Here is a 133882-nt window from a genome sequence, read left to right on the forward strand (position 1 = left end):
AACCTCATCACCACTAACATTTGGACAAGATGACATATGAGATGTCCTGTGCACCACAGGGTGTTTAGCAGCATCTTAGATCTCTACCATTAGATGCCAATAGCAACCACTCCCCGTTCTGTTCCCTATGTCCTGACAATCAAAGATGTTGCCGAATATTGCCAGATGTGTCCTGAGGAGAGGTTAAATTGTCCCTAAATGACAAATATTTGCTTGAAGTAAAAATTCAGCAATTAAATAAAACTAATATGTATAGTAAATAATATTAAAGTCATGCTAGAAGATAATTCCTCCAGCTTTCGATAGCTTAATAAATGGAATTTATCTTGCTCACATAAGAATCCATTGGTGGTGTGCAGTTAGGGAGGGGATATAGTCATTTGTAGCCCAGGCTCTTGCCATCTTTTCCATCTTCAATAGGTGGCTTTCCAGATTTCCCTGGGTGTCAACATTGAGCTGGCAGGCAAAGGAAGAGAGAGCATAGGATCACACAGGTGGTTTTTAAAGATAAGTTCTGAATAGAGTACATCACTTCTTTTCACATTCCATGAGCCAAAATGGAGTCTCATTTCCACTGTGAAGTAGGCTAAAAAATATTGCCCAGCTGGGAGTCCAGGAGGGAAGAGAAATATGCTTCATGAGCAATTAGCCAGTCACTGCCAATAAACCAAGTCACCTTGGACTTCAAATGTAACTTTGTTCTTACTTATCAGATTTCAATGTCTACATGAGTCAAACTAATAAAATTGTTAGATGAATCTCCACGTGTCTTATTGCCACGCACAGATACTCTTGCTTTAGAAAGAGCAGTATTGAGTTTTAGTTGCTAAAAAAAAGCAAAAAAATGAATAAGGGATTCTGTGCTGAAAGACACATACTCATTATGTAAATAACTTTATAAGCAGTTGGGGAAATTAACAATGCTGGCCTTCAGAGAAATGCAGAACAGAATGTTAAGTGTTATGACTGAAATCACAAATGGGTTCTGAATGTGCTGCCTGAGTTACCTCAGGAGAGTGATGTGGCTGACTCTTTGAATGTGGATGTGGGTGAAGCAGATACTTCATGACTATAATGTTGTAGTGGAGACACACAAAACATCAGTCAAGAAAACAAAATAGCCTTCATTAAAATCATCTGAATGATAACTCACTCAGTTTCTCAAGTCTGTCTTATTTTAAAAATAGGCTTACAATCAGTTTGTTAAACAGTATTAGTGCATCACATTTCCTATTCTTACTTTTTGTTCTTTCACCATTTGAACATTTGCCATAATTACCTAATAAGCTAGGTAATACTTACACTGCTTAGATTACAAGATTACAAGCTAACAGGAACATACTCCAGCACTGGAGGGCAATAAGTAGTGCATTAGCCACTCCAGCTCGGAGCATGTTGGAGATGGGTACTGAGAGGACTGTCCACCAGATAAACAAGAAAGTCTTATATTTGGATCTTGTAGCACATTTTTCCTTGGGAACAATATTACAAATGTGATTTGTTGCCTAGGCTAGATGCAAAGATCCATGTAGTTCACAATGTAACTAAAATATGAAATTATTCATGGAGAAGTCTGGACTAGCCCATTAACAGTACTAAATTTCTCCTATTAGATTTGGAGGCAGAATGACGTGGTTAAGTAGCCACTGGGGCTCCTAATAAGCCATTGCTGGATGCATAAAAAAAGAGCAAATAGGAGACATCTGGCACCAAGTATGACCATGAAGTTTAGCTCTGTGTCATTCTATTTCCTTCCCCTTTCCTTCCACCTCAATGCAATTATCTTTCCTTACAGTTATTTCTATGGTGGGCTGAAGTGCAAATGCAATAACATTTTGCAAAATAAAATAGGAAGCTGCTGTACTTAGGCCATTTCTAGAAGCAGCGTGGGACCTGGAGTAAATCACTTTGTCCGTATCCCTCTCTCAAAATGGCAAGTCTGTTCAGGGAAAATTAAGTCAAAATGAATTTTTAGAGCAGCCGTGATGGGAAATAAGCTTTAGTGTACTAATCATGTAGCTGAATAGTTTTTCATGAGTGAAGACAGAAGGCATAGGGCCTTGGATATCCAGCATTAGGCCCCTATAAAAGTTTTAGCAGAAACTGGCACAGTGTTTTTGCCTACTCATGACCTTCTTCTTCTGAGTCACTGCTCTACATCAGCCAAATAAATCCTAAAATGAGGGGAGGCCAGACATGGCTAACTGACCAGCAAAGACGCCACAGAGTTGTTGTGGCCTCCATGTCCCAGCTTCTTTGCTTTTAAGAGGACTCATGTGACTAGTTCTGGACAAAGGCTGAGAGTGAAAGTGATGTGAGTGACTTCCAGGCTGAGATGATTAAAAATTCAGTGTGAGGTCTTTGTGCTCTCTCCTCTTTCTGAGACAAACTTGGAGCCATATGTTGTAGGGGCAACACCACAAGCTGGAAGGAGCCTAAGTCCCCAAGTCACTGCTTAGAAGAGAGTATCTAGGAAAGTTCTTCAACAAACATATGCACTTTAGATGTAGACTGAATGAGAAATAAATAATATAGCACTGACATATTGGTATAGCTTGTTCAGGCTGTTAGAATACCTTTACTAATACATAGCATAATTGGTCTTGTTGAGAGTGGTCTGAAGGTAAATGGCAAATTAATAGTACCACATATAAATGCTTACAGGTTAGAGAAGTATTAATCATTGTGGTCTCTCTGGATCAGTGAAGATTTACTTGAGAAGAGAGGTAAGCTGGGTCCTGAGAATGAGTAAAAAGAGAAGAGGAAGAGACCTGGGCATGAGCATCAGCCCAAGCCAAGCCCTGTGTAATGTATGTTTGCAGAATAATCAGGGGACCACTTTGTCTTGGGGGTAAATTTGAAAAATGATATTGAGAAGTTAGGAACCTTCTGGAGAGAGTAAAAGTGGGGCTTTGAATAACATGCCAAGAACCTGATTCAACTGGAGAACAAGACTCACTGGAGATTTTTACACAGCACAGTGGCAACATGAAAGATGGTTTTAGGAAGAAGTGACCAGACAGGCAAGGGGCTGGGGAGGAGGGGCCAGCAGGTAAAAAACAACAGGGAGCACAGACTCTGCTGCTCTCAGCTCTATTCTCCTTCCCACAGATAGGATGTGTTCAGGCCAGGTGTGTGCTCCTTGATATGTGCAGCAGTCTTTATTATCTACCCAACAGCCCCCACCCCCTTCTTATTTGCTAACAAATATCCTGAGTTTGTTAGTGGCAGTAATATGTACTGTCCTGGAGGTGAATTACAGTTGTTTCAAGTCAGTCATTTTCACCGCGTTCTTCTCCTGCAGGTGAAGCTACAGAAGGACTGTGTGAGTCAGGACTGCTGAATGAAATGTCAGGGAAGCCTGCTGAGGGCATCTGAAAAAGTCTTTTCTTCATTAATAAAAGGAAAGAAATCTTAATTAAAAAGTTTTTACTCTTCCTCACACTCTCCCCTTCTTTCTTTTGAAAGTGATTGTCATGGCTGGAACCAGCTTGAGACCACATAATAAATATGGTGGAACGGATATATAAATACATATTAGTTTGTTTCTTTTCTTTTTCTTAAATTTCCTTCTTTAAAAAATTTCAATTACAGGGACTTCCAGCGAATATGGAGGCATAGGTTAATACAGTTTCCCTTCTCACACAACCATAGCAAAAATTACAAATAAAATACAAAACAACTATCACCCAGAGTCATCAGAAAATTGAGCTTTATGGAAGCCCAACAACCAAGGAATTAAATAAGTCACATTCATACAGATGAGTAGGAGGGATGGAGACGTGGAGATGCAAAGACATGAAATGGGTGCTCCCACAACTATGTGTGGTGGATAAAAATTGGAAGGGATACCTCGGGAGTGAGGGAGTCCATCCCCATATCAGATGAACAATCCCAGGGTTCCAGTGTCAGGAAGATAATTCCCCATAACTTCTGGCTGTGAAAACCCATGGGGTTTGTAGTGGTAGAAAAAACTGTGAGATTCTCAGGTGTGTCTTCTAAAAAGGTCCACAATGGACTTAGGACATATGCAGACTCACTCCCTCTGGGTTCCATCACAGGGACAGCAGCAGCTGGCAGGACATGAATGGCACGAGGAGAGAAACTGAAGTATCTGGCATCCAGGTGAGTGCTGGGAACAACTTCCCCATGGATAAAACTCCAGAGGCCAGACAGCAGCCATTGCCCCCTTTCTCAGCCCTCCCCAACACAGAGACACATAGCTGTGACACCATATCTGAGAGCCCATCAACCTGGTTCATATGGGTTGCCTGCCTATCCCTTCCAACTTACCAGTACACTTTTATACAATAGGCTATGCTACTAAGATAGGGAGTTGAAGCAGCTCTACCTAATACATAGAAACAAATTCAGGGAGGCTTCCAAAAGGGGGACACAAAGAAATATGGCCTCAATGAAAGAACAGAAAAAAACTTTAGAAAAAGAAATAAGTGAAATGGAGATAAGAAACCTATCAGATGCAGAGTTCAAAACACTGGTTATTAAGATGTCCAAGGAACTCATTGGATACTTCAACAACATAAAAAAGACCCAGGAATAGGGACTTCTGGCCAAGATGGAGGCGTAGACAGATATGCTGCATCTCACTCCACAGCTAAGAAGGAATGCCACTACCTAAAAACTAGGAACAACCAGAAGTTCCAGAAAATCAAACTGCATGGAAGTCCAGCAAGCAAAGATATAAAGAAGAAATACTCATCCAGACAGGTAGGAGGGGCGGAGCCACGGTGGAGAGTACGTGGTGTGGTGGTGGCAGCAGCGGCGGCAGTGGCAGGCTGGGAGAAAGCACAGTCACATGTTTTAAAAATTCAGGAGGGACACCTGGGGAGCATTCCCAGCTCCTCACCAGACCTCGAAGCCCATGGTCCCAGTACTGGGGAAGATCAAGCCTCATTGCTTCTGACTGTGCAGACCAGTGGGGATTGGGGTGGAGGCAGAAACTGCTGGTCTCAGCAGAGTCCGCTTGTTTAAAGGGCCCCCATGGTCCTAGAATGTCCGCAGACTCACTCACTCTGGGAACAACGGCCAGGGCAACAGCTAGAGGGGTGCCAGTCTGGTGCGGAAGTGAGATTGGTGCCTGGAAAAGGGGCGAGTGCTGGGCAGGTGACATTGTTCCCTCTCGGACCCCTCCCCCACATACAGTGCCACAAGTGATGAAACAGGTCACCCTGTACTGATGAATCCCTAAGGCTCCACCCTTACAACATAGCAGGAGTGACAGCTCTTTCTGGGACACGGAGGCAAACACAGGAGCCTGTCAGAATGAGGAGACAGAGAAGTATGGCCCAAAATGGGGAATGGATCAAGGTTCCAGTGGGAGAACTAAGCGACAAGGAGATAGACAACCTAACAGATGCAGAATTCAAAACACTGGTGATAAAGATGTTCATACGCTTGACAGATATGCTTGAGTATGGCAAACGCATAAGAGAAGAAGTGAAGGCTATGCTAAGTGAAACAAAGGAAAATTTACACAAAACCAATGGTGAAGGAAAGGAAACCAGGGTTCAAATCAATGATTTGGAACATAGGAAGAAAAAAACAGTCAACCAGTGCAGAATGAGGAAGCAAGAATTGAAAAAAATGAGGAAAACTTCCGAAATTTTGTGAAGGAGATGAACACACAGGTCTGGGAAGCACGGAGGGTCCTGGGCGAGCTGGACCCAGAGGGGACTACATCAGGAAGCATCATGATGGAGATGTCAAAGGTGAAAGATAAAGAGAGAGTCTTGGGGGCAGCAAGAGAGAGGCGGAGAGTTGCCTACAGTGGGATGCCTGTAGGACTATTGACTGGTTTCTCAGAGGACACTTTGTAGGCAGGAAGGGACTGGTAAGCAGTATCCAATGTGATGAAAAGCAACCTACAACCAAGATTACTCTATCCAGCAAAGCTATCATTTGGAATGGAAGGGTGGATGAAGTGCTTTCTAGACAAGGTAAAACTAAAGGAGTTCATCATCACCAAGCCATTGTTATATGAAATGTCAAATGGACTTAAGAAAAAGGTCAAAACTATAAACATTAAAATAACAACAAACTCACAACTATCAACAACTGAATCGAAAAAATCAGAACAAAATCCAACTAAGCAGACCAGAATAGGAACAGAATCATAGGTATGGGGATCATTTGGAGGGTTACCAGCTGGGGGCAGGGGGAGAAATGGGGATATGGTGCAGAGACTAAGAAGCATAATTGGTTGGTACTAAATAGACAGGGGGGTTTTAAGAATAATATAGGAAAGGATGAAGCCAAAGAACTTATATGCACGATCCATGGACATGAATTAAGGGGGGTGGGATTGCTGGAAGGAAGGGGGGGTACTTGGCAGAGGGGAGCAGAGGAGAAAAAATTAGAACTGTTGTAACAACATAATCAATAAAATATACTTAAAAAAAGAAAGACCCAGGAATAAATGAATGTTGCACTAAGTGAAATAAAGAAAAAATTACAGGGAATCAGTGGTAGAGTGTATAAAGCCAAGAATCAAATCAATGATTTGGAATATAAGGAAGGCAAAAATATTTAATCAGAACAGCAAGAAGAAAAAAAAAAAGGTAGGCTCAGGAGCCTCTGGGATAACTGCAAATGTACCAGTAGGAGAAGAGAAGGAGCAAGAAATTGAAAACTTCTTTGAAAAAAGAATGAAAGAAAACTTCCCTAATGTTGTGAAGGATAGAAACATACAAGTCCAGGAAGCAGAGTCCTAAAGAAGATGGACACAAAGAGGACCACACCAAGAAATATTGTAATTAGGATGCCAAAGGCGAAAGATAAGGAGGGAATCTTAAAAACAGCAAGAGAAAAGAAGAGAGTTACCTACAAAGGAGTTCCCAAAAGACTGTCAGCTGATTTCTCAAAAGAAACTTTGCAGACTAGAAGAGACTGGCAAGTATTCAAAGTGATGAATAGTAAAGACCTACAACCTACATTACGTACTCTATCGAGTAAAGCTATCATTTAGATTCAAAGGGCAGATGAAGTGCTTCCTAGACAAAATAAAACTAAAGGAGTTCATCATCGCCAAGCCATTATGATATGAAATGTTAAAGGGACATATTTAAGAAAAAGAATATGATAAAAACTATGAACATCAAAATGGCAATAAATTCACAACTATAACAATTGAATCTAAAAAACAAATTAAGCGCACAAGCAAACAAGCAGTACAGAAACAGAATCATAGGTATGGAGATCATTTGGAGGGTTATTAGCTGGGAGGGGGCAAGGGAGAATGGTGGAAAACATGCAAGGATTAATAAGTATGAATTGGTAGGTTCAGAATAGACAGAGGAATGTTAAGGACAGTATAGGACTGGAGTAGCCAAAGAACTTATATACATGACCCATGAAAGTGAACTAAGGGGCCGATTGCTGAAGGGAATAGGAGTTACTGGGTGGAGGGTAGTCAAAGGGGAAAAATTTTGACAAGTGTAATAGCATAATCAATAAAATATAAAAAATTTTCAATTACAGTTGACATTCAATATTATTTTGCATTAATTTAGGGTGCACGGCATAGTGATTAAATAATTCCATAATTTACAAAGTAATCCCCTCAATAACTCAAGTATCCACCTGGTGCCATTCATAGTTATTACAATATTATTGACTATATTGTTATGCTGAAGTTTACTTGCTGAAATTATTGAGAGGCTGAAGGATGAAGATACTCCCTACCTCCAGATTTGTTTTATGGGAGATCATTAGTTGTTTTTATAGCTTAAGTGATAGTTAGCTAACTTTTCTTGACTTGGAACTAAAAGCCTCTCTGACTCAGAAATTCCAGAATAAATTCTTTCCAAAAAGACATTGTAAATTTTCATATGCTCCAACCTATGGTATGCTGTACCTGATGATTTCACACATAAAGACATGTTTGAATACTCAGTAAAGAGATTTTAAGCAATCAGACTAAGACCCTTAAAATATATGCATAGAACTATCTTAGGCCCAAATAAGAAAGATATCAGACAAACAAAGAATAAGAGTCTCTTGAAAGCCCTTTTAAAAGCTAATAGAAATCAAATCATCAAAAAAGCATCTAAATGTAGAAGTCAAATAATTCACCGGATACCATCAATGACAAGCATATAAATAAACGAGGCAAAACATTCAGAAGATAAAAGGAAATTACTATATCCACAAGAAATAGTATTATTTTGCCCAAGATTTGTAACATCTTTGCCAATAAAGTATCTAGAATTAAAGCTTCCAAATAAGAAGTGAATATAAATTTTTCTCCAGACATAAATTTAATATATGATGTAAATAAATTCAGTGGGAGTCATAATGTTTATACAGAAATACATACATTCTGTTCACTGAAGAAATAATTTATCAACCTTGTTAACAAATATCCCATTATAAAGGCAATTGGAAAATAACTGCATAAAAATCTTTTAAAGCCTTGAGTAAAATCTATGTATTTCTTGAACAACAAAAACAGTTGTTCTAAAGAAAATCAGAAATGAATGAAAGAAGAGAGTACACTATTGCACAAAAAGCCAATATTCTATCTGATTCTGACCCTCTTTCTACTTGAGAAAAACTATTCTGTTCTGAGACTGTTCTCATTTATGTTTTTATTTAGTGCTTTTTCATCAATTGAGATACCTGGCACAATGTGGTTTTCAATGATAAATAATTAAACTACTATATTAGTTTTCTCTGGTTGCTGTAACAAATTACCACAAGCTTCATGGCTTAAAAATAACAGGTATTTATTCTATCACATTTTTGAAGTCCAGAAGTCAAAAATCAGTATCATTGGGCTAAAATCAAGGTGTCAGCAGGGTCACACTTTACTCAGAAACTGTGGGAGAGAACCTGTTCTTGCTTCTTCCACCTTTTGGTGGCTGCTAGCATTCCTAGGTTTGTTGATGCATCACTCCAATCTTCCAGTCATCTTCAAATCTTTCTCTGCTTTGTCTTTGCATTACCTGCATCTGTGTGTAAAATATCTCTCTGCCTTCCTTTTATAACAACACATGAGATTGTGTTTAGGATCCACTCTTATATCAGATAATTCTAGGATAATCTCTATCTCAAGATTCTCAACTTAATCATGTCTGCAAAGACTTTTAAAACCATGTAAGGTAACATTTATAGGTTCCAGATGTTAGGATGTCAGTATCTTTGGGAGATGGGTGTTTTCTACCTTAAGACAAAAGCACTAAAAAGTGATAAATAAAAAATGGAGGCCCTGACAAGTGTGGTTCAGTGGATTTAGTACCAGCCTGTGAACCAAAGGGCCACTGGTTTTATTTTCAGTCAGGGCACATGCCTGCATTGTGCGCCAGGCCTCCAGTTGGGGGCACATAAAGGAAACCACACATTGATGTTCCTCTCCCTCTCTTTCTCTCTCCCTTCCCCTCTCTCTAAAAATAAATAAATAAAATCTTTAAAAAGAAAAGAGAAATGGAAGAGATGCCAAGAAAAGTGTACACCAAAAGAAGAAATAACATTCCTATTACTCATATGGATGACTTTTATCATCTTATTGCAGTTGACATCTTTATTACCAAAGAAAACAAAAATTAAAGACAACTTTATTTTTTTTAAATTAATCTGGTAGTAAAGAAATTTTTAAATAAAACAGCCAGTGCTGATGAATATAATTTGGAAAATTACTTGCCTTTCCTCTGAAAGAAATAATATTACTTAGGCTGAAGAATGTATCTATTAGAATTTTTGTGGAGAAGATGATCCAAAATCATCACTGTTAGTATAATTCACTGGATTTCTTATGGGATAAAAGAACACTGGGTGAGATATTTCTTCCACATCAAGATTATATTTGCAGACTTCTGAAGATAGCAAAGAAAAGAGAAAAAAGTATTGCCAAGAATTTTGATACCACAAAGGGCTGAAAGGAAATGCTGAATGAATTAAGCATTTTAGAAAATTTTATAACCCAGAATATAGAGCACTGAGAAAATTTATAAAGATAATTTTGAAATACATTAGAACTATAGAAATTGAGACTATAACTATTATTCTTCTCCTGCTGTTTCTATATTTTTCCACTGTCTCCCAATGTGTTATTGCACATTAGAGAGCCCAATAAAAAAGTAATTTAAAAATATAAGAATAATAAATCATTTCATTTTATTTTCCTTGCCTTTCTAAATATTTCAAAACCTCAGCATACTAAGAGCAAAGCAAGGGTTTACATACATGCTTGTGAGAGTATTTACTAACATTTCCTTTAATGCCCACATTTTAGTTTGTCCTATAATTTTCTGTCCAGTATATATATGTTGAAAAGTAAATATTAGGTTTCTGGTCAAGGTGGCAGAGTAGGTAAACATGGTGCTCACCTCCCCCCACAACTACACCAAAATTACAACTAAATTACAGAACAACAATCACTGAGCACCACCTATAACTGAATTTCTATAACTAAGAATATAACGAAGAAGCTACATGGAAACTAATAGGAGGGATGAAAATGGGAGCAGAAAGGGTACTCACTCATGGTGTGGCAGTTAAGAAATGAGAGTGATATCTTGGCTAAGGAGGGCAAGGGGCCCCAACTCCACATTGGAGCCCCCAGACTGGGACTTCAGTACTGGGAAAGAAAGTCCCCATAACATCTGGCTGTGAAAACCAGAGATGATTCCATCTGAGTGAGATGGAGGGCTGCTGGATGCCTAGATGCTGTAGACATCAAAGGGCCCAAGCACAGACTCACTCACACACAAGTTCACTCACTCTGAACTCCAGTGCTGGGACAACAGTTAGAAAAACAGTAGGAACATATGCAAAGGAGATGAATTACCTATATTTAGGGCAAAAGTTGGAAGGGAAAGGTCAGGGCATCTCTTCAGGGACAGGAGTGCTGGTAGGTATCATTGTCCTTTGTTGAGCCTTCCCCACACCCAGACAGTAGGTGCAGGTAGACACCAAATCTGAGCTCTCTATTAACTTGGCTAACCATTTGTGGCAACCTGGTGATTTTCAGAGACTGCTTCGTCCAACTCACACTCCCAACCCAAACCACTTCTAGCAGCTTCTCCACTCAAGTAACCTTTATCAGATCAAGCGGCAACTTTCCTAAAATCTCTCAATGGTCCAAAAACCTCAGACAAGCTGCAGCTGGCCTAAATATGTTCCATCCTACTTGCAAAGAGGCACAAAATCCAACACAAGTGGCAGCCAGTCTCAGTTGGCAGCCAAACTTCTCCCAGGCAACTCCAAGCCTGAAAATCAAACACAGATCACTTTGTAGCTCCTACCATGTGTTCCTGGGCTGAGGATAGACAGTAGCTAAGCTTGGCCTGCATGAGAGACACTCCTGAGAGACCCCAAACCAACACACATAATGACCAGCTTCAGACTACACTAGAACACAAGCCAACAATCTTCACAAATGAAAGGTCTCCCAAAGGGCACACCCAGCAAGCACCAGAAATCTGCTAAAGTGAATCTCACTTCATAGAGTCAACCTCCATGAAAAATCTTTTCCATTGGAGCCAAGGCCATTCTCTATAGCCAGTTATCCTAAAGGTCAGTTCCACCACTGACATGCCAACAGTAATCCAAGCTCAACTATAACATGAGGGCACACACAACCCAAACAAGTGACACCCTGAGAGCATCTGTCTCAGGTGATCAGGGAGATCACACCAACTGACTCCATAAGACACTTTCTACATAAGGCCACTTTGCCAATACCAAGAGACATGGTAGATCTTCCTAATACATAAAAACAATCACAGGGAGTCAGTCACATTGAGAAGACATAAAAACATGTCCCAAATGAAAGAACAGGTAAAAACTCAAGAAAAATAACTAAATGAAATGGAGTCAAGCAATATACCATAGCAGAATTCAAAACACTGGTTATAAAGATGCTCAGTGAACTTAGGGGAAGAAAAATGGACACACTGAAACATTAACAAAAAGATAGAAAACATAAAAATGAAGATAGGAGACAAAAGAGAATCAGTCAAAAATGAAGATTACCATAACTGAAATAATAAATTCATTGGAGAAAATCAACAACAGATTCAATAAGGCACAGAATTTAATCAATGATCTGGAAGAAAGGTAAGAGAAAACACGCAATCAGAACAGAAAAAAGACGTATCGTAATTAAAACGACAAAGGTTAAAGACAAAGAGAGAATCTGAACAGTAGCAAGAGAAAGTCAGTCATTTACATACAAGGGAGCTCCCATAGACTGTCAGCTGATTTTTCAATAGAAACTGTGCAGACCAGAAAGGATTGGAATATTCAAAGTGATTAAAAGCAAGGACCTAACACCAAGATTACCCAGGAAATCTATTATTTAAAATTGAAAGAAAGACTCTTTCCCATCAAGAAAAAAAAAAAAAAAAAAAAAGAAGTAAGGCAGTTCATCACCACTAAACCAGTATTAGAGTAAATGTTAAAGGGATCTAATTAAGAAGAAAAGATAAAAATTATGAATCAGAAAATATAAGAAAGGAAAAAAATTCTTACTGACAAAGACAAATATGTAATAAAAGCAGTGTATCAACCAACTATAAAGCTGGTAAAAGAGTTAAAAGGCAAAGTAAGAGCACATGTAATTACAACAATAAATTAAGGAATACACACACACACACACCCAAAAGAAGTAAAAAATAATAACAATAACATAAATGTTGGTGGGGTCAGTAAGATTGCAGGGATTTTAGAATGTGCTCAAATTTAAGAGAACATTAACTTAATATAAACTACTATAAATATAGCTTGGCATATAGGAAGCACAAGATAACCACAAACCAAAGTCTACAAAAGATATAAAAGAAATGGAGAGAAAGGATCCAAACAAAACACTATAGAAAGTCTTCAAAATACTAGAGGAAGGAGCAAGAGAATAAGAAAGAAACAGAGAAAAACTATAAAAAACAATCATAAAATATTTATAAAAATGCAATAACTACATACTTAGCAGTAATCACTTTATATGTAAATTGACTAAATGCTCCAATCAAAAAAAACATAAAATTGCTGAATGAACACAGCAATAACAACAAAAATTCCCACAAAAACACAAAAACAAAACACACATCTGTTGCCTACAAGAAACCCACTTCAGATTAAAAGACACACAGATGGAAAGTAAAGGATTCGGAAAAGATATTTCATGCAAAATGAAAGGGAAAAAAGCTATAATAGCAATATTTATATCAAATAAAATAGGCTTTTAAACAAAGCCTATAACAAGAGACAAAGAAGGACATTTCAAAATGATGAAGGAATAAATTAAACAAGAGGCTATAACTACCATAAACATCTATACACCCAACATAGGAGTACCTAAATATATAAAGCAAATTATGACAGACGTAAAGAGAGGGAACAGCAGTAATAGAGTCAGAATATGGGACTTTGACACCCCATTGACATCAATGGATCATCCAGACAGAAAATCAACAGGGAAACAAAAGCCTTAAAAAACACATTAGAGCCCAGGAAGTTGATTGATAATTTTAGAAATTTCACCCAAAAGTAGCAGAATATACATTATTTTCAAGTGCACATGGAATTTTTTCTAGGATAGGCAATATTTTAGGCCACAAAACAAGTCTCAATAAATTTAAGAAGACTGAAATCATGTCAAGCATATTTTCTGATCACAATCACATAAAATTAGAAAGCAATTACAAGTAAACTAAAAAATGCACACACACACACACGTGGAAGCTAAATAACAGGCTACTAAACAATGAGTTGGCAAGAAGATCAAGAAAGATATCAAAGTATACCCTAAGACAAATGAAAATAAAAACACAAATACCCAAACTCTATGGGACACAGACAGAGCAGTTCTAAGAGAGAGAATCATAGCAATACCAGCCTACCACAGGAATCAAGAAAAATCTGAAGTAAACAATCTAAACTTACATCTAAATAAAGTATACAAACAAGACAGAAAAAGCTTAAAGTGAGTAGAAGGAAGAAAATAATAAATGTCAGAGTAAAAATAAACAAAATAGACTTTAAAAAATAGAAAAGATCAATAAAACCAAGAACTAATTTTTTGAATAGATAAATAAAATAGATAAACCTATAGACAGACCTATCAAGAAAAAAAAAGAGAGAGAGAGAGAGGGCCCAAATAAATAAAATTAAAAATGAAAGAGGAGCTATAACAACAGACACCAAAATAATACAAAGAATTATAAGGAAATACTACATACAATTGTCCTACAAATAATTATACACCAAGTAATTGAACACCCTGAAAGAAAATGGATAAATTCCTAGAAACATAGAATCTTCCAAGGTTGAATTAGGAAGAAATAAAATCAGAATAGACTCATAACTATTAATGAAATTGAGTTGGTAATTAGGAAAACATGTAGTAAACAAAAGCTGTGGATCTCTGGCTTCATAGGTAAGTGTTACCAGACATTCCAAGAAGAATTAATACCTATACTTCTCAAACTATTCCAAAAAATTGAAGAGGGAAGACTACCAAACTCATTTTACGATACCAGCATTACCAGACACCAAAACCATAAAAAGACACTACAAGAGAAAAAGAAGAAGAAGAAGAATATTATAGACCAATATTCCTGATGAACAGAAATGCAGAAATTATCAACAAAATATTAGCCTAATTCAGCAATACATTAAAAAGATCCTATACTATGATCAAATGAGATTTATTCCTAGGATGCAAAGTTGGCGCAGTATCTGTAAATCTATGTTTGTGATACAACAAATTATCAAAATAAATAATCAAAATCATATAATCATATCAATAGATATAGAGGAAACACTGACAAATGTTTCTACTAAATGTAGAAACCCTACTCAATAGCACATCCTATAGGGGACATTCACAATGTGTGTTAGTTACTATCCGGAGGCTCTGAAAGAATGGAAGAGTGTGAAAGAACTTTTTAACTTTTTCTAACCCAGTATTGCCTGCAGTGTAAGTATATATATTAACACCCACGGACTGACCACGTTTTTTAAAAAATTAATTAATAAATTTATTTATTTTGGGGGGATCCCCACTCTGTAACAATTCCGCTCTCTCAGACTTAAGACACTTTGTGAGCCACCTGTGAGGGCAGAGGCAGGCAGGCCGCCAGCAGCTGGCAGGGATACCTGGCACGAGAGCATGTGCTTTCTGCTTCATGAACCCCTTCACTGGGGCCGCTGGCCAGGACCAGAGACTGGACATCCGTGGGAGTCCAGCCAAGGCACCTGCAACATCATTCTGGAGAAATTATCCTTGACATGAAGAAAACGTCATTCCTGACCAAGGAAGTGCAGATCGATCTAAGAAGCAACAACAAAAAAGAAGAGTCACAAAAATGGGGAAACAGAGAAACAACTCCCCCCTCATCAAAAGGAAAGAGGAATCCCCAGAAAGAGTGCTAAATAAAATAGAGGAAAGTAAACTCTCAGACATGGAATTAAAAACATGGATTATAGGGAAGCTCAATGAGCTCAGCAAGCTCAAAGAAAACTACAAAAAACTTCAGGGAAATTACTAGGAACTTACTGAGAATTACACCAGCATGAAAAAGGACATAGAAACTATCAGTAAGAGCCAGGAAGAAATGAAGAATACAATTTCTGAATTGAAGAACACAGTAGAGGGAATTAAAAACAGGCTAGAGGAAGCAGAAAATTGAATCAGTGAACTGGAGGAAAACGTAGAAAAAAATTCCCAGACAGTGTAACAAAACGGAAAAAGACTGAAAAAGAATAAAGAGGCTTCGAGAGCTGTAGGAAAACATGAAACATAATAATATCCATATCATAGGAATACCAGAAGAAGAAGAAGAGGAGCAAGGGATAAAAAAACCTGTTTGAAAAAGCAATGACAGAAAACTTCCCTAACTTGATAAGAAAAAAAGTCACACAAGAAAGGAAAGAAAAAAAAAAGAAGTCCAGGAAGGACAGAGGGTCCTAATGAAGATTAACCCAAACAGGTCCACTCCAATACACATCATAATTAAAATGGCAATATTCAAAGACAAAGAGAGAATCCTAAAAGAAGCAAGAGAGAAACAGCTAATAACATACAAGTGTGCTCCAATAAGGCTATCATCATATTTCTCAACAGAAACACTACAAGCCAGAAGGGAATGGCAAAAAATACTTCAATCAATGAAAAACAAAGGCCCACAACCAAGAATATTCTACCCAGAAAGCTCTCATTCAAAATGAAGGGTGAAATAAGGAGTTTCCCAGACAAAAGAAGGCTAAAAGAATACATCTCCACCAAATGAGCATTGCAAGAGATGCTAAAGGGTCTGCTTTAAGAACATGAATAAACAGAGAGAGACAGAGAGGAACACAAGTACAAAGGGGGCAAATTACAATGAATAAGTACCTGTCGGTAATAACCTTAAATGTAACTAGATTAAATGTACCAATCAAAAGACATAGGATAGCTGAATGGATTAGAAAGCATGACCCACATATATGCTGTCTACAAGAGACCCGTCTTAGAACAAAAGACCTACACAGGCTGAAAGTGAAGGGATGGAAAAAAGTATTTCAAGCAAATGGACCTGAAAAAAAGCTGGGGTAGCAATACTTATATCAGACAAAACAGATTTCATAGCAAAGGCCATAAAAAGAGACAAAGAAGGACATTTCATAATATTTAAGGGGGAAATACATCAAGAAGATACTACCCTTTTAAACATATATGCACCCAACATAGGAGCACCCAAATCTGTAAAGAAAATTTTGAAAGACTTCAGGAAGGATATAGACAGCAACACACTCATAGTAAGGGACTTTAACATCCCATTGTCAACAATGGACAGATCTTCAAAGCAAAGAAACACCAAGGATATTGAGGCATTGTACACCACTCTAGATAAAATGGACTTAGTTGATATATATCTAGAACTTTTCACCCCAAAAAGGCAAAATATACATTCTTTTCAAGTGCACATGGAACATTTTCAAAGATAGACTCTATGGCAGGACACAAAACAAGCCTCAAAAATTCAAGAAAATTGAAATTAAATCAAGCATCTTCTCAGATTACAATGACTTGAAACTGGAAATCGACCTCAAGGTAAAAACTCAAAGACATTCAAACTCATGGAGAATGAATAACATGCTATTAAATAATAAATGGGTTAACAATGATATCAAGGAAGAAATAAAAAAGTTTCTGAAACTAATGATAATAACACACAACAACCCAAAACCTATGGGATACAGCAAAAGCAGTCCTGAGAGGAAGGTTCATAGCAATACAGGTCTACCTGAAAAGGATAGAAGAATCTCAAATAAAAAATCTAATGCGACAGCTACAAGAACTAGAGGAACAACAACAAACAAAACCCAGACAAGATGAAGGAAGGAAATCATCAAGATCAGAGCAGAATTAAATGACAGAGACTAAACAAACAATTCAAAAGATCAATAAAACCAGGAGCTGGTTCTTTGAAAAGATAAACAAAATTGAGAAGCATTTAACCAAGCTCATCAAGAAAAAGAGAGAGAGGACACAAATAAGCAAAATCAGAAATGAAAGAGGATAAATCACAACCGATACCACAGAAATGCAAAACTGTATTACAAGAAATTTGACAATCTAGATGAAATGGACAAATTTCCGGAAACATATAATCTTGCAAAACTGAATCAAGAAGAAGCAGAAAGCCTGAACAGACCAATAACAAAGAGTGAAATTGAAGCAGTAATCAAAAAACTCCTGGCACACAAAAGCCCAGGACAGAATGGCTTCACAGGTGAATTTTACAAAACATTTAGGAAAGAACGAACTCCTATCCTCAAACTACTCCAAAAAATTCAAGAAGAAGGAAGACTCCCAAACTCTTTCTATGAAGCCAGTATTACCCTAATTTCAAAACCAGGTCAACACAACAAAGAAAGAAACCTGCAGGCCAATATTGCCGATCAACATAGAAGCTAAAATCCTCAACAAAATATTGGCAAACTAAATCCAGTATCCGAAAAATCCTGAAACACTAATTCAAAAGAACCTATGCACCCCTATGATCATAGCAGCATTATTTACAATATCCAACTGCTGGAAACAACCTAAGTGCCCATCTGTAGATGAGTGGATCAAAAAACTGTGTACATTTACACAATGGAGTACTATGTAGCAGAAAGAAAGAAGAAACTTCTACCATTTGCAACAACATGGATGGAAATAGAGAGAATTATGCTTAGTCAAATAAGCCAGACAATGAAAGAAAAATACCATATGATATCACCTAATAGAGGAGACTAATGAACACAAATGAGCAAAATTGAACCAGAGGCATGTAAACAAGGAGTAGACTAACCATGACAAGGGGGGAGGGGAGAAGGGGAGTAAAAAGGGGAAGAGTCTAGTCAAAGAACAAGTATAAATGACCCATGAACATGGACAAGTGGGTGGGGACTAACTGGCGAGAGGGGTGGGCAGGGTGCAGGGAAGCAATGGGGAAAAGAGTGGGACAACTGTAATAGAAAAACAAAGAAACAAAGAAAAATTTTTAGTGGGGGAAAAATATGAAAGCAAAATAAATTAATGACCAAGCCAGCAAATGCCTCTTCCACCCTGCAAAAAAGCCTCTCGCATGTAGGAAAATGAATAAAAGAAAATGTAAAGTATGGAAATAGAATTTTAGTGAATACTAGAAGGACAATAATTTTCCTTTATACTGTATATTTTTCTCCCTACCTGATCCCACCAGAATTTGGCATTCTGAAGAAGTAATGACATAAGGTTCTTTGCATAAAACTAGTAAGACTAGTTGTTAATAGAGATTATGTTAACCAAGACTTTGACTGAAATGTCATGCCTAAAGGAGGCATGCTTGGGCTCTGGTTGTTACCAAAAAGCCCTGAAGACCTGGGATTGACTTTCAAAGGTAATAAAAGGCCTGGTACATTGGTTGGTTGTGAGGTCCATGGCAATCTTTCCAGGGAAGGGACGAGGGTTGCTTTCCTGAAAGATGGCTAGAAGAAACTTTAAGGCACAATGGAAAACCTGAAGGACTTGGAAAAGACAGGTGCTTACAGGCAAGGCTGAATGACAGGCATGTGGCTCAGCTTCTGTGCCCTGAAGGGCAGACTGAAAGTCACCCTAAAGGTTCGTTGTGTAAGTTCCAGCAAAGCAAATGTAAAGATCATATGTGATCATTTGCTGTTCTTGTTGTGTTTATGCAAACAAACACGATAAATTAAAACTAGACTTACTGCAGTCCCTTTTTAATGACAAGGAGGGTAATCTTAAGGAGAAAAATTACAATTTAAGGAAAATCACAATGCTCAGTGGTAGACTATGAAGTAGTGCAGCTAACTCTCTTTAAAGTTTATTTTCATTTAAAGTTTGTTTTCATTTGAAAGTTAAACTAAGTATGTGACATCATCAAAGATAGTTAATTAACAGGCAAAAAGAATGTCAAATGTCTTGCAACTGGAGGTTTCCCCAATAAGACAGTGTTGCAGATTTAGAGACTGCTTTGTGGGTTATGTTGCGTAAATTAACATGTGTGTTCTGTTTTCATAGGGCATAAGCCTATGATCTCATTACCTGAATGATTGTCTGTATGTATAGGCCTCACTTAATCCTGTCTGCATCACTGCCTCCTGAGACTCAGTGGATTGGCTGAACTAAGTGCCTGGGTTGGTGAAGTATGGGGTGGTCTGTGGACTTCACTTTAAAACTGGTTTCTCTTTTTTATCCTAATGGCTTGGACTGAAAGGGCCCAGAGGTCTGAGAGGGGGGAAACCTAAAATATTCCCCTCAGCCCAAACTAAGTATAGTGGGCAAAAGGGCTTGGACAGGTGTGACATGCCTTGCACACCTTCTTTCAAAGAAGACTTTTTTTTTCCTAATGTGGGACATTGAAAAATTAATCCCTGACTTTTGTCATCTAGTGGTTATGGATTGAGTGATGCTCTTTAACTCTGCTGCCAAAGCTGTTGCCTCAAGAATACAACAAGGATGCCAGCCTGTTAAACCAAGCATGCCATTGTCCGGGGATAGCCAATTGACCTGGAGCCTGTAAGATCCTTCCTCATGTGGGAAGGCCACCCTCCCCTCAACACCCCCACTCTTATTAGGCATTTCTGGACCCAAGGGTAGGTATGACAATGACCATGTTCAGCTTGAAGCAGGTAGAGGAGCACAAGGCCTTTGTCCATTCTCCTTTATAAGATTATAAAGGGTCTAAAGTCAGAGAGGGGGTATTGTTACAGAGCAGAGTTCCCCCCAAAATAAATAAGTAAATTAATTTTTAAAAAGGATTCTTTGGATATAATCCTAGCAATGGAATTGAAGTTCAAAAGGCAGTTACATTTTTAGTTTTTTAAGGAAATTTCAAACTGTTTTCCATAGTGGCTGCACCAATCTGCATTCCCACCAAGAGTGTACTAAGGTTCCCTTTTCTCCACATCCTCGCCAGCACATGTTGTTTGTTGATTTGTTGATGATGGCCATTCTGACTGGTGTGAGGTGGTATCTCATTGTGGTTTTCATTTGCATTTCTCTGATGACTAGTGATGTTGAGCATTCTTTCATATGCCTATGGACCCTCTGTATGTCCTCTTTGGAGAAGTGTTTGTTCAGGTCCTTTGCCCATTTTTTAATTGCATTGTTTGTCTTCTTGGTGTTGAGTTGTATAAGTTTTTTATATATTTTGGAGATCAATCCCTTGTCTGAGGTATCATTGGCAAATATATTCTCCCATAATGTTGGTTTCCTTTTCAACTTGCTGACATTTTCTTTTGCTGAGCAGAAACTCTTCAGTTTGATGTCATCCCATTTGTTTATACTTTCCTTTATTTCCCTTGCCTTAGGAGATATATCAGTGAAAATATTGCTACATGGGATATCTGAAATTTTCCTGCCTATATTTTACTCTAGGACTTTTATGGTGTCACGGCTTACATTTAAGTCTTTGATCCATCTTGAGTTTATTCTGGTGTATGGTGTAAGTTGGTTGATCAAGTTTTTTATAGTTACTTAACCTTTAAACATTTCTTCCATTCAAGGAACAGAGGCAGTGAGTTTTCGGACTTAGACAACCTGGGTTCAAATTTTAATTCAGCTACTTAGCAGTTGTATGACCTTGAGCAAATGATTTAACCTTTTTAAATGTCAGTCATACCATTTCCAAAATGGACATCATAATAATACTATTCTTATACGGTTGTTGGGAAAATTTAAATAACTTTCTACTTAGCATAGTAGAAAGTTCTTAAATTTTTTATAATTATTGTATTGCTGCTATTAGAGATGACTCAGGTGTCTATATTTTAGCTACCCCTAAACAGGATGGTGTTCTTGGGATTTTCCCTTTTGACCCTGACATTCAGAAGTAATAGGTTTGCACAGGTAATGACTCTCCCAACAGGCCTCCCTTCCCATCAGAATCTGTTTCAGATGTGATCTACCACATCAAAGTCTAAAGAAAATCTCACTTGGAGGCAAATTCCAAAGATATATTTATCTGCTGTAGTTCAGTTATCTAACCAAACAAGATTATCTAACAAAGTTACCTTCCTCATAGTTCTGATTTTTCAGTCCTTTTCCCTTCTGTATCTCTCTTTTCTTCTTTGGCTTTTCAGGCCCAGTTCTGCTTTGGTTGATTTCTCCATGTCTCCCCCTCTTTCCTCCATCATCCACTGTGCTCGTTTACCTGGTTATGCTTTACTAACCCACCAGTTCAACAAATATGTAATGGATACCTAAGTAGTTCTTGAATTTATTCATCACTCCAAGAATCCAATTTCAGGACATGACTTTGGCAAAAGGCAGGATCTGAATATTTACATTATACGAGAAAAAAAAAGAAAGAAAAGAAGACAGCTTCTCTGGCAAGCTACGTGGTAAAATAGCTGACATCCGGGAAGCCCTCTGGTGAAGAGAGACTGTGAGCACAGCTGAAAGGAGCCAGAGACCCAGGGACAAAGGTTGAGTTTTTCTATTGCAGGCACACCTCTTTCCCAAATGTTTTCCTGAAAGCTGCTGACAAGAGCTTTGACAAGGACCATCCTCCTGTTGACTGGTAAGCTACGCCCTGTTTTATATTTAACTCCCTCCAGAGCCTGAGGGGCGGGGTGGGGATGCTCTGTTTATAAGGGAGCTGCGACAATTTTCTCTTAATTTTCTCTTCGGGCTTCTTCCTCCTGCTCAGCTCCCCTTCTACCCTACCCCCCCCGTTTCCGCATTTGTCCTTAAGTGGCTGGTGGGAACGTGCAGGGAGAGGGGAAGGCGAGCCAGAGAGAGGTGTGGGAAAAGCGAAATCAGGCCACCAAACCAGGGCATTCCTTCCAATTTAAAAAGGAAGTCTGCTGACGTTAGTTAAATGTTACATCCTTTCGTGTGTAACATTTGACTGGAAACAAAAATGAATTTTGCAGAGGGAGAAGAGTCTAAGAGATACTGCATTAAAACGAAACATGTGGCCATCATCTGTGCGGTGGTGGTGGGTGTAGGTTTGATAGTAGGACTTGCTGTTGGATTGACCAGATCGTGTGACCTCCCAGGAGAAGCCCCTTCCCACAGCCCCTCCACAGTGAGCCCTCCCACGGCGAGCCCTCCCACGGCGAGCCCTCCCACGGCGAGCCCTCCCCAGGACCAGGGGGTCTGCCCTGCCAGTGACGATGAGAATGGAGCCTGGAAGAACTTCAGGCTGCCGGACTTTATCAGCCCGGTGCACTATGATCTGGAGGTGAAGCCCGTGATAGAGGAGGACACCTACACGGGCAGTGTGACCATCGCCATCAACGTGAGCAAGCCCACCCGGCACCTGTGGCTGCACCTCCGGGAGACCAGGATCAGCCAGCTCCCGGTGCTGAAGCGGCCCTCAGGGGCACAGGTGAGAGTCCAGAGGTGCTTCGAGTACAAAAAGCAGGAGTATGTGGTGGTGGAGGCGGAGGAAGAGCTCACACCCACTGGTGGCGAGGGTCTCTACAACCTGACCTTGGAGTTCGCCGGCTGGCTGAACGGCTCGCTCGTGGGATTTTATAGAACGACCTACGTGGAGAAAGGAAAAGTCAAGTAAATATTAATTTTTGCTCTATTTCCCCTAAATATATGTTTGATTTCCATTTCTTTTTCTTTCTTTTTCACTTTCCACCTTTTAATTATTTTGCTGGTCTGATCTTTATCTAAAGTTGTTGTCAGTGCTGCCTGTTCATCTGGGAAACAAAACTTCTTGTCCTGTTGTATTTTCAGTGCCTATCATAAAACTTGAAAGTATTGAGTGAGCTGCACAGAGTGGAAAAAACAAAAAACAAAACAAACACCCTCGGTGTCTTTCATTCCATTAGGAAAAATCATAATGTGCTAAACTCTATCCTTAATATTTAGCATAAACTCAGATTTTTAAAACACATGTATTTGATAAATTTCATTGGTGATATTCTTGAACTCTATTGCAGTCATTTTAAACTGAAACTTTAAAATGCTATTTTAAAGTGAAAGCCAGTACATATCAATTTTAATTTTGACTATGATACTAGAGAAAAGACATCGAGAGAATAAGTAACATTCATGGAATTGTCTTTGTGTCTCCATCTAAAAATGAAGGCAGAACTGTGCCCTTTTATTTCGCACAGCCAGAACCATTTACAGATAAGCTTTCAACAAATTCTCACTGAGTTCACACATGAGTGACAAAACACAGAAAATCTTTGCACTTATTTCCTGTAATGCAATATGCATGCAACATAAAGCTCTGTTAAGGACATAAAAAGATATATAATTAAAGACATAAAAACATTTTTCCTCCCCACAAACTTCCATGTGTGTGTGTGTGTGTGTAAGTGCGTGCTCACGGAGCACAATTTCATTTCCCGAGTCTAGCAAAAATGGTTACTTGCTTTGACTATCAATCCGGGGCTATCATTGGAGCTATGTTGAAGGCATAAACTCAAGGATCTTAAAAAACCTTCACACTGTGGGTGTGGCCCTGTATCAGGGAAGAAGTCTACACCTGAGGAGTCACTGAACTTGAAACTGCTTTGACCTTTGCTTACCTAAATTCTGAACAGGTAAATGATGAAGAAACCTTAGTGTCACAGTTAAGAAATGTGAAACTGGGGTCAGCTCATGAACATCCCTTTTTATGTTGTTTTGAGCATCTTAGAGAGTGTAAAGCAAACCTTTTGGTCAAAATTCTTTCTGTTGTTTGTCAGAGAGACCCAAAGACTAAAATAAAATAAAATGTTTAAATATCCTTATCTTACTGTGTGGTACACTAGTTCATTAGGTAGAAATGCTAGTTTGGAAAAAAAGTATTTGAAGAGATGATGCTCTGTAGTATCAAACAAACTTTTTTTGTTTGCATTTTTCTGTTGATAAAAGTTACGAATGTTGAAAGCATAAAAAATTGTTAAAAAGAAAATTAGTAGAATGTATAAATACTTTCACCATCCAGTGGTAACCTCTTTAACATGTTAATGTAATTCTAAAATTTTTTGAGGTGATCAAAATTGTAATTATATTATTTCTATGTATTTATCTTTATATCTTTTTAAAATATGCTTTATTGATTATGCTGTTACAGTTGTCCCAGTTTCTTTTCCCTTTGTTCCCCTCCACCCAGTGACCCCCTTCCCTCCAGCTGTCCCCCTTGCTTAGTCCATGCCCATTGGTTGTGCATATAGTTCTTCTCAACAGCTTCCTATCTACTCCACTCTCTCCTACTATACTTCTTAATTCCTGTACCATCTCCCTCCCTTTCCCCCTCCCCACTCCCTGCTGACCACCCCCAAAATATTCCCCATATCTATAATCCTTTTCCCACTCTCGTTGCCTACTTAGTTTGCCTTTGTTTCGATTCCTAGCTTCTGTTGTTGGTTGTTGTGATACAGTTTTCATTTTAATGTTCATAGTTTTGATCCCCCTTCTCCTAAACAAGTCCCTTTAACATTTCATATAACAGTGGTTTGGATCAGATGAACTCCTTCAGTTTTACTTAGCCCTGGAAGCACTTTCTCTGTCCTTCTATTCTGAATGACAGCTTCACTGTATAGAGTATTCATGGCTATAGGTTTTTGCTTTTCATTACTTTGAATATTTCTTGCCAGTCTCTACTTGCCTGCAGAGTTTCTTTTGAGAAATCAGCTGATAGTCTTATTGGGACCCCTTTAATTCTTTTCTTCTCTCTTGCTGCTTTTAAGATTCTCTCTTTATCCTTAATTTTTGACATTTTGATTATAATGTGTCTTGCTGTGGTTCTTCTCCCTGGGTCCAGTTTTTTTTTTGGAACTCTCTGTACTTACTGGACCTGTAAGTCTATTTCCTTCCCCAAGTTAGGAAAATTCTGCTTCATTATTTTTTCACATAATTTTTCAATTTCTAGTTCTTCTTCTTCACCTTACGTCAACCTTAAGATTTGAATGTTGGCCCGCTTATAGCTGTCCCATAGGTTTCTGATCCTCTCCTCCTTTTCCTCACTTTTTATTTTCTCTTTCTGTACTGGTTGACTGTTTGTTCCTTCCCTATGTTCTGATTTGTTGATTTGATCCCTCGTTTTCTTTCCCTCACCACTAGTTTCATATGTGCTTTCATTCATTTCAGCAGGGCTATCCTTCATTTCTTCCCCGTCTTGTTTAAGATCCGCTGTTAGGTCTGTAGGCATTTGTATAACTAAACCTCTGCCATTAGATTAGATACTTGCTGTCTGGTCAGCTGCGTGATTGGGATCTCTGTCATAATCACTGCCATCTTGACAGTTTTGTGTTTACCTTTGCTTCCTTGGTGGGGCTGTCACACCTCCTATGCTATAGGGGGCAGAGCCCCATGCACTCGTCACTACCAGGCGATCCTTCTCACCACACTGTGGTGTTTTGTGTGGGGTCGGAGGTCCAAGATGTATTCCTGCCATTCACTCTTCGCTGAGAGACCAGGAGCCTCCTCCTCCATCCCCATGCCCTCTGGCCCTCACTGTCCAAGGCAATGAGGATCTGCCTTCCCCGGTGTTGGAATCACGAGCTGATGGGTTTGGTCTGCAGCTGGGGCTGCTCCCCAGGTGCTTCTCACCTCCTCTTAAATACAGGTGTCTGTGCTTACCGCTGTCCTGCTGCCGTCTCCACAGCTGCCGCGGTTAGCACAGCTTGACCTCTCTGCCCCGGCTTCACCCCTCCTACCCATCTGGATGAGCACCACTTCTTTATAACTTAATATGTTGGACTTCCATGTGGCTTTATTTTCTGGAACTTCTGGTTATTTCTGGTTTTACAGTAGTTGTAGTTCTTCTTTGTTGTGGGGGGAGACAGAGCATTTCAGCCTAGGTCTCCATCTTGGCCAGAAGTTGTCTCCTCATCTTGATAGGTCCTGTGCTTGTTTGCCTCTGCGTTTTAGGTAGAGCCATTGCTCCTGTTATGTTGTAAGGGGCAGAGCCTTAGGGATTCATCAGTACAGGGCGACCTGTTTCACCACGTTGTGGCGCTGTATGTGGGAGAGGGGTCTGAGAGGGAACAATGCCACTTGCCCCTTTTCCAGGCACTTCTCCCACTTTTGTATGGAACCGGCACCCCTGTAGCTGTTGCCCTGGCTGTTGTTCCCAGAGTGGGTGGGTCTGTGGATGTTCCAGGACCATGGGGGCCCTTCAAACAAGCGGACTCTGCTGAGAGACTGGCAGGTTCTGCCTCCGCCCCAACCCCCACTGGTTTGCACAGTCAGAAGCAATGAGGCTTGACTTTCCCCAGCTCTGGAATCATGAGCTGCGTGGTCTGGTGAGGAGCTGGGAACGCCACATCAGGTGTCCCTCCCAACCCTTTAAAACGCGTAACTGTGCTTTCCGCTGGCATGCTGCTGCCACCACCACACCAAGTCCTCTCCACCCTGGTTCTGCCCCTCCTACCTGTCTGGATGAGCACCTCTTCCCCATATCTTTGTTGGACTTCCATGCAACATGATTTTCTGGAACTTCTGGTTGTCTCTAGTTTTGAAGTAGTTGTAATCCCTCTCAGCTGTGGAGGGAGACACAGCATGTCTGTCTATGCCTCCATCTTGCCTAGAAGTTCTATATACCTTTTTAACTTAACATATTATAAGCATTTTTTACCCATTTTTAAATACTTTCAAGAATCCAATTTTAAAAAATGTGCAATGTTCTATTGCATGAATGCACTTTTATTTTGTAAGTTTATTTTATTGATTATGCTGTTACAGTTGTCCCAATTTTCCCTCCTTTCCTCCTTTTGCTTGGGACCCTTCTTCCCTCCAGTAACCACCCCCCCCGCCACGCTGCTAGTTCATGTCCATAAGCCATTCATGTAATTTCTTTGGCTTCACCCTTTCCTATACTATTCTTAACATTCCCTGTCTATTATGTTTCTACCAATTATGCTTCTTCATCCCTGCACCATTTCCTCCTTTCTCCTCCTTCACCCTCGCAGCTGATAACCCTCCAAATGATCTCCATAACTATGATTCTGTTCCTGTTTTTCTTGTTTGCTTAGTTTGTTTTTCAGTTTGTTTGTTTGTTTGTTTTTAGATTCAGTTGTTAGTTGTGAATTTGTTGCCATTTTAATGTTCATAGTTTTGATCATCTTTTTCTTAAGTAAGTCTCTTTAACATTTCATGTAATAATGTCTTGGTGCTGATCAATTCTTTTAGCTTTACCATGTCTGGGAAGCACTTTATCTGTCCTTCCATTCTAAATGACAACTTTGCTGGATAGAGTATCTAGGCTGTAGGACCTTGGTTTTCATCACTTTGAATACTTCTTGCCAGTCCCTTCTTGCCTACAAAGTTTCTTTTGAGAAATCAGTAACTCCTTTGTAGGTAACTCTCTTCTTTTCTCTTGCTGCTTTTAAGATTCTCTTTATCTTTACCTTTGGCATTTTAATTCTCATGTGTCTTGGTGTGGTCCTCTTTGTATCCATCTTGTTTGGGACTCTCTGTGCTTCCTGGACTGTATGTCTATTTTTTTTTTTTTTTTTTTTGCCAAACTAGGGAAGTCTTTTTTCTTTTCTTTTCTTTTTTTTTGCTGCATAAAGCTTTATTGTTTCCATTTGGTCCAATGCACACAGGAGAGGGCTCCAGGGTGGTTAAGGGGGTGTCTAGTCATTTCAGGGAGAGACTCAGGCAAAAGGCAGACGCCAGGGAAATGCAGAGGGGCCCCCTCAAAGGCCTCTGGGCTCCAAAGGAGGCTTCCTTCCTAGTCGTGCTTGAGGGTGAGCCTTTCGAAGAGATACTCGCCCATCCCAGCCTGGGGGCCGGCCAGCCGGCGGATGTCAGTCAGGTGGTCGCCCATCTTCTTGATGATCTTCACCTCCTCATCCAGGAAATGGTTCTCCAGGAAGTCACAGAGATGAGGGTCTATGCGGGCAGAACCCAGGGCATGAAAATCCAAAAGGGCCTGGTCCAGGTTCTTCTCCAAGGCCAAGGCGGCTTCCATGGCGTCCTGGGTTTTACCCTACTCATCTTGGGGAGGCTTCACCATGTCCCGGAAGAGAATGCGGCCTCCGCGCTGGTTTTGCAGCTTTAAGAGACACTCGGCGCCCTCGCGCTTCTCCTCGGCCAACTCTCGGAAAAAGTGCCCCACGCCGGGCAGAGCCACATCGTCCCGGTCGAAAAAGAAGCCCAGAGAGAGGTAGGTGTAGGAGGCCCGCTGATGCAGGTTGGCCAGGCGGTTGACGGCGGCCTCCACCTCAGTGGAATAATTCTGACGAACTTGGGAGGTCATGGTCATTCAGCAATGAAGATTTAAGGTCAAAAAAACGGTGTTGGCTCGTCTCGGAGGCTGAGGATCACTGAGGTGGTTCCAAAGATGGTGACTAAAAAAGATGGAGGATACTTGAAAAGAAAACGCGACCCTAGGTCTGTTCCGTTCAAACCCTGTTGAAGCAAGAGACAGATCCCAGGACCGCGGAGAGTACTGTCCGCGGAGGGAAGTCTTTTTTCATTATTTTTTCAAATAAGTTTTCAATTTCTTCCTCTTCCTCTTCTCCTCCTGTGATTCCCAGAGGTTCCCTAAGCCTGTTCTCTGTTTTTTGTATTCTTGTTTTTTCTTTTTGTTCTGGTTAAATGTGTATTTCTTCCTTTTGTTCCAAATCATTGATTTGAATCTGAACGTCTTTCCTTTCACTGTTGGTTCCCTGTGTATTTTTCTTTATTTCACTTTGTGCAACCTTCATTTCTTCTTTTATTTTTTTGCTGTACTCTGTGAGTTCTTTGAGCATCCTTATCACCAGTGTGTTGAACTCTTCATCTGATAGGTTGGCTGTCTCTATTTCATTTAGTTATTTTTCTGGAATTTAGTTCTGTTCTTTCATTTGGGCCATATTTCTTTGCCTCCTCAACTTGGCAGCCTTCCTGTGTTTGTTTCTTGTAATAGGTAGAGCTGCTTTTACTCCATGTCTTAGTAGCGTGGCCTATATAGCAAAGGTATCCGTAAATTGTGTGGGGCGGAGCCTTAGGTAATTGCTAGGGCAGGGCCACCCACCTTGCTGTTCTGTGGCTCTGTTTGTGGTAAGGAGCTCAGAGAGGAGACAATGCTGCTATCTGTCTTCTGGCATTTTGCCTGGTTCTTGGCCCATTTCCAGTTACTTCACCCACTTCCTGTATGTGATTGGTGCCATTCCTGTTGCTGTCCTGGGGTTTGAGTATATTTTAGGACCATATGGGCCCTTTAAGCAGTGAAAATCTGGCAGTTTCTTCCATTACCTCAACCTCCACTAGTTTTTACAGCCAGAAGTAATGAGGGTTTATCTTCTTGGTGCTGGAACCCTGGGCTGTGCTGTCTGGCCTGGGGCTGGGATTGCTCACTCCCAGGTTATCCCTCCTGATTTTTATCCACCACACATGAATGTAGGACTGTCCCACTGCAGTCATGTGTCTGAGCCCCACCACCTCTCTGCCCCAACTCTGTGACTCCGCCTCTCCTACCCGTCTGGATGAATGTGGCTTCTTTAAATCCTTGGTTGTTGGACTTCCTTTTAGCTCTATTTTCTGAAAGTTCTGGTTGTTATTTATTTTTGAGATCCGGTTGTAATTCTTTCTGTGGTTGAGTGAGGAGGCAAAGTGTGCTACACCTGTGCCTCCATCTTGACTGGAAGTTGCACTTTTATTTTTTAAAACCAATTCCCTAATGGACATTTGAGTGCTTCCATTATTTTATTACTATATATGTCAGAACAAAACACTTATAAGTACATTGTTAAGTGTATATCTGCTTATTTCCTTTGTTAGGATATAAAGGGTATGAATATATCCAGAAATTTGTAACATTTATTTTGTTTATTTATTTCATAAATAATATACATTCACTGCAGAAAACTTGGGAGCCAGGGAACATTATAAGAAAAAATAAAAATGCATTTGTAAGTCCATAACTCAAGTATAGTCTTTGTTAACTTTTAGGCAGATATTCTTCTAGTATTTTTTACATACTATTACATACTATTGTGTAACATGCTTTTAGGATATATCAACACTTTCACATCTCATTTGGTATTCTTCCAAAAATAATTTAATGGTTACATGATAATTCATTGTATGAATCTAATGTAATTTATTCAATTTTTCCATTAAACCTGGGCATTAAAGTTGCTTCTACATTTTTACTAAAAAACACCTATAAAAACTTAACGAACATCTCTGTAATAAACTATGTATAATATTTTCTAATATTTCTTTAGGAAAGTAGTCCAAACTACATATGTATGAATGCATACACACATGTATTTTATATACATATATGCATATATATCATGTGCATGCATATGTGTATGTATGTGTGTGTGTCTTCAAACTGACTTTCAAAAAGTATGTCCCAAATTAGATTTCCACCAACAACAAATGAAAGTACTTATTTCTCTGAGCCACATTAACACTAAAATGTGTTTTAAAGTGTCCCATTAATAAATTTCTGTTACATACTTTACAAATTTTAAAAAGCACTCTTTACGAAAATATATATTATTTACTCTGATTCTTTGGGTTATTTAACTGCACCAGGTAATTTTACCATAAAATATATATGTGTGAGCTGGCATTCTGAAACTCAGCTGTCTCAATTGTTGATCAAAAAATACTATGCAACAGTAAGATTGGCAAGGAAGGCCTGTGCTCAGTTAGGTCCTCAGGGAGGGCTGGTCTTCTCATTTGTCTGTTTTCGCTGGTAGCTTTTGAGGCTCTCACATTACACAGGATGTTGCCAGTTCTGCTCTGCACACACGCTTTGGAATAGTTCTGGCACATACTCAATAACTTCATTTAAGATAAATGGAATACTTTTGGTTTTGCTTGTTATGAAATATTTCAAGCGTATGAGAAAATGCATTTTTTAAGCCTTTGGACAATGCAGGCCTCTAGGAATACCCATCCACAATGTCCATATAAGGATCATAAGAGTGTATTCACTGGAGCACCACCATTCTTTTACATTACACAGTAAGCTTTGTAATACTCGATGCTCACACAATTTAAAATTCCATTATAGTAATAGATTTTCAGTATGCAACCAAAATTCTATTCTCTGATTTTTTTGCCTTAATGTAAAATTTAATTCCAGGATTAAGTATTAGCAGTTTGGGATATTATTGTTGCAACCATAATGCAAACTAAACTCAACTGCACTCATTTGTAACCAAAATTACTTGATTTCTGCAAATATAACATGGACTTGAACACCACAAGGGAGACAAGTATCTAAGCCTCTTTCCTTCAAGATTGTGAAATAAAAGAAAGTAGTAGAAGGAGGTGGCGCCAGCTTAGAGTTAGTAACAGTCTCCACATAATGTTTCTGGGGACAGACTTGTAGTGAGGCTTAGGAGGACAAAGTCAGGAAAACTTAAAAGTCACTTTTCATGCTCTGTGGTCTGTTTCTTAAGGTCTGAGGAGAACCACTTAAAAGGATTGGAAGCTTTGAAATGTTTTCCTGCCCACACCACCAGTTGTTCTTTTCCCAGACAGAGTCCCTCTACTCAAATCTCCAAAACATATAACAATATTTTTTCTCTCTCCCAGGTTCAGCATTTCTTTTTCAGCATTTGAACTGCTCTTACATGGCATTTCCCAAAGTATGTTCCACAGAGCTCTAGCTGCATGGGATATTAATAGATTTTGCCAGGAGAAAACAGGGGAGGGATTCTGTTGCCAAATTAGGTTGGGCAATAATATTAAATACAGTATGATTTTTTAATGGTGGAAATTTTCAGAGACTTATATGACAAAGTCTGATATGAATTTCCAGAGACAGCCATAGCTGCCATTTCCCAAAATTATTTGAGTGTGGACCCTTCTATGGATCTCTAAGAGGATGCTGAGTCTCTCTTGTTCACTGCCTAGCACGCAGTGGGCACTAAAACATTATTGAATGGATATATAGAAACAGTTTCGCACAGGCCCTTACACCCTAACATCCTCAGGCACAAGCTGGGACAGGCCACATTGCTATAGCCCCTTTCCCATGAAGAAGTTTAACTTCTACCAATGACGTCTCTACTGTCCAACTCAGTCAGGGTGAAATACTTCCCTTGGTTTCTTTTCTACTTGTCTCATTGAAGAGAAATTGAGTTGGTACTTTTTTTTTTTTTTAAACAGTTTATATTTTAAGGACTGAGAATATTGGAATTGACAGAAATCACAAAACTTTAAAAGGGGGACAGATGGTTTCTAGTTTGAGTTTTCTGGGGTGTTCTTTGTAACATTGGTAGGATTAACACTGAATTTTGATATTATGGTGGGACTTTACTAACCAGATGAGAAGCAGGCAAAAAGGAAAGGCACTGAGTCAGAGAAGCAGAATGGGAAAATAAAATTAGTTTGTGGAAGAGGTTTATATGAAGAGGCTAGCCAGAGAGAACCCTGGGAAACTCATAAGAAAGAAAAGGAAGAATAGCTAATGACAGGCATTATAAAGGGAGAATTAACTGGTGACTGTTTAGATGTAGATGCTGAAGGGAAGAGACAAATTCATACTTGGGTATATGGGAGGTATTACAATGGCCCAGCAGAGGGAAGATGAAGAACAGGTAGGATGGTGGTTTCAAGATAGACAGAAGAGGAGATGATGGGGGAAGAGAGTTTGGAGGTGAGGGAGTCAGAATTTGCAAACTGATTCACTATGCATAGGTTTAAGTTAAAGTTATAGGTCTAGGATGCCCCAAATACTTAGTCTGAGAAATAGCTCACACGTTTAATTGGAAATAGAAGAGAAGAACCAGGTTTAGGAGAGAAGGTAATAAGTTCAGTGTCAGACATGTTGAATGCCTGTAAGACATCTAGGAAGAGATACCTAGAAGGCATTTGCAAAGTAAGTATGAAGCGCAAGATTAAGGTGTGATAAAGATTTAGGAGTTAAGTGAAAATATGGTAAAAAAACAAATCAGTGTGATGTTCTTAGTGAAATGTGTGTGTGTGTGTGTGATATATTCTCACATGCATGGGCATGTATACTCATTTGTAATTTTGATCTTGAAATTTTAGTTGTAAGTCAGTTTATTCATTATATTCTTAGATTAATATGTTGAGCTATTAGCATACTCATTATCAATTAAGAATCAATTTTTGGTCTTGTTTACTTGTTGCAGGAGGCTAATAATTCACATTATTTTAGAAACAAGGAAATAAAAATGATTTTACTTGACTTTGAATGTTTTCTACATAGGAAACAACAATTGAAAAATAAACTTAAATAATTAATGGGTTCATTCAAACCACTAAAAGCATGTTGGAATCTGAATAAAGCTAAATGGGTTGTATTGCACTGATGAGCCTCCCTGCTTAAAGCTGTGCTTTAGTCTGCACACTCAGCAACTGTGGCTGCCTCACTTGCATTAGAAGCCTTTTGTTTAAGGTTTTCACCCCGACCTTGTTATTTATTTTGCTGGATCAAGTTATTAAATTGCTGAATATAGCCTGAGAGTCTTCATTGGCAATAGTATGCAGGATGATTTATGAGATAATCCAGTAGTTTGTTTGTTTTTAAGTGGATTCAGAGTGAACTGGCCTGTGACTTACATCATCACCTTTTCTCTTTAGTTTTCTCTAAAAGCACCTTGATGTGTTGTACTCAGAAAAGTTAGAGGGCTGTTCTTCCCTTTTATAAATTAATAAGCTACATAGAATTATATTTTTAATGTGCTTGGCCTTGAAAGTGACTTATTAACATGGCATGGAGAGGCCCTCATGGAAAAGTGGTTTACCTCAGCAGTTTGCCTGGCACTCTTAATTACTCAGGACATACCAAGCAGTCACTCCCGAATGTATTGTGCTATTATCCAGGCCTTCCCAATAAGTTTGTAATACAATTCAGCTGATTTTAAAAAGAAAAAAAAAAAAAACAGTTTAATTACTGAATAAAACCTCCCCAAAGAAGTTGTAGTCTACAGTTGTTTTGTACTGCTATCTCATATTCCTTGTTTTCAAATTTGCATATCCTTACAAAACTTTAATAAAAACTTTGGAAGGAATTTAGCATATTTAAATAGGAGCTTTGAGTTATACAGTTCATGAGAAAATAAGTTATCACCTTAAAAAATCATTACATTGTCTATAGTATTTATATACAAATTAAAAACAAAACAAAACAATTTTGTTCCAGTAAAGATACTGTGTTGAATGAGTGAATTTTGATGTCTGTTGTCTGTGGGAGGCGCTACATCAGAAAGCATAGTTAGGCCGGCTCACCCAAGCCTGGACCTATGTGGAACCCTTGTAAGGATTCTGCTTATTCATTTCAGGGTGGTTTATAGGCTTTTACTTTGGAGCACTATGTGCAAAGCTGTTTAGGAGGGCCTAGGTATATGGTGTGGTCTGCAGGATGGAAGTGTCTTAACCAATCGACTGGAGTGTACATGGTCTGAACACAGGACTCACAGTGTTGTCCATTCTGGAAATAGTCTTTCTTTTCTTGCAAGATATATGAATGAAGTGTTGGTGCCTTCACCAAGAGGTGGCATGGAAACGTCCTGAGGAAATAAACATATAGATCCTTACATGCAGACCTGTGCATAAATGAGTTTTGTGTATATATATTTAGGCTGGCTTTTTCTGAATTTATACAGTTGTACATAAAAGTAGCTTATATTATTTAAGCCTGTGTCAACAGTTTGGATTTTTTTTTTACTTGTACATTTGGGAATTTTTCTTTGGTTGATTAAAGTTGCATGTGTCCTGTGTGAATGAAATAAAAAAGTATAGTTAGCTTCCTAGAATTTAAGAAAACTGAATGAGGTGTATCCTAATCCCATTATGTAAATTTCAAGAGGGTTTCAAATATCTTATTACATGTGACCTACCCCTTTTCTGTGCCCCCAACCCTGTGAAGAGGCCAGATGTGCTTTGGTAACCAGCGTTTATAGATAAGGGTATTAGAACCGTAGGTTTTGTAATTTTCGCAAGATCACACTTAATGGGCTGACATAGAATTAGAATCTAGACCTTTAACTCTTAGAGGAGGATTTTTCCCATAAAATCATATTGGCTCTACAATTTAGAAAAAACAGTTCACATTTTTGTAACCCTTCTTGTTAATGAATATCACTTTACCTACACCAATGTATGTCCAGATCACTGTAATTGAGTGAGTTTACAGTGATTAACATTCAATGACAGGACCAGCAACCCCCCCCCCCCCCCACACACACACACGTATATTCCCAAATTAGTTAGCTGGCTTATTTCTGAGGTGTGACTAAGCTGCGACATTCTTGCAGTGATTTTTCCTTTTCCTCTGCCTCTGGAAGAAATCAGAAGCCAGAAGAAGTCAGAATAAAAAGGCAGCTGACAAAACATGGGGTTGGAGTTTGGTGCAGCTTACCAGAAAAACTTAGTACCCAAGGAAAGTACAGATTTCTTTATATTCTGACATATTTGCAATTCACTGCAATCTGCACAGTTGTTAGAAACTTCAATTCACTAGTTAAATTGTTTTCCTCACCAAAACTCATCAATAATTACTTTATTGAAGAATAAATTTTTGGCTGAAACTTTTTTGAGTAACATTTTATTTTGAAATAATTTTGAAAAGTTTCATAAATAGTACAAGAAGCTTCTCGAAACACTTTATCCAGATTCACCAACTGTTTACATTTTGTCCTATTTCTTCTCTCTCTCCCTCCAGCCCCTTCAATCTCTCTCCCTCCCTCCTTCCCTCCCTAACTTTAAATATATTGAAACACTATTTCCCTTTACCTATTAACACTCAGTATACAACATTCTCTTACAACCACAATTCAGTTATCAAAATCAGGAAACTTAACATTGCTATAATACAATTATCTAATCCATAGTCATAAACAGATTTCATCAATTAACCACAAAATGTCCTTTTGACCTATTTTTTCACAGTCCAGAAGCCAGTTTGTTACATTTACTGTAGTGCCTTTTTAGCCTCCTTTAAACTGGAACAGTCCCCTAGGCTTTCTTTGTCTTTCACAACCTTAATATTTTTGAAGAGTTCAGGCCACTTATTTTGAGAATGTCCCTCAGCTGTAGTTTTTCTGACTTTCCTCATTATTAAAAAATGTAAGCATTTTTGTCAAGAATTTCACAGAAGTAATGCCATGTCCCTTTCAGGAAGTCACATCAGGAGACTCACCAAGCTGGCTTGCACTATTATTTTTTTTTAAGTATATTTTATTGATTATATTGTTACAATAGTTCCAATTTTTTCCCCTTTGCTACCCTCCACCCAGCACCCCCCTCCCCCAGAAATTCTTCCCCAAATCCATGCCCATGGTTCATACATACAAGCTCTTCCGCTTCACCCTTTCATATATTCTTCTTTTTTTAACAAATAAATGATTAATTAATTATTTTAATAATAAAAAATAACAATCCCTCCCTCTCAGATATTAAGACCCTTTATAATCTTATAAAGGACAATGGGCGAAGGTCTCAAGCTCCTCTAGCTGCTTCAAACTGGACATGGTCGTCGTCCTACCTACCCTTGGGTCCAGAAAACCCTAATAAGAGTGGGGGTGTGGAGGGGAGGGTGGCCTTCCCACATGGGGAAGGATTGTGCAGACTCCAGGTCAGTTGGCTGCCTCCGGTCAACGGCGTGCTTGGTTCAACAGGCTGGTGTCCTTGTTGTGTTCTGAGGGCAACAGATTTGGCAAAAGGGTTAAAAGACATCATTCAATTCATAACTACTAGATGACAAAAGGCAGGGATTAATTTTTCAATGTCCCACATTAGAGAAAAAAAAAGGGGGCTTCTTCGGAGGAAGGTGTCCCAGGCACATCTCACCTGTCCAAAACCCTTTTGCCCATTATACTTAGTTTGGGCTGAGGGAAATATTTTAGGTTTCCCCCTTCTCAGACTTCTGGGCCCTTTCAGTCCAAGCCATTAGGATAGAAAAGAGAAACCAGTTTTAAAGTGATGGCTTGCACTATTATTAATGATGTGATTATCTTTGATCATTTGCTTAAGTTGGTATCCAACAGGTTTCTCCATTGTAAAGTTAGAGTTTTTCCTTTGTAATTTTCGGAGAGATTCTTTGAAACATTCAGATACCCCTTTCCTCATCAAACTTTTACCCATTTGTTTTGGCTTCTACTGCTCATGATTTCTAAACCCATCATTCCTCATAAAATTACTGCTAGGCAATCTATTGTAAAGAAGAGCTTTCCCTCCTTCCCCCTCCCCCCACCTTATTTATTTGTTCATATTTTTTATCAGAGTAAGGATTCTTATTTTATTCAATGGGTTATAATTCCATTGTTTACTTTCATGTTCCAATTCCCTCAGATTTGACTAGTGGTAGTCCCCCAAGTGGACTCCTGTGTCCTTTTTACTTGTTCCCATGAATCTTTGAGAACTTCCTTACTTTTTTGGCACACCAAGATGTTCCAGGATCATCTTCGACTTTTCCTGACCCCACACTGGAATCAACCATTTCTCTAAGGAATCCTGGTTCTGTCTGATGGAGGATGATATTTTTAAATGATCATCTGGGAGCTAGTTGTATTCATTGCTACATGCCTGTCATTGCATCCAGTTCTGTTCATCAGACAAAGCTAGGAAACATACATATTTTTATATCCTTCTACCTGTATCTTCTTGAAAATCATTCAGTTTATACCAAACCTGCATTTACAATTTAATACCAAGGGTACATTCTAAACTTCCCTCCTTAAAAATTTATAAATTCTCTTCCCCGACAGTGAGAAAGTTGCTTCCCATTATGTTTTTTTTTTCCTCAGAGAAAGTTCTTTTCTGAATTGCGAGCCTATGCCAGCCACTGCAACAACACAAAAGTACTTACTGGAGTTCAATATTAATTTATAGTTATTTTTAGGTAAAATTATTTTTTAATTTTTTAATGAAAATATGGTCAGATTTATTCATGATCAGAAAAATACAACTTAAAATGATAAAGAGATATCACTTACAGCAATTAAACTGGCAGAAATTAGAAAGCTGAATAATGCTAAGTGTTGGTGGGGAATGAGGAGCTGTCATAGCCAGGTGACTGCTGGTGGGAGTAGCCTGGGACAGCCATTCTGAAAAACAGTCTGGCAACATAATGGAAATTAAAGAACCATGACCCTAAAATCCAGCTCCTCTTCTTCCTCTGCATCTGTAAAAGCCATGGGCTGGAGGTAGGGTCTGTGAGTGTTCCAGCCTGATGGCCACAGGTTGGACATAGCAGTGACCTTTCTCCAAGTCACTCAAGAGGAATTGAAGGGCCCCCAAGACTGGTGGCAGGTTTCTGCACAAGATGGCCCTCCTGGGTTTTCCTTGTTCTTACTTCATATCTTAAGAAATTAAAGGTTTTTTTGTTTGTTTGTTTTTTTAAACAAAAGAGAACTGTGAGTTGTGTTTTTGCAATCTGTCAAGTTGATTTCATACTCCTCTGCTATTAGAGTGGCATTCTGTTAGAAAGGCAGCATCCCAGGTCTCAGCCCAGACCTGCTAAATTGGAATCTGCATTTCAACAAGATCCCTTGTCATTCCTGTTTATGTTAAACTATGAGAAGCACTGCTCTAGGCTATCCACACCACTTCATCCCAATCTGTTTTTTACAGGCTACTATTTTGATATTTCCCACAAGCCTCTAATCTCTTGCACTCTCTAATTTACTGATCATCACCTGTGAGGCATCCACTCTGTCAGCCTCATATCAGCATTATCTCGTGTACTCTCTCCACCTGCCTTGTGAGGTAAATGCTGTTATCAAAATCTTTTAAAATGTATTTATTGATTACGTTATTATAGTGGTCCAAAATTTTCCATCTTTACTCCCCTCCACCTGATACACTCCATTCCCTCCAGCAATCCCTCTCTTTAGTTAAGGTCCATGGGCCATGCATATAAGTTCTTTGGCTACTCCATTTCCTGTACTGTTCTTAATTAACTACCCCCTGTCTATTCTGTACTACCAACTTGTACTTCTTAATCCCTGCACCTTTACCCCATTCTTCCCTTTACCCCTCCCAACTCGTAACCATCTAAATGATCTCTGTATCTATGATTCTTTTTGTGTTCTCCTTGTTTGCTCAGTTTGTTTTTTAGATTCAATTGTTGACAGTTGTGAATTTATTGGCATTGTAATGTTCATAATTTTGATAATCTTCTTTTTCTTAAATAAGTCTCTTTAACATTTTATATGATAATGGCTTGTTGATGATGAACTCCTTTAGTTTTACCTTGTCTAGGAAGCACTTCATCTGCCCTTTAAATCTAAATGATAGCTTTGCTGGATAGAGTATCTAGGTTGTAGGCTCTTGCTTGTCCTCACCTTGAATACTGCTTGCCAGTCCCTTCTTGCCTGCAAAGTTTCTTTTGAGAAATCAGCTAGTAGTCTTATGGGAACTCCTTTGTAAGTAACTCTCCGCTTTTCTCTTGCTGCTTTTAAGATTCTCTCTTTATCTTGAACCTCTGGCATTTTAATTATGATGTGTTTTGGTGTGGCCCTCTTTGGGTCTAGCTTGTTTGGGACTCTGTGCTTCTTAGACTTCTACGTATACAGTATTTCCTCCATCAAATTAGGGAAGTTTTTTTTCATTATTTTTTCGAAGAAGTTTTCAATTTCTTGTGCTTTCACTTCTACTGGCACCCCTATGTTTCAAATGTTGATCCGTCTGAAGTTGTCCCAGAGGCTCCTGAGCCTATCCTAGTTTTTTCGGATTCTTTATTCTTCTTGCTGATTGAATGTTTTTGACTTCCTTATGTACCAAATCATTGATTTGATTCTCAGCTTTATCCACTCCACTGTTGAGTCCCTGTAATTTTTTCTTTACTTCACTTAGTGTAAACTTCATTTCTGTCTTTTTTTTTTTTTTAATGTTGTTGAAGTACCCAATGAGTTTCTTGAGCATCCTAATAACCAATGTTTTGAACTCTGCATCTGATAGATTGCTTATTTTCATTTTGTTTTGTTCTTTTTCTGGAGTTCTGTTCTGTTCTTTCATTTGGGCCATGTTGCTTTGTCTCCTCATTTTGGCAGCCACCCTGTGTTTGTTTCTAATATTAGGTTGAGCTGCTTTGACTCCTGTCTTAGTAGTGTGGCCTGTTGTAGAAAAGCACACTTGTAAATTGAATGGGGAGAGCCTTAGGTAATCGCCAGGGTGGGGCAACCCATATGACCCAGGTTGATGGAGTCTCGGATATGATGTCCCAGCTTTGCAGCTCTGTGTTGAGGAGGGCTCAGAAAGGGGATAATTGCTGCTGCCTGGCCTCTGGAGTTTTGTCCAGGGAGAAGCTGTCCCCTGGAACTCACCCTGATGCCAGACACTTCAGTTTTTCCATGTATGCCACTGGTGCACTTTCAGCTGCTACCCCGGTCCCGGAGCCCAGAGGGAGTGAATCTGAATAAGTCCTAAGTCTGTTGCAGATCCTTTAAGAGGAGACCACCGCTTCTTTCACCATCCCAAACCTCACTAGTTTTTACAGCCAGAAATTATCTTCCTGGCATTGGAACCCTGGGCTGGGTGGTCTGGTGTGGGTCTGGGCTCCTTCACTCCTGAGGTATCCCTCCCGATTTTTATCCACCACATGTGGGTGTGGAACTGCTTGCTCTGCATCTCCATGTCTCCACGTCTCCACCCCTCCTACCCATCGGATGAATGTGACTTCTTTAATTCCTTGGTTGCTGGACTTCCATACAGCTCGATTTTCTGATGATTCTGGGTGATAGTTGGTCTGTAGTTTAGTTTTAATTTCTGCTGTGGTTGTGTGAGAAGGTGAGCTGTGTTTACCTATGCCTCCATCTCGTTATTTTTAGGTAAAATTTATATACATTAAATGCACAAATCTAATGGGCACAATTCAATAAATATCGACAAATGCACACATCTTTGTTACCTACACTCCTATGAAGATAAAGATTTTTTTCAAGTATCCCAGAAAATTCCTTCCCTTAGTCAAGGGTTTCTCCAGACAGGCACTCTTTGGTTGTGCTTTTTACATAGATTAATTTTCTTGACTGAGTTTTTAACAACTAATTTTTATATCTAGAGAATTTTTAAAAGAAATTCAAAAATATTTTAACTCCTTTTAGATGGATGTTGACCTATGACACACTATCTTTTGAGTAAATTAATGTATATAATACACTTTTGAACCAAAGAGAAATCCAGACTCTTACCATGGCCTCTGCTGGCCTCTCAAAACCTCTCTTTCACCCAGTCCCTTTGGTTCACTATCCTTCAGCCACACTGGACACCTTTTAGTACTTAACCACCTTAAGTTCATTTCCACCTTAGAGGCTGTGCACTTGCTGTTCCCTCTGCTATCCCACATTTTCCTTAACCTTCACCTGTCTCTTTTTTCTCATCATTTTGATCTCAGCAAACCATCACCTACTCTAAGAGATTGTCCCTGACTACTCTACTTAATGTTGCTCACCACTTTTCCTGAGTCGTTCTCTGTCACTCTCCCTGTTTAATTTTGTATAGCACTCCTATCATGCTCCTTATTCATTTATCTATTTTTTATTGATATATTTCTTTTGTCATTGTTATTCTCTCAGCACCTAGAAGAGTGTCTAACAAATGTGTGCATGTGACACACGCACACGCACACACACACACACACACACACACACAGAGAGAGAGAGAGAGAGAGAGAGAGAGAGAGAGAGAGAGAGAGAGAGAGAATGGAAGTAAGGGGTTCAATAAATATTTGTTGGCTGAATGAATGCTCTAATAATTTAGCTTGGCAACCTTTATGATATACTTTCCTTAGTTCCTGAGGATCTTGAAGGACAAAATATTTTCTTTACACAGATTATTAATGAATATAAGTCAACATTTTTTACTCTTCTTTTCTTTTACATTTTTTACTTTGCTTATTCTTTTAATGATTAATACAATAATAGTACTCTTATTGTGGTATGACAACACAGAAAAATGTATATTCATTGGTTTTTTGAGCAGTTACTCAGAAAAGGTATTTCCACTTTGAAATGATGGAAACATTGAACATTAACATTTTTGTTTACATAAGCATATGCAAGTTAGAGCCATAAAGAAATGCTCTCCTCTCAAAAGTGAGCTTTAAACCTGGCCAAAGTTTGCCTCACCTGGGAGATTACTCAGAACCCTGCCTTTGCTTAGAAATGAAACTGAGTTTTGCTCCTGGTGTAAAATAAATAAGAAAGAATGTGCCCTTAGGGACAGGAGCAGCGACTCTGAAATATGCTCCTCTCCTCTGTGACAAAACACAGCTGCTCGTTCTCACAGGGCAGTCCAAGACAGGCCCTCGAGGTGGCTTTGTGTTTATCTACTTGTTCTACAGCTTTGTGGTGAAGGGAGTAATGGCTCATAACTGGATTTATTTTTGCTCATCTACAGTTGCCATATTTTTTTATTATGGCACCAAAACACTTAAAAATTCATAGAAAATACCTGAAATTGTCTCTGGACTTTCATTTATTTGTTAACCTAAAAATTTCAGAAAAAAGTCTTTGACAACTCTGATAGTTTCTGTATGGGACCTCATTTTAAGAAATATAATGGTTATAATTACATAGTTAATGTTTTTTTCTATAAAAATAGAAACATAGGGGATGTTAGAAGAGACCACATGCATTTTGTTTTTTTTTTTCTCTCTGTGTGTATGTGTGTTTGTTTCTAAGGAGCATAGCAGCCACTGATCATGAACCAACAGATGCCAGGAAATCCTTCCCTTGCTTTGATGAGCCCAACAAAAAGGCAACGTATACAGTATCTATCATCCACCACAAAGACTACAAGGCACTCTCAAATATGCCAGTGGAGGTGAGTATTTTTTTAAATTTTCGTTTATGAAGATAGTCTGTTTAAAATACTGGGTAAATTACTTGATTGCTATGAAATAATCCTACTGGTTTCTAAAATTAAATGTGCTTTAATAGCTTATTTAGAGGTTTCAGAATACATTTTGGCAGTCTCTTTTCTTTGAATCTAAAAGTCTTTAGCCTAAGAGATCACAGTCCAGTCAAAAAGCCACCCTGCATTTTCTAAGCTAGAGAGAACACAGTAGGCATGCACCAGCTGGGCTCTGCTTTACTGAAAGAATGACAACTTAATGGCAAAGTAAAGAAATTACAGACCGAAAAATATTCAAGGGCCTTGTCACTATTCTTGGTTTGTATTTAAATATAAATCCAGTTTTAAAAATAGAGATACTACAAAATATCATCACTTAAATATTAGTATAGAAGCCAAGTCCTGGAAAAAGCATACCCATAGATTTTCTAATGAGTTAGACATATTCATTAAATGTCAAAAAAAAAAAAGAAATAGACTACAATAAGTTCTGTCTGTGCAATTATTAATTTAAGACTTTTCCACAGTTACTGCTCCTCATCCCCATAATGGGTAACGTAGTTAACTAAAGTTTCATTGCCTTAAAGTTCAAGTATATTATACCTTAAACATTTAACATGTAAAAGGGTAAGGCTTGTCCTTAGATATAATTCTCACCTACCTAGTATCAGAAAGACACCTAAAATGTAGATCACATCTTTCTGATCTACTATCTGAAATACCATCACTGAAATTCATCCCTTTTTATTATAAATATTCCTCAAAAAAAAAGAAGTCTCAGTATGAATTAGTTCATCGACTTGTTTTTTTTTCTGGTGTCAGGTAATGGAGCAATTGAGTTTTGATTGGAGAATAAAGGGGAAAGAATACACTTAAAGTATGAGACCCCAATCCAGAAAACTGGATCAGGGTAAAATGCCATTAGAATGTGTTGGCATGGAAGGGGAAAGGTGAGGTTGGGAGGAGAAAGAATGCAAATGTTCCTAACTTGTGCTTAAGACCTCCCCATATTACCTTTTCTTTTGCAGAGTATACTTCTGTAAGTCCTGGAAAAAAGACACTATTCTGTATAATTACATCAGAACTAATACCAGTAGATTTTTACTGCAGAGCATCTTACCTCGCTGGAGCCTCAACATTCCCATACAAGCATATGTGTACACATGTTTGCCTTGTCAATCATGTATCGATTCTAGTTCAGCCTCCCTTGCTTAATCTCTTTTTAAAGTTTCTCACTGTTGTGTGACAATGTGTGGTTACAGGGCATGTGGAAATGTTTAAACAATGGGTTGCAGAAGTTGAGCAAGTATTCATAGATGGAGTCTGAGGACTGGTGATTGGCAGTGAGGAAAGCAAAACTGACATGGACAGAAAGCCAGACAGATGGGGTCAGTAGCTGCACCAAGCAATGGAATCCTTCTCTTTCTCCATGGTAACCGGGGCAGTGACTTTAGTAGTGACCATACCTTGGGTCTTTGATATAGACAAGCAGAGATAGAAAGAGAACCCAACATCCTGCTATGCCTAGTACAGCTAGTATCCTTCTGCACATACTCAAATCAGTAAATACCTACTTAGTTCTTCCTGTGTGCAAGGCTTTGAGTGGTAGCCTAGTCTTCATTAAGGAATCACAGTAGCTCCTCAAATATTATGGTCAAGGTTGTGTGTCTCAAGTAGAAGGATAACTAAACTCCTGTCCAATTTATATCAGTCAAAATTAAATTTCTCACTGAGAAACTTTATAAAGTGTATAGTTCAATCACTCTCTCACAGTACTAAAAATAAATTAAATTTTCCTTTAGCCTTTTCAACATCACCAATTAGGGGTAAAAGGAAATTTTACCCCTAAGCTTTGACAAAGGACTTCTGACTAGAAAGCCAGGTTTGCAGCAATCATTTGTCTTTGTGCACGATTGATCTTTTGATAAATGAAAGTTTATCTTTTGTTTTCAATAGAAAGAAGAGTCAGTGGATGATAAGTGGACTAGAACAACTTTCAAGAAATCTGTCCCCATGAGCACTTATCTGGTGTGCTTTGCTGTGCATCAATTTGATTATGTAGAGAGAAGATCAGCGAGGGGAGTACCTGTGAGTCAATTATATTTTTAAAAAGTTTATTACTTATGCATTTTTGGTTCATTTTCTATCAAAGTTTTTTTCTTTTCATACAACTAGAAAAGCCTATTAGTAACCCAGGGCTGTGAGCTTGATGGTACACTGAACAACATAGGGAAAATACAAAGTAAAAGGGCACAGGCAAAAAATAAACACAACAGACATAGAAATGGATAGCCTCAAATTATTGGAGTATGCCCAATTCAGTAAAATGGTTGAGGATATGTGTTTGGGTGGGGTTGCAGACAGTCCAGAGAGGGAGGCGGAAACCAGAGGTAAATCAATATCCTTTGAGAGACTAAGCACTGAGAGGTTTGTAGTGCTATTTCCTACATGTAATTCAAAATAAGACAACAACAAAGTGTCAAAAGCATTTTTTTAAGAATGTAAGAAAATATAAAATGTGTTTTATCAAGATGAGTACTTCATTTTTTTTTGAAAAACCAAATACTTTTACCTGTTTTTCTCATTTTGGAGGCCCCCATTTGGCTTATGTCCTAAACATTTACATAGTCTGATATTCCACCTCTGTGCTACATAATTATATATATATATATATATATATATATATATATATATGTATACACACACACATATATATATATATGCACTCATAATATATATATATATATACACACACACTCATATATATACTCATATTTCCTATACAATTTTATAAGGAAGAAGTCATCCCTCCTATTTTAAAGGTGAGGGAATTAAAATTTAATGACTTTAAGTATTTTGTTCAATTTTATCCAGTGGGCAAGTGATAGAGAGTCAAATCCCAAATTCTTCCCAAATACTGTGCTTTGCTATGCCTTCTGAAATGTGATATTCTGAAAATATCCTTACCTCTTCACCAATCACTTGAGGAAAGAAATAGATTTCTCTATTTCCTATGAAACTAGCTTCCAGAGAAGTTTGCCTTAATGTTGGTATGGTGGGGGTTGATACTGAGATGTCTTCAACCTGGGTTTTCAGTATGCTGCCTATACTGTATCCAAATTATAGCAGATGGAAGAATGTCCACTTTTCAAAAGGGTTTTTAAAGACTTTTTCAAAGGTGTTGTATATCATGATGACTGATCCAACATTTGTCTTTCGTTTATCACATATGTTGCTTTTATGTGACCTTCAGACGTGGTTCAGAGTGCTACCACTGGCCAAGAGATAATATGACTGTGTATCTATACTGGATGGGTGATCCATTAGAGCCCATATAAATGAGTTAATTGAGCTCTAATGATGCATTTTATTATATAGAGGATTTGGAATGATACAATAGAAAATATAGTTTGGAAAGATCCCCAAATACCCTCTAAGTAGTAAATATTTCTTAAATGATTCTTCTATCAAAGCTGATCGCATACATTCTATCTTAAATCGGTGATGATTTCCTCTTTTGGGTGGGAAATGAAGATATTACTGCTGTAAAATATTATGTTCTGATCATCTGTTTGATAAGAGAGGAACAGAAAGCCAAAGTCTCTTTAGATGCTCACTTAAGACTCTGAATCGGGAGAACTCAGTGAAACTGAGATGTGGAGCTGAGCAAAGCGGGTACCCCTCCCTCGGCCTTAGCTATAGAAGACAGGCAAACACCTGTGGGCTGTTTTCCTCAAAAGATGAACAGAACACGAAGGGAGAACTTTAAGGCATTTAGTGTGAATGACAATTTATGGTAAATCCCACCTCTTCAACATTTAGGAAGTCCCCTGCCTGGCTCCCTACCCACTCACTCTAAATTGACATCCTGTAGCTGATGACCAAGCACAAATGCTCCCAGTATAAATTCTCACGGCAGAGAGATTTACAAAACAACAATAAAATCCCTGCTTAAATCTACTTAATGTAACATTAGAGGAAACCCACACCAGACTTACAGTACTGTATTCTCAGAGCTGAACAGAGAGCCTAGGACTAGAAGCCATATGAAGAAGACAAGCAACACAAAAGAGAAAAATCCAAGACACAGTGGTAGTAAATGGTGATAATTGAGAAACTAAAAAATAATTCCAAAAATAATGTACAAAATTAAACATTTACACACTCAACCTTTAATTATTACACTCAGAATTCAAGAAGATATGGTCACAGTAAAACAAAAACAGAAAGGAGAAAACGATCAGAAATAGTACTCAAAGTTTAAAAACATGATTTTCAAAGCATGACCTGGCTCTGACCCTTAGGAACCTATTTCTAATTTCTTCTAAAACCAGAGCCTCATAAGCCTCTACTTCAGTTCTTGCTCACTTCTTTGTACTTTTATCAACTCCATGGGTGCCTATATTATTTAAAGCCCTGATAGGTCTCATGGGTGTTCATTCTTTTGTTTATTGTGTCTGCTATTTCTGTATGTTAGGAGCAGTGGGGGTACATTAAAGCTTCAATTTATTACACCCTCTTGAGTCAAAGTCCCTATGTTACTTTGTCGATTAAAAAAGAAAGAAACTAGGTAGTTACTGTGTAATACAAGATTTTTAGTAGAAATTTCATGACTCAAAAGATCATTCTTACCCATTCTGCTTCTGACAGTATTATTCTGGTACATTAATCACCTGCTATTTATAATCAGATTATACTGTGCAATCCAAGAATCTGTAATATCCTGATTAAGCTTTCTCGGATACGGTCACCCTTCTGGCAAGAATTCTTTATATCAATAAACACAGAGTCAATAAACTTAATTAAGTTCTTAATTGTTTGCTTGGAGATAGCATAGCTGATACTAGTAGTGTCACCATTTATTATGTTAAAATGTCCTTGTTGCTTATGAGAAAAGTTATATTGGAGGACCCAGTCTAAAAAAATTGTTAAGAAGAAAGATAACCAAGTTTGAAAGGTAGCTCAGAAGACTTTTAACTCTGCATATTTTTTGAATATTAGTTGTATTTTATTTTGATTCTATCCTAAAAAAAAAAAACCCAGCAACTTGAAGAGTAACTTAGAGTACTTGAGCAACAATTGAGGCCAGCCATTGATGGATTTTTACAAATCTGTTGGCAAGAAATCTATGCCTGAGGTCTCTTTCAGGTTTAGTTGATTGGTTAAGGGTTTGTTTTTTTTTTTTAATAATTTATTTACTTATCTGTTTGTTTATTTATTTTTAGAGGGAGGGGAAAGGAGAGAGGGAGAGGAACATCACTGTGTGGTTGCCTCTCACTCGCACCCCCAACTGGGGACCTGACATGCAACCTAGTCATATGCCCTGACTGGGTATCGAACCAGTGACACTAGGCTTGCAGCCGACGCTCAATCCACTGAGCCACAGCATCCAGGATGGTTAAGGGTTTTAAAGTACATCAAATCACTGACTTCTATCCCAGAAAAACAAAAATAAGTTACCCTGAACTGTACAAAGTGTAGAGGTTACATGACTTTTTAGTTACGTGAATTAACTCGAGTTACAACAGGCTTCTCTTGCCCCTGCAGGAGTCATATCATGGGAAACAATGTCCCCAGCTGTCATGTTACTAACTTAAAAAAAAATAGATTTTATTTATTTATTTTTAGAGTGAAGGGGAGGGAGGGAGGAAGAGAGGGAGAAAAACATCAATGCATGAGAGACACATTCATAGGTTGCCTCTCGCATGCCCCCAGCTGGGCACCTGGCCTTCAAACCAGGCATGTACCCTGACCTGGAATACAACCTGCTCAATCCACTGAGCTGCACTATCCAGGGCGCAAGCTATTAACTTAATAGTTCAGCTCTAAGTCTCCCATTGGGATACACAGCAATCCATTTTCAAATCCAGAACAATGTTATTCATATATTTTTAAATTTTTAAAATTATAGGCTTAATACACATACATTATAGAAAATTTGAAAGAAAAAAAAGCAAATGGGAAAAAGGAAGAGTTTCCATATTACCACATGTAAAATTATTTTAAATTTTTAGGTTTATGATGCTATCTGAAGTATATTTGAACTTTGTCCTCAGTAATTTTTCAGAATTTTAAACTTTGCGCTAGTCTCCTAGGTACCAAATTCAGGACAAATTAAATGGTGAGAGTGATCTTGTTTCTGAAAAACAGTAAGTTCTAATTAAGACTTGAATTTCTTTGAGGCATTTGACCTGTGTCTTTTGTAAAGAAGGATGTGCTAAAGAGAGTAGTTACCTTGCTGGAGATTATTTCTTCCTTTGGCTTACATAAGAAGAGGAAGTTGGAAAGAACTGTTAAGTGAGAGAATGTGGCTGAAAACATCCATTTAATTAGGTTTATACTATAACCATATTAATTCTAATAACTCAGTAAAAGAGATTATATTGTGCCTTCTTTCAAAAAGTCTTAGAAGATGATTCCTGAATAGATTCATCAAGAATTATATCTGTGAATGAATCCTTCTACTTGCTTATGTCTTCTTATTTGCTTCCATTTTGGTCCATTGTTTGTCTGGATTGGCAAGATTGGTCGAGGGCAGAAAATATGTATGTCATGGATTTTTTTATACACTCTGTTTTTTTGAGCTCTTTTAGTTATTTTTTTTAATTTATGCATCCCTTACATGAAAAGAATCTTATTAGAAAAAAATTATTGTTTTACTATTTAGATATATTTTTAAACTTCTTATTTTGAAATAATTTTAGATTTGCAGAAGAGTTGCAAAGATACAACAGCATTCTCTTATAATGTTTTCCCAGATTACCCGAATGTTAAAATCTTATATAACCTTAGATTAAGAAATTAATATTTGTACAAAAATATTAACTACTACAGCCTTTATTTAAATTTCACCAGTTTTTCCAGCTAATGTTCTTTTTCTCTTTGAAGATCCAATAGATGAAACTACATCATATTTAGTCATCAGGTGTCCTTAATTTCCTCCAATGTGTGACATTTTCTCAGTCTTTCCTTGGTTTTGATGATCTTGACATGTTCGAAGAGTACTGGTCAGACATTTTGTAGACTGTCCTTCAATATGTATTCATCTGATGTTTTTTCATGCTTACACTGGGGTTTTGGATTTGGGGAAAGTATTGCAGAAGTGAGGTGCCATTCTTATCACATCATGTCAAGGGGTACATGCTATTATAATGACTTAATAATGCTGATGCTAGCTTCGATCATTTGGTTAAAGCGATGTCTGCTAGTTTTTCCACTGTAAATTACTATTTTACTTTTCTGTGCTCTATTTGTTAGAAACAATCACTGAGTATAGCACATAGCCAAGGGGAAGGGAATTAAGCTCCACTTTCTGAAGGGAGGACTATCAAATAATTAATGGATATATGTTATAATCACCTCAGTAATTAGTAAATACATGGGAAGAGATAATTAAAGGCTATGGAAGTACCTTATTTCTCCTAAAGTTTTGACCAGTCATTGTTGCATGCATCAGTGGGTCTTGCCTGTAACAATTACAACTCTTGTTGTGTTTTAATGGCAACTTTTTACTTCCCTCAGAGATATTTTAGCATAGGCTTATTTTATTTTATTTTTTTTATTTTTATTTTTTTGGTGTTTGTAAACCCAGGCTTTCTCCCAGTGTTCTTTTTTTTTTTTTTTTTTTTTAATGTTTTTTATTGATTATATTGTTACAACAGTTCCAATTTTCTCCCCCTTGTTCCCCTCCCCCCAGCTCCCCCCTCCCCCAGCAATCCCCCCCAAGTCCATACCCCTGGTTCGTAAAAATTAACTATCCCCCCCCCTCAAATATTAGGACCCTTTGTAATCTTGTAAAGGACAATGGGCGAAGGTCTCAAGCTCCTCTAGCTGCTTCAAGCTGGACATGGTCGTCGTCCTACCTACCCTTGGGTCCAGAAAACCCTAATAAGAGTGGGGGTGTGGAGGGGAGGGTGGCCTTCCCACATGGGGAAGGATCGTGCAGACTCCAGGTCAGTTGGCTGCCTCCGGTCAACGGCGTGCTTGGTTCAACAGGCTGGTGTCCTTGTTGTGTTCTGAGGGCAACAGATTTGGCGAAAAGGGTTAAAAGACATCATTCAATCCATAACTACTAGATGACAAAAGGCAGGGATTAATTTTTCAATGTTCCATATTAGGGAAAAAAAAAAAGTTTCTTTGTAAGAAGGTGTGCTAGGCACATCTCGCCTGTCCAAAACCCTTTTGCCCATTATACTTAGTTTGGGCTGAGGTAAATAGTTTAGGTTTTTCCCCCTTTCAGACCTCTGGGTCTTTTCTGTCCAAGCCATTAGGATAGAAAAGAGAAACCAGTTTTAAAGTGAAGCCCACAGACCACCCCATTCTTCCCCAACCCAGCCATTTGGTTCAGCCAAACCATTGAGTCTCAGGAGGCAGCGCTGCAGAGAGGATTAAGTGAGGCTTATGCGTACAGATAATCACTCAGGTAATGCGATCATAGGCTTATGTCCTTTGAAAACAAAAAACACGTGTTAATTTATGTAACATAACCCGCAAACAAGTCTCTAAATCTGGAGAAGAAACTTTTAAGACGGTTAGTTGCCCTGTTTTATACTCTACTACTGATCATTGTGATTTTCCTTGAATAATAATTTTTCTCCCTAAGGTTACCCTCCTTGTCTTTAAAGGGACTACATTAAGTCCATTTTTAATTTATCCTGTTCGTTTGCATAAACATAACAAGAGCAGCAAATGATCACTTATGATCTTTAGTTCTGCTTTGCTGGAACTTACCCAAGGAATATTTGGGGTGACCTTCAGTCTGTTCTTCAGGGCACAGAAGCTGTGCCACATATCTGGCATTCATCCTTGCCTGTACACACCTGTTTTTTCCAAGTCTTTCTGGTCTTTTCTTGTGCCTTAAGGTCCCTTCTAGCCATCTTTCAGGAAAACAACCTTCGTTCCTTCCCTGGAAAGATTGCTGTGGACCGCACAACCAACCATGGTACCAGGCCTTTTATCTCACGGGCTTTTATTACCTTTGAAAGTCATTCCCAGTTCCTCCGGGCTTTCTGGTAACAATCTGAGCCCAAGTATGTTTCCTTTAGGCTTGACATTCCAGTCAAAGACTTGGTCAAAAAAAAAAAAAGAACCTCTGTTGACAACTGGTCTTATTAGTTCTATGCAAAGGAACTTATGTCATTACTTACTTGTTTAGAATGCCAAATTCTGGAGGGATCAAATAGGGAGAAAAATATACAACGTGAAGGAAAATCTTTGTCCTAATATTCACTGAACTGGCATTTCCATTCTTCATATTTTCATTTTTCCCCCACTAAAATATTTTGGTTTGTTTTTCCATTACAGTTGTCTCACTTTTTTAGCCCTCTTGTTTCCCTGCACCCTGTCCCTCCCCTCCCCCACATTTAGTCCCCACTCAGTTGCACCTGTCTGTGGGTCATTCATATATATATATATTTTTTAACTTGACCCATCCCCTTACACCTTTCTTTTCCTCCCCCCCGCCCCCCTTGTTACTGTTAGTCTACTTCTTGTTTACATACCTCTGGTTCAATTTTGCTCATTTGTTTGTGTTGTTCATTAGTTTCCTGTAATAGGTGACAGCATAAGGTATTTTTCTTTTGTTGCCTGGCTTATTTCACTAAGCATAATTTTCTCTAGTTCCGTCCATGTTGTTGCAAATGGTAGAAGTTCCTTCTTTCTTTCTGCTACATAGAATTCCATTGTGTAAATGTACCACAGTTTTTTGATCCACTCATCTACAGATGGGCACTTAGGTTGTTTCCAGCACTTGGCTATTGTAAATAGTGCTGCTAGGAACATTGGAGTGCATAGGTTCTTTTGAATTGGTGTTTCGGGATTTTTTGGATATAATCCTAGCAATGGAATTGCTGGTTCAAAAGGCAGTTCCATTTTTAGTTTTTTAAGGAAATTCCAAACTGTTTTCCACAGTGGCTGCACCAATCTGCATTCCCACCAGCAATGCACCAGGGTTCCCGTTTCTCCGCATCCTCTCCAGCACAAGTTGTTTGTTGATTTGTTGATGATTGCCATTTTGACTGGTGTGAGGTGGTATCTCATTGTGGTTTTAATTTGCATCTCTCTGATGGCTAGTGATGTTGAGCATACTTTCATATGTCTATGGGCCCTCTGTATGTCTTCTTTGGAGAAGTGTTTGTTCAGGTCCTTTGCCCATTTTTTAATTGGGTTGTCTGTCTTCTTGGTGTTGAGTCGTATGAGTTCTTTATATATTTTGGAGATCAATCCCTTGTCTGAGATGTCATTGGCGAATATATTTTCCCATATGGTTGGTTTCCTTTGCATCTTGCTGATGTTTTCTTTAGCTGAGCAGAAACTTATTTTATTATTTTAAAAAGACACTTTTGGTGTGGTTTAGATAAGTTTATGAATGACTTAGATTTTGATAACATTTTATGAGTTAAAAAATTTTTTTATTAGAAAGATTATTATAAATTTAGGGCTCTAATTTTCTCCAAAGAAATGTATTCATGTAATTCAGGAAGTCATAGAAGATTGCTAATGATTCTTATTCTTTATTTACACTTAAAAAAATGAAAACAAAGTTTTAATAAAAATAATATAAAGCTCTATGAAGTAAGTTAAGCTTTTTTAAATGTTTGTTTTTAGTTTAAAAAAAATTCCACTGCAGTAATAATAATCACCAAGAATCAATTTTTCACTTAAGTGGAAAGTAAGCTGCAAAGAAGTGTTTTGTGTATCCTAAATGTCAGTGCGGGGTTTCTTCAAAAACAGCACCTCATAGCAGCTGAGTTCTGAACTCAAGGTTTTGAACATGTTTTCATTATTCATAGTTACAACAGAAAAATAGTTCTTAGTTACTCAAACACCAAATGAAGATTGTGCATATTTATAATTTATCTATGGGTCAAGGGCAAATTAAAATTTAGAAAAAATATATCATAATTCTGTGATAAGGCAGTCACAAACAAAACCTGAAAAAATAATGTATCACTCTTTTTATCAAATATTATTTCTCCTTAACATTTTGCTCATGGCTGGAAAAACATTTTGAAGAACATAAACTTGTAAAATTAAATACATTGATGTCATATTCTGTAATAAAAACTATGTTCCTTAAATATGCATTTATAGAATTAAAAACAATATAAAGCTATTTTCTCTTTCTTATCATGCTAGCTCATCATTGATAATGAAACTGATAATTTTTTCAATCAGATTCAATTATTCTATTGGTCTTTATTGAGCACCTACTATGTGCAGACAGAGAAGGAAAACTCTGACTCCAAAAAACCTCCACTGCCTTGCGGCATACCTCTTCAGGGGAAAGGCTAAGGGAGTAAACCCCAACAGAAAATCCGGAGCCGGAGTCCCTAAGGCGGTTTGACGTTGTAGTCAACACCGGCAACTCCTGCGGCGCACCTGAACCCAAGCTGTATTGACTCCGTCTTTCCCTTGGACCCTTCAGCTGCGAAGAGAGGGGGGGTCTGCTGCATGGGCAACAGCAGACCCTCCATATTACCCTGCCCAGGCTCTGTAGCTTCAGCTCCACTGGAGAGGACACTCCAGCATCATCGCAAGATGTCGATTCAACACGGGAGGAGACAGATACCGTGTCACTCCCGAGTCGGACTGCACAACCATTCTCGGCGGTGCAGATAGACTCTTAAGAAGCTACACCATCGTCTCTCGAGACGGACGGCTGCCGACGACTATGTGCAGAAGGAAGATGCTAACCCCTGAAGGGAGTGAAATACACTAAGATATCTGTACCTCAACAGACCTCTACTGTCCAGTGCCACACAAATATGTTTTCAGTTCTTTGAAGGTCATCACATCCTTTTGAATGCCAAAGCCCTCACCTTTGGTTTTAGGAGTCCTGCAACATCCTAGGCCATTTAAAGGGTTGGGTCTCTTTGGAGCAGTTCAGATAAGACTCTGCAAAACCTCAACAGATGAACAGGTGTTAATTCTACTGAATGATAGGCCATAGAAAGGCAGACTGCTGTCAATAAATAAAGTGACCATACATTTTATCATCTATAAAATATAAATAATGAGGTGTTATTAATTGTGAGAAGAGGTATAAACAGGTAAGCAACAAACTTGGGACACTCCTAGGCAAACCTGGATGGATGGTCACCTTTATCATAGAAATGCTCAGCAGACACGTACAATAAGAATGTGGACCCAGGGCACACCGACCTGCAGTGCTCCCAAAAGATCACTGGTTTGATTCCCAGTGAGGGCACATGCCTGGGTTGCAGGACAGGTCCCCAGCTGGGAGTGCACGAGAGGCAATCAAACATTAATGTTTCTCTCCATCTCTTTCTCCCTCCCTTCCCCTCTCTCTAAAAATAAATAACATATTTAAAAAAAACACACACACACAAAAGTACTAGAAGGATCAAAATCAGTGAGTCCAAAAACTGTTTTGAGCAGTGGAGAAAACATCTTGATAGGTTTATTATATCAAATGGAGAGTACTTTGAAGGTGGCTGAAGTTTAAACACGTAAGAAAAAATACACAATTTTTTATAAATAAATTCAAGGTTTTGGGGACCGTTGCTGCTCTCCTACATACAGAGCTTCTTTCATTATGAGTATCACTCCCCAAATAGTATATTTTTATCCAAGGATGAACCTATAATGACACATCATAATACCCAAAGACCATAGTTTACTTTAGGGTTAACTCTTGGTTATACATCATATGAATTTCAACAAATATACAATGATATGTACATATCATTATTATACTGTACAGAGTGTTTTTACTGCTCTAAACATCATCAGTGCTTTATCTATTCATCTCTTCCTCCTCCCCACTACCACACCCAGGCAACAATTGATCTCTTTATTGTCTCTATAGTTTTGCCTCTTCCAAAATGTCATACACTTGGAATAATACAGGATATAGCCTTTTCAGATTGGCTTCTTTCATTTAGTAATATGCATTTAAGTTTTCTCCCTGTCTTTTCATAGTTCCATAGCTTATTTCTTTTCAGAACTAAATTTTCCATTGTCTGGATGTACCCACAATTTATCCATTCAACTACTGGAGAACATCTTGGTTGCCTTCAAGTTTTAGGAATTATGACTAAACATCCTATAAACACCTGTGTGCAGGCATCTGTGTGGACATGTTTTAAACTCCTTTGTGTAAACAGCAAGCAGTGTGATTGCTGGATCATGTGGTAAGAGTGTGTTCTATAGGAATTGCCATACTGTCTTTGAAACTGGCTGTGCAATTGTACATTCCCAACAGCAACGTGTGAAAGTTCTTATCCTTTGTCCTCACCAGCATTTGGTGTTGTCAGTGTTCCAGATTTTGGCATTCTAGTAGGTGTGTAGTGGTATTTCATTGTTGTTTTAATTTATATCTCATTGATAACACATGATGTAGAACATCTTTTCATATATTATTTGTCATCTGTATGTCTTCTTTGGTGAGGTATCTATTAAGGTCTTTGGTCCATTTTTTAATCTGGTTGTTTGTATTCTTCTTGTTAAGTTTTAAGAGTTCCTCATATATATTGGATAACATACCTTTATCAGATGTGTCTTTTGCAAATACATGCTCTCAGTCTGTGGCTTTTCTTTGCATTCTCTTGACATTGTCTTTCACAGGGTAGAAGTGTTTTGTTTTTTGTTTTGTTTTTAATATGCTTTATTGATGATGCTGTTACAGTTGTCCCAATTTCTTTTCCCTTTGTTGCGCTCCACCCACTGACCCTCCTCCCTCCAGTTGTCCCCCCCCCTTAGTCCATGTCTATTGGTTGTGCATATAGTTCTTCTCAACATCTTCCTGTCTACCCCACTCCCTCCTACTATGCTTCTTAATTCCTGCACCATGTCCGTCCCTTTTCCTGCTTCTCCGTCCATGCTGATCTCCCCCAATAATGTTCCTCATACCTATAATTCTTTTCCCACTCTCGTTGCCCACTTACTTTGCCTTTGTTTCAGTTCCCTAGCTTCTGTTGTTGGTTGTTGTGATACAGTTTTCATTTTAATGTTCATAGTTTTGATCCTCTTTCTCCTAGACAAGTCCCTTTAACATTTCATATAACAGTGGTTTGGATCTGATGAACTCCTTCAGTTTTACTTTGTCCTGAAAGCACTTCCTCTGCCCTCTATTCTGAATGACAGCTTTGCTGGATCGAGTAATTGTGGTAGGTTTTTGCTTTTCATGACTTCGAATATTTCTTGCCTGCAGAGTTTCTTCTGAGAATCAGCTGATAGTCTTATTGGGACCCCTTTGTATGTAATTCTCTTCTTCTCTCTTGCTGGTTTTAAGATTCTCTCTTTAACCTTAATTTTTGATATTTTGATTATAATGTGTCTTGGTGCAGTTCTCCCTGGGTCCAGTTTTTTTGGAACTCTCTGCTTCCCGGACCTGTAAGTCTATTTCCTTTCCCAAGTTAGGGAGGTTCTGCTTCATTATTTTTTCACGTAATTTTTCAATTTCTAGTTTTTCTTCTTCACCTTCTGGCAACCCTATAATTTGGATGTTGGCCCACTTATAGCTGTCCCATAGGTTTCTGAGCCTCTCCTCATTTCCCTCACTTTTCGTTTTCTCTTTCTGCACTGGTTGACTGTTTGTTCCTTCCCTATGTTCTGATTTGTTGATTTGATCCCTTGTTTTCTTTCCCTCACCACTAGTTTTGTATGTATTTTTGTTCATTTCAGCAGGATTGGCCTTCATTCCTTCCCCATCTTGTTTAAAATCTGCTGTTAGGTGTGTAAGCATTCATATAACCAAACCTCTGCCATTAGATTAGATATTTGCTGTCTGGTCAGCTGCGTGATTGGCATCTCTGTCATGATCACTGCCACCCTGACAGTTTTGTGTTTACTTTTGCTTCCTTGGTGGGGCTGTCACACCTCCTATGCTATAGGGGGTGGAGCCCCATGCACTCGTCACTACCGGGTGACCCTTCTCACCATGCTGTGGTGTTTCCTGTGGGGGTGGGGGTCCAAATGGATTCCTGTTGTTCACTCTTCGCTGAGAGACTGGGAGCCTCCTTCTCTGTCCCCACCCCTTCCAGGTCTCATAGTCCGAGGCAATGGGGGTCTGCCTTCCCCGGCATTGGAATTGCAAGCTGATGGGCTTGGTCTGCAGCCAAGGGTGCTCCCACGTGCTTCTCACCTCCCCTTAAATATGGGTGTCTGTGCTTACCTCCATCCCGCCGCCGTTGCTGTTGCTGTCACCACCAGCACAGCTTGACCTCTCCGCCCAGCTTCACTCCTCCTACCCATCCGGATGAGCACCACTTCTTTATAACTTCATACATTGGACTTCCACTTATTTTCAGGAACTTCTCATTATTTCTAATTTTGTGGTAGTTGTATCCTTCTTAGTTGTGGAGGGAGATGGAGCACGTCAGTCTAGACCTCCATCTTGGCCGGAAGTCCAGGGTAGAAGGTTTTAAATGAAGTCCAGATTATCAATTATTTCTTTCATGGATCATGCTTTTGGTGCTGTATCTAAGAAGTCATCTTTACATCCAAGGTTGTCTCGGTTTTATCTTATGTTATCTTTTAGGACTTCTGTAGTTTCATATTTTACGTTTTGGTCTATGATCATTTTGAGTTAATTTTTATGAAAGGTAGAGGGTTTGTGTTCACAGTTATTTATTTATTTTTGAATATGGCTGTTCAGTTGTTCCAGCACTATTTCTTAAAAAGATTATTTTGTTCCAATGTATTACCTTTGTTCCTTTGTCAAAGATTAGTTGATTATGTTTATGTGGGACTATCTCTGTGATTTCTATTGTGTTATATTGATCTCTGTTTGTATTCTTTTGCTAATACTTCACTGTCTTTATTGCTGGAGTTTTATAGTAAATCTTGGAATCAGGTAGTATCAGTCCTCCAACTTTGTTTTTACTCTTTCAACATTGTGTTGGCTATTGTGAGTCATACATGCTTAAAACTGGTGATGGTGGGATCTATACTTGGTTTGATTTATAAATGATGTCACAAAATAATATTTTAGAGACTTAGAGAATGATGTAGCTTATCAAGCTGTCTCCCTCTTAGGAAAATTTTAAATCATTGCATTTTAGACTCCTGGAGTAGACTAGTTAAAATATCAAAATGGTCATTTGGGTAGCAATGAATAGAATAGAACAAATGGTAAACATGTATCTGGGAGCTTTTTAGATGAGAAAAATCACATGATTGACTTCCTCAAGGGCAAATAACACAGAAATGATGGATAGGTAGATAAATAGATAGATAGATATAGATATATAGGTATAGAATGCACAGATAGGTAAATACATAGATAGATACATAGATATTAAAAAGACAACATATGTTCTGAATAGAAAAGGTAATAACATTTAAAAAAAATATATTTAACAGTATGCCAACCATTGTCTTAAATTATTTCTAGCTATTGAAATCACTCAGTGAGCTATGTAATATTATTTTGCTTCACACCTGAGTCTCAGAGAAGTGAAGTGAATTATCCATGCAGAATTGAGATTGAAATTAGATTTACTTGGCTCTAAAGCTGACCTTCTTTCCACTACGTCATGTGTTTTATCAAATGAGGAATAATTTTCACTGAATGTTTGTGTTTTGTTTAATAGCTCAGAGTATATGTCCAGCCAGAACAAAAGCACACAGCTGAATATGCTGCAAACATAACTAAAAGTGTGTTCGATTATTTTGAAGGATACTTTGCTATGGAGTATGCTCTTCCTAAATTAGGTGAGAATAATTTTTTATTTTCTTATTTTTAATATTGCTTTTGTTTTCACTTAAGTTAACTCACTTCCTCCTGTTTTATCATCCTTAGTGCTCATCCCTAAATCTTTTTATTGTATGCCTACCATATATGTCTAATACATAGTAGATGTGGAAAGATCCATTCTGGATCATCCAAGAATAATATCTATACTCTGTTATTACCTGATAAATATATAGTCTTTTATTTCCAAATAAATATTAAAGTACTGTATGTGCACAAAACTGCAGATATTGATAATGATGGAGGCAGAAGTAGCAACCTAGATCAGTTGATTTCAAAATCTGTACCCATCATAATAGCTTACATTGCTTCCCTACCATCATTGAGTTAGGAAACAAGAATAAATGACACTATCAAAGTCCCATGTGCCCCCAGTTGTATTATTGTTCAAGGCTAATTCTAGATTCTCCAGCAGTTAAAATGAAACAATGGTGCTCCTTCCATAAATATTTTTCTAATATGAGGCAGTTTTATTTTTTTAGGTAAAAATAGAGCTATAATCAAAATAGTATCAATATGACATTTCTATCAATAGCAGAAATTCCTTATTGGTAAGCTTGAGTGGATGTCTGTAGAGGTGAAATAAAGTTGACAAGAAAACAAATCAACCAACAATTGACTTTTCTATTTCTGTTTCTGCCCTTACTTTGATATAATTCCCAATGTAAAGCAACTGGAATGCCAAAATCTCTACATGGGAATGGCTGTGGCTCTAAGCAAGTTTGCAGCTACCGTAATTTCTTTTCAATGGCAGTAGATCCAATGTTTTGTTGTTGTTTTTTAATTGTGTAGCAACTATTATCAATAGAAAATGAAACAGAAACTACTTTTCATCACAATCAAAATAATGTTTACTAAAATGTTGAGTACATCAATTTAAAAGTCTTTTTTCTCTTTTTCTCACTTGTACCACCCAAGATATCTGGGAAGTGGAAATGTCACAAATTTATTTCTCTCTTCTCACTTTGTTCCTTTCTCTCCACTACTGCTACTACCACCACTACTACTGCAACTACTGCTTCTACTTCTGCTTCTACTACAACATTGACAATGACTACTACTACAACTACTACAACAACTACTATTACTACCACAACTACCCTGACTGCCATCATTGCTACTTCTACTATTGCAATTACTACAACAATGACTACTAGTACTGCAACTATTATTACTGCTATAACCACTATAATAACAACTATTACAACTAATTCTACTTTAACTACCACAATTACTACAATTACTACAAGTAATACTACAACTTGTCTTCCTCCTTGTCCTCTTCCTCCTTCTTCTTCATATTTCTATATGCATTTCAACCCTTTCATAATTGACTCTATCTTAGACTTTCCTTAGAAATGACTTCTGCATTTATTATACCCCTGAAAATTAAATTCACTGAAGTTAATTATAATGTCAATTATCAACAAAGAAACTGGGTTACGAAAAATTCCTTTTCTTCAAGCAGTAGGTGCAAATTACACTCCATAATACTATGGAAAAATTGGCCCTTGTAGGGAATACTTTCCTACCTTTTAAGTGGTATTCTTGTGAAAAAGAAAGAAAAGAACCAAACCTAAGAATGAAAATAACATGAAAAGGAAACTACAGCTATATTCTTGGCCTCCAGTTAAGATATATCCATTTTCATTCTTTTATAAAAAGCTTTAAGAATCATTATTTTAACCAGAAAAGACCTTTCTTAAATGTTAGATGAAATTTTAATTTATTTTTATTGATATGCCTCATTTAAATTCCGTGTCATGACAAAAAAATTATACTCTTATTATAGTCCATTAATTGCAGAAGCTGAACTCTGTCCAGTAATCAAGCTGAATGTTTTTTGGGGGGGATTTAACACAGAACTGATAAACACTGCCTCTTCCTGTTAGATAGTATGTCCAAAATTACAGGTCCCAGAAGAAATGAAGAATAGAGAGTTATGATTAAATTCAACATTTTAGACCTGGAAGGGAATTTAGAGCGAATACAGTCAATTTCATATTGATACAACCAATTTAATACATACAAATGGATCATAAGTTACTCAGTTCATATAAAATCAGGTTGACCTCAAATTGTACAGAGTCAGGGAAAAAAATAGAGTTTATATTTTCTAATATTCTATAACCTTACATAAGAATATATTTTTGTGAACTTGGAAGCTCTGTATGTCTAAGTCGTTATTTGAAAACTTTATTTTCTTAATATTTTACAATTTATCCCCAAAACAGATACTCTGTGTTATCTAAGTAGAAATTATTGGAAAAGCTAATAAAAAAGAAGCAAAGCAAGGAACAGAAGACACAAAATTATAGAGGACTTGAGAAGAGCATTGCCATTAGTAAAAATGTGTAATTAGTAAAAATTGTCATTAAAAAATAAGACATATTTGTATCTGGAGCCAACAGAAAAAGGTCCATGGAAATTTTGAGTGCATGAAAACTGAAAAGTTGTTTTTAGGCTTTTTAAAATACATTCATTCAAAGAACTTAAATTGGTAAGAAGTGTTATGAACAAATGGAAAGAATGTATTTCTCACTGGACTCCTTCTTTTTCCTTAGATAAAATAGCTATTCCAGACTTTGGCACTGGGGCTATGGAGAACTGGGGACTCATCACGTACAGAGAAACAAACCTGCTTTATGACCCTCAGGAATCAGCCTCCTCAAACAAGCAGAGGGTGGCCAGTGTGGTTGCCCATGAACTTGTGCATCAGGTATAGAATCATATTTGCTCATTTTAAAACACAGTTTAGACCACAGGAATAATTGAAATGAATTATAACTTAGCAAATTAAAAATAGCCAACTCAGAAAATTCTGCTTGAAAGTCTTAGTGCTGATAAACATTTTACCATCAAGAAGCATTTAAGACACATTGCTTTGCCTTTAATAAATACACAGTAGACCTTCCTCTAACTTTAAATATTCTCAGTAATACTTAAATCAAATCAAGAAAATATGGAAATCTTAAGACCATTTTGAAACCAGAAGATAAATTCTAAGAATGCCTGCCACTTCTGTGTCAAGTGACAAAATTTACATGAATAAATGAATGTATTGAAATTTTCTAGGCCTCTCTGTCAAAGGCAAAAGAATTTAACTGTCACTTTATTGCTTGTAATTTCAGTGGTTTGGAAATACTGTGACCATGGAATGGTGGGAAGACTTGTGGCTAAATGAAGGCTTTGCTTCCTTCTTTGAGTTCTTGGGAGTAAGCCATGCAGAGAAAGATTGGCAAATGGTGAGTCCTAAACACATAAACTACAAATCTCTGTTTTCTCTCATGCAGAGCAGATTGGAACACTTGGACTATCACTCTGAGTCCAAGGCCAAGTGAAGTGTGAATTGGGAATTCCCTTGAGAAAATGGGGTGGAGCCAGCTTGCTCTGCTGAACTGTACCTTGCTTAGAGACCATGCCCCGGCCCAAGAGGGCAACTGACCACCAGGATTTGAGGATATCCTTGATAGATTTACTCAGGAACATGTGACAAAGCAGGAAAAATATAGCTAGCTTAGACAATGCCAACTCTGTGTTCAAGATAACACCTGTAGTGCTAACCCTTTGAAAAATGTCTCTGCTTAATTTAATAAATAACTTACCCTACACAGGTTGCTTAAATAGTGTGGAACGATAAGAGCATAAACTTAGTAATTAGACTCAAGTTCAAAGTCTGGATGCATAATTTTTTTGATGCTTTACAGGGTATGTGACCTTGAGCAAGTTACATCCTCTTTGAGTCAGTTCTCTCATCTATGAAAGAACATTGTTCTCTATCTTGTAAACTTAAAAGCTCCCAAAACGTACATGTAATTATTATTATCATACTGTGCAATGGAGGCTTCTATGAACTCCATAAATATTTATTTCCAACAAGCTAGATCTTTTTGTATTTCTATTTAGGTGGTGAAAGTATTCTTATCTGTAGGTATGAAAGCGTAAGTGTGTAGATGTGTAAAAGTAGAGTATTACAGTTGTGTACTGTATAGACTACTGCCCTCTACTGGAAAAAATAAAAAACAATGTTAAATGTTTTGAAGCTCTTAAGAGTTCCCACAACTTTAAAAAGTGAAAAAGTTAATTTGTAACAGTTGTTTCTTTGCAAATTTAATGTACATCAGGGTTTTCAACCATGAAACTGTTGAAATTTTGGACCAGATAATTCTTCATTGTGGGCTCTTTTTCTGTGTCTTGTACAATATTTAGCAGCATCTTGGGCCTATATCTACTAGATGTAGTAGATCATCCCATTCCAGTTTTGAAACCCAAAATGACTTCCATATTTACAGATGTCCCCTGGAGGACAAAAGTGTAGTCACCTAGTTGAAACTACTCATCTATTCTGAAAATTGCTGATTTCATAATGTATTGAAATTAAGCTATATAAGTGAAAATATTGTCTTTTATTTTCTACAAAGTAATCTGATGCCCTTCTTATATCAAGATATTATAAGAAATTATAACATTTTACTATTGTTACATATAATACATAATATTTTAACATTCCAATTTCAGTGTTTCAAAATACCATTTAAATTCCAGAATAATTTAGTATGCAGCTCTTAAATGAAATTTAATCACATGATTCAACTCATTCATTCATTCCTCATTCAGTAAACACCATAAAGAACCCAAACTGAATAAAAAATTTATACCCTTAAAAAGTTCCCAAATTACTGTCTTGTGGGTGGAGGGGACGGATAAATAAAGGTGCAACATAAGAGAGCCTGGTAAGTATCACAATAATGGAGCCTCATTTCACAGGTGAAAATCTAATGCCCAGGAAGGTAATATAACTTCATTGTCACATAGACAATTAGTAGCACAGCTAAGACAAGAGTCAAATTTTCTGACACTGAGAATAGGATCCTGTCTACTTACCTAAAAGTTTTACAGGGACAGAAAAAATTAAAGTCCAAGTCAAAATGACCTTGATTGGCAGTCATCACTCTATATTCTGTAACCTTGGGTGGAAATACAGTTCTGAGTACTTGGAAGCTCTGTACTTCTAAGTCCTCATTTGAAAACTTGATTCTCTTAATTCCTCACAGTTTACCTTGATTGACAATAGTACCTTGTCTATTATAAAAGGAAATCACAAAATCAGAAAATGTAATTAATATTTTTAATTCAGGAAGGCCAATGAAGTTTTTGATTTTTTTTAGTAGCGATTTAACAGTTAGATTTTAGTATTTAATTTGATTAAGAATCAAAATAATAATAACAACTGTGTTAGGTTTTCCCTCTATGCCAGGTAATGTGCCAACTGCTTACCATGCATTAGCTCAATGAATCGGCTGCACAATTCTAGAAAGTAGATGCCATCGTTATCCTATTTAACAGTTAAGGGAACTTGTTTAAACTTACATATCGAGAAAATGGAAAAACTAAGCTTTGAACCAAGAAAGTCTGACTATAGGACTAGACTACTCAACTACTCTATTTTGCTGAGAAAACAGGACTAGAATGAAAAGATGATTATTAATTAGAACTAATTGCAAAAGTTAATGTTTTCTTCAATTAATTATGAATCATCCTAATTCCAATAATTAGTTTACAAAAATTATTTTTTAAACCCAAACATCAATTTTTGGCAAATCAACATGCTTCTTCACTTAAATCTCAGAACAACTCTGTGAGATGATATCATCATTACCATGCACAGATATGGAAACAGGGCTTGAAAAGTTTGGCATCTGTCTGAAAGTTGCACAGAAATAACAGCAACAGAACTCACAGTGGCTTGTGTCTTCTTGGCCTGTAATATAGAGGCAAAATGAAAGATGTTATAGATAGGAGATGGTAACAGAATCAATACAGACCCACTAGTGTAAAACATGATTAATTTGAACACCTGATGTTTGTTTTAAATAATCTGAGTCATTTATATTTATTTCCCCTAAGTTGTATTATATACACGATACATTGAAATATGAAGCAATATAAAAAAAGTACTATATTTCTTTGGTTCATTCTGTGATTTTAGCGGGACCAGATGTTACTTGAAGATGTACTACCTGTACAAGAGGATGATTCCTTGATGTCTTCACACCCGATTGTTGTCACTGTGTCGAATCCTGATGAAATAACATCTGCTTTTGATGGAATATCCTACAGCAAGGTGGGGAAAATATAGCATTGTTTTTAATATCTTCCTGCTTAGTGGTTTTTTTTTTAATAAATGCCTAAAAATGGTGGTAAGATGGTTAGACTATGTAATGGGTTTTAGAAACGGTGTAGAACTTATTCTGAGTGTTGAATATTCAATAGCTCCTATTCTTTAATGGAAATGTACGGTGCTGATAATTGTGTCAAGATTTTGATTCATATTTTTAAAAAATTTTTCTACTTTTGTTTATAACAGCTCTCATTCTGCTAACTGAACATTTAAACTTTGAGCATCAAATTTAAAATTGTTTTATTTAATTTTTTAAAAGACAGTAAAACTTTTTCTGCACATGTAGTCAATGAGAAATGCCATATATGTGGACTCATTTTATAAAAGAATTCTTTAGTGCTTCTGGTATTTAAATCCAACTCAGTTACTTTGATCTAATTTTAGATAACATTTAATGATGACTTTGTTAACATATAAATGAGGCATTTTCATAATTTTATGAAAAGTTGCTGAAAATTTATAGTGACCCGAAGTTTTATGTTACCCATTTTCTTTCACAATGTCTTCTATAATTTCTCCTCTAAACATATTCATACCTGAATGCAGCATAATTTTGTCATTTTCCACCTCAGCATCTCAGAGTTTACCCACTACATTAAGCCGCTCAAAAGCCACTGGAAACTAATACATTTTGATACCTAAAGTTTTATGTAAGATAAGACATTATAATTACTAAAGTGTATATTAGATAAAATTGACTGGAGTGAGCTCTGGCAGGCACATGCATGCTCTCTCTCCCTTCTCTCCTCTCTCAAATGAGAATAAAATAAACCTTAAAAAAAATGACTTGAGTAAAACAAAAAGCTTTCTATCAATATATATGCTAGTATCTGAAATGTATAGCATCATCTTTTATGTCTTTTTTTCTCATATTATTCTTATGGCATTTTTTAGGCTTCCTTTATTTATTTTTCTTTCACATTGTCAGTGATTCTTTTTTATCTTTTTGTTAAAATGAAAGTTTCCAATGCAGAGTATATTCTAATAACTCACAAGGTGAAGTTTATATTTATTGAGTCAGTTTTTTCCCGAGTCCTGGATACTCCATGGGTTTAAGATATTAGGTCTGAAATAAATCAATATTTATAATCCTTCTACTGTGTACGAAAATAATTTATAGTACTCAATAAATTTTAATAAAAATTACTAACTTAAATGTTTTTCTGGTCAGTTACTTGAAAATTTTGATTTAAAATTCTATTAATAGGAAAATTTAGTACTAATATTATAACATGTGAAAAGAATGTAGACAGCAGGGTAGTGATCAGAGTCTTCAGACTAAAGAAAACCCAATGAGATAAATCACTCCTGAAGGGAAGGATTGTATACCTAAAATATACATCTAGCTTATGAAACTATTTGACAAGCTAATTTCTCAAATATCTACTTTGTTAAATAAAGTTCTTTTTTCAAGTATTTAAATATACTTTATGAATAATCAAAATTTTATTCTGAAACTTTTCTTTATTCATGAAAGAGCAAAATATTTCTAAAACTTTCTTTCCTTTTTCATTAGGAAAGCCCCCTCTGCTGATTCATTTGGTGAAGTGCAATAATTACTGAACTTCAGTGCCATTTTATCGATTTCTCTTTACCTTTAAGTTATTTCAGAAACACATGGAGTGTGCCAAGTGGTATTTTTACCCTAAAATCACAAATCTTAACCATGTAATTTAGCAGAGCCATCTTCAAGAAATCTCACAAATATAATCATGAAACACTAGTCACAGTAGTATTTGTCCCTTATGTATCTTTTATTAGATTAATTTCTCATTGTTTTCCATCATAGGGAGCTTCCATTCTGAGAATGCTTGAAGACTGGATAACACGAGAGAAATTTCAAGAAGGATGTCGGGTATGATTTATTATTTTTAATGACAGTAAAAGTAAATTACACTGATATGTGGCTGATGAATGTTAAGATATATGATGAATTAAGGGAAATTCCCTTTTTATTTTCCTTAGTCAAGGATAGATAACACAGAAAAACATTAAAAAGTGGCTTTACAGCCACTTAAGTGCCTACATTGTGTCAGCAATTACCACGTGGCAGAGGTTTCATGGAGAATTTTAAACAGATTACTTCATTATTATTTTTTAATCCTTTACATATGTATCATCAGTCTGCTGGGCTGCCATACCAGAACACCAATACCACAAAAGGGGTGGCTTAAACAACAGACACTTACTTTCTCACAGTTCTGAAGGCTGAGGAGTCGAAGATGTAGGTGCCACCATATTCAGATTTGGTGAGGGCTGTCTTGCTGGCTTGCAGACGCCTGCCTTCTCACTAGGTCCTCATATGGCAGAGACATTTAAACCTAAATACCTCCCAAAGGCCTCATTTCCAAATACCCTTACACGGACATTGAGGATCAAGGCTTTAATGTATGAATTTCTGGGGGAGACAATTTAGTCCACAGCAACATGACAGAAAAATGTAAACCTATCTATTAAAGTCTTCTCTTAACAATTTTAAGGAAGACTTTTTCCTTACTATTGGATTTCAAAGTGGTCAAAACAAACATCTCTATTATGATGGAGTCAGTGAATAAAAAGGGCCTGTTTCCTTTTGGAAATGGAAATGACAATAAAGTTTCTAAAGCATTTCACATATCTCACTTAAGCTTATTACTCCCACTAGATGTTTCTGTTTCATTCTGTTCTTCTGGCAGACTCTAAGCCAACTCTCTCAGGGTCTTCTATTACCAAAGTAACTACAGTGTGTCCCTAATGCTGTCTGTAGGCTGGCCCTGTTGCAGCCTAGAGATGGAAATGTCTTTGCTAGTGTTTGCCTTCTGCCTCCACCCTCCCTACTCTGACACACCAGGTAGTTAGACAGAGCACTGATGACCGCACCCAGCCCATAAAGCAGAATGCAGGTCTGAGCAGTGGCCCTGCTAGCTTTCCCAAAGAGTACAGGGACAGTGATTCCCATAACTCTCACTACCACCAAGTCTGCTTATGTGGCATTTAGGACTGTGTCTACCACCCGAAAAGGAAATGGTCCCCTTCTACCCAGTGCTAAAATTCCCAGGTGACGATTAAAGTAAGAAATAAGCCCAAGCTTCAGGAAGTATTCAGGGAGTACATCAATACCTTTTCCTCCTGTCCATTAATAAAGTATGCTGTGTGGGCATTAGGTGGAGAGGGAGAAGCTATGTGCTTGTTCTTATATGTACATTAGAACATCTTGTAAACTTTCCATCAGCTTCAAACTCAAATTTCATATCTTCTCTCACTGTAAGCACCTTCAGTGAGAAACTGTCACCCATATCTTTGCATATACGCCAGTGCCTAGTAGAATGCATTATGCATGTTAGGTGATCCCAAAGTGTTTTTGAATGAATGAGTGAATAGTCTATGGTAAGTAATATAGAATATAGAAATAAACAGACAATTCCTTTTTAAAAAATTAAGTTAAAATTCCATTTGCATAGATTCCATTCCAAATTAAACTAATGAAGAACACATTCTTGGACTCCTCAATACTAACTTTAAATTAAATGCTTTTTCATGTTAACATGAAATCTTTAAAAGTGAATAACTATTCTAATAATTCAATAATACTGTTGCATTTTCTTTAGCCCAGTATCTGTGGTATAATTAATTAAAAACCCAGTCCTGTCTAAAACTAATATTTTTCAAGTTAAAACTGAATTTCTTCACTTTAACTGTGACTACAGATCACACCAGAAGCTAATTAGAAAGAATAGATATTAATTTTTCATACTATTATAGTGCTGTGAACTGAATTTATAACAAAACAAAATGTGAAACAGCAACTCTTTTCCTCCAATCTTCAAACACTAACTAAAAGTTGAAAATAGTATATAATCAATGTAGGCCACACTGAATGAGCCTCAATAAGCCTCAATAAGCTTTTGAACCAATTGAAACCTTCCATCACATAGTTCAAGTATCCAAACAGAATTCTTCCTTAAATTATCATCATAATCTGTGACATTGTTCAAGATCTTTCCCTTGCAAATACTAACTTTATGCCCAAAATTACCCTTTATTAGCTAACCAGGTATGGCACTAAATCTGGGGATGGCCAGCTCTCTCTTCTCTTTTGTGCTCATCACCTTTCCCCAAGTGCAAATTAGACAGCAAAGCAGGTGCAGAATGAGGGGAAATAGGAGACAAACCATCAACTGGAAAATCTTTAAGGCTGTGCTCGTACAGAAAAAAAAGCATAATAGATAATAGGGCCTTCATAACAGTATATGGTCATGAAATATTTAGAAGTTAAGAAATATATTCATCCTTTCTTTTTCTCCTAGTTATCAGTAGTATCCCTGATAACACAGGAATGGCTCAGCTGGAAAATATTCATTCCCTTCCTACAATACTAGTAATAGAAATGGTCCTTTCCTTTGGTGCTCACTGAGACCAGCTAGTGAGGGACTATTATTGGTTGAACTAGGTCATCATAAAATTTTGACTGGAATTGTGAACTTTCAAGGTGAAAAAGAAAATTTCTTAATATGGAACATTCAGAAGTACAAATCTAGAAAATATTGAGTACCTCTTTTGCACTTATTTTATATTGTTATTTTGTATTAGTTTCAAGCATACTGCATAGTGGTTAGACAATCATGTGCTTTACAAAGCATTCCTTCTGATATTTCCAGTGTTCACCTGGCACCATACATAATTATTACAGTGTTATTGACTATATTCTCTATGCTGAACTTTACATCTCTGTGACTATTCTGTAACTACCAATTTTTACTCAATCCCTTCAGCCTTTTCACCCAGCCCCCCAACACCACTCCCCTATGCAACCATCAGTCTGTTCTCTGTATCTATGGGTCTGTTTCAATTTTGTTTATTTATTTTGTTTTTTAGATTCCACATTTAAGTGAAATTATATAGTATTTATCTTTCTTTGACTGACTTATTTGACTTAGCATAATATCCTCTAGGTCCATCTGTACTGTCACAATTGGTAAGATTTCATTTTTTTTATGGTCAAGTAACATTCCATTGTATATATGTACCACAGCTTTTTTATCTACTCATCTATTGGTGGACACTTGGGTTGCTTCCATATCTTGACTATTGTAAATGATGCTGCAAAGAACATAAGGTTGAATATATTCTTTTAAATTAAAGTTTTGGGTTTCTTCAGATATATACCCAAAAGTGGAATTGCTGGGTCATGAGTCAGTTACATTTTTAACATTTTAAGGACGTTCCATACTGTTTTCCGCAGTGGCTGCACAAATCTGTATTCCCACCAACAGTGCACAAGAGTTCCCTTTTCTCCACATCCTTGTCAGCACTTGTTCTTTGTTGACTTATTGATGATAGCCATTCTGACAGGTGAAAGGTGATATATCATTGTGGTTTGAATTTGCATTTTTCTCATTATTAGTGATGTTGAGCATCTTTTCATATGTCCATGGGCCATCTGTGTGTACAAAATGAGTACCTTTTAATATACTGTTCATATAAATGTCCATTTAGCCTCTAGATCAGTAGAAGCAAGAAAATACAATTTAAAAAAATAGCAAAAACTATAGTGATAAAAATCACACAAACTGGTCCAGGATTCAGAATTCTTTTTAAGGTGATCTCAGGCAAATATCTTCACCTCTTTAAGCACCATTTTCCTTTGCCCCTCCCTCCAAATGTGTGAGATGTATTAAATAATATTTAAGGTCCCTTCCACTTCCAAGATTGCTTCTTTCTAAGCTCAAGACATTGTGAAAATACAAATAAACACCTCTAAATTAATTTTAAGAAGCTACTAGTCGCTAGAACTTGTCATTAACAGATATCTATGGTTATAATTATTACTATTCTGAGTAAACAATTATTTTATTAAGATAAAGTGAATGATTTGTGCAAACTCTAGAATGAATACCTGAAATTGGCAGAGAGTATGTCCTTGTCTTTCTTCTCCCTTCCTTTGCCTGCCCTCCAGTGGCAAAGCTGGTGGACTAATTGGAAGAACAAATCTGAAGGCCGCATTCCAGACTGGCCTAAGCCCTTTCAGGCTGCATGGAGCAGTCTGCTAATACTGCTTTTATCTCTTTATGCCTAAAGAGGAGAGGAATTTAAAAGATAATGTGAATTAGGTACAGCATTTCCTGAAAATTAGAGCAACTTAGAGTAAAATTTATATGTGGAAATTCAACCACTAGTTATTTTCTTTGAAGGCTCACAGAATACTAAAGAAGCTTCTGTTTCTATCTAAGTGGGACAGTACTAGAGAGCAACAGAGGACAGACGCAGTGGGAGCTTTGCGAGGATTCCTGGAGAACCACCAGCAGGGCTCAGTTCTGAGGTTAGGAGAAGACTGGGAATGTTCTCTAGGGAGCTGTCACATTACATTGAAAACTCATATGTAGAGAGTTTCTTGCGAATATAATTGCAAAAAGAAAAGTGTTCTAGTTAAAAATTTGTATTTTAAAAATATTTGAAGAGTGAAGACTTATTTAAAGTGAATAATCTCCCCAATTTATCCACCATTGAAATTTTCATTATTCAAAAATTTGTATATTCTTTTCTGTAGAGCAGGGGTCTACAAACTATTGCCTGTGGGCAAAATGTGGCCTACCATTCAGTTTTGTAAGATCTGAAAACAAAATTATTTCTAAATTTTTTAATGGCTAAAAAATTTTTTAAAAAGAAGATTATTTCATGACACAGAAAAGTTACGTGGCACTCAATTATCAGTGTGCATAAATAAGGTTTTATTGGAAGACAGCCATGCTCATTCATTTAGATATTATCTATGGCTGCTTTTCTGCTATGGAGGCAGAATTGAGTCATTGCAACAGAGATTTTTATGGCCCACAATGCTTAAAATCATTGCCGTATAGGTTTTTATAGAAAAAAAAAATTGCAGAGCCGTGGCTTGGAGCCAAGCTTCCTTGTTTTATGTTTGCATATCACTTCAATTATTCATATGTATGATGGGGGTCATATAGTGCCTGAGATGAGAAAAAAACACTATGAATGAAGGTAAGGGAGGCAGCCAGTAGTAGACAGGTTAACACCACTAAATAAAGATCACAGAATTATGGATCTCTCTTCATAGTGGTTCAGAAATGTTATGGACTGTAGACTGTTTGCTGAACACTCAACTCCACTGAAATATCTTATATTACTTGTCTTGAAAAAATGAAACTCTTTCTCTTGTTCACAATTCCATTAGACAAAAACAAACAAAAAACTGTCTCATTAATAAAAAAAATTTCTTATGCTTTGCAAATAAGTTATTGTTTGTGTAGCGTTTTTATAGGTTAAAAATATTTTTCATACAGTATATCATTTGATTTTCATTCTAGGTACATTTGCTATATTATACATTTGTGTGAAATATGTCTAGAAGTTCAGGTCATGTTGTGAAAGTATGAGAAAAGCAAACATTGACTCCTAAAGAACTTGTTCTCTTTCAAATACAGACTTATTTGAAAAAATACAAATTTAAGAATGCAAAAACTTCAGATTTTTGGGGAGCACTTGAAGAGGTAAGGAAGGGCATATTCCTAAATATTTCTTTGTTATAATAACAAGTGAATTATCAATAATTCCTTTATCTGATTCTTTATCGCATGTTTTTAAAATCTTAGGCAAGTAATCTACCAGTGAAAGAAGTAATGGACAGCTGGACTAAACAGATGGGTTATCCTGTACTTAATGTGCAAAATACAAAGAACATTACACAGAAACGCTTTCTATTGGACACAAGAGCTAATTCTTCTCAGCCACCTTCAGATCTTGGGTAAGGGTCTATAATGCATTTCAAGAGGAAAGCAGAAATTTGATGGAAATAATGGTCATTTCCTTAGATCTTGCTCTTCAGTGCATAATTGATTGGTGATAATATAAAAGCACGGTGTCTTTGGGAAAACATAGGCATTTAAAAATAGCTCAGTGGTCTCCTCATTCAAAATGCATCAAAGTCCTGTTCGTCCCAAATATGAATGAATAAAGAAATAGAAGTGCTGAAAGAAATACAATTATAAAAGTAAAGAAAATAAAGGAAAGGGGCTATATGTACCAGAGAATTCTAGAAGGAAAGCAGAAGGAGAAATATTGATAAAATACAAACTAAGGAAGATGCAGCCCATGGAAAGAGATGTACAGTGTAACTGAAAGCTGATCTCCCCTTTCCCTAGACAGGCTCTGGACTCAGTGTCAACATGAACAGTTGGGGGCAGGAGTGAGAAATTAGGCTGAAAATAAGGCAACTAATTTGAAGTATAGACTCAGGACATTGTGCCATCAGAACTTCCCCTCCACTTTCCCTTTATCAACTGCTATCCTTTCCTCTGTACAGAGTTCTCAGATGTCTGGCAATAACCCAAGGCAAAATTCCAGAGGGCTTTTTTTTTTTTTCCTAAAGAAATGAACTTAGTCAGTAAGGAAAAGCTAAGGATTTCCCTTAGGTTAAGACGTCCAGAGTAAAGTTTCCCTCATTATGGTAGGATGGATAAGTCCCCTCATTCATCCACAGAGCTCTTAGTCAGACTTCCTGTTTATTGGAAAAGACAGTGTCAAAAACATAACTCCTGCCCTGGCCAGGTAGCTCAGTTGGTTAGAGCGTTGTCCCCATACTCCTGGTTGTGGGTTTGATCCCTGATCAGGGCAGATACAAAAATCAACCAATAACTGCATAAATAAGTGAAACAATGAATCAATGTCTCTGTCATACACATATATGTAATTCCTTTCTCACAGTAGAAGGGTTACATACAAGACATCAAGAATAATCAATTTTGTCCTTTCTTAAATATGAAAGGATAATCAAGGATAAAAACAAACACATGAAAAGAATCTAAAAGCATAAAATGTGAAATCCCACCTGAATGAACAAAACACCTGTCTCTTTAAGAAATATAATTGAGGCCCTGGCTGCTGTGGCTCAGTGGATTGAGCGTCGGCCTGCAAGCCAAGTGTCAATGGTTCAATTCCCAGTCAGGGCACATGACTAGGTTGCACATCGGGTCCCCAGTTGGGAGTGCAAGCAAGAGGCAACCATGCAGTGATGTTTCTCTCCCTCTCTTTCTCCTTTTCCCCTCTAAAAATAAATAAATAAACAAGCAAATAAATTATTTTTTTTAAAGAAATATAATTGAGGAAATAGAAAATAGATTTATGGAATAGGGTGAGAGATCAAAAAACTATTCTATCCATTAACTAAGAGCAGAATAACTTTGAAAGGACAAAATGAGAACATGAAAGATCTCTGGAAGATTAAGTTTTGGGATGTAAAAAAATTAATAGACCAACTAGAAATAAATTTGGGGAATTCTCTAAAAATATAAGGCAAACTCCTATAGAACTGGCAAATAGACAAATATGGACAGTCTAGCAGCCAACTAATAGAAGTCTCACAAAAATAGAAACAGAGAAACTTGAGGGGCAAGTTATATCAAGAAATAATAAAGGACACAAGTATTCTGATTAAAAGGCCCCACTGAGTACACATGTCTTTGTATCGAGTTCACACATACCTAACTACAGCCTTATAAAATTTCAGAGGACAAGGATGCATGAGTTAGTGTGGCATTAGACTTCTTCACAGCAACCCTGAATGTAAGAAGAATATGGGGCAATCTTCTAAAATGGTGAGGTAAAAAATACTTTCAGCCTCTCATTCTCTACCCAGTGAAACTAAACCAAATGCAAAAAAGCACAGTAAAGACATTTTCAGACACGCAGTACCAGAAAATGCTTTCCACACAGCACTTCTTATAAGTTACTAAGACTGCATTCCAGGAAGTTTGGAAGCAGGAAAGAATAAAAATATAAGTGTATCAATAAAAGATAAAGAGATGAGATCCAGGAAACAGTGCATCCAACCTAAGAAAGCCATGAAAGGAAATGCAGGCTGACAGTTATCCAGGGTGCTCAGTGTCATGAGTCAAAGCAGATGACTGGGGTAATGTAGGAGACCTCCAGGAAAAAGAGTGATTGGGAGGATGGGAAAACTTGAAGACTTGATGAAGGCCCATAATTTTGCTCAACTATAAAGAGATAAATAATTAATTGTTATATGTAAAAATTATGGTAAAAATATGAAGCAGGTAGAATGATTTCATGCCATTAGTAAAGTATAAGAAAAAGAGGTTTATTTGACCCTTATGTTAGGATGTTAGGGGAAATTTTATTTACTTAAGTGACTCTTGGACTTGAAATTAGACTGTAGAGAAGGACGTATGAGGTCTGTCTGTAGAAAGTCCAGCCATTGTTAATATAACAGGAACAGTTTTCACAACTTTGATGTAACCTGGCAGCCAAGGAGAGTGGACTGGAATGCACATGTATGAACAATGATGACTTCACTGTACTAGTCAGTGAGAGTGGCAGGTACCATTGAGTGAGCACAGGTACTGTGTGGCCATCACATTCAAATGACTGAGTGAGTAGAGCAGTGAATCTGCATCAAATTTTGTGTTAAGCGTGAACATTCCTCCATGGAAATCATCCAGTTTCAGCCATGCTAATTTTCATTATCCCTTCTTTCAACTTCTTAATACAGTTTGGGTAGAAAAAAAATTTGCATCCACCCCAACTCAAGTGGCCTCTAATCTCCACTGCTTGATTTCCACTGAAAAGACTTTTCACCCTCTTTATCTTTTGTAATAGTCTCCGTGACCTTATTTTATAGTCACATGTATAAATCATCACAGATCAATTATTCAGTAGCAATTAGGATAACATGAGGAAGGAAAATTATAGTGTATGAAGAAGATGTCTCAGAAAGCATTTCATTTAATAACTATAACCACCTTTCTTTATAGTTACTGTTTTATGTTCTAGCAAATTAGATTGGCCAAATTTAATACTGCTAGAGCCTTTAGATATTAAAATTTAAAAGTATTTCTCTCTGTGACACAAAGTTCCATTTGGAAGTTTTAGAGTAATTATTTTATCCTGTCATAAGTATCCACTGATAAGCTGAGCCTGAATTTATGGGCAGATCCGGACGTGTGGTTGGGTAGGGAGTGCTACAGAGGACTTTTTTCTTGAGGAAGTGATATTTAAGCAGAGTAAACTGGTGTGTGGGTTTGTTCAAAACAGAAGCTACAACATGTCTAAGGGCTGCAGAGTTAAAAACGAGCATTATATATATAACATGCAACACTCGTTGAGAAGTTTCTAAGTAGCTGACACTATTTTAAACACTTTATGGTGTATTATTATAATGGATAGGGAAACGGAAGCAGAAAATGATTAAATAATTTATGCAGTGTTACCTAGTGTATAAGTGATGGAGCCTTGATTTGAATGCAGGCAGTCTGGCCCCAAGAAACTGAGCAATAGAGAGGCACTGGGAAGAGTGGTGGGAGATGAAGCAGAGAGGAAGGCAGATGCCTGGCATGCAGACATTAAAGACTTTGAACAATAGTGTATTAATTTGAGGACTTTAAGGAGAGAATTGGTGAATTCCATTTCCATTTCAAAGTTCCCCTCTGGCTGCACTGTGGAGAACAGATCAGAGGGCCAAGAGTGGGACAGGGGGACTGGTTAGGACAATACTATGGGGAGATAGGAGAGGTGATGGAATGACCTGCTGCTCTGAGAGAGTGGCTGGAAGGGTGTGACCAATGTTTCAAAGATTAGGCCAAGCTAAAAGTCCTAGTTAAACAATGTTCAGGGAATTGAATTAGATGAATTTTATAAAAACAATCTCCTTTTAGAATATTGTTGTGAGTGTTCCTAGCCATATTTCTAAAGAAATGAAAGATCTTTACAGAAAAACTTTGTGATATGTACTCTTTGCCATAACAGAATCTGTTTTCTGGCTTCTGATTCTGAACTTTGGGAATTAAATCACACTAACAGCACACTCAGGTGTTTGCAAAAATTTAAATTGGCAAAATACTTTCTGCCCATGGCCTCAGAGAATGAAGAATACAAGAATTATTAAATTAACTACTTTCAAGGTGCTAGTTGAACTGGAGAAATACTGAGAAAGCCAGTGGTTCTCCCCTGTGGAGGTTTGTTCCCAGCATCCCCTCTGGGAAATCTCAAGCAGTTTGCTCTCCCAGAGTGAAGGAAATTCATATAACTGGATATCTTATTATAATCCAACTTCCAAAAATTAATAATTCTCTCCAAAAAAAAAGGAAATTTGAGTTCCTAGACTAAATGAGATCAGAGAGTAACTGTGTATACTTATCTTTTGTTTATTTTGAAAAGCAAAAATTATGATATCAAATGCTTTCTTTTCACTCTTTCCTCTGTAGTATACGAATGCATTGAAACATAGAGGTGAATTGTTATCAACATAATAAAGTCTTTGATTGTCCTATTTTTTTAAATAAATATTTTATTGTTCTATTACAGTTGTCCCAATTTTTCCCCCTTTTCTGTCCTCCAGCCAGCCCTCCACTGGCTTTCACAGTCAATCCCCACCCTGTTGTCCATGCCCATGGGTCATTCATACATGTTCCTTGACTAGTCCCTCCCCCTTCTTTCCACCATTACCCCCTCCCTCCTCTCTTTTGGTTGCTGTCAGTCTGTTCTTTGTTTCCATGCCTCTGGTTCTATTTTGCTCATTTGTTTGTTTTGTTCATTAGGTTTCTCTTATAGGTGAAGTCATATGATATTTGTCTTTTCATTTAGCATAATATTCTCTAGTTCCATCCATAATGCTGCAAAAGATAGGAGTTTCTTCTTTCTTTCTGCTGCATAGTATTCCATTATGTAAATGTACCACAGTTTTTTGATCCACTCATCTACAGATGGGCACTTAGCCTGTTTCCAGCACTTGGCTATTGTAAATAGTGCTGCTATTGACACAGTGGAGCACAGGTTCCTTTGAATTGGTGTTTCGGGATTCTTAGGGTATGGTCCCAGCAGTGGAATTACTGGGACAAAATGCAGTTCCATTTTTAGTTTTTTGAGGAAATTCCATATGGTTTTCCACAGTGGCTGCACCAGTCTATATTCCTACCAACAGTGCACTAGGGTTCCCTTTTCCCCACATCCTCGCCAGCACCTGTTGTTTGTTGATATGTTAGTGATGACCATTCTGACCAGTGTGAGGTGGTATCTCATTGTGGTTTTAGTTTGCATCTCTTATGGCTAGTGATGTTGAGCATCCTTTCATATGTCTATGGACCCTCTGTATGTCCTCCTTGGAGAAGTGTCTGTTCAGGTCCTTTGTCCATTTTTTATTTGGAATGTTTGTCTTCTTGGTGTTGTGTGTTGTGTCATATAAGTTCTTTATATATTTTGTATATCAAACACTTGTTTGAGATATCACTGGCAAAAATGTTTTCTCATGTGGTTGGTTCCTTTCTCATTTTGATGATGTTTTCTTTAGCCATGCAGAAGCTTTTTAATTTCATGTGGTTCCTTTTTTTTTTTTTTTTTTTTTTTTTTTGCTTTTTTTCCTTTATCTCCCTTGCTCTAGGAAACATATTGGTGAAAATATTGCTGTGTAGGATGTGAATGAGAGGGAAAAAGAAAGAAAGAAAACTTAAGAAATGTCTAAAAGAAAGGGAAGTGATTTTGAGAGGATAGAGGGAGAAGGAATACTAAGAATGAAGAATAAAAACAAGGCAAAGACCAGGAAAGTTAAAATTTAAAGTGAAAAAGGGACAGGAGGAAGGAAGATGGAGTAAGAGAGGGAAATGTTAAAATTTGAGACTTGAAATACAAAAATAGTGAAGATCTAGAAATAAAATTGAAGAAATGCAACAACAATCACAGTATCAACAACCAAGGAGCAAAGACTGATAAAGGTGGAGAAGGAATAAGAGTATTTTAAAAACAAGAAAAAGGGTGTGAGATGACAAATGACAAGAAAAATGGTTTTGAGAGTCAGGGGGGAGGAGAAATAGTAAGTGTAGTATAGAAATAAGTCATAGCAAGAGAAAAAATAAAATTTAAAACAAAAATAAGAAGAAGTAAGAAAGTAAAATGGAATAAGAGAAGGGAGGAACAAAATATGAGGTTTGCAATAAATTAAAGTATAAAAACTAGTGAAACAATAAGCACAGATGTGAGAGAAAGAAAATTAAAAGGGCATGAGGGAGAGGAAATAAATGCGAATCATGAAGAAGACTGTGGGACTGTGGTGGAATTTGTCTCAGTAGAATCCAGTGTTTACCACTGTTCTCTCTTTCTGGATCTGCCCTTGGTAATGTCAGATGGTGTCCTAGTCTGGCCCTAGGCAGCCTGTTCAAGACTACAAGCAATCAACAGTCTGTGGTTTTCTGCTTCAGATTTGGCTGGTCCCCGCTCTTCTCCCCTACTGGCTTGCCCATCAGTCCAGGGCCCAGGAGTGGTTCATTTAATGAACCAAGAGGACTGCCAGTATCACCTCCACCTGCCTCCAGAGGGTGTCTCTGGTGCGATCGGGGGGGTGGGGGGGGGGTGGGGGGGGTGGAAATCCTGTTTCACCCCCAGGGGGCACTATTCAGTCTTCTGGAAAGATGGTGGGAGTGTTTCCCCATCCCCTCACTACATGTCTTGGACTGTCCCAGATCCTTTCCAATTATGAATTGTTTCTGGTGAATTAGCTGTTTGCTTCCTGTGAGAGGCCAATCTGTATAAAAGAAGCAGCTCTTTCCTACTTGGCACATACAGCAACCTGTCTAGGTGCCAAGGCTGCGCAGGGCTCTGAACATGCCTTATTTCATTTGTCTCTACTCTCCCGGCCCTGATCCCAAGGAACCGTGTAGCTCATAGTATCTGGTAAAGGGCCTTTTCAGAGCTCTTTCTTATTTCCCCTGTGGAAATGTGCCCAGCAGGGGGCTCCTGAGCATGGCCTCACTGATCTGCAGAGCCTGAAATCCTGAAGGTGAGGGGACCTGCCTGGCTACAGCAATTCTCAGGATTCGGTTCCTAGATGTCCAGTCCTCAGTCTGCCACTCTTTTGCTGGAGACTCGGGCCAAACTTTCCACTCTGTATGGTTCCCTGCTTGTCAGCTGCAGGTCCCTCAGTCCCTTCAATGTGACTCTATCCCTCTGAGTTGTTTGCAGGGCCAATGCTTGCCTGATGATATTTTCTTTGTGCACTGGTTCACATGGTTCTAAATAGATTTTTAGAGCATGAGAAATTTGAAGAGATGATGGCAGTGATGTAATTTCAATGTAGTTTCTAAAGTGTGTTATTTTCCTTTACATTATTTTAAGATTGCCTTCTGAATTCTAAAAATGCTTTGTGTTTCTTGACAGAAACTATAGCATATTAAAGCATGTGCAAGTATGTGTATGAATGCTCAATATTATTTCATAATATGTTATATTTATGCAATATCTTTGTTTCAAAGCCTCAAAGCATTTTATTGAAATAATCTTCTTTATCTTCAGCTATTTTTTTGATCCAAAATTCTAAATTTTAGAGATTTATAGAAATTAAAAGTAAGTATATGGCCTATCTTCATTCAAGAATGTTGTATTAACTGTGTTCATTGTATTCTATACATTGGATGATCACTTATAAAGAAATATGCTTGTTTATTGCTTTTTAAGTGTATTTACTTTGGATATGTATTCATTTTTTTAGTAATAAAAGTAAAATTTTTCTTTTTACAAAACTTTAGTTACACGTGGAATATTCCAGTTAAATGGACGGAAGATGATGTGTCAAGTATTACATTCTACAATAGGTCAGAAACAAGAGGTAAACAGCATCAATTGATTTATTTCTTTTTTGGATTGATATACCACATTAAACTAATATAAATGTAAAAAAAATAGTAAAGCTGTAACTTAGAATGCAAATTTCAGCTAAAAGAAATATCTTAAATAATTTATTGGTGGGTACAAATCCTTATTTACAACAATGAGAGCTTTTCTACCTTGAAATATTCTTTTTAATGATCTACCATGACTGACACAATATAAATACCCATATCCCAAGGAGAAGGATTACATGTTCAACAATTGGAAGATCAATCTATGTTTTCTTCCTCCTTCCCTTCCTCTCTCCTTTCCTTTATTTCTTTATATCAGATTAGTAAGTTGTTGAATTTTTTTTAAGTTATATGACAAACCTGGTTTTTTAATGCTGTTATTAAATTAGACCTACCATTTCCCCAAAGCAACATATTAGAATCTTTACTTCAAACTATCTTTCCTGAGCTATGAGTTGTCATCAATAGCTCAAGACACCATCAGTATCTATGTCCATCTATCCATCCATTCATCTATCCATCCATCTATCCTTCCACCATCTACCTAAATGAGTTACTTGGCACCTGCCTTTGTTAAAATTCAGCTGTGACTGTTCTTCTCACTTAAATTGATTTGAAATATATGTATTTTTTTTATCTTGTCTCCATTGATTTGTCTTTTTCTTTCTTGGAAAATTTTACTTATATAAAAAGAAGGAGACATGTTGTCTCCCTCAAATCACTGAAAAAATAATAAGTAAGGCATTTTTAGCACACATCTCAGAAGAATCCTGCTTTTTATACTTTCTCCATTGTATTTGTTTTGTGTTTCAAAATTATTGCTTACCTAAGCCAAATGAGACTCTTCCTCACCCCATCTCACTAAGACCTAGTTTCAGGATAGCATTTGGTATAAAATTTCACCCTTGGCTTTTTAAATATAAATGTATTTAGATCACCTATCTTTTATTTGCATATGCCTATTTGCTCCTGCAAAATATTCTAAAATATTAATTAGGTATTACTTCCTATGGCAAGTAAAATTTTACTCTATTTTCAGTAGCTTACTTATAAAAATAGCTTTATTGAGATATGATTCACATGCTATGCAATTCACACAAAGTGTACAGTCCAATAGTTTTTATTATATTCATAGATACATGTAACCTCACCACAGTCAATTTTAGAACATTTAAATCACCTCAGAAAGAAACTCCATACTCTTTAGCATTAACACCTCTATTCTCCCACACCCCTAACCCTAAGCAACAGCTAATATACTTTCTGTCTTCATAGATTTCCCTATTTGGGAAATTTCATGTAAAAGGAATGATATATATAGTATTTTGAGACTGTGTCTCTCACTTAGCATAATGTTTTCAAAATTCATTCATCTCGTAGCATGTGTTAGTATTTCATTCTTTTTTATTGCCCAGTTATATTCATGTCGTATCAATATACCTTTTATATATCTATTCGTCAGTTGATCAGCATTTGTATTGTTTCTACCTTTGTGCTATTATGAATAATGCTGCTATAAACACTTGTGCAGAAGTTTTTGTGTAGATATAGTAGGTTTTCTCACCTTTGGGATTTTATTTTACTTTCATTATAAATTTCTTTTGTGATCTTTTACTTTTACTACAATCTCTATCAGCTTTGCAATTGTTGAGCTAAGATCCTTTTCTGTGGCTCTTACAACAAAACTTTCTCTTGGCCATTTATGCTACAATTACTTTAATTGTTGTGACTGACAGTTTTTCTGATACCTTCCAGAATTCCCAGATCAGTGCCATTTTGTCTTGGTATTTTATGATTATGTTGTGTTTGGGTATCAAGCTGTATTTTTTCCTGAACTGTCTTCTGACCATTTTCTTACTTATAAGCACATTTGCTAAAGGAAAATGGAGAATCAGAAAAAAGACACCTTTAAAAATGTGTAATAACACTGATTAAAGGCATAATGAGGCTAGGATTCCATTTGGAGGCTTTCAGTAGATTTGGTTTAACTATTATCACATATTGTCCCCATTGGTCACCATTGGCTAATTGAAGGTTGGAGAAATGTCTTGGAAATTGATTGATTTTCTGTGTACAAACTTAAAGGCATAAATAATTGACACAGTTTGCCCATAATTTTTATGGAGTGAGGTTTCCACATAAAAAATTTTCCAGATAACTAAAGCTTACTCAAGTGCTTCATAAAATAAATTTAAAGAGTTAACAACAATAAACATTTTTACATGTATTATTTACATATTAGACAGAATATTTGAATAATAAATTTCCTTTTTAATTAATTAAATAATTAATTGGTTCTTTCAAGCAATATTTATTGAGGACTAACTTATGTGCCAGGCACAGGGACAGGTGTGGAGACAATACTGAAAGGGAAAAAGCACAGTCCTTACCCCTTACTGTCTAGGGAGGGTGTAGACCGGTCAACAGGCAAATATATAATAATATTGTGTCATAAGTGCCTCCTGCGGTGATAGCCAAGGGTCCTCCCTGGAGAAGCATTGGCCTAGATTTGGGGGTTCAGGAAAGGTTTCTAAAGAAAAAGACATCTAGGCTTAGAAGTAAAGGACCTATGGGTAAAGTTTAAATGGGTAATAGGCTTGGCTGAATGTAGACAAGAACTGTGCTCTGGACAGTGAATACTAGTATGAAAGGAAGAGAGCAGAGGGCTCTCACAGTAACTCCCTATTTGTCTGTCATTATAGTTACCACTTTTCTTGTTGTTGTTGTTGTTGTTTTGCTATAACTATTGACTTACCTGTCTCACCTCTTTCCATAGAATATTTCTTGAGAAAATGGAGCTTTTAAAAATTGTTTTTCTATTACAGTTGTCCCATTTTTCCCCCTTTGCTCCCCCTGCCCCACCCTCCTCTCCCCCTCCCATTGTCAATCCCCATTTAGTTGTCCACATCCATGGGTTATTTACACTAGTTCCTTGACTAGACTCTGCCCCTCCTTTCCCCTCTATTCCTGACCTCCCTCCTTTCCTAATGGTCACTGTCAGTCTGTTCCTTGTTTACATGCCTCTGGTTCTATTTTGCTCGTTTGTTTTGTTCATTAGTTTCCTGTATTAGGTGAAATCCTATGTTATTTGCCTTTTGCCACCTGTCTTACTTCACTAAGCATAATAACCTCCAGTTCCATCCATGCTGCTGCAAAAGGTAGGAGTTTCTTCTTTCTTTCTGCCGTGTAGTATTCCATTGTGTAAATGTACCACCGTTTTTTGATCCACTCATCTACAGATGGGCACTTAGGCTGTTTCCAGCACTTGGCTATTGTAAATAGTGCTGCTATGAACAGAGGGATGCATAGGTTCTTTGAATTGGTGTTTCAGGATTCTTTGGGGAAAATCCTAGCACTGGAATCACTGGATTAAAAGGCAGTTCCATTTTTAGTATTTTTTTTCATAATTTTATTTTTATTATTTATCTATTACAATTGTCACACTTTTCCCCTCATTGCTACCCCCCACCCAGCCCACTCCTTCTCTCACAGTCAATCCCTACCCATTGTCTGTGTCCATGGGTTATTTATAGTAGTTCCTTTACTAAACCCTTCCCCTTCTTACCCCTCTTCCCCACCCCTCTCCCCCCTGATAACTGTTACTCTGTTCCTTGTTCAGTTTTGTTCATTTGTTTGTGTTGTTCATTAGTCTCCTGTATCAGGTGATATCATATGGTATTTTTCTTTCATTGCCTGGCTTATTTCACTAAGCATAATTCTCTCTAGTTCCATCCATGTTGTCGCAAATGGCAGGAGTTCCTTCTTTCTTTCTGCTACATAGTATTCCATTGTGTAAATGTACCACAGTTTTTTGATCCACTCATCTACAGATGGGCACTTAGGTTATTTCCAGCACTTGACTTTTGTAAATAGTGCTGCTATGAACATAGGGGTGCATAGGTTCTTTGAATTGGTGTTTCAGAATTCTTCGGGTATAATCCTAGCAATGGAATCACTGATTCAAAAGGCAGTTCCATTTTTAGTTTTTTGAGGAAATTCCATACTGCTTTCCACAGTGACTGCCCCAGTCTGCATTCCCCCCAGCAGTACACCAGGGATCCCTTTTCTCCTCATCCTCACCAACACTTCTTTGCTGATTTGTGGGTGATGGCCATTCTGACTAGTGTGAGGTGGTATCTCATTGTGGTTTTAATTTGCATCTCTTTGATGGCTAGTGATGCTAGTGATGTTGAGCATTCTTTCACATGCCTATGGACCCTCTCTATGTCCTCTTTGGAGAAGTGTTTGTTCAGGTCCTTTGCCCATTTTTAATTGAATTATCTGTGTCCTTGGTGTTAAGTCATTTAAGTTCTTTATATATTTTTGAGATCAAATCCTTGTCTGAGGTACTATTGGTGAATATGTTCTCCCATACAGCTGATTCCCTCTTCATCTTGCTGATGTTTTCTTTTGCTGAGTAGAAACTGTTTAGTTTGATGTAGTCCCATTTATTTATCCTTTCTTTTATTTCCCTTGACCTGGGAGATATGTTGGTGAAAATATTGCTACATGGCATATCTGAAATTGGAACTTACTTTTTGTTGTTGTGGTTGTTCTATATCTCCTGTAGGTATCTAGTAATTACTTCTTGAATGAATCAATCAACTAATGGTTCAGTGAATTAACAAATGAACTCTAATGTCCACAGAGCTTTCATGACAAAAACCTATTTTTATCTGAAACTTCAGAATCATGACTAGTCACTTAGCCAAAAGCAAACTAGACACCTCTTCCTACTTCAAAGTGCCTGCTCCATTCTTAGGCTATACACTAAGTTCCTGTTTCCTGTTTGGGGACACCTTCAGCTCTCAGCTGAGTGTACTGACTGGGCAATCAGTTCAGGTTACCAGCCTTACCTCCCTCCTCTTGGTTGCTTTGATGATTCATCAGTTAGAAATTTCCCAGGCAATGGTGGGACTTCCACCAAGGTCTTTTATTTACATGTAATATATAACAAAAGAAGAGAACCTTGCCCTGAAAAATCTTACTTCTTGCCATTGGTACTGTATTTTATGCTGCCAGTTTTGTTAATCCTTATTCCTAGTATTATAACTTTGTATTTTAAACAGTATCATTGCTGTTTAAGTTTCATATGATCTGTCTTTTCCTTTTAAATAAAATTATAAGCTCCTTGAAGATGCAAACTACATCATACTCCTTGCCCCCTGCCCACCCTATTCCCAACAAGGTGCTGAGCATATCATAACACTTACTAAGAGTTTAGTAAGTCTTTGCATAATAAAAGCTTGTTTGCCACCACTCTGCTGTGCTTTTAGAGATTACCTGTGCATACTTTATGCCTCTGTCTTTAGTATTAGCTACTGTTTTGGCTATTGTCAGTGCATCTATATTTAGTAGTATAGTACCTTTTTGTTTTTAATCTGCTGCTTTCTAACATGTAGAAGAATTGAAGATTAGCACATGATATCAGATAACCAATCTTGTTAAAACATAATATTTTAAAATAAGCATTCCTAAATACAGGGTCTAGGAGAAGATCTAGGACACAATTCTTCATCATGACTTTGTGATGACTGACTTCATAACTCCTTCAAATTTGGGACAGCCAAATTCTGACTACATATAAATAGAACATTACTAAAATTTGATAGTAATTATATTTTAAATTTTTCATATCAAAATAATGATGGGAGTATATTTCAAATTTTAATAACAGAGAGCAAGAGATGTCCTTCATTTTTTCAAGTTGAGTCTCATGGAATGATTGAATTTTGATTGGGTCATTAACAATTCAGTTTTGCAGATTCAGCTCAGTTTCATCAGTTCAGTCCTGGTCAACCTAGTCTTGTAAGATTTAGTCACATAAATTAAGCATATGAAAATGTTAATTTGTTATTTACACAAATAAAAATATACTTGCCAAAGTGAACCAGAATATTCATGTTAGGTAATTAGGTTATCTCTTTCCAGGAAGAAAGTTTATTTAATAATGATAAAGTGAGAACTAAGGTAGATCAGTTATTTCAGAGATGTTGAACTGGGGTAGACATATAATGCATTAACCAGGGGAGTCTAATTATTGCATTTAAAGGTTGTCAGTAGTAACCCCATGCAATAAAAATTTCCTGTTCATGCAACAGTCCAATGGATGTTTTCTTGACTGGCCATTGGTCCTATATGGCTGTCCCGCATATAAAGACTTAAAAAGTATTTTTTACTTTCTTCTATGGATCCGGACTCTCCTTCTGGATCTTTCGCATTTGGTCAGATGGTACAAGAAGATAATGAAAGGACCAGGCCTACAAGAACATTTATTAGTTTTGTCCACATTCATGGCCAGTTTTCAGCATATATTGCCACCTAACTGCAAAGGAGGGTAATAAATGCAGTGTAGCTGTGTACCAGGAGGAAATGGAAACAGTGTGCTAAGAAATGAACAGGTCTCTGCCTCATGCATTGTTCTCTATAGGAACAGATATATCAAAAGTTCTGGAACATATATACCAGCTCACTTGAGCACGTGCTTCCCTGCACAGACTGGGGTCACATTGGCAGATTTCATTATCCATCCAATTCTTCTTTGCAATTATGCCTTCCCCATCACCAAAATCATAGCCAATGATAATCTTTCATCCTGATAGCCAATTTGCATTTTTTCAAATTTCTGTGTATTACATACTAAATATTAACACTACACTTTTCTTTCCTGGGAGATTCTCTAGGCCACATGCTGAGTTTGAGGAAGGACAGAATCATTAATTCTTTCTTGAATAATAACTTGTTGAAAACATTGCCACAAATGGATAAGCAATGCATTTTACAGTGTTTCATGTTAGTCTTAGTTCCAGAGATTGAAATTTTCTTCTTGACCCCAAGTCCTATAGTGCATCATCCTACTTGAAATTTTTAGCTCTCCAGTACAATTTGCGTGTCATCAGTAAAAATTATTAGCCTTTATCTTTCAGCTATTTTACTATTAAGTGATATACAAAATTTAATAAGATATAAGATATCATTTTACACTGAAAAATAATTCACCTAAGAATTAATGCAGCACAACATTTTTATCACAAAAGAAAAATGCTTATTTTCCCAGAAATCTCAGGCTATCACAAGCTGTCTAGTTGTCTAAAGTTTGTTGAAATTATTTATATAAAATAGTACATTAAAGAATTGTTATGTGTGCTCTGTTACTGAAGTCTATTTGGGTTCAAATTAAATAACCACTGCATGAAATTTTGAAAAGGTAATTATTTGTGTTCTATAGTATCTAGAAAAGTAATAGAAGAAAGAAAATAATTTTTTAGAAGAAGCACCTGTCCCAAAATTAATTCATTCAACAGTCAACACTTCTGCACATAAAATTAGCAAGGAACAAAACAAAGTATGGTAATTCATAAATTGAGTGATAGAGTAGTATGTGACCATTAAATTTACATTTTCATGTATATTGAAAAAAATTGCAGGTGTTTACAATATACTTTCAAATGAAAAAGATTACTAATCATAAAAACAATGAAGTTCCATTATGTATACTGAGTGTTTGTACATGCATGTATATGGAAGATACACATTCATATAAAAGATAAAAAAAATAATGTTATTTCCATACCTTATCCAGAATAAGCATCAATATTTTAGTCCTAATTACTTCATTATGTAACTAAAGAACCCAATAGTATTTTGCTTTTGACAACTATACTGAAAGCAGCATGAACTTGGAAAGTCTCTAACTACTAATTTCCTGGATCTCAGCTTCCTCATCTATAAAGTGAGAGAAATCACAGTAACTTTAGCCAGGCTTAACTAGGTATATATAAAGAGCACACTAAAATACTGCAGTATTTAGATGGATTGCCAGGAACTTCTCAATGTTATTTATATTTGCTTTGCTATTTATAGAACTGGTGGCATATCCTCTTTCATAATAAGGGGGAGAGTTACCATCTGTTGCACACATAACTATATGACCAACATTTTACTATATTATCTTATTTAATCTGCACAACAGCCCTGTGAGGGAATTTTATCCCTATTTCCCTCACAGTTAACTGGGACACAGAGAGGTCAAGTGATTTGGCCAAGATCAAACAGCTAATAAGTCACAGAGCAAGGATTTTATCCTTGAACTGTCAGACTCGAAAGTCTATGCTCTTTCTCTTGTAACACGTGGCTCTGTACTTAGCAAGAGGCTCTCCTCCTGATACAAACATTCAACATGTACGGTTGCCAAAAGATTAACTTCCTTTTAACAACTTGTCCATGAGAGAAGGACAAAGAAAGATAAATACTACGTGAGTGAGGTAGAAGTTTATAATTTGTCAAGTGCCTACTCTGAAATGTCCTAAAGAAACTTATTGTCTTGTTGAAGAGGGTACAAATACATTATGAAAAACTACTGTGTCCTGGATATCTTCCAAACCTTACAAACACTTCCAAATTTTAAATCAGCTTTCCTCCCAAACTGACACATATTCCTCTATTCTCTACTGGCAAAACCACTATTCATGCAGTCATGCAAGCCATTTTCCTGTCCCGCTAACTATCCACAGCAAGTCAGAAAGAGAATTGTGTTGATTTTACCTGCGGGGTGTCTCTTGAATATATCCTCTCCTTTTTGTTTTCATCATCCCTGCCTTAGAGGAAGCCTGCATCCTTCCTTGTCCTACATTAGCACAGTGGACTCTAGAATCTCCTTCCAATATATCCCTCATACCACTATGAAAATTATCTTTCTAGAAAACAAACTGAAGCAGCTGTTTCCCTGCTAAAAATCTTTACCATCTTACCATCCTCAGAAGATGGATTCCTTAACATGGCTTCACACTGAAGACCTGGCCCTTATTTCCAGCCTCATCTCCTATTTTCTAATATCACATTCTACAGTCAGTACATCAAACTATATGCAATTCTTCAAGTATATGAAGTAACCCCACACTCTTATTTAAATTGTACATTGTCCATGCAAACAAATATATATGTATATATTAAAAAGTATAAGAGTAATCCTAACAAATCCAGTCATGTCAGAGCATAGCTTTTATGTTAAGGGTGTATTTTACCTAAAACATAAGTCTCTGTTCCTCCAACGTTGAGCTTCTAAAATTTATTTACTAGAGCCTTATATAAATAGTGGATGCTACTTTAGAAAGTTAATTCAGAAAATCCACTGATGAAAAAGCATTGATGTAATCAATTGCAATAAGAAAGTAGAAGACTTTATAAAGATAAAATTAGAAAAGCAAGTATGAAATGGATTATAAAATAGAAAATGTCATGTTTGTATTTCAGTTCTATCACAAGCCTTTTTGACATTTTTAAATGTTGCTAATTCTCAAATCATTCTGCTTCGCCTTAGCCATTTACATTAATGTGAATGTTGATTTTAATAAACAAACCATTCTTTTAAATGTTTATATTTTTGTCCCCTCCCCAGGCTGTTTCAGTGAATATTTTTTGTGTAATAATCTACATGACCTCTCTTTTTTTAGACATTGTTTTCTTTTATGGAAGAACTGATAAGCACAAATTTATTTTACCTATGTGGTAAGCTTCTGCCAGTAAAAAATATGTCACAGATTATATAGGACACTTATTTACATTACTCCCCCCCCCCCCCCCCCCCCCCAGTTCATGCACTACAGTGACATTCTAATGTTGGGCAACTAAATAAGAATTAGGCTTAAGGGTTTGGATATAAATCAGACTGAACTCTTTGACCTAATATTTCCTTTCTTTCTTCTTTACCTTCTGGGCCTAATTTCTCTGTGTTCAGTATTCCCTCACTTACCAAGGGTATTACGTTCTAGACCTCCCCCGCCCCCACGAAGTAGGAACCTTACATTTATACTACACTCTTAAACCTATGTAACTTTAACAACATATGTATATGGTACCGCAAAATCCTGCAATATAGTGAAAAAGCTGTGATAACTAATTAAATATAATATTTTTTAAAATCCCGCAATACAGTGAGGCTGCGATAAGTGAACCGCAACATAGAGAGGGACTACTGTATATGCAAATATGTTTCTCATTAGTGTTTATTTACTACTGCAGGAATCATTTTGAACTCTGCTAATCCTAGTGGAGATGTTTTTCTCAAAATAAACCCAGATCATATTGGGTTTTATCGTGTAAATTATGAAGTACCAACTTGGGACTGGATAGCTACCAATCTTTCCACCAATCACAAGGTAAGAGTAGCAATGACTGAGAATTGTTTTATTTTTGTTCTAAGAACAACAGCTTAACACTGTAAGAAGCACAATTCTTACCGCTTCTTCTTCCGCTTCCCAGGGCTTTTCTTCTGCTGATCGTGCAAGTCTTATTGATGATGCTTTTGCCTTGGCAAGGTAGGTTTTGGAATGAGATTAGATCATTTAAAATACTGTGGATTATGGCATAAATTTGAAAAATGAATTACAACAAAATTTAAGAATTAATTTTAATTTAAAATATCAAAAGCAACTATTTATAACATGATTCTTTTCTTTGACTCTTTTTTTAAAGTTCATATGAACCTCACAGCCAAAATACTGATGGTAACTTTTAACATACACGCAAAAACTCACCTACCTTGTTAACTTTGAGCAGAGTTTTTCTATATCAGAGTCCTTGAGCTAACTAGGAGTGAAATTTTCAAATGCTTAAAAGTACACTTTTCTAATTTGATTTAGTAAAAAGACAGACAATGTGTTTCATAAACTCAATTTTATGAACTGAAGCCCATTTTAAGATTTTTATGGCTAGATTCATCAAATATTATTCAGGTCGTGGGGGTAAGGAGAGTGAGACACGGTGTTCTAGGATTGTTCAGAATTAAAATACCATTAGGAAATTTGACTTTTTCTTTATGACCTGGAGGTAACCTACACTTAAAAAGATAATCAATGGAGATCAGGGTTCTGGAGGAGTAGTAACTATAGTAACTCTGAGGTGTTTTTTTTTTTTTTTTCAGGTAATCTAACATTAGAAAGTCAATAGGTATTTGTTGAATTTGTGGCACTTTTGTAGGAGCTAGGGACACAGCTGACTCTTTTTGGGCTATATTGTGGCTTCATACTAGATACAAGCCATGTACTGAGAATGAGACACTACTTCCTCAGGAAGCCTCCAATGGTCCTTTGTCTGGGTTGGGTATTCTTTTATGGGCCCCTATATTTCCCCACAATATTATATTGTCATTGCTTATTAACTGTCCATCTCACGCACCAAACTTTAGGTACCATGAGAATAAGCACCCACATGATGGTCCTATTTATTTTAACTCCAGCTCCTGACTGTGCCTGGTCATAGTAAGTGCTCACTAAGTACGAGCAGCTAACTCTGTGGCTGGAAGGATAGCATAATAACACTGAGGGCATGAGAGAACTATTTTATACAGATGTCAGAAAACATTCTTGACATTTTTTAAGGAGGAAAATTATAGAGTTACAAAACAGGCTTTCAGACCAGATTAAAATCCTGGTTCGATATAACCTTGAGTAAGTTTCTTAACTTCTCTCTGGCTCAATTTCCTTATTAGTAAAGTGGGGATGACCTTCTAACACTCTTGAGGAACAAATGAGGTAATGCACATAAAACACCCAAAATGTTACTGGCCTGTGATGAGTGCTTAGTAAATTGTAAAAATGCATCCACCATTGATGTGTAGCAACAAGGAAGCATTTAGAAAAGCTCTTCTGAATTTGTAATGTAAATTTCCTTTGTAAGCAATAGATGTTATGATTCCCTTTAGTAAATCTTCAAGTTTAATCTTCTGGATATATAATAAATTAATTATAGTGGTTGCCCCTTATTCGTGGTTTTGCTTTTCACAGTTTCAGTTACTTGTGGTCAACTGGAGTCTGACACTTAACTTTTTTACAGTATATTGTTATAATTGTTTATTTTATTATTAGTTATTGTTGTTAACCTCTTACTGTGCCTAATTTATAAATTTAACTTTATCACAGATATGCATGTATTGGAAAAAACATATATATAGGGTTTGGTACTCTCCACAGTTTTCAGGCATCCAGTGGGGGTCTTGGAACATATCCCCTGTGGAGAAGGGGGAACTATATTGTATTTTCATTATATTACAGTATGTCAGTCACTCATTTAATAAACATTTGTTGAGCACCTACTCTGTACCAAGCACTCTGTAGACCTGGGACATTATAATAGAACCATTTAGAATTTTTTTCAGGAAAACTCTCCTGTGAATACATAATAACTTTTTTCAAAGCTTAGCATCTTTGCTGTTAAAAATTACATAGAACTGTAATATCTTTACAGCTTAATTCCCATAACAGCACAATGCATATAGTTCTTTTTGCTTTAAGAAGTGAAAGCCTCTTGAACAGTTCTCTCGAAGGAACCGTGTATAAAGCTAATAACTCACACAAGTGAAAAATTTTCTTACATTTGCTCAGCTCCTTGGCCATAGCCTCATAAAATTTTGAAGAGCTGCAGAAAGAAAAAAAGTGAGACAAATTTGAAAACCAAAAAATTTGAAGAATAACACAAAACCAATCCAGAAAAGACCTAAGATAAGACCTGAGCCATTGAGCTATCGTCCAATTTCCTTCTGCAACACACAAGCAAAACAGGACTCAGAGAGGAACAAACTTCACCAGTTTTAGTTAGAGGTGGATCCAGACCAGTATGAAACTTTAGGAGGGGAAAAAAAGAGATATGTGTAGTTAAAAAGATAAGTGCCTGTGGCAGCAGCAGAATTTATGCAGTTCTGTTTAGGTGTTCAAAAAGCAGTGTAACTATGACATATCATGTTGCACAAGCAGGCCTAAAAGGGCGCATCTAAAAGTAAATATATTCTTGATTCCTGTGTCCCCAAACCTGAGGAGCTAGTACTTTTATTGCCCTGGATGGAATATCCAGCTGGACACATTCGTTAAGATATGGTATAAAAATTCAGCCAGTCACTTTGAGTCCCCAAAACAGGCTCAGTTAGATTATATGCCCAACCCAATGAAATCATCAAAGATTTCAACTTCATTTAAAGTTTTCCCCAACTGCCCTGGCTGCTGTGGTTCAGTGGATTGAACATTGGCTTGTGAACCAAGTGTCGCTGGTTCGATTCCCAGTCAGGGCACATGTCTTGGTTGTACACCAGGTCCCCAGTTGGCACGTGAGAGGCAACCACACATTGATGTTTCCCTCTCTTTCTCTGTCCTCCCCCTCGTTCTGAAAATAAATAAAATCTAAAGTAATAATAATAATAATAATAATAATAATAAAAGCTAACAATAAATAAAAAGGTTCCCCCAACCCCCAACTCAGACCAGCCCCAGGCCAGTCTCCTGCAGTGGGAACAAGGTGCTGGATTTCCTCTCCATTTCCTTGCATGGAACATCTACTTCTCACTCATTATGCTGCCTCTGGCTCTTCCAGTGTTAAAACAAGGAGAGCAGGTGAAACTCCTGACATGCTGGCTGTTTTTTCTCCTCTCTGAACCTTGAAGTTGTTTAACTCTGATTCTTCCTGTATGGTATTTTCATGGGTTTTTGCTGCACACACCCATCCCATAGCCAAGAGTGTTTCTCCTGAAGAAGTTACCTTGAGGGGCAAGTGACTATCTCGGACCTCCTTCTGGTGCATAGCAAGTATGCATGTATCCTTTGCCTCAACGAAGTCTGAAAGGACAGGCCACTCCATTGTCCCACTACTTTAGTTTGGGGTCATAGCACTAGCCAAACATGGCCTCTCATTATTTAGATTTCTCAGGGTAGGGTGTCAGGCCACTATGCCTCCAAGCTCCAGGATACACATGTAAAATTCTTCAAGTGGTCCCACTAAAGGCTCCTTTCTTAGGCTTGATATGAAGGGACAACCTCACAGTACTCTGACAACAGTCCCAAAGCCATCTTCTAAAATAACACTCTCACCCTCTTTGCCATTCCAACCTCTTTATTAGGATGGTGGTGGCTTATTAGCTACGGGCCACAAAACCTGTTTGTGACTATGTTATCTCCGATTTTGTGAGCCTGCATCTTACTTTGGAGTGTAGGCCAAAGGGCCTAGTTTTGGGGCCTTGCCAAAACTAAGGCAGACAATAATTCTTTGTTGTACACCTGTTACAGTAGATTTTATCATTTTCAGTAGCTTGTGTTGTGCTCTGAAGCCCACTGTGTGCTAAAGCCAGGAGGAGGGGAAAGACTAACATTAGGGAAAGCAGGGAGCTAGATGACAAACCCATGGGTGGGAGCAGAAGTTTCTGAGTTAAGGAGGAATGGCACAGCAGACAGCTTAAAAGACCACCTAAACTAATGATACAAACAGAATTCCCTCCAGGGCTAAAGGCTCAGTGGCTCAGAGGGTATACAAGGTGAGGGCCAGGTTAGCAAATAAAGGCCACCAGGGGAACATCAGCCATGCCGAGATTACTGGTTTTACGATTTTATAGGTGTTTGCAGAAGTGACCAGAGGACAACACAGAACTGGATAAGCAACTTTCCTACTTCCTCATGGACAGCCCTTTTTAAATAAGTGGGAGAAGCAGGAAAATGGTGAAAGACAAAAAAAGGGTCTGAATGTTTTAAGCCAGAAATCTGAATTTAATTGGCAAGTTAATATTGAGAGACCAGGTACATGGGAACTTTCCAAAGGTCTCCACACCACTGGAAGGCTTTGCTGGACATGAGCATGTGGGGTCAGTTCCATCCATGCAGGCACCTCTCTCAATTGTTCTCATGTCCCACTCAAGAGCCATGTTTAACAGGACACTGCTTAGCCCAGGCTTCTGTGAGAAGGACTGCACAGTCATACTCAGGGGAGCAAAAACAAACCTTGGCTACAGGATTCCTCATACATCCTGCGTGCCTCAGCGCAAGACAGGAAAACATGAATTCTCTCAGGGGACCTCTTTGTCCTCTTCTTCTCCATTGAGTTAGGTGGGAACTTTCTTTAAGTTATAGCTTCCATCCTCTACACTACAAATGATAAGAAAATTCTATGATTTGAGTCCTTCCAGCTGGGTTCTCACTATATACATGGAAGATTTTGGAATAAAGAAAATTCTCAATCAAGGCTTTCAGAACTGCTGTTTTGTATGGGTTTAAAAAGAAAGGAAACTTGAGACTCAAAGTTGAGTAAGAATGCTGTCTTTTGTGGAGTTCCCTAGAAGCAGAGTCTGAAATGGGAGTTCTTGTGCATGTGGTAATATTGATAGAGTACTCTCTTGAGGTAGGTAGTACAGAAAACAGGAGGGAACAGGGGAAAAACATCTAAGCAAAGATATATTCTGACCTGGGGTCTAGCTTTATCAGATTCTACTAGGAAGCTATGAATTGTACCACAGAGTGGGACCAGCTAGCGGGACCCAGGGTGGCTTGTTGCGTTCCTGAGTCAGACAGTTGATTAATGGTCAGGAGTAGGGGCTGTATAACATCTTAGGCAAGATAGATGTATCTGGCCTGCAGGAGGTGGCAGCTGTGAGCCAACACAGAGCTGTAAAGCGACCTGGGTGGGGCACTATAGAAGTCTTTGTTCTAAAAAACCAGTTCTTCACAGGTGGTCCCAGCAGTATCAGTATTGCCTAGCAACTTGTGAGCAGTGCAAATACTTAGGCACTACTTTAGACCCACTGAATCTGAAATTCTGGGATGAGACCCAAGAGTGTGTGATTTAACCAACTTTCCAGTGTTGCTGACATAGGCTCAAATTTGAGAATCATGGTTCTAAATGGCATTGCTTGTCCTCTGAGGTATCAAATACCACTGATCCCATGGGTAGGAGCTGCAGAGTAACGTGATTTGTGGGAAATGAAAAGTACATTATCTTAATTCTCAAAATATTATCTTCTGTAATATCAAGCATCAAAAGTTCACTCCCGTTCCAGTGTTCTGGCATTATGACTCAGACTTAAAGAAAACAAGTGATACCAAAGTGGAACTATTGCATAGCTATCAAGTGTGCTGGAAAAATAAGACACTAAGACAGGATATTGATTTTTCAGCGTTTGAATACATAGTACTTAGTCAGGGCCTCTAACCTTTTTATCATCGGATTCCCTCCTATTTATAGTAGCCAAATAACCAGTTCTCTTGGTCCTAGTAACCAAGACCCTTCTAATCTTTCCACCTCCCAGAAATGTAAAGCCAACCTGATTTCTGACCAAATTATCTGCAATTCTTTCTAAAATTTCACTAACCTCTTTGCTAGTTTGATCCTTAGAGCAACAACTATTCTTCCTAAGAAAACACTGATTGGATATAATTGTTGCTCTGTCTTCCTGGAAAAATAGAGAATCACTAAAATTAGAAAATTATCAAGTTTCAAATGTCAACAACATTCTACCATTTTTTACTTAACAAATATTCTCAATAAAATACTCCATTTCTCAATATTATTTATACTTTTATTAAAGAAGGCTGAATGCTCCAAAATATAACTTGTAAATCATATCAGGAACTAGACAATAAGAAAAATCAGCTCTTTGAACCGAGAAGAAAACTCTGTGTCATATTTCATTAGAAAAATCATATGAGCCAAAGATTTTTATTCTTATTTATCTCTCCAATACTAGTTCACCCTCTAATCAAACTCTTCAGAAGTCAAAATATAATTACATTATTGTTTATTCACAAAATGACCTCAAACATAATAGCACTCAATGCATCAGTATTACTAATTCAATAATTTAAAATGTATTTTTAATTAAAATTTTCAAAATGTAATTTGGAAAAATAAGATTTTCATAAAATTCTTTCTAAAAACTAGGCTAAAAATTGAAATCTGACAGATTTCTAAGAATATGATTTCAAGAGGTTCTAGAATCCTTTCTAAGAGGAAGAAATGGAATTCTTTAAATTTTGAAATGTCAATAGTAACTTCAAATTTTCTGGAGGAACAAAGTTCATTTTTATTGAGCCATATTATTGGAAAATGTATAAAAAAGGAGATGTTTTATGGGAAATATAAGTTCAATTAGAATGTTTGAAGCATTCATGATTTATGAATACTGTTATTCATGTTTCCTCTTTATTTCAAATGCAAATACGTTTATTCAGATACATATATAATAATGTATTTGTTTATTATAATTGGCTTATGAACCTAACATTTAAAAGTTTCTATTCATTTATATCAACCACATACCTAAATGGCTTTGGTTTTATCTGAAACTTTGCCACAGATTTTTCAAATGTACATCTTAATGTTCTTTCTTCCCCTTTCCTATTGAATGTTTGAAAGCATAATATATCACTGTGAATAAAACTATTTGATTAGGCTTCAAAAATACATGCATTTTCTAAATTGTATAATAGAAGGATTCTCATTAACATTGAATTCTGTAATCCCCATATTAGTTCTTTTAGTTTAAAGGAAGCTAATTGATCTTTTTAATTAACTGTGGTTTGTTTTTCCTTTCTTAGAGCTCAACTTCTAGATTATAAGGTGGCTCTGAACTTGACCAAGTATCTCAACAAGGAAGAGGATTTTTTACCATGGCAGAGAGTCATTTCAGCTATAACCTATATTATTAGCATGTTTGAAGATGATAAAGAGCTATACCCTATGATTGAGGTGATGTTAATGATATATCTTCTGAAAATAAATGTTTAGTCACTAGCAGAATAGGAAAATATCTGAAGGAAGGAGCTCCTGGAAGACAAAAACATATGTTCCTTGCCAAGTGAAGCCAAAGGAAAGTACAATGACTTGAGTAGTCAAAGCAAAGAGGTGCTATTTTTTTCACTTTGATTTTATTTTTTAATTATAGTTTATTGATTATGCTATAACAATTGTCCCAATTTTTCCACCTTTGTCTCCCTCTACCCATCACTTCCCACTCCCTTAGGCAATCTCCACACCATTGTTCATGTCGATGAATCATGCATATAGGTTCTTTGGCTTCTCCATTTCCTATACTGCACTTTACATCCCCATGGCTAGTCTGTAACTACCCATTTGTACTCATTAATCCCCTCACCTCTTCACCCATTCCTCCCCAACCCTCTCCCATCTGGCAATTATCAAAACCCTCTACGTATCCATGGATCTGTCTCTGCTCTTATTATTTGCTTAGTTTATTTTTCAGATCAATTGTTGATAGACATGTATTTGTTGCCATTTTATTGTTCATAGTTTTAATCTTTTCTTGAATGAGGCCCTTTAATATTTCTTATAATGATAGATTGGTGGTGATGAACTCCTTTAATTTTTTTCTTGCGTGGGAAACTCTTTATCTGCCCTTCGATTCTGAATAATATCTTTGCTGGGTAGAGTAATCTTGGCTGTCAGTCCCTGCTTTTCATCACTTTTAATATTTTTTGTCAATCCCTTCTAGCCTGCAAAGTTTCTTTTGAGTAATCAGCTGACAATCTTATGAGAAGTTCCTTATAGGTAACTAACTGCTTTTTTCTTGCTGCTTTTAAGATTCTCTCTTTATCTTTAACTTTTAGCATTTTAATTATGATGTTTCTTAGAGTAGGCCTCTTTGCATTCCATCTTGTTTGGGACTTTCTGTGCTTCCTGGACTTGTGCGTCTATTTCCTTCACTGAATCAGGGAAGTTTTCTTTCGTGTTTTCAAATAGATTTCCAATTTCTTGCTCTTTCTCTTTTCCTTATGGCACCCCTATGATGTGAATGTTGGTGCACTTGAAATACAGTACTCTCTCTCTATATCGCGGTTCACTTATCGCGGCCTCACTGTATTGCAGGATTTTAAAAAATATTATATTTAATTATTTATCATGGATTTTTTGCTATATCGTGGGATTTTACTGTACTGTATACATGTTGTTAAAGTTACATAGGTTTAAGAGTGTAGAATATGTTTAAGAACATAAGTAGTTTTATAAAAGTGTGGAAAAGGTTAATAAGGGAGTGGGAAAGGTTAATAAGGGACTGGGAATGGCTTATAAGTGTGTGGGAAGGGTTTATAAAGCCTTAAAATATATATAAATACTAAAATAAATGTAAGATTCCTACTTCGCGGTTTTTCACCTATTGCAGGAGGGACTAGAACGTAATACCCACGATAAGTGAGGGAGTACTGTAGTCCTAGGATCCTTACTGTCCTCACTTTTTTAGATCCCTTTTTCTTCTTGCTGTTCTGGTTGGTCATTTTTTGCTTCCTTATGTTCCAAATCATTGATTTGATCCTTGGCTTCATCCCCTCTACTGCTGAGTCCCTGTAAATTGTCTTTTTTTTTCAATTAGTGTATCCTTCATTTCTGATGGATCTTTTTTATGCTGTTGAGGTCCTCACTAAGTTCCTTGAATATCCTTATGACCAGTGTTTTAAACTCTGCATCTGATAGATTGCTTATATCCCTTTTGTTTAGCTCTTTTTCTGGAGTTTTGTTCTGTTCTTTGATTTGGGCCATATTTCTTTGTCTCCTCATTTTGGCAGCCTGCCTGTGTTTGTTTCTATGTATCAGATAGAGCTGCTTTGACTGCGTCTTGGTAGTATGACCTAATGTAGTTGGTGTCCTTGGGGTCCAGTGGCACAGCTTCTCCTATCACCCAAGCTGGGTCCTTGAGGTGCACCCTCCATATTGACTAAGTACGCCCTCCTCTTGTCGTTGAAACTTGATTGCTGTTGGCAGATCAACGGGAGAGGCTTATCCTGGCCAGTCAGCTGCAAGGACTGGCTGTGACCACTGACCACCAACCTTCGCCCTCTGTGAAGGATCAGCTGTGCAGGAGCAGGGTGGTGGTGCTCTGACGTGGTCTGTAGCTGTCCACTGAATGCGCAAGCTCTGCAGTTTCCTGGGTGATGCAGGCCAAAGTCAGCACCTACCTGTGTTCTGCCTGGGGCCACCCTGCCTGAGATATAAAGCAATCTCAGATGGCTGCTACTTGTGCTGGGCTTAGAGATATCCAGGTGAAGATAAGCTGTGAATCTAGGCTGGTTGCTTATAGTGCCAGGCTTGGGGCCACTTAGCAAAAGATCTGGGGGCTGGGGCTCCCTGAGGCCAGCTGTTGCTTGTTTGAAAGGATTTAGAAAGTGTGAAGCATGAGCCAAAAGCAGCCATTTACATGGAAAAGCAGCTTGGATAGGCCTGTAATTTGGGTGAGACAGAATCTTTTGGGATCTCCAGGGTGGGGCAAACAGTGATGGAGTTTCAGATATGACACTAGCCTTCTGGCTCTGTAGCTTTGTTGGGGGAGGGTTCAGAAAAGGGACAATGGTCTCTGCTACCCTTCTTTCTGGGAGAAAGCTATCCCCCTGTCCATGTCTTGATGCCAGACACTTCCATTTCTCCCTATATGCCACTGGTGCCTTTCAAGCTGCTACCCAATCCTGGAGCTCTGAGGGAGTGAGTCTGAGTAAGTCCATGTGTGGATTCTTTAAAGGGAACGTCTTGGGACTCCAGAAGTTTCTTCCAATGGCTCAATCCCTGCTGGTTATTGCAGCCAGAAGTTATGGGGACTTATCTTCCTGGCACTGGAACCCTGGTGTGGAGCCTGAACTCCTCACTCCTGAGACATCCCTTCCAAATTTTTATCTACCACATGTAGATGTGGGACCAGCTCATTCCACATCTCTGCCCCTCCTACCAGACTGGATGGATGTAGTTTCTTTTTATTCTGTAGTTGTCAGACTTCCATTCAACTCAGTTTCTGATGGTGTTGATTGATGGTTGTTCCGTATTTTATTTGTAATTTTGATGTGGTTGCATGAGGAGGTGAGCTATGTTTACCTATGCTATCATCTTGACCAGAAGTCTATTTTTCAACTTGAAATGTATCAGTATTTCTGGTCAGTATTCCACTTAATAGTATATTTTAATGTTACAAGAAATATAATTATTAATATTTCATTTAAAATAGGCTACATTTTGTCCTGACCAGTGCGGCTCTGTTGGTTGGGCATCATGCCACAAAACGAAAGGTTGCTGTTTGCATTGCAGGCCACGGGATATGACAGGGTTGCGGGTTTGGTCCCCCAAGTCAGGGCACACACAAGAGGCAACCAAGCAATGTTTCTTGCTCACATCAATGTTTCTCCCTCTCTCTTTCTCCCTTCCTTTCCCTCTCTCTAAAAATTAAGTAAGTAAAATCTTTTTTAAAAATAGGCAACATTTTAAATCACAGATATAACTAAACCTTATTTTTAATGAATTATTCTAGGTCAAAATGAATTTATTCTTCCCAAAGTAACATTATATTTCTTTATTATTACTGCTGTGTTTTTCACATTGAGATTTTATAAGATAGTCATTTACTTTGCTTTGTGATTTCTGTAGCACGTTGGCAAGGCACTTGTAATTTTAAACAAATTCTGGATTAGAATCTGACTCTTCCACTTGGTAAATGAAAGAACTTGCACAAATGCTTTAATATTTGTGAGTCTTAATTTCCTTTCTACAAGAATGTCAGTACTTGGCTGCCTATGGTAATGGGGTAGTTAAGATTATATAATTTAAATGTACTTTGTAAATCCAAAGGTAATATATAAATATTGAAATAATATTACTATTTCATCACTACTTGAATAGCCTTCTCAGTGCAACAGATGTATCAAGTGTTATTCTATTTCTTACAAGTGTTAAATAAGAAGTGGAAACTTAAAACGGGCTTACCCAAAGTTTTATAAAACATTAGAGAACATTCAGAATGTTCTTATCTTCAGGATTGAAGCAATATTGCACTGGGAGAAGAACTGAATGCATCCTTTTTCTAATGACAGGCCCAAAGTTCTCTGAACTAGTACAAAAAAAGTTACAACTGGGGGTCTGTAGGTTATCATAACTGAGAGACTGTTCATAAATAATGAATGATTACTCATTGTACATGGTGCTTTTATTTCAGGAATACTTCCGTGGTCAAGTGAAGCCGGTTGCAGATGTTCTGACATGGAATGATACTGGAGATCACCTCACAAAGTTATTTTTTACATTTTTAAAACTAATACCCATTCAATATATGTGTGTGCATTTTAAAATGTGTTGAAAAGTGCTAAGGCCAAGTTCTGTGTGTTCTTGTTTCCTAAGGTTGCTCCGTGCCTCTGTGTTAGGGCTCGCATGCAAGTTGGGAGACCAGGAAGCCTTGGAGAATGCTTCCCAGTTATTTCAGCAGTGGCTCACTGGGACTGAAAGGTGATTGTTCAACATGCTTTCATTTCTAGAAGACTTTAAATCGTGAAGCAAAAAATTAAAATCTTTGAAATACTGTTTATTCTTCTAGGATTTCTGTAAATCTCAGGCTTCTGGTATATCGGTATGGAATGCAAAACTCTGGCAATGAGAGTTCATGGAACTACACTCTTGATCAATATCAGAAAACTTCATTAGCTCAAGAAAAAGAAAAACTTCTATATGCATTAGCCTCCGTGAAGAACATTACTCTTTTGTCAAGGTAAATTGAAGCTTTTTTTTTTTTTCTTCTACGAATGGTATTTGATAGTTCATGTGTCACAGTGTCCTATAGATGCTATTAATGTATATTTTTCCAAGGAAAAATCTATTAAAATTATTTCCCTGCAAGAAACAAACTATCTATGTAATAGTGGCTTAAATAATAAATTAATGTAATCTCATATGGAAAAATTTGAAAAGGTAGACAGTTTTCAGTTCTGTGACCTAAACTCTCTCTCTTTCTGTTCTGTCATCTTCAACTTGTAGGATGTCTCATGATCTCCAGAGTTCCAAATATTTTGTCTCATACATATACTTGTTAGTTCAATGGAAGAAGAACAGGAGCAAAAGAGTTCCTCCTCACAAGGCTCTGTCTTTTATGTTAAGAAGTCAGTTTTCTCCACTTCCCCTTATAATCCAGAAGTGGGTCACACTTGATCGTTCTTGGGTCTACCACACGATCGCTTGTGGACAAGGATGAACTTAAATTCCTTTGACTGACTTCAATCAATAATGCTACTCTAGGGCTGTGATAGGAGTCTAGCTTTTCTAAGATCAAAGGTACCTTGATCCAAGCCCAGAACAAAACTGATTCCTGTCATCAGAGGAGTGTCTGCCACAATATGCATACACACACAAATAAAGTGTATTTACATTTCACTCAAAAGATATAAAGACTTCTGGAAGCGCATCTATGAATCTTCTTGTACTCCACACCTATGTCCCAAGTCAACTAACTTTTGCCTTAACTCATTTTTTGCTTAATTATGGTTTCAGGGTTATTTACTTTATTAATTTAACCAAATCTTGTGATGTTATTTCTATGTATAGGTATATAGATTGTGGGACTAGAAATGAATGTCATAATATCTATCCTTGACAAATTTAAAGGTTCACTAGAGAGGCAAAATGTAAATTATAAATTACAAATACAATAACCAATTTGTAAGGACTATCAGAAACTCTTTATACCTGGCAGAGTCAACAATACACCATCACCATCTTGCTTCAGGGCTATATGTCACTCCTGCTCACTGCTCTAGGATAGTCTACCAAGAACTTGATCATCTTGACAGTCCACAGAATACCACATTGATCCATTACTTGGATGACATTATGCCAATTGTATCTGATGAGAAAATTAGCAAGTACTTAGATGCCTTACTAGACTCTTGTGAGCTAAAGGATAAAAGATAAATTGCACAAAAATTCAGGAGCCCACCACTCCAGTGCAGTTTCTGAAAGTTCAGTAGGCTAGATCATGTTGAGATATTCTCTCTATATACAGCCATGGCACAGATTTAATAAAAATCTATTGGTTTGGTTACTTAATCTATTGATTTGGACTTATTCTCATTTTACTATAATTATAGCCAACTAATCTTACCACATAGGTTATGTTAAGAGATTGTTTTTTACAATCAATAAAAGAACAAATGAGACTTAACTGTTATCCCACAGAAAATTAGAGCATAAATACTTTCCCTTAACTTATTAGCTTTTTTTTATAGTTCAGGGGAATAATAGGTAAGTGGACAAAATGCTTCTCTTCAATAGATAGAATTACTTATTTTTGTTATTTATTGGGGTGACATTGGTTAATAAAATTATATAGGTTTCAAGTGTCCAATTCTATGATATATCACACAAAGTCAAATTTTCTGTCACCATATTTTTGACCCCCTTTACCCTTTAAATCCCCTACCACCCCTCCCTCTGGTAATCACCATACTGTTGTCTGTGTTTATGAGTTTTTGTTTGTTTTCTTGCTTGTTCATTTGTTGCTTTCAGTTTTATATCCCACATATAAGTGAGATCATATGATTCTTGATTTTTCTTGTCTGACTTATTTTGCTTAGCATGATATTCTCAAGATCTATCCACGTAGTCATAAAAAATTAAGTTAAAATTGTTTTTTAATTGTTTTTAGTACTTTCAAAATAATTCAAGTTTTAATATTTCTGTGGTTTACATTTCACTAGTCCTCAAAATTACATGTTGATTTAGTTAAATATTTTAGAAAATTTTAAATTGTGCTTTATTATTTGTCATATTTAATTAACTTGATTGGTTGGTCCCTCTAGAATTGAATTATAGGAATGAAAGATATATTCTATTGGAATTTAGCTAAGAATGAGTGAACATTAAAGGTTCATTTTGAATTTTTGGCTTCTCTTAGGTATTTGGATTTGCTCAAGGACTCAAACCTTATTAAAACTCAGGATGTGTTTACAGTCATTCGATATATCTCATATAACAGCTATGGGAAGAACATGGCCTGGAATTGGATACAGAACAACTGGGAATATCTAGTCAACAGGTGAGATGATCAGATAATGGTTTGTTGTTCTCTTTGTTGGATACTATCTACAATTCTTTCTTTTTTTCTCTTTACTGTACTTTCCCTGACAGCTGTGCAGTATCTGAATTGGCATATTAGTAGAGGTAAATAATCATGCCCCCCCCCCCCGGGAAAGCAATATACTAATTAATTTTCATTATAATTTCTTTTTGGAAAGTATTCCACCTATCTGTAGAATTCTGAGATCTGGATAGATGCCTAAGTCACACTGTTTTTAGTTTGATTAAAACAAGGTAATATAATTCTGCCTGTTGTGATAGTACCTGGCTAAATGAAAACTAAATGAGAATTCCTGGACCTGGGTTCAAATTAGAGCCTTGTATCTTAATGGGATTATATAAATGATACATTTTATATCCTTTGATCAGATTATTAAATTTTAGGTATTTTGAAAAGTTTTAAAAAAGAAACTGCACTTTCCAGGCAATAACAGTTTTAAAATGGAAAACAGCAAATTAAAGAGATGCTTTCTCAATTTTTAAAAAAAGTTCTTCAGCCCATTCAAAAGAAATATTGCTATTCTTGGTCCTGATCCTCTAAATTTAATGCTTAATTCCATTAAAAAGATATTTCTTTGACAGAGCATAAAATAAAATATAGATTATATATTCCAAATAAATGTGAAAACAGTGACCAAAAGGCCTTTACCATCTGAAATCCCCACACCAGGAAATAGCCTCTCTCATCCCCTTCTCATCTCTTCTGTCTTCTTGTCAACACTACCTAATTGACTGCCTTATCAGAAATATTAACTACAACAACTTGTACAACTTTTCTACCCTACAATTCCCCTGAGTTCCATTATGTTGATTCACATTTCCCATCCTTCTGAGATCAGATTAAATCTCTAGCTCTACCATGTTCCTTTACTTTTTTTTTTTTTTGCCTACTTCTGATAAATTTTTGCCTTTTTTATCATTGCAATGATTGGTAGTAACTGCTTATCCACCTATATGAGGATTGAGTGATGCACATGCACACCCCCATGATACTTTGTTCATCTGTTTATATTGTTCAATAAAATGCTTAGTTTAGAAACAATAAATCTACCTATTCAGAACATGTTATCTGGAGGGTAACAGTTCATATTATGCAAGATAATACTTTTCATTTGGAAAGATATATGCCTAATGGCAAATATCATGTATTTTGTTTTAATTGAAAAGGCTGTAAAACTTTTATTGGTATATGCTGCACAAAACCTATGTAGATGAAGAACAATGCTTACTTTTGAATTATTGTAAAAAGACAAGTAAATAATATTCATTGTGCAAACTGTTTATTACAAGGCTTATTTAAATAGCTCTGGTGTAATTTATTTCAAAGTATGCATTTTTCATTTTTAAAAATTAGTTCATTGTTATTCTTCTTAAAAAGTTAGAAGTAGAAAAATTCAGGTGTTATTTTGTCATAAAAGTTATAAACATCTGACCTTAAAATAAATCTATTAGACATAATACTGAATTTTTTAAAGAAAAATGAATTGATAAAAAATTTCCAGTGCTAGTTCCAAAACCCTCACCCAAGCATTTTAATATTGCTTCATAGTCTAGTAATCTAATTCTCATGGTATTATTTCAAATAGTCTCAAACATAAAATTATGTAATAACTACATGTTGGACACACATATATATATATACACACACACAAAATGTCCAATACTAATTATGGCTAGTTTGAATAAATAAAATTTTCTTATTAACATTGGATAAGGCAAATTAAACAGAAATGAACCAAGCTTTATCCAAAATTTCCAAACTCTTGAATATTTACCAGATTTCAAAATGAGTGGTTTGACTGTCTCCATTTCTGAATTATTTCCATTCTAAAATAAATAACTTGCTTTTTTATAAAGTTTTTGTCATGTGATTTTTATGACAACTGATGACCACATGACTAATGTCCTTTTCCAGTTTGAAACTTAACCACCAAGTTCCAAAGATACTTTAGAATTTATTTTTTGCTTTTATTTATTCCACTAAATTCTTAGATGAAACTGTGAAGTTGGGTGAACCCAATAAATTAATAATGTAGTATGAAAAAGTTTGGTTTTAATTTACAACTATGGCTAAAAAATTAAGTCAGTAGAATATAACTGAAACCATTTAAACATTACCCCATAAACAAAATAATTTGAAAAATAAGTTTTTTGTGTGTGTCAAAACCATTTTTTTGGGGAAACATAAAAATAGTTATGTAAACATTAAGTCCAAGAAGATTATTTTTGTGTAAGTTCCTATTTTAGTTTTAAAAGTAGTCAATATGATATATAACATATTTCTTCTTAAATGCTACACTTTATGTGATACTGGTTTCTTTAGAATGAATATATTTTATTCTTACAATTATAGTATTTATGCAGGTAGTTGTAGTTTTTCTTAAATCTATTCATTGCTAATTCCCAAATATATCCTTAAATTTTAGTCTCCAAGAACAAAACAGAGGAGGAATATCACAGAAATTACAGAAGATTACTGTTAATTTTTTTTAACTTATAATTAACAGACTTTCTTTTAACCTATAGAATATCATTATAGCAACTTAAGTGTAGTTTCATTTTTTTTATTCCCATTTTCTTATTATGAGGATTGGTTGTTTTGTATGAAATGCAGATAAGCAAAATTAAGGATACAAATATCACCCATAATTCCACCACCTAGAAATAACCCCTGTTGTCACACTACAGTCTTTTTCTTGAATCCCTTTTTATGGAGAAATAATCTGGTTCCTTGTTCTCACTAACCGTAGAGTCTAGTGATAGAGACCAATATTAAGTTAAGAATCACACAAATGCATGTATACTTAAAACTGTAATAATTATAGACAGAAGAGGTTCAGAGCACACTGAAAGAGTATAAAGGGAAAACCAACCAAGTCAAGAGAAATTGGAGGTTAAGGACTTTCCTATGGAAGTGATGGTTGTGTTGAATTCTGAAGGAAGGGTAGGAGTAAATTAGGTGAACAAGAGTTGCAGCATTCCTGGCTGAACACTTACTATTAGGAAAGAGGAAAGATAAGGACCAAGCTTTGCAGGATCATGTTAAGATTTGAGCGCTTGTTCTAAAAGCAGTAAGTAACTAAAGGGTTATAAGTAAGAAAATGAAATGTTCAATTTTACTCTGAGAAGAAAAGCTCCGGTGCTAACGTAAAGCACAGACCTAAATGGGGGCCAGAGTGAGTTTGAGAAAAGCAGTTAGAGAGATAGTGCAGGAGTTTTGGCAAAAAATAATGGTAGATTGGACTATGGAAATAATGATGAAGATGAAGACATAAGAACAACATTTAGAATTGGGTGGTAGATTAGGAACGGGAGACAAAAGTGAGATGTCAAAGATAATGCCTCGATTTCTAGAAAAGATCAGATTTGCAGATGGAGAACGATGAATTCAGTTTGTTAAATGAGGTGAGGAGGAATAACCTGAAGGAACATAAGTTTTTAAAAATAGTGAAAGAATAATGGTCTGGAAGCAGCAATGGGAAGCATGACACACCTATTCCATTTTTGACCTGGTGCTACAAAGGGTGTGGGAAAATAAACATACTTCAAATAAGAAGCGGTATCCCTGTAAAGGGATATTTGCAGAGAACTAGGTTGAAGGCTTGGAGGGACTGGGACAATCCAGGAGGCTAAGTAAGAGAGACAAGGAGGAGCACATTATAGGGACAGTGTTGAGAATAGATGCCTCTTATATTTCGGATAATGACTGATGACATTAAGTGAGGGAAAATTGCAGGTTTAGACATCTAAGACAAAAGATGAAGGACATGGTGGATTTAAATTGAATGGCATCTGTGATACGAGTGAACATTGAACCTAGTGCACCGAACATCATGGTTAATTATTAAAACTTTTTGTCTTTTACACATTGTTTTTTTTTCCTCTTTATATTTCTTCTGCCAACTACTGATTCATTATTTTGCTAATTTCAGGTTTGCACATTTCTTCATCTCATTAATTTAAAGGATTCTTTATATAGCGAAAATATTTGTTCTTTTTACAACAAAGTAATAAATTTTGACTTTTAGTTTTACAGCATTTTTAATATAAAACTTTTTTGAAAAGTGTATGCAACAAACTTTATCAGTTTTTATCTTCTTGTTTTCTGCTTTTGCTATGTCATAATTTTTAATGTAAAATTTTTCTTACTGCTAGTTTACTTCTTTATCTATTAATGTATTTTATTTTATCTTTCCCCACATTTCAATGGTTCATGTTTTTAAATTATATTTTATTGATTATGCTATTACAGTTGTCCCAGTTTTTCCCCTTTTTCCCCCTCCACCCAGCACCCACCTCACTCCATCAGGCAGTCCCCCCACCATTGTTCATGTCATGGGTCATGCATAGGTTCTTTGACATCTTCATTTCCTATACTGTACTTTACATCCCCATGACTATTCTGTAACTACCTATTTGTACTTCTTAATCCCTTCACCTTTTCACCTATTACCCCAATGCCCGCTGTCATATGGCTGCCATTAAACCATTCTCTGTACCTATGATTCTGTTTCTGTTCTGCTTATTTGAAAGTTTGTTTTTTAGATTCAATTATTGATAGATATGTATATATTGCCATTTTATTGTTCATAGTTTTGATCTTCTTTTTTCTTAAATAAGTCCCTTTAACATTTCAGATAATAAAGGTTTGGTGATTATGAACCCCTTTAGCTTTTTCTTGTCTGGAAGCTCTTTATCTGCCCTTTAATTCTAAATGATAGCTTTTCTGAGTAGAGTAATCTTTGCTGTACATCCTTGCTTTTCATCACTTTGAACATTCTTTGCCAATCCTTTCTAGCCTGCAAAGTTTCTGTTGGGAAATCAGCTGGAAGTATTACAGGAACTCCCTTGTAGGTAGCTGCCTGCTTTTCTCTTATTGCTTTTAAGATTCTCTCTTTATCTTTAACCTTTGGCATTTTGGTTATGATGAGTCTCAGTGAAGGCCTCTTTGTGTCCATCTTATTTGGGATGCTCCATGCTTCCTGGACGTGCCTGTCTATTTCCTTCACCAAATTAGGGAAGTTTTCTTTCATTACTTTTTCAAATAGATTTCCAATTTCTTGCTCTTTCTCTTCTCCTTCTGGCATCCCTATGATGTGAATGTTGGTACACTTGAAGTTGTACCAGGGGCTCCCTCTACTATCCTTGTTTTTTTATTTTTATTTTTTAACTCTTTTTTCTTCTTGCTGTTCTGGTTGGTTGTTTTTTGCTTCCTTATGTTCCAAATCACTGATTTGATTCTTGGTTGTATTCTCTCTACTGCTGATTCCCTGTGAATTGTTCTTTATTTCAATTAGTGTATCCTTCATTTCTGACTGGATCTTTTTTATGCTGTTGAGGTCATCACTAAGTCCCTTGAGTATCTTTACAACCAGTGTTTTGAGTTCTGCATCTGAAAGATTGTTTATTTCCATTATGTTTAGTTCTTTTTTCTGGAGTTTTGTTTGACTTGGGCTATGTTTCTTTGTCTCCTCAATTTGGCAGCCTCTCGGTGTTTGTTTCTGTGTATTGGGTAGAGCTACTTTGACTCCGTGTCTTGGTAGTGTGTCCTAAGGTAGTAGGTGTCCTGTGAGGTCCAATGACACAGCCTCCCCTATCACCCAAGCTGGGTACTCAAGTTGTGCCCTTCATGTGAGCTGAGTACACCCTCCTCTTGTAATTGAGCCTTGATTGTTGTTGGGAGGTCAATGGAAGGGAATTACCCAGGCCAGTCAGCTACAAAGACTGACTGTGACCACTTAGTACCAACCTCCACCCTCTGTGGAGATTCAGCTGTGCATGGGCCCACTCCACAAGCAGGGCTTACTTCAGCAGGGTTCTGGTGTCTGCTTGTGTTCTGTCTGGGGCCAATTAGCATAAGTTATAAAGCAATCTGTAGCTATCTGCTTCTTGGGGTTCCCTGGAGGTGCCCTAGTGAGGCCAGGCTGTGAACCAAGGCCTGCTGCTGCTAGTGCCAGGCCTGAGGACACTTAACAAAGTACAGGGGCTCACTGAGGCCGGCTGTTGCTTATTTGAGAGAATTTAGGAAGATCAGAAGCATGTGCCAAGACACATCATTTGTATGGAAAAACCACTGTTAACCACTTGGGTGGGCCCATAGTTGGATGGGGCAGAGTCTCAGGGAATCACCAGGGTGGGGCTAACAGTGTTAGATGGGTTGATAGGTCTCAGATATGGTGCCCACCTCACTCTGTGGCTCTGTTTGGGAGTGGAGCTCAATGAAGAGCAATGGCCTTGCCAGCAGTTCTGTGTTGGAGAAAGCTGTCTCCCAGCTCTCACCCTGAAGGCAGACACTTCGGTTCCTCTGTGTATGCCACTGGTGCCTTTCAAGCTGCTGCGCTAGTGCTGAAGTACACAGGGAGTGAGTCTGAGTAAGTCCATGTGTGGTTCCTTTAAGAGGAACTGCCTGGGAATCCAGCATTGTTTTCCACTGACTCAATTGACACTGGTTTTTACAGCCAGAAGCCATAGGAACTTATCTTCAGGGCACTGGAACCCTGGGCTGGGCAGCCTTGTGTGGGGCTGGAATCCCTTGCTCCCAAGATATCCCTCTTGCTTTTTATCCGCCACACTTGGGTGTGGGACCAACTCGTGCTGTGTGATCATGTCTCTGCCCTTCCCACCAGTCTTGATGGGTGGTTTCTGCTTTAATTTTGTGGTTGCAGGACCTCCTTTCAACTTGATTTTTGCTGGGTCTGAGTGATGGTTGTTCTATAGTTCAGTTGTAATTTTGTTGTGGTTGTGGGAGGAAGCGAGCAGTCTTGGAGATCTCTCCAGTGCTTCATGTTTTATATGCATTTTTTGTGGTTGTTTTTCTTTTTGCACTGTGATGGGAGGTATATCTGTATCACAATCATTGGTGTTATGATCTGTAAGGAAATTTCTGATTCTTGCTTTTAAGAAGAGATTATATTCTATTTTTGCACTTAGTTTCATGTCTTTTCTTATCCGGGCTGATACAGATCATAACCAAAATATGGAACTAGCTAATATAGCTCTTTGAAAACAAAACCAAAAAATATATAAAAGCCTATATTCAAATTTCTGTATCTGCAGGAACATGCATAGAGTATTAGTTAGCATGAAGGTGATAGAGTTTTTCTGCTGTAACAGAAACATAGAAATTCAGCAGCTGGAAGGACATAAGTAATTAGTTTTCACTCAGGTTGGTCTCCTGAAGTAAACATTCCAAGTTGTTAGGTAGTTTTGCTTCACGAAGCCTATGGCCTTATCCTAACTATGTGGCTGAAACTTTGAGAAAGGATGAAAACAAAAAACAAACAAACAAACAAAAAACCCAGGAAGTCTAAGGCAGGCAATTTTTTTCACTTAAGCAAGGAGACAAAAGTTGAACATTATCACTTCAGCTCATGTTCCATTGATAAGAGTTGACTTACCTGTTTACACCTAACTAGGAAGGAAACTGAGAAATGTAGTCTCCACCTGGGTTCTCCTGCATGCAGAAAAAGGAGAACTGATTTGGATAATACAGCAAGCAGTCTACCACCTCTGGGAAAGTTGGTGTGCATCTATCTAACAAAAAGAAGTACAGAGTTTGCTAAGAATTTCTTCTGAATACAATTATTTTAAATTAAATGTTTTGCTCACTTTGAAAATTACTTTTTAAAAAACCCACAAAATAAAAAGGAAATGTTCTCATCTAGAGAAAAGATTTAAAGTTCTGTGTACTTATATTCTCTTTTACTCCCCTCAATTTCTCTCCAGATACACGCTCAATGACAGAAACCTTGGCCGGATTGTCACAATAGCAGAGCCATTCAACACTGAACTACAGCTCTGGCAGGTATGGAGACAAACTTCTCTGTGATTTGTCTTAGAAGGGACAATATTAAACTTTTCTGAAAAACAGAGATAGTATTTTTTTTTTTTCTGTTTAGATCAGAGCAGACAAGGAGAAAGAAAGAATTATTGTATCTAATTAAATGTACACCTATTTTTTTTTAACTGAGAAAAATCAAATAAGCAAGAAACAAAGTTTAAAATATGAGAAAGGCGGGCTTTAGAAGTCTGCATGAGACTGTTCAGCTTACCAACTCATGAACAGTATACCTCTCCTTTCCTGGTAAATATTACCCTGGAATAAGTTGGTCAAGATGTGATTCCTTTCAGAATTCATAGTTTTGGAATTTCAAAACTTAACTCAAATCTTTTAGGTTTCAAACATCTCAGTTCCCTGAGGGAAATACGTATATTAATGTTGGACACATTATATGGATTTTCAGTATCTATTTATTAGATATTGGAGTGCTGGCATTCTTCTGTGTGTTAAGAAACAAAATAAATCTTATTTTTGTAAATAGCAAATAGTACTATGGTTGAGTTTTAGGGAGAGTTTGGAGGAAATTGGGAGGATAGAATAATTTTAACAATGATTTTTTTAAAAAGAACCCTTAATAAGTGAACTGCAAGTATATTAAAGTGCACCAGACTCCTGGAGTGAAAGGCTAAGCAACGCCATCATTCCACACACTGAATTTTCCAGGGACTGCTCTGAGGCAGGCACAGAAAATAGAGAAAGCAGCAGAAGCAGGAGTGGGCATGCCAGCTGCTAGTATGCTGCCCTCCTTCCCTGATATGTTAGCGTCTCTTGTGGCTTGATGCTCTACCAGGCCTCCCAAGCCATGGGTGATCATGACTGTTCTGAGAAATGGGCTCAATCTAAATGATGGATCAAAAGATATATCTCAATGTTGTATAGTGACACTGAATTTCCAGGTAAGAAGGAAACAAATATAGTCTTATAAATGACACTCTTGAAGATTAATTTGGCTTAAAATGACTTGCTTAATTATTTCCCTCTCTTTTACAGGTGGAAAGTTTTTTCAAAAGATATCCAGAAGCTGGAGCAGGAGAAAAACCTAGGGAGCAAGTGCTGGAAACAGTGAAAAACAATATTGAATGGGTAAAACAAAATAGGAAGAGTATAACAGAATGGTTTTTGAGTTTACCTAGGAATGGTTCAAATATCGTATTTTAATTTTGTGAATCTGTTGTTTCTACTATTAAGCATTGGCTGACCTGATTTAACAAGCACTATGGCAGGAACCTTATACACAGATTCTGCTTTTTCTGAGTATTATGTTTTATGTTTTGCAAAGCTTTAAAATTGTTTGTCTTTGTTTATGAAAGAAGATACAAAAAAGGAGTTAATGTACTCAGGGATTTCTTCTAAGTGTACTTCATAGGAGATTCTTTACAAAGGCTATTTTAATGTCTTTAAATATTATTCTTTGTATCTCAAATTTGTGAAAAATAGAACAGTTTGGTCTTAGCTTTACATTTTTAGTACTAAAGAAACACCACTAATCTTTTCTCTTAATTGATTTTTAAAGTTGAATACCAGTACTTGAGTGACCAATATTACATTGTACTCTTTATTTTGTTATTCAGAATTATACAGACCTAATATCATTTTATTCACATATGTCTTATTCCTTTAAATTCTACTAAAGTCACTGAGCTTAAATTTTACTCAAGGATTGCATGAATTAGCCAAAGAAATGGCTGACTGTTGCCTTTGCTCTTGTAAAATCAACAAGAGTACTCTCCTCTCCTTTTTAAAATAAATCTGAATAATTACCTTGAAAATATATATATTGTTTTTCAGCGTCACTTTATTTTTGAATAATAATAACTGATGTTCCCTAAATAATTTAGCACAATGCAACTATGATTCAAGAACCCAGCCTTTTTCATGCTTGGTACTCTATCAACTTGTTCCATTCCCTGCAAAGCTCCCTCAAATATGCTATGAAATTAGAGGGAAGATAGAGTTTAACTCTTCTCCATGGACTTTAGAGGAAAAATGCTAAATAATTGGATACTGGTCAAAAAGAAGCAAAGGCTGATTATTCTATAACATTAAATGGAATTAGAATTCAGCTTCAACCTAACCTAGCAATCTAAGTGTGAAAATGAGGAAACACGTGATTGTCCACAGCATGACTCTGAATATCTGTGGATATATCTCCTTATAGTAACTTTTATGTATAAACCCCTATCCTAATCCATACAGAATAGCACGGATCAAATTTAAATCCATGACTTGATTAAAGACACCAGTTATATTTAATATTGTACTTCATGCCTAGTAGATCCACAATTTAAGTCCAATAAGCAGAAAAGATGGTAAATTACTATTTTCCAATCTGCTATCTTTAGAAAAATCTAAATTTATTTAGAACCTTCAGAACTATAAGATAATTTAAGATTGGCCTGATGGTAATTGAAGCACATGAAAACAATCAAAATCCTAACTTTGACTTTATTTACATAATAATGTGCCCTAATGAAGTCCTGTCAAACTTTGTAGAAGTTCTTAGGGGTATCTTTCAATGATCATTTCTCAATTCACACAGCTAACCTGACAAATTCAAATGTAGACTGGGAAGAAATAAAAAGATAAAAATGAAGAAATATCTAGACCAAAACTTTAAAAATGTTATTTTAACTTATTTCAGAAGAAGAAACACATTAACATCATAAGCAATCAGGAAAACTACACTATGCTAACTTCAAGTTAACCACAATCAAAACCAGCACTTGAAGTCTAGTATTGTTTCAAGTAGACAGGAAGTAAGATGGTTTCTTCTTCTGCTTTATGTAATAAATAAATTTTTAAAGAAAAAAATATAAGATGGTAAGTAAAACAGATCTCAACTTGTTTACAAGCTATTCTGTTTCATTCTATTTTAAGCACTAAAATTGAGAATGAACTAGTCTCTTTACCCCACATGAAGAAGAGCTGCGCACACTTTGCCATAGTTACTTAACTAGCCCACCAGTCCTTCCCTTTTTCTTAATTTCTTTTTTTAATCCTCACCTGAGGGTATGCTTGTTGATTTTAGAGAGGGAGAGAGGGAGGGAGGTGGGGGAGAGAGAGAGAGAGAGAGAGAGAGAAGAGAGAGAGAGAGAGAGAGAGAGAGAGAGAGAGAGAGAGAGAGAGAGAGAGACTGCAACCTTTAGGTGTACAGGAGGATATTCTAACTAACTGAGCCACCCAGCCAATACAATAGTATCTGGTTTTTAAAAGGCTGATTACTAATAGATAAACCTGTGCCACACACAACTTACTACTGTATTGCTTGGTTTTGTCACAGTTTTCTAATATGTTGTTTTCAAAATTAAACCACAGTAAAACCTTTGACTTTAAAAACATAATTGGAAAAAATGATCAGCAAGGTCATGTAGCAAGAGGCAGAGGCAGAGGTACTGCTTTCCCTCTAGGCTGCCTACTCCTGTGTTTCAGATCATTGCTATGCACTCACATAATATAAACCAGAAGTTTAAATAATGAACCGTGAGTGTAAAGGTGACAAGCAAGGAAGGTCTGGGAAGCAGAGATATACAGCTCAGTTGAAGGCAATGGTATTCTTGCAGTTTACCCTCCATGCCGGTGAAGTATTAGTCCAAAAACAGATAAATATAAGAGGAACAAAAATCTTGAACAGTAATTCTCAAAGGAGATTAGGGATAAGGAGAAATAAAGGGAAGAGGGGTAGAATTACCCATGGAGCTTTCCAAAACATCGTTAAATAACAATATCAAACATCTTTTAAAATTTATCAGGTACTGTTCTAAACACTAGCACTACAAGTAGATTAATTTTTACATTTAAACTTCGCAAAACTCCCATGAGATAGTACTGTTAATACCTCTATTTTACAGATGGAGGAACTGAGAGAAGTTATAGAACTTGCCCAAGGCCATAGAAGTATTGTCTGGCAGCAGTCAGGTTTTGAATCCAGGAAGTTTATCACCAGAACCTATGTTCTTAACCACTATGTCAAAGTAGAAACACACACGTTAAAATCAGAGTGATCTGGATTTGAATTTCAGCCACTTGGTAGTCCAGTGCCCTTAATCTCTTTATTGTTCAGTTTAGTCACCTATCAGTGGAGATAAAAATAATAACGACCTCAATGTATTGTTATGAGAATTAAATGCAAAAATGTATGCAAAGGATGCATGTATGAGAATCAACCATTCAGTAAACATTAGGTAAGTTAAAATAAAAAACTAATGAAGGCCAGCCTTGAAAACACCCTGAGCAGTTAAAACCAGTTTAGTCATGTAAGCAAAGCTTAATTTACCTTCGTTTTCAGGACTAACTTGACCTGGGTCATTCCTTATTTATACCCCTGGAAATCATAAACTAAACAGAGTGTTTCCCAAAGTTGCTATGAGGTAACTACTAACCAATTCCCTATCATGTAAGAAAATTCTAGTGTTATAACCAGTCATGCTGAAAAATAAACAGACATCGCCTTCTCACTATATAAGCTACTTTATAATAATATGCCTCTGAGCCTCATTCCATGTTTTGGTTCAAGTTCGTGAACTGTCTTTTTGGTGTGTGCACGATAAATTTTTACTAATTACTACCTTGGTGGTTCGTTGGTTTTACTTCAGCTATTTCTGAACTTTTGACAGTTGCTATTACTGTTACTATTATGATATTCCCCAGGCCCCACTTAAGACACTAGTTTGGAGAATATAATACACTTGGTTTAGAAATAACCAAACCCAGGCACTAAGGAGAGTCAATGTGTCAGACTATGTTATTGTTCACAGATCCTCACTTCCCTCCTTGGGAGAAGATTCCATTATGTCACTCAATCAGCTCTAGCCTGGGTATGTGACTTGCTTTCACTAGTGAAGTGAGTGAAGGTGATGTATGTCGATTTCAGGCAGAAATGTTCGGAGCCCGCCGTGGTTTGCCATGTTCTACATTTTCCTTCTGCCACTAGATCCAGCAATGTTCCAGATAGAGGCTGCTTAGTTAGCCTGAATTTGGAATGAAAACAACATAGAGCAGAACTTCACCAACACAGTACACATGCATTGTGAGTGAGGAGTACCTTTTGTTCTTGTAACTCACTGAAATTCTGAGGTTGTCTGTTACCTCAGCATAATCTAGCCTTACCTGTCTAACATAAACGCCAAACTGACATGGTGCTCTAGCATAGTTACTTATTTCCAGTTCTTACTCTTCCCCCTTCCTCTATCAGGGGTCAGCAAAATTTGCCTGATTATTGTTGTAAGACCTGCAAGCTAAAAGTAGTTTATACATTTTAAAATGGTTGAAAAAATCAAAAGGAAAATAATAGTTCATAGCAAGTGAAAATTATATGAAATTCAAATGTCAGTGCCCTTTAAGTTTTACTGGAACACAGCCACACACATTCACTGATCAGTTGATTCTGGCCAATTTCCTGCTACAACAGGAAACTGCTGAGTGGTCCCGATAGAGAGTTTAAGGTCCACAAAGCCTAAAATAGTTACTTTCTGGGTCTTTTACAGAACAAGTTTGCTGACCCCTGCTGGATCTCATCTTTACTCCTTTTCTTTTGCAGTCAATCCCCCACCTTCACCCCCTTCTTCTTCCATACTCTAAATAAGGGTTTCTTACTATTGACATTTGGGGCCTGTGAATTCTTTGCTGTGGAGGGCAATCCTGCACGTGGCGGAATGTGTGGCAGCATCCCTGGCCTCTATCCTCTAGTTGCCAGTAGCACCTCCTCCAACCAAAAATGTCCCCGGACACTGCTTAATGTCCTCTAGGAGGCCAAATCATCCCCACCTAAAATTACTGCCTAACCTTAAACTTGTCCATAGATGTTGCAGTGCTATTTAACCACCCTACATGACAGGTGAGGAGAATGCTGCTGACTGAGAGCAATTTTGCCTGGCGTTATAGTAACTGAAGAACCCATGAGAGAGAAAGAGGCTTAGGGGAAAGAATGATAATGAAGAGGATACCGGATAAGGTAGTCACTCAGATAACTAAGATTTATAAAGTGCCTGTTACACGACAAGCCTTGTTTCAAGTACTGGTTGTCCTAGATGAAAGAAAAATTGGAAAAATTGAGTCAGGGTAGAGTGGAGTAGGATGAGACAAGCGGGGACAGCGCATGCAGGAAGGCAGTGACCCACTCCGGCCACCGGCAATGTTTTGACCTGAGGCTCCACTAAAGAGCGCTTAACTATTCATATTTGCTACTTATATAAACAAAAGGTTTATGATCTAAGACAATTTAGATAGATTTAAATATGTGCTAGATATTGTCTACTGTCACTGGGCCACCATTTCTACCCCCTTCTATGTACTGGTCTTCCTGTATTGCAAGGCTGGGATCTTAGAAACGGTAGCTCCTAGGTTTCTAAGTGATTTCCAAGTATGTTCTGCTGTCATTATGCACTTGCATGAGATTTGGAAGGGAAAAAGAGAAGGATTCTAAGATAACACTTACGAGGACAATGCAGGGGACAGCAGTTACTGGGGCAGACATGAATTGGCAGCCTCTGAATACTATGCTCTTGTGTGTTTACCATTTCTATGGTGCAAGGACACTCTGATGTGATACTATTGCTTTCCTCACTTCTGGATAATGTGAGGGGTTTCTGATAACTGGGTCAGAAAAGTGATGATATGCAACCTTGAAACCAGGAGCCTGGCAGTGACCCCCTAACTTATTTCTCCAGACCTTTTAATGATATGTAAGTGCCTAATTCCCTGGGGGGGGGGGGGGTCCTTTTCTGCTTGGAACACCTAATGTAGTTCCTAAACTGACCCCTCAGTGATACAAAGTGGAACTACAGATTTTGTTTAGCGTCTTTTCATTTTCCCCAGTGCTCCTTTCCCATTGATTGTCCTTATCATAACAAGCTGCAAACTGCGTCCTTTGTTTGGAAAAGACTCATGGACTAGATTGACCCTCAGGGAGTCCACTCAGGACCTGACAATTTTCAGAATATGGAAAAAGTTACAATAGGAAGCATTTATAACATGCTGTTCCCTGAAGTAAAGGAAAAGGAGTGGAAGCAGTGAGTTCCCTTTTGTGCTGGGACACACAGGTACATTAGAATGCACTGCTGATAAGGCATCAAAGCTCACTTCCCACTTCCCTTTAATGTTGAATGTAGAGTTGCCAAATGACCCAGTAATTCCATTCCTAAGAATATACCCAAGAGAATTGAAAATACGTCTGTACATAAGAACTTCTATATTAATGTTCATAAATAAACAAAAAGTATCCCAACTGTCTATCATCCGATAAATGGATAAACAAAAGGTGGTACAGCTATACAATGGAATATTATTTGGCCATAAAAAGGAATAAAATAATGATATATACTTTATATATCATGAACCTTGAGAACATTATGTCAAGTAACAGATGAACAGTCACAAAAGACCACGCATTCTATGTACATGAAATGTCTTAAATAAGCAAACCTATAGAGATAGGAAGTAGGCAAGTGGTTACCAGGGGTTTGGGAAAGGGGGTTGTGAAGTGACTGCTAATGCTTTCTTTATGAGGTGATGAAAATTATCTAATATTAGATAATAGTGATGGTTGCACAACCCTGTAACTATACAAAAAAAAAAAAATCCACTGAATTGAAATACTTTAAATGGGTTAGTTTTATAATGTATGACTTATGTCTCAATAAAGCTATTATTTAAAAAGTTGTCTTCTTTCTTTGGAGCCTCACTAAACAAAATCACAGAGTAGTGCTGGATCATGTGGAAGCCTTATATTCTCTGCAATAGATAGAGACAATTTTCCTTCTGCCAAGATGCAGAAATTTGTCTCATTAAAATTGTTTCTACTTCCAGATTCAAGAATTTACCTCTTTACTTCAAAAGATGTTTATATTTTCATTCAAAGATAAAGCTGGTCCTTAAATTGAATTTTTCATCATCAGGACTCCAGGCAGCCTTGACTGAATTAAAAGTCATAGTACTGCATTTCCCCTGCCTCCCGTTCCTCCCACCATCGTACCCATCCCAAAAACACATTGGTAAACTTGAGTGACCACTCTACCCAAGCAGAAAAAATTAATATATTCTTGGGTTATGATACATGGGTATTAAAAAAAAGACCTTTTCTTTCTGCTGGGGTCACTAAGCCAGCAGAGCTTCAGGGCTGATCTCTCCATGTGGACAAGCTGAGCAGAAATTATACAGAGTTCAGGGTGGAAGGATAGAGTCCTGACTATATTACCTGAGCCCCTGATTCTAATTGCCTGTATATATTCCTTAGATCTTCAAAATACAGGAGTCTCTACATTTAAATTAGCTTAAATCGAGCTTCTCTCACTTTCAATGAAAAGAGCCCCAATACAATGTTGTTTCACACAACCCTCCCTCACCCCACCCCACCCGACCCCACAGAAAATAATTATATAGTTAAGGGAGAATGTTATGGAAAATAATTTACTAAGGCTAATTGAAAAGGTCAACAATGTTTACTGGATAGAAGAAAGAAAGGAAAAAATTAAGAAAGAAAAGAGAAGGAAGGAGAGAGGAAGGGAGCACTTTATTTGAAAAGTAAGGAAAGGTAAGAGAATTGTCATAATTATTATCACATATCAGCATGTAACAGGAGAATCTTCTAATTTGTCTTCCATTATTCTTGCAGGCAATTTTTTTCTCCATTTTCAAACTGAGAGATAAAATTTTAAATAATAGCCTTAGTTACTAAAATCAATGTAATAGTCATTGTCATCCAAACAAAGGCAATCAATTATTGATCTTCCAGGACAATGTGAAAAACAAGCAAACTTCCCCCTACCCCAGGGGGAAAAAAAAAGACTGAGACTAGATACTGAGGGGAGAAACTAAATTACGTGAAGCAAAAAATATTAATGAAGGAAGATGAAGCACATAGCCTGAAAAATATTGATTTGTTAATTTAACCATGTGTCATGTTACAGTATGTATTTTTAAATACCTAGGGGGAATTATACATATTTGTCTAAATAAAAGAATGTGATCTTGTAATCTAAGGAAGGATAAGGTCTAGAGGTGAGAGTAAGGGCAACATAGTTTTTACAGAATACTCATAAATCTTATTTTCTATACATGTAACTAACACAGTAGCCCTGGCTGGTTTAGCTCAGTGGATTGAGCGTCGGCCTGCGAGCTAAGTGTCGCTGGTTCGATCTTCCAGTCAGGGTACATCAGAGAAGGAAAACTCTGACTCCAAAAAACCTCCGCTGCCTTGCGGCATACCTCTTCAGGGGAAAGGCTAAGGGAGTAAACCCCGACAGAAAATCCGGAGCCGGAGTCCCTAAGGCGGTTTGACGTTGTAGTCAACACCGGCAACTCCTGCGGCGCACCTGAACCCAAGCTGTATTGACTCCGTCTTTCCCTTGGACCCTTCAGCTGCGAAGAGAGGGGGGGTCTGCTGCATGGGCAACAGCAGACCCTCCATATTACCCTGCCCAGGCTCTGTAGCTTCAGCGTCATCACAAGATGTCGATTCAACACGGGAGGAGACAGATACCGTGTCACTCCCGAGTCGGACTGCACAGCCATTCTCGGCGGTGCAGATAGACTCTTAAGAAGCTACACCATCGTCTCTCGAGACGGACGGCTGCCGATGACGACGACGAGTCCTCTCAACCAGAGTTGCTCTCTTTATTTTTCTCAGTTTAATAACCCTTTCTTACATCAAAAATTATGATTATTAAAAGAAAATTTCCCCAACATGTACAGAACACTGCACCCAACAAAGATTTAACAGCCATTCTTCTCAAGTGTGCAGACAATGTTCTCTAGGACATAAAATAAGATTTAACACATTTAAAAGAATTTAACTCATACAGAATGTGATCTTCAGTTACAATGCAATTATATTAAAAATCAAAAATGAAAGGAAACTTGGGGAATTTGTAAGCATGCACAAATTAAATGACACTCTAAAATAACCAATGGGTCAATGAAGAAATCACAGGAGAAATTAGTACCTTGAGATGAATAAAAAAAAACACAACACATCAAAACTTATGGGATCCAACAAAAGTAGTTCTCAGAGGGAAATTCATAGCTGTGAACATTTATTTTAAAAAAGAAGAAAGCTCTTAAATCAATAACTGAAGCTTCCACCTTGACAAACTAGAAAAAGAAGAGCAAGCTAAACCCAAAGCAACTAGAAAAAAGGAAATGAGAAAGATTAGAGTAGATATAAAATAAGTGATAGAAAATAATAAAAAAAATCAATGACACAAAAAAATCTGTTCTTTAAAAATAATGACAAAGTTGACAAACCTCTAGCTAGGCTGACTTTTTGTGTGTATATATATATATATATTCAGGAATGAAAGAGGGGATAACACTACCAACCTTACAGAGATAAAAAGAATTATGAGAACATTGTGCATAACTGTATGTCAATAAATTACATAGCTTAGACAAAATGAACAAATTCCTAGAAAAATACAATCAAACTGACTCAAGAAGAAATAGACAACTGAATAAACCTGTAACAAGTAAAGAGACTGACCTAGTTAATTTTTTAAAAATTCTCAGAAATAAAAGCCCAGGACCAAATGGCTTTCTTAGTGATTTCTACCAAACATTTAAAAAAATTATCTTGACATCAATTCCTTTTTCACAAACTCTTATGAAAAATAGAAGGAGAGCCTTTCTGCCAGACTGCCACCACCATTATGGATAGTTGTGTGCAACATATCAAGCTAGCCAGGGTCACCAAGGTGCTGGGCAGGACCTGCTCCCAGGGATGGTGCACACAAGAGCATGTTGAATTCAGGGACAACACAAGTCGCTCCATCATCCTCAAAGTGAAAGGCCCTGTCGTGAGGGCGAAGTGCTCACCCTAGTGGAGTCAGAGTGAAAGGATGGAAGGCTGCGCTGAGTTGGTGTCTGGGTCCTGGATGTCTGAGTAGACCACGTGGCCCATGGGGATGACATTCGACTGTTAATAAAGCATTTATGTTGTATGTGAAGAAAATAGAAGGAAAGGAACCACTTCAAATTCCTTCTGTGAGGTCATTACCACTCTGTTACTAAAGCAGGTAAAGACAAGAAAAAATCACAAGAGAAAACCCCCAAATACAACTAATATCTCTTTTGAATATAGACATAAAAGTCCTCAACAAAATACTATCAAACTAAATTCAGCAACGCAGAAAAAATATTAAAGACCATGACCAAGTGCAAGGTGAAATTCTTCCAAGAGTGAATTTGACATATGAAAATCAATCAATGTAATATACCATGTTAACAGAATAAGAACAAGAAACGCATGATCATCTCACATTTGACAAAATCCAATACCTTTCATGGTAAAACATTCAACAATCTAGGAATATAAGGAAATTTCCTCAACCTGTTTAAGGGAATGTATGAAACACCAACACCTAATCTCACAATTATAGGTAAAAAACTAAATGCTTTTCCCCTAAGATTAGAAACAGGACAAGGATGTTCTCTTCTGTCAGTTTACTTAACATTGTACTAGACATTCTAATGAGGGCATTTAGATAAAAAACAATAACAATAAATGAAAAAGATCCAGATGGAAAAGGAAAAAGTCATATGTTCTCCATTATCAGATGATATGCTCTTATACATAGAAAATCATAAGCAAAACACACAAACTATTAGAACTACTAAATGAGTTCAGCAGATTTCAGGATACAATGTCAGCATACAAAATCAATTGTGGTTTTACACACTAGCAATGAAAACTCAAAAAATGACATTAAAATCAATTCCATTCCAAGACTACCTAAATGGATAAAGTACTTAGAAATAAATTTAACAAGTACAAAACTTGTTCACCTAAAACTATAGAACATTGAAAAACATTAAAGATCTAAAAAAATGGAACGATACCTCAGGTTCATAAATTGGAAGACTTAATATTGTTAAAGTAGCAATGCTCTGGAAATTGACTATGAAATTACAGTTTGCTTTTTTTTTTTGTAAAAATTTACAACTGATCATAAAATTCATATGAAAATGCAAGGTACACAGAATAGCCAAAAGAATCTTTAAAAATGAGAACCAAGTTGGAGAACTCACATTTCTCAATTTTAAGACTTACTACACAACTACAGTAATCAATACAATGTGGTACTGACATAAGGATAGACATAGATGTCAATAAAATAGAATCAGGGTTTCAGATATTAATCCTTACATTTGTGGTCATTTGATTTTTGATGAGGGTGCCAAGACAATTAAAGGAGAAAAAAACAGTCTCTTCAACAAGTGGTACTGGGATAATGAAATATCCATTGTGAAAAAAAAAGGGGGGGGATGAAAAGAAGAAGGAGGAGGAGGAGGAGGGGGAGGGGGAGGGGAGGGGGAGGAGGAGGAGGGGGAGGAGGAACAAAGGAAGAAGTTGTTGTTGGACCCCTTTCTTACACCATACATAAAAATTAACTCAAAATAAATCATAGACCTAAGAGCTAAAAGTACAAAACTCCCAGAGGAAAACTTAGGAGTAAATCTTTGTGACCTTACATTAGGCAGTGATTTCTTAGCTATGACACCAAAAGTACAGGCAACAACAACAGAACAGGTAAATTAGACTACATCAAAATTAAAAACTTTTGTATTGTAAACGATACTTTCAAGAAAGTAAAATGACAACCTGTACAAGGGAAGAAGGTATCTGTAAACAATATATGTGATTAAGGATTTATGTGCAGAATATATAAAGAACTCTTACAACTCAATAATAAAAAGACAAATAACCCAACTTAAAAATAAGTAAAAGATTTGAATGAACATTTTCCCAAGATATAAAAATATCTAATAAACTCATGAAAAGATGTTCAACATTATTAGCCATTAATGAAATGTAAACTTAAACCATAAGAGTCAGGGGGATATAAAGTCGTCGTCGTCGTCGGCAGCCGTCCGTCTCGAGAGACGATGGTGTAGCTTCTTAAGAGTCTATCTGCACTGCCGAGAATGGCTGTGCAGTCCGACTCGGGAGTGACATCGTATCTGTCTCCTCCCGTGTTGAATCGACATCTTGCGATGACGCTGGAGTGCCCTCCCCAGTGAAGCTGAAGCTACAGAGCCTGGGCAGGGTGATATGGAGGGTCTGCTGTTGCCCATGCAGCAGACCCCCCCTCTCTTCGCAGCTGAAGGGTCCAAGGGAAAGACGGAGTCGATACAGCTTGGGTTCAGGTGCGCCGCAGGAGTTGCCGGTGTTGACTACAACGTCAAACCGCCTTAGGGACTCCGGCTCCGGATTTTCTGTCGGGGTTTACTCCCCTAGCCTTTCCCCTGAAGAGGTATGCCGCAAGGCAGCGGAGGTTTTTTGGAGTCAGAGTTTTCCTTCTCTGAGGGATATAAAGTACAGCACAGGTAATACAGTCAATAACAGTGTAACGACTAGAATTGTGCCAGATGGGTACTTGAAATATTGGGGAGATCACTTTGTAAAGTATATGAATGTCTAACGACACCTGGAACTAATATAAAATAATATTAAATATCAACTGTAATTTAAAAATAAAATAAATAACACAATGAAATGCCACTTCACAGTCACTAGGATGGCAAGAATAAAGAAGACAGACAATAACAACTGTTGGCAAGGACATGAAGAAATTGGCACCATCATACATTGCTGGTGGAAATGTAAAATGATGCAGCTGCTTTGGAAAACCGTTTGGCAGTTTTTCAAAATATTAGATATAGAGTTATTATATGACCCAGCAGTTTTACTCCTAGGTGTATATCCAAGAGAAATAAAAATATACACCCATGCAAAAACTTGAACACAGATGTCCACAGCAGGATTATTCATAATAGTCAAAAATAAAAACAACCCAAAATATGAAGAATTTAAAAATACAGTCTATCAGTATAATGGAATATTATGGAAAAGTGAATGAAGTTTTGATACATGCTACAACATAGATGAATCTTGAAAATCATTTAATCGTATGCTTTAAATGGGAGAATTTCATGGTGTGTGAATTATGTCTCAGTAAAGATGCTTTTAAGAATCAACCAGAAATTGAAAAAAGAGAGAGGGAATGTCCTTAAATATGCAAAATCAAAATAAAGAAGTACCATTTCAAGTTTTTACCCATCAGATAATCAAAATTAAAGAGATTGGGAAAATTCACTGTTGGTGAGGGGATAGGAAAATGGCCCTCTCACCATTGCTCATAGCAGTGTGTATTGAAATAGCCTTTTGGATGAGAATTTGGCAACATATACTGTATTACAATTTAAAATATGATATCCTTTGACCCCGCCATACAATTTCTAGAGCTTTATCCTATGTATCTTGCACAAAGACATTTACATAGAATACAAGAATATAACAATTTCCACTGCATTGCCCCTGAAAGTAAATCACCTATGCCCATCAACTAAACTTTTAAACTAACATAATGTTTCTATACATTGGATTAAGGTACCAGCATTCACAGCCGTATTCTCTACCTTCTCTGCTATTATAGGTAAGTTTCTAGCTAAGGCCGATGAACTAAGTCCCATCCTTATTCAACTCTACAAAACATTGCACTAGTAAACCTACATCCTCACTTACATCATTAGTGTTTACTTCCCTACTGGATTCTTTGAATCAGCAGAGAAATATTATTTTCCCAAAAGTTAAAAACAACTCTTGATCCTGTTTCTTTTTCCAGATCTCTCCTTCTCTTTACTGCAAAATTCATCTAAAGAGTTATCTATGCTAACCATTTTAGGAAAAAAAAAATAGCACAAACTATCATATTTTAAATGGGTATGGCATCAAACCTCACAATTCCACTATTGGGATCCCTTTGAGATAAATCTTTATATGTGTGGGTACTTAGAGATATCCATTTATTTGTTCAGCCAATATATATAGCATCCATTATGTCCAAGGTCTGTGCAAGAATCAGGCACAGTTCCTTTCACCAGAGAATAAAAGACTAAAAACAATAACAACAAAGGGTTGTCTATGCTTATCTAAAATCTCTTCCTTGAGTCCATTCTAACTGAGCTTTCATCTCCACTATTTCACTACAACTGTGGTTTTGAGATCACCTTGCTAAATTCAAAGTCAATTCTCAAAGCAATTCTACTGACAGCTAAGATAATAGCATCCAAGTATACAGTACAGCTAATTGATACCTGGTTTAATTAAAGCTAAATTTAAAAATAGTTAGCCAAATGAAATGGACTATATCCTTTAGCTAATCTCTCAAAAATAATATTTTAAACTGAGTTTTAATAACTTTTGTCAAAATAGTGAGTTTGAGTGCAGATTTTCTCCCATGATACTCGAATAGTCAGATTTGTTGACACAGTCTTATAAAAGTTGAGAAGCAATTGTCTGAATGGAAATCCACTCAAGAAGTAGAACCATCGTGCAAAGCAAGATTTTCCCAGGTAATGGTTTTGCATCCATCTACTCTAACACATAGGCTGATTATTATGATCCCAAAATTATAAGATATCAAGCATGGATATAGTTGTTTTAACCTGTTAAAGGTTTTTGGAAAATATTGCCATGGTTCCTCCTCAGCCATCATCCCTTAAGGGAAAGAAGTAAAACAACTTAAAAAGTATCATAAAATCTATAACTTGAATCGATATATCTATGTAATTAACACTTCAAGATAAATTGAAGATGTATTATAATAGGAAGGATCTGCGTGAACATTATGACAATGTTTATGCCTGTGTTGATATCAGGGGAGAAATTTCTTTATTTTGAGGCAATAAGGAAAAAGATTTAAGTATACAAGATCTGATGTGGACTCTGATATGGCCATAGTTTTAGTCATGTCTTGTCTTGTCAACTGCCAATCTTTTTCAAGTGAGACACTGTCACTAACAGGAAATTATGAGTATTAACTCAAGGGGATAGCTATCTATAAAGTAAACTCAAGAAATAGGGTGATCTTTGGATGATTTCAAAATTGGTAGAACAGAAACATTCCTTTCTGAAATTTTCCAGAATGTTGATGCAAGTGCTATAAATCCCTAAGAAACTTCTCTGGCAGGAACCTTTCCCTTTCTTCCTTGCCAAATGTTAGGAGAGAATTTATTTCCAACTTCTAATGTGTCCTTCAATGTGGAGGTACCTTCCAAAAGAGTATAAGTACTGGCCTTTTTCTGCCCTTTACTCACCTGTCTCATCATATTTAGGAATTAGGCATATAGGGGTCAATCCTTCCCTCCTCTTTCTTTCCTCTTCCAGGAGCCTTCCTGCTCAGAAAGCATATGCTCTAATCTGCTTTCAGCAAAACAGCAAACGTAGCCATACAGACTCCCTGTGGGGAAGAAAAGTGGGCATACAGTTGCCGTGGGGCTGTGATGGGGTGGTGAGCTTACCTCATTCTTTGGGCTCATTATTATTACTGCACACTGAAATGATGTCCTCCGACCTAGTCTTTATTGGTAGGAGTCCTCTATTTATCTCTCAGTTGGCTAAGAATTCAGCTAAGGGCAGATTATTGATGTACTAAAACACAACACCAATACAAAGTCCCTCCAGGGCTGCACAAAGCTATACTTGCTCAGCTACATCAGTTAACTGATGTGTAATGTGTGTGTGTGGGGGGGGGGCATTGATAAAGGCAGGATTGTCTGACTAGGATTATTTAGAAATATTCCCAATTTTCCACTATTTACCTCTGAATATACATCTTTCAACTGATATTTTAATAACAGAAGTTAGCCTTGAACAGTAATTTGAAGAGTTGGCCAAGTCCTAACAGAATGAGGACTTAAACTCTGTCTTGAAGAAGTAGCAACATATAGCTAGAGGGACACAACAAAGGGGGGAGGCTGGATCTATGTATGTAGAAAAGGGTGAGGGACTAGGATCAGAATGTAAGATCACAATGGTGAAAAGTACACCTGAACAGATGTAGTAGGGTCCAGAATATGTGCAGTCTGGAAGTTAACCTGAGGCCTTTACCTTATAGGCAGTTAAAGTATTGGGAGTGTTTAGTTATGTTACTCCATTGCATTGCTGCCTTGGCATTCATTTGGCTTGGCCAAGTGGCCTGCAGGAGCTTTAATAAAACACTAGACCTCCCACCCCATGTAAACACACCCTGTAGATAACAGCCTGCAGAGTCACAGGTAAATGTCAATTCCCTGTATGTCTTCCCAACAGCCCTTGTGAGCAAGCCTCCCCCTAGGTAAGACTCCTTGGGGCTTGTGAAAACTCTGCTCTTCTAGTTTGAATTGACAAATTCTACCTTAGCCTGGAATCCTCAAATCACTCCACCCATGAACCTAACAAAGCATGTTCTCCAGGTGTTGCTTTTCTCTTCCTGTCTTTATTTTACCTTGACCTCCCCATGTGGCCCTTTGAGGTGCGTCGTGTGCCTCCCCCAGGACCCGTGAGTAACAAATTTCCCCTATTTCAATTTCTCTTCTGGTCTGTTGCTGAACTGCAACTCATATCCTGTGCTCCACTTAGCAAATGTCATTTTAATAAAGTCATAACAGAACTACTAAAATCTTTAAATAAATAGTACACTGAAAACAATGACTTATAAATACTAATTTGATGTATTTAATGCAAGGTGGATAGCAGTAGCAACAGAGTCAAGTACAATGATGCAGGAAATCTCAAGTGATGAGAGCCTTAAGAAACTGCCTTTCTTCTTCGCATCACCAAGTTTATTTAAAGCAAAATGCATGATTAATCTTCACTCGGTCATCTGGTATTCATTTCTCAATTCACGATAATATTATTTCTGCATCTGAAATCATTCTTCTGTATTAGTTTGCTGACACTGTCATAACCAAGTACTACAAACTGGTGGCTTACACAATGGAAATTGTCTGTATCACACCTCTGAAGGCTGGACAGCTGAATTATGGTGTCTGCAGAGTTGTTTACTTCAGAGGGCTGAGGAAGAAGGGTCTGTTCCAATTCTCTACTCATGATGTAGACAGCTATCCTCATGTTCACATGGCACTCTCCCTGTATGTGTCTCTTTGTGTCCAAATTTCTCCTTTTATTAGCACAAGTCTTATCAGATCAGGGCCCACCCTAATGATGTCACTGTACATCGATTATCTCTGTAGAGAATCTATCTCCAAATAAGGTCACATTCTGAGGTATGAGGGAGTGCTGAGACTTCAATATATGAACTTGGTTGGGGTACAACTCAACCTTTAATATTCTTCTTGACATTTTCCTCTCCTGGCTTCTTTAGAGCTGTCTCTCGTACATCTCTGACCATGCCTTCTCGTTCTTTTTCTGGTTTCTCTTCCTTCACCTGATCTTTATGTATTGGTGTTTCCCAGGATTTTGTGCCCCTTCTTCCTGTTTTTCATTCTACTTGCTACCCCTAGGGCTCCATGCCTGCATGGCTGTAACTGTCATATGCATAGGGGTGCCTCCAAACACCATATCTAAAGCCCAATCTCTTGCTCTTGTCAAAATACATAGAATTCTACAGCATGAAGAATAAACATTAACATATGCAAATTAGGACAAAATTTCACTTAGGAGGTCAGAGGATCCAGAATACAGAATGTGACTAAAACAATTTAACTTGTTACCAATCTATTTACAACTTCACTGAATGGGATAGAGGAAAAGAGCTGACCTCTGTCACTGTGAAAATTAATGAAGTCTATAAAACAGAAGAAACAATACATAAGTTGATGTAGTCGTTTCCCAAAGGCGTTCTGGTTAACAATTCTAATACTGCTACATGTGGTAGAGTTGAACAATTAAACAAGTGGATGGCAGATGGTGGGAGCCAGGTTTTTCACTACTGGAATGGAAGGTTAGAGATAAGCAAGGGAAGGAGGCTAGAATAATCCCTGTTATCACGGGGATTAGATTAGATTGTGAGGCATCACTATGAACTCAAGTTTATTTTAATATAGTCATAGATGGTTACATACAGAGATATTTACAGATATGTATATATAGACAGATCAGTGTACACACGTATATTATCAGCTGACAGAAACTAGAAGCAATGATACCCCAGTAGTATTGAGTACATTTAGTACTCATGTTGGTTTCTAGGACTATTCTCCAATAAACTAAACCAGAACTCCTTGGGAAACTGACTGATTCTAGGACCGGGGCTGGAAAAATACGAAATTATCCTGGATCATCTGATAGTGCCAGAAAGTAAGGAAGTGCTGGAAAACAAAACAGAACAAAAACCTCACAATTATGGAGGGTATGTCACAGGGACACAGGAGCCAACTGAAAGAGCTCCAATGGCCAAAGTTGGACTACTTTGATAAATAAAGTAGTATTGAATTATAACCCAAAGTATAAAATAAATATCCATGAGTCACACTTATCTAAATAAATTAATAAATGGGGGTGAGTGTACAAATCTCCTGTGCAGATGTCCACATAATTGATGCAGATACTCTACCTTCAAAGAGGGAGAGCACAGCTCTCCCCTTTACTGATTCAGTATTTGCTTATTTGAGATCTAACTATATCTTGCTTATTTAAAAAATTCCTTTTTTAATATCCCTTATTTTATTAAAAAGAATGGGTAAGAGAGAAAAACCATTAAATTCACTATAATGGTTAATAGGAAAAGTAGTAGACACAATTTTGGTCATGAATTGTGCCTTAATAAGCAATTAAAAAGTAGGTTTTCTTTCAAATTGTAAAAAAGAGAAACTTCAGTAACAACAACTAAAAACATCCCAAGCATACAAAGAGTGCTGAAATACAAAAGCATAAGCCAAAAGTAAGTGTCCTTTATCTTCTATTTAGAGAGCATTAGCAAAACATGAAACAGAACTGATATGAATTAAAAATAAT

General features: G+C 37.1%; 1 protein-coding gene and 1 pseudogene across 1 annotated transcript; both read left to right on the forward strand.

The window, feature by feature from the left end:
• The first annotated feature begins 22109 nt into the window (after positions 1-22109).
• Positions 22110-115926, forward strand: ENPEP (glutamyl aminopeptidase). The gene is made up of 20 exons (XM_090266420.1): positions 22110-23005; positions 42991-43132; positions 45119-45250; positions 59719-59839; positions 62444-62598; positions 63011-63124; positions 65869-66003; positions 67850-67915; positions 73482-73547; positions 73650-73801; positions 81585-81664; positions 91698-91834; positions 91938-91993; positions 99020-99170; positions 103408-103481; positions 103590-103694; positions 103783-103953; positions 106132-106272; positions 114039-114117; positions 115144-115926. The coding sequence occupies exons 1-20, from the start codon at positions 22353-22355 to the stop codon at positions 115309-115311; spliced, it is 2898 nt and encodes a 965-aa protein (XP_090122546.1). The 5' UTR covers positions 22110-22352; the 3' UTR covers positions 115312-115926.
• An 8867-nt stretch (positions 115927-124793) lies between these two features.
• LOC150019451 (small ribosomal subunit protein eS28 pseudogene) lies at positions 124794-124978 on the forward strand (annotated as a pseudogene).
• Positions 124979-133882: the final 8904 nt, after the last annotated feature.

Source organism: Furipterus horrens, unplaced genomic scaffold, assembly GCF_987537825.1.
Source record: "Furipterus horrens unplaced genomic scaffold, mFurHor1.1.pri manual_scaffold_2, whole genome shotgun sequence".
NCBI classification, from domain to species: Eukaryota; Metazoa; Chordata; class Mammalia; order Chiroptera; family Furipteridae; genus Furipterus; species Furipterus horrens.

Bases quoted from the DNA above. Each gene is read 5' to 3' on its own strand.
- ENPEP (XM_090266420.1), top strand. From the start codon at position 22,353: ATGAATTTTGCAGAGGGAGAAGAGTCTAAGAGATACTGCATTAAAACG. The intron at 63,125-65,868 runs GTGAGTCCTAAA...CTGTGATTTTAG, and splicing joins CAGAGAAAGATTGGCAAATG to CGGGACCAGATGTTACTTGA. The intron at 103,954-106,131 runs GTAAATTGAAGC...GGCTTCTCTTAG, and splicing joins AACATTACTCTTTTGTCAAG to GTATTTGGATTTGCTCAAGG.